Source organism: Diadema setosum, chromosome 5 (assembly GCF_964275005.1).
Source record: "Diadema setosum chromosome 5, eeDiaSeto1, whole genome shotgun sequence".
In the NCBI taxonomy this organism is placed as follows: domain Eukaryota; kingdom Metazoa; phylum Echinodermata; class Echinoidea; order Diadematoida; family Diadematidae; genus Diadema; species Diadema setosum.
In genome coordinates, this window is record NC_092689.1 from 30,525,807 (window position 1) to 30,669,985 (window position 144,179).

General features: G+C 38.8%; 2 protein-coding genes across 2 annotated transcripts in view; both read left to right on the top strand.

Moving 5' to 3' along the window:
* The first annotated feature begins 21,841 nt into the window (after nucleotides 1-21,841).
* On the top strand, nucleotides 21,842-96,356 carry LOC140228832 (maternal embryonic leucine zipper kinase-like). Its single transcript, XM_072309105.1, has 15 exons — nucleotides 21,842-21,900; nucleotides 59,683-59,789; nucleotides 60,910-60,995; nucleotides 63,653-63,769; nucleotides 69,602-69,745; nucleotides 76,502-76,570; nucleotides 85,876-85,968; nucleotides 87,414-87,581; nucleotides 88,814-88,912; nucleotides 89,535-89,621; nucleotides 90,175-90,279; nucleotides 90,840-91,429; nucleotides 92,441-92,627; nucleotides 93,479-93,585; nucleotides 94,073-96,356. The coding sequence occupies exons 1-15, from the start codon at nucleotides 21,842-21,844 to the stop codon at nucleotides 94,248-94,250; spliced, it is 2,196 nt and encodes a 731-aa protein (XP_072165206.1). The 3' UTR covers nucleotides 94,251-96,356.
* A 43,936-nt stretch (nucleotides 96,357-140,292) lies between these two features.
* LOC140229280 (uncharacterized) overlaps nucleotides 140,293-144,179 on the top strand; it is a 5,856-nt gene continuing 1,969 nt past the window's right edge. Inside the window, exons 1-2 of the mRNA XM_072309555.1 lie at nucleotides 140,293-141,048; nucleotides 144,017-144,113. Coding sequence (XP_072165656.1) covers nucleotides 140,303-141,048; nucleotides 144,017-144,113 — 843 coding nt within the window. The 5' untranslated portion in view covers nucleotides 140,293-140,302. The remainder of the gene's footprint in view (nucleotides 141,049-144,016; nucleotides 144,114-144,179) is intronic.

Genomic DNA, 144,179 nt, shown 5'->3' on the forward strand with positions numbered 1-144,179 from the left:
CACTCTAATCCACAATGACATTTTATCAACTTTCTTGAAATACCTGCCACCCAATTTTTGTACCTGTAGTTATATAATTATTTCATACATTGAAAAACGTTAAAAAGACCCTCAAAAAATAAATTCAGTTTGAACCATTTTCCCCATACCTGCAGGATGAAATGGTGAAATTTCGTAGTCATCACTGTGACAGTATGTGACTTGTTCTGCTGTAATGAGTGCATTATGTTCAAAATCGTTGAAGATGCATTGCGTAGGAGGAATCCAATCCCTTTCAAAATTAAGGCTTGTTCTTGCTTTTTCAGTTTGTTTCCCTTGAGCTTTATTTATCTTCTTATACTCATACTCATAAGGATAGACCGTAAGATTTGAGAATGCCTGACGATAGAATACCATATCAAGATTTTATATGCCATCATGACTGTCCTATATATCTCAAACATTGTAAAATGGCTTTCAATGTGTTGTTTACGTATGCTTTCTATCATATCATCATGGATATTTTTCGTATTGTTGGATGATTGTAATGTGCTTGTTGTATTTTTTTTCCCCACCAAATTCTCTCAAATGGCATATCTGTTTGTTTGACAAGACTCAAAAACCCTGCAGTGGGTAAGCACTTTATTTGCTGCATCCCCCGTGCCAGCAGTGAAATTCAATTTTAGACTCGCAATAAGCGAGAATATCAGATGATTTTCTGCCTGACGTGAGCAGTGTCATCAGCTGTTATCAAGGAGTGCTCGGCTGGCACAACATTGCATGCTGGATGGAAATTAAATGAATCTCAATAAGCATGAAGATGAAATCAAATTTCCCCTCACTGAAAAATAACTTAACCCTCTGCATGCTCTGGGTGCTGATTGGCACAAAAAATTCTGCAGTTCTGTACACACGGTCCAAAGTCCCTAGCAAGGAAGGGATTAAGATGGTGAAAATATTTTCTTCTACAATATACAGCTGCAACTTTGAAGTCACATTCAAATTCAGTACACGTACAAGTGTATGTCAGAGATACCGCATTGATGAAAAACACATGAAGTGGAAAGGAAATTCATGACAGAGCTGTGGGAGTTTGTAGTAGTTATATTTGTGTCAAGTAGAGAGATATTTACCTTCAAGTTTTAGTATTAAACACAACATTATTTTAGTTGAAATGAAGGACTCAAGTACATAGAATGTGCAATTAAGTACCTCAAACTTTTCAATTGGAAATGAAAGCATACTTGTTCTTAAGATTAGGTTGACGATTTTTTTCATACAGTAGGTATGGGCTATTGATTACTGGGCTGTGTAATAAACCAGGTAGAGACATCCGTTAAAAAAAAAAAAAAAAAAAAATGAATGATCTGTTCTCTTGACATTTAGTAAACAGAAAACAGAGTGAGACTAAATTAATTGGTGTTTTTGCACACCCATGTGGATCCAAGAAGCTGTTAAAAAAGAAAAAAATGTGATATGAAAACCCAGTACTGCATCTTTAATGTACATCTGCTTCAATGCACTCAATCTACCTGCAAAAGGGAGTCATATTATATGCCACATTGCATAAAATTTTTCCATTCTAGTCTTAGAATAACTCTTCCATAATAGAAGCTGCTATCATGGTTCACGCACATGTCAGGATCTGCAGTAAATTGCCCATGAAGCTGCTACAAATTGCCCAGGTAATTGTCCCCCTTTTTAATGTAAGCCATCCCTATGGTGCATCAACTTTATATTATCCAATTATGGATCCTCAATTTCTGGAAAAGATAAACATAGAGGGGGAAAAAAAAGAATACTTGGATTGATGATATCCTGTATTTGCAATCTGTGCATACTATGTGAATGTACCAACCAGATCATGAGAGCTTTGGCTGTACCATCTTCTCTTTGTACAGTATTAAAGAGGCAAGGTGCCACATAGTGGATGAGTCACTCCATTGACCAAGAAAATCTACATTTAACAATGCATTTTACTATATAGGAGCTTCAAGATGCCGTAGGAGGGTGCCTTCTTTTAAAAGTCCACAAGGAGGCAAAAAGGTGACATGATTTAATCAAACTTGCTGTGACACCTTCTTCAGGATAACGGCAGCTTTGTGCCTTCACAAGATCGAACGATGTGCCTCTCCATGTTATCCTAAACATGGCAACTTTATAAGTTTTAAGAAGTCACCTTGCAATGAACAAGGTGCCTAGAAATAGTACAGGCGAATTTTGGCAAGCTTCCAACTCACCCTTTTATCCTGAACAAGGTCCCTACACCTTAAGGTACTGTACATAAGTTTCAATGAGTCACATGCTTGTCCTCTTACTATCTCAGCTCTAACAATGTACCCTGGCAAGTTTCATCTTTTCATGTTTTGTTTTGTTGTTGGGTTTTTTTTTTTTTTTTTGCATTTTTGTCTGAACCGAAGCACATAAAGATCAAATTCCGATGAGTTGCATTCTTGACACAGTTTTTTGAAGCTTGCGTTGTATGTGGCATTGAAGATGGGGAAGACCAACAACATACTGTCGTCACATGTTTTTACGTCTTTTGATGAGTGTAGGAGTGGGTGCGGTCGGCAACAGGGTTGTGCCCTAAAATTTCCCCCACTCGCATTGAAGTGATGTCATCTAGACACAAAGCAAGATGTAAAAATGGGTAATGAAAACTTTTGAGTGATTCATACATAGAGCTTGACAGCCGATGTTGCCTTTACGTGTTTGTACCTGGTATCAGTTTTGAGCTCAGTGTATTAAAGATGATGCAATAGAATTGCGTGATGAGTGCGCGAAGGTAACATTCAAGCCAACAAAGGCATACAATGTAGCTTTTGAAATTGAAGATTGAAGTAATGAGAGGAGAAAGTTGAGTGACACCCAATTTTTATTTCTTATTATTTTTTTTATTTGGCTGCTGGTAGTTTCATGAGAATTTGCATTGCCATCACCTTTCAGCTGCATGATTCCTTCATTTGTCAAGATCTACATTTGTACAACATGGCACATTTCTTTGCGATAAAAATATTCAGTATCATTTTACACTTTTGGTTGTTGTATGATATTGTGTGTTGTCACCCACGTGTGACATTTTTATTTTTATGAGGCACCATCCATTTCCAGCCTAACTGCTGCTGATGGCAGGTCTCCTGCATTCAGCTATCTCTCCCATGCACTGTAGAAATTTTTACCCAATTCTTCTTGTCTTATTTACGTGTTTTGTATATTTAAGTTTATTGTACAATACTATTGCCTGTTGTTTTGTGTGTTGTTGTTTTTTTTGTGAAATATTTTGGTAAAATTTATCATTATTGCATTGTTGGGCAAGTCCAAGATATCGCGCACCTTACGTATGGGACATTCAGAGATTTCAAACCTCTGAAAAGTAATGAAGGAGCACTTGGATTTTATTGTTTATCATCAGGAGGACTGGTATCCTTGAAAAGAATATTGTGTTTAAGTTTGGTGTCATTTGACCTTGGGTTGATTATTTTATTAAGAAAAATATGCCAACTTACGTATGGGACCAGAGAAAAACTGGATTTTTCAAAATAAAGTTTGAACTGAAAATTCTCTGAAAGTACCTTACTGATCAAGTTCTGTTTGGAAGTGAAGAAAGGTACAATACTGAAGTATCTTTCAGCAAAGTTTCACTGCAAAAGAATAAAGCATATTTTCATGAAGTTGGTTTAATTAACGAAAGTACACCTTACGTATGGGACATGGCTCAACTTACGTATGGGACATTTGTCTTTAGTGCACAAATGCATTCATGGGAATGACTTTAAATTTCCCCATAGTGTCATATTTAGTTCCACAAATCATGCTACAACATGTAACAAATGAAATAGACTTCTAAGTGGGTACTTTCCCGGTTCAGGTACCCAGCAAAAGCTAAAATAAAACAAATAAAAGTAATTATCAATTTACAATTAAATGTCTTAGTTTGGATTCCGTCATGCATTAACACTGTCCTCATGATGTCTACACATGCAGATATAGTATACTGACACTCTATTTCTAGCCCATTTGTAATTACTCTAGTCAATATTTTTTCATCAAATGAAAAAAAAAAAAATGAGCAAATTCTAGCTTGTGACCTTGATATAGCATACATGTACATGTACAATAACTAATTTGTAGTCTTGATAATTTCAACTTTAGAATCAAATGTCATGTACAATGTATTTGCAGATACAGTTTGAAGTGGGTACTTTCAGTAGCTCTAGGCTTACCTTGCAAGTTGTCTAAGTTTTTATAAAGCTTTATAATTGTTTGAAATGCAGCACAAAACACAACAACAAGAGTACTTCATTTTGCTCTGTAATCATCATGTTTTGCCATGTGAATTTTAGCTGAACTGCAATATCAATCAAATTTTAATGAAAGTTTTAGATTTTAAGGAGATAGAAGAATGTATGTACCAATGCTGTTTCTGTTTTTTTTTTTCAAATTGCTTGGCTTCGTGTCTATGAAACCAAAGACGACAAAATTTGTGCTACTTTGTACATACATACATGCTTGTGTAGTGATACAGGAAAGATTATCATTTGCACATTCAAATCTAGATTTGAAACACTTAAGTAACTCACTGATCTGCAAATTACAATTTTGAATAAATTCTAATAACCTCATTTGATCATACACTACCAGATTGCAGTGTATGTTGATAATTGTGTAGATGTGGGGTACAAAGTAAGTATGAGTTGATGAAGGTGTCTCAGAGCACATCTGTCTCTTCAAACACAAAATAGAAAAGAAAATTGAATTTCCTATTTGTTTGTGTAATTTGTGTTTTTAGCACTCCAACCACAGAACCAGTATTGATATTGTGGTTTATAGCAAATGTAAACTATAGTCTTCATTTTACAGGATTTTCAGAAATCATGTTCATGACCTTGATAAGTCATGACATATTCTGATGGTGAACAGTTGAAATATTAACAATCATATCAAAATAAAAAGTACAAGTGTACTCTCATAGGGTTTTTCCTTTGCTATCAACTCAAGTAATGACAAAGTTACCTGCTCACACCTTAAGTGATTTTTCTTTTCAGTAAGACCTATAATGTTGTCATTGATGCGCGCCATAAGCACAATTGTTTTGATTTCGCTTTTGAGGCTGTACAACCTGTGGTACATGCTGAACAGTGTACTGCACCTAAAATGACACTCAGAGAATCCCATTCTTGGACAAAGTCATTTTGTAGAGAGGTAAAGTTGAAAATGATAACTGAATTAAGAAAATGTCCAATATCAAAATGTTAACGGGGAATGTTAATTCAAGACCAGCTGCACAGCCTGTAATGAAAATAAGAAATTACAAGTATAAATGAATATTCTTTATTTTCCTTTCTTAATCATAGAATGACTCAATAATGCTGTTCTTACACTCTCCCTGAGGTCATCTGAGTAGGAGAGGCAGATATATAGACATATTCTTCAGAGTAGGTGCAAAGATAACCATTAACCAAACAAATGTAAGGACATATAGCATCCATGTCAAAAGGCGGTTTTCCCATTCACTTTGCATGTAATGTCCCATACGTAAGGCATTTGTCCCATACGTAAGCAAACTTTAATTAGTTATAAGATGAAGGACTAATTAAATTTCCTCATTTAGTTTTGCTAATCTGGAGTTGAAATGAATAAATTAGAACTTCCTAAAGTATGATTGGTCAATGTTACAAATCTTCAGAAAAAACTTAAAAAAACATACTCAAATCCTTACGTATGGGACACTATGTTCTGGGAAAGTGCATAATTTGCATAATTAATGTGCTGACCTTGTCTTACCAATTGCAGATTATACTAACTCATACAGGGGTCATGTCCATAAAGGAACTAGGTCAAGGACAAATTCAACTGATTTTAGATGAATATTTATAATTTGTCCCATACGTAAGGTTTGTTTTTGATTTATGCAAATCAAGGCCATATTTCTTGCATAAATTTGCATAATTCAATATTTTCTTTGCTGGAAACATATGATTTAACTCTTTGGCTACAAGATGATATCAATAACTTTTTGATAAAATCAAGATGAATTTTGAGCATCTGAGGGGACATTATCTTGGACTTGCCCTGTTGTTGTTTGTGCATTTGTAATCTGAGTTTGAATTTGTATTTGTTTGAAATGCAGAAATAAACCAAACCAAACCAAATATTTGGCGGGTGTCAGCCATAATCAGGGCTTTTGCATTCTCTGCTTGTCTGGTAACTCTTTATGTGCCCAGGCATTTGCATGCTGTTTAAAAGCTTTTAATTTGTGTGTTGTTTTTTTTTAGTACTCATAGTTTAATAATCTACTCAAACTTGACCTAGTTGTAAAGGTTAATAGCAAGCCAACTTTGGCTTGAACTATAGTAATGTGCTGCAGTCCAACAGGAAGGCCATTGTGGCACAATTGGTGTTGATAGGGGGCATTACTCATTTCTTGATAATTTGTTTCCAGACACCTGTGCCCACTAGGAAAGATAGCACTCCAGCGTGCATGCCAAGTGGCGAACGAAGCACAGTATTAAAAACGTATTGCCCGAGAGCCACTTTTAATAACCCATTCGTTTATCAAGTGTATGTATGTGTATGTCTGTCTGTCTGTCTGTGTGTCTGTCTGTCTGTGTGCCTGTCTGTCTGTGTGTTTGTGTCTGTCTGTCTGTCTGTACGTCTGTTTGTGTGTCTGTATATGTGCATGCAGCTGACTGGTATGATTAGGCCAGCATGTATTTGGTTTTTTAAACTTTCGTCTTCCGGTAATCACCCTCCCCATGATCAAAGTTTGCCTGGACTCCAACTTGTAGCATATGATTCAAAATTATTTAACAGCAATAACAAAAACATGAATATTATACATTTATAAATATATCTGCAATGATGATGGTATGAAAACATGTTAGACTGTAATAGCCAGGCTAGTGACTGACACTGCCGCTGCCGACGGGAAAGTTCTGACGTCATCGCGTCTTTTACTGCCGGCGTCCCTGTCCCCTTCCCTGTCAGTCATAGGGCTCATTCACGTAAAATGTGACGCAAACGGCGCCCCGTCACACATCATGGTTTCCTCGATGCACCGAGCCATGATGCAGATCACAATCATTTTCTATTGTGAATCATCCGTGTCTGCTGTGATGTGTGAGGACTTAATTGATTGCGCCCATTCTTTTACGAACAGTGGATCGCAGGCCGTCATTGTTTCGGTGAGCAGTGGTCCATGAAAATGAAGGTGATGTCACCACGGCAACCCCATTCTGAATCATTCATTTCTTCACATGCTTCATGCCATCATTATCGTCATGCAAACAAACATTGATAGATTATTGTTTTACTGAAAATCAATTTGGAAAATATTTTCAAAGTTCTCCTAGAAATGATCACTTTTGTAAAACTGTAGAATTCAAGTTACAAGTTGTACATTTAAACAGTGTCTTATATTCATTGCAAAAATCTTTGAAATTATTTGCTTTAGTAAAATTTTGTACGGGCTTGCTGTCAGAGTATCAAGTGACATTTTAGGAGTCTATTTGCCTGATATTTTACCCAATAAGACACTTTAATGAATACAAATCAGTCCTTTTTGGCTGCCTTTGTTTTCTCTGCCTCCTGTTTGATTGGTCTATCTTCCATTGCCTCTTGCATATTGTCTCATTCCCCTTCTTTTCACAAATCATTTTTCTCCTTTCTCATCATTTCAGTCTTAGACTTCTGTGTTTCTGCTTCAAGTGAACGCAGGTAAATTTTCCATTACCGATTGGATGTGTTGCCTTTATGGTAGCCAGTGGAGCTGGCACAGTCAATCAACAAGTAGACTGTACTGTCGTAGTTATCAACAAGTAGACTATACTGTTGTAATATCAATTCAGAAACCTGCTCTTGTTACAGCTAGTTACATTTTTGATCATCTTAGTTTTCACTGAGATATCATTATAGTTTTGCCCCTTTTCCCTCTCCTTTGACCCATAAAGCATAAATGAGACATTCATATATCCTTGATTGTTTGGTAATATCACTTCCAGGCTGTCAGTATAACAAATATTATTGCATAGTACAGCTGTATATATCCCACTATTGCATGTATTTTGCTCATTGACAGAGGTAGACTGCAAAGATTCACATGTGATACAAAGAGTAAACAACTTTTGATATATATATAGTTTGTCTCTTGAGTCTAATCTGATGCCATAAAAGAAAGTGACTTCCCAATACAAAAAAGGTACCAAAAATTGGACTCGCTGAAATATCGAGTAACACATTTGATATTGCAAAAGTTTCTCACAGGATTGCACATTAACCCATTTTTTCTACTGGTCCGACCTGTCTGCCGCACCAGTAGGTACCTAGTTTTTCTGTTTCTTACTGGTCCATTCCTGAAAAAGTTACTAGTCCAACAGTGATTTTTACTGGTCAGGGGCCGCCGAACTGGTGCCTCACCGAGTCCTCATTGTCATGGCTCTATGCCAGCAGACATATACAACTGTATATATATCCTTTGATCAATTAATAACATGATTGTCTAATGTGCAAATGTCCGACCACCCCTCATTAGCTCAACGAGGATCATTGAAAGTAGGACAAAGTATCAGGTGTATCATGCAAATGTCCAGTCAGCTGGCCAACTTATGGTTTCAAATTCGAGATATGAACTGATCTTATTAGATGTCAGAGAATATGAGAAATGGGCTTTGAACAAACCAACCAACCAACAACCCCCCAAAATACACAAACAAACGTCATAGCACATGGACAGTGCTCATGTAACTCTCAGTGTTCTGTAAACCATACAATATGACGTTATTTATAAAGAACTTTTCATGCCCTTTTTAATGCTTGCATTTAAGCTGCTGACGATCATTAAGGTATGACGTGACGCTGTTAGATCCCATTTGGACCCCTAAGTGACGCTGAATTCCTGCCAGGATGTGAGGCCATCATTGTTGCAGTCATACCACAGTGCAGCATATGACAGATACAGCTGCAAAAGATTGTGAGGCTGAGAGATTCAAAGATATAAGCTGAGATCATGTCTCAGCACAGTTCGCATATATCAGTCATACCATTCTGTTATAGTATGTGTCATCAAATGTGTAATTGCTTAGTATCTTTTTTTTTACTGTTATTTGCCAATTCAAAAAACAAACAAACAAACAAACATGTCTTTAGTGTGTTTCTTTTAAGTGGAGTGTGTCACCGTAGTTTTTGTGCTCTTTACAGATTCAAAGTATTTCACAGTCTTTTTTTCTTCCAAATGTCATTACTCTATATCTCATTGTGTTACATATGAACAAAATAAAGAGAGAGAAGGGGGATTGGGCTCTGATATCTGTCCCCTGAAATTTAAATTCTAACTGGAAAGTACAGATGAAGTCTCTCCTGCAAATATTTCAACTCTCGACAAGTATTTTCAGAACTCTGTAAATTGTTTCCCAGTTGTGCAGACTGGTAGCTAACTTTGGTCCATGTATCAAGAAGCCACTTTTGGCTTCACACTGGATGATACACTTAACTGTAAAACCAGAGTTTTAGTTTGTATAAAATTTTCACAAATTTCCCAAGGAGCCAAGGTTCACAAATGTAAAGATTTTCCAAATCCCAGTGGTTATTCACCTCCTCCCAGTTATATGGGGAAAAGAAAATACAGCTCACTTTACTTTGTTTTTGGGTGTATCAGTCATTCCAAACCCGATTTTCATCAAATAAACTTTGAATTCCTCTTGAAATGGTATGCTCTGTACTATTTCGTAAGTGTTTCCTTGGTATCTTGCAAAAAGTTAAAAGCCCAATTCTCATCTCCACCAATACCGTACCATCCCTTTAAGTCGCCGCACTGTTATTGATATTGATGATGTCACCATCGTCATAGCCTCATATAGGTGTTATCATTCTCATGAGGTAACAAAAGTCACATTGTGACTTTACCAGACTCATCTCTGGATAACATTCTACTCTGCATTGGTCATGGCAGGAAGAGTGGTTTTCTGGACAGCTTGTGATTGATGCTCAGTTTATCTTCCCAGAATGAGACTGATTCAGATTGAGTATGTCTCCCAGCAGAGGTGCTAGTAGGGATGTCATGGCAATTGCAGATCATTCACTGCCATTCATATCGTGAGATGACAGATTTTGTTCTGTAGTGGAGGGTTTCTTTTGTTGTCCTTTCAGTTTTCAAACTTTCAATCAGCTGTTTCAAATGATTTTTATGAAGTCTTTTCATTCTCCTGTGAATGAAACTTTTCTCTGATGTTTGAAATCTGAATGGCCAAAATGCATTTTTTTTTAAATCATAATTAGCGCAATGTATATTTAAAGCATCTTTTTTTTTCTTTGTGTGTGTGTGTGTGTGTGTGTGTGTGTGTGTGTGGAGTGGGGGATGGGGAAGGATATAAACATGCACATATTTCATTCACTGTTGCAATCCAGACCCAGAAGGGCTTCAAATGCCTATAAAGTTTCCTTTTACTTGGGGAAAATATTTGGTCTGCAAAGCTGGCTGTCTAATTTGTCTGATGCATCCACTGAATAATACTGCGCAAATTGCTGGCAATCTATTTCTCAGTGGGTATCTTTAGCTGGATCTCTCTCGTTAATCCTTTTCCTTGTCTGCAATGTCAATATGCAGCCAACTTTTGATGTAATTTCACTTTTGAAGGGCACTCAAGGTTGCATTTTTCCGCCCTCTGATGAATGAGGCTACCTTGGTGCTTTCAGGATCAAGCATTCTTCACGTACTTGTCAAATCTTGATTCATGATGTCTTTTCAATACATCCAGTCCTCTTGTGGTCTTTGGTTGTCGTGAGCTCGCTCACGTCCCCACCCCAAGGGAAAATTTTGGTGAATGATTTCATGTCCTGTATGATGATGGCATGTGTCATGTTTCCGAGGCAGAAACGAAAACATTCTTCTGAAATTTCCCTTGGTTTCTTGTTTATTTTTGTTTTGTTTTTCATTTTGTCCTTGGACGGTTTGGTATCTTTTGGCAACATCGTGGTAAAAGGGATTATTTATGCAGTAAACATCTATTGTCGATCGTGAAATCAAAGTTAAAGGTCCAGTTTACCTTTGGGAGCAGTGATTTCAAAAATGTTCAAGATATCACATTTGATTCATATGTGTAGGTCTGTTGTATCATAAAACATCCTACCATATAAAATTTTTGCAATAAAGCCTAAAATATAAGGAGATATCAGTGTTTTTCTCAATAAACCGTAACTGTGTACGCTTTAGTCTGGAAACATTTTTATTATAACTATTGTTTATATTTTGTGTATTTAACAACACTTGACATCGATTACACGGATTCAAATTTTTTAAGTGGTTGTTTCTATCCCTAAATCACATTTTAGAACTATTTTAAAGCACTAATGCTGGGTTTTTGTTTCTTATGCAAAAGGTAAATTGTGCCTTTAAGATATGTTAACACTTTGTTATTCTTTGACCTCATCACTGCTCTAGACCTTTCCCTCTTGCCTTGCCTTGCCTCGCAATTGATTTTTGGCACCAGCATGTCTAAACCTCGAGACAAATATGCTAGTCAAAACACTGTTCTTTTATATTGTAGCGAACAACGGGGCCTTGGCACTTATGCAGACCGAGCCGACCGTCCGTTTGATCGAAATATACGATCACTCTATGAAGAGGATAAAACCTTAAGTTTCCCACCACTTGTACGTCACCAGTCTACACCTCGCACTTCACACCATCTGATTCAACGGCACATTCTCACTCTCATATCTAATTCACCCAACACACTGACCAGTGAATTTTCACTCTTACTCCCGACGTCGTCTCTAGAGTACGTCGTTCTCTGACGTTCGCCTTGGAAGTACGTCGTTTGTACTTTTCATTTCCAAAGTACTGTACTTCGTTCTCCGACGTCAGTTCTGGAAGTACGTCGGACGTACTTGTTTCTTCCAAAGTACTGAACTTCGTTCTCCGACGTCTGTTCTGAAAGTACGTGGGACGTACTTGTTCCTTCCAAAGTACTGAACTTCGTTCTCCGACGTCTGTTCTGGATACTCAGTTATCCCACGGTGCAGCAAAGCCCGCTCGAGAATGCTCGCAAAGGCTGCTGGACGAGTTGTCTTCTGCTCCAGAACCACCGTTTGCCATCCTAGTCCCACCAGCATTCATTCCAACCAGTACTTGTGTTATACTGAACACGAATGCATCACAACTTCAGAGGCGATGTACCGGAACACCAACTTGTTTATTTACAGGTATAGTGTGTACATGCTGTCAATTAGAACATCGTATTGAGTACAACACACATGTTTAGTCTCAATCCTCCTCCCCTTTGGTCAGAGTGTATGAGCAGAGTATAGTGCAGGAATTGTTCCATGCACTTCATCCCTCCTGTCACAGTATGAGGTTGCTAATAATACCTGTGTGAAATTATTATAGGCATGGTTATTAATTTCCCCTAAAATTTCCTTTATTCTTTCTTTATTTTTACACAGAGTTAAGCTATCCCTTTAAACTCTTCACAGTTTGATTGAAATCATTTTAATCAAACATCAACACCATATTCAGTCCCATAACTGATCATGTTTACTAATTAATCAACGTTAATTGTCTAAAATGTGTCATATGGCCAACCTGTATACACACGTATACACACACAATGCTAAATGTATGTATCAAACCTCTGTAACACAACTTTGAACTAACTGTAGGAATTATCGCTGCACTTATCATCCATACTTTTTATCACTATCTGAATCTCCACAAAAACCACTAATTGACAAATAATCATCAATACAGAAGACTGACTTAAAGGAATAATTCAAACACTCTTTTAGAATGCATAGCTTGTTACATGTATAAATCAGCACAAAGTAACCACGACTACATTGTGTTACTGAATATGTATGAACAAATTTCGCTCTAACAATAGTTTCGCACAAATTCCAAAGGAAATGAACTACACTCTTCACAAAATAAATATCATTTTGTTACAATATGTATAAGTGCACATTTGGGCCTATATAAACACAAATAAAAGTTCCTGCCTGTAAGTATTCTTTATAGAAAGAAAAAGAACGCAGAATCCTTTGTTAGCGAAGGAAACATTAATAGTGATTATCCTTGGTGTCACCTTCAGGCCCAATGACATAGGCAGATATGATCTTTACTTTACCCAAAACATGATTCCTCAATTCTCAGTTTCTCCTATTTGGATAAATTCCGAGTATGTAGGCCTATGTCTCAGTGATATGTTAGAGACAGTCAGATAGTGCTTATCACAGTACTTGTGTGCCTTTATTCTGATGGGTTCCAGAGGCATTATTACACCGTTATTATCATTCTTTTTGGTGGGGTATGCATTATAATGTCATATGTTAACTGTGAGTGAATACTCTAGCATTTGTCTTCCTTGTTCATTCATATACAAAGTGGAGCACAGGAACACTCCTGGAGCGCTTCAGCTGTGATATGCTCCTCTGAATTTGTTCATACAGAGAATCACAGTGTGTCAGAGCCATGCATGAAATGGTTGAGAGAGGCATTTATAATTATCATGGTGATGTCCGCAGTGCGGGAACTTCTATAGCATACAAACTGTATGCACAGCACACACCACGTATACTGTAAAACCAGAAAATTTTTGACATTGTATGAAACTTTCATGATGAGTGAAAGTAAAATGCACATTGATATTTTTGCCTACACAAATCAGTATGGTATACGCATAATTTTATCATGGTTGGCACTTTGCAAAAGTTTCATGCCACGAAAGAAGCCATTGGTTTCAACTGATGAAAGTTTCATGATGCCAATGTTTCTGGTTTTGATACAGTACCACATCTGGAGCGCTAAAAATGTTGGTGACCATTTGATACAGAGTTTAGAGTGCTTCTTAACCTAGCCTTGAGAGGAGCATAACTTTAGAACACTTTGGCCCAAAGTCACGAAGGTGGTACAATCCTTGTCCATGGTTTAAACCATGGACAAAGACCGTAGTTTTGTATGGGGCACCAAGTGTCACATGGCCTATTTCGTTATGAAATCAGTCATTTCGTTTGACGAAATGACTGATTACGTAATGACATAGGCCATCGACGAAATGACTGATTTCATAACGAAATAGGCCATGCGGCACTTGGCGCCCCATACAAAACTACAGTCTTTGTCCATGGTTTAAACCATGACGAAATGACTGATTTCGTAACGAAATAGGCCATGCGACACTTGGCGCCCCATACAAAACTACGGTCTTTGTCCTGTATGTGGACAAAGATTGTACCGCCTTCGTGAATTCTGTTCATACAGAGTTTAGAGGGATTCAGGAGTGCTCCTGGAGCACTCTAAATGCCCTGTAAGCTTTTATTTTCGGGTGCAGATATTTTCGTGAATGAGGAGGTCACAGACATTTTTATGAGACATTATTTTTCGCAAATTAACACCGACACTATCGTAAATGCACTAGTTATTACCCTAGCACATGACGACATTTTTGTGTGTCGTTGAATGAGCAATCCAACTGTGATTCATGAAAAATAAACCTCGCAAAAATAACAGCTTATAGGGTATATGAGGTTTGATTTTGTTTTATAGCACGTAGCAGCTAGTCTGAAAATCAAATTGCCTTGGAAGAGTTAGGGGTCCTGTTTACCTTTGGGAGCAGTGAAAAAAAAAACAAACATTCAAGATAGCACTTTTGATGCATGTGTGTAGGTCAGTTGTATCACAAAATATCCTACCATATATATATATATTTTTTTTATGCCTCCGCCACGAAGTGGTGCCGGAGGCATTATGTTTTCGGGTTGTCCGTCCGTCCGTCCGTCCGTCCGTCCGTAATGAATTTTGTGGACAAGGTAACTATCGAAACCTGTTGAGGTATCCTAATGAAACTTGGCATGTATGTGTATTAGGGGGTGAAGTTGTGCCTATCAACTTTTGGGTGCACATGCTCAAGGTCAAAGGTCAAAAGGTCAAGGTCAAATACATAAAATTTCACTTTTTCCACCATATCTATTGAATGCCTGAAGATATTTTCTTGAAACTTAGTGTATACATGTATTACCCAATTAAGATTCTCTGGTGAAAGTTTGCGTCATGAGGTCAAAGGTCAAAGGTCAAAAGGTCAGGGTCAAATACATGAAATTTCACTATTTTCGCCATATCTATTGAATGCCTGAAGATATTTTCTTGAAACTTCGTGTATACATGTATTACCCAATTAAGATTCTCTGGTGAAAGTTTGGGTCATGAGGTCAAAGGTCAAGTAAAAATATCAAAACTTCTTTTTTTTCTCCGTGCCTTGGAAAATTGTTCAAGGTATCTTCATGGAACATAGTATATACATGTACTGACTGGAAGTGATTATCTAGAGAATGTAGGGTTCATGGGGTCAAAGGTCAGGGGTCAAAGGTCAAGTGCAACACTTCAAAATTTTACTATTTCCCTCATATTTATGCAATGCCAGCAGGGTTATTATTTTTTACACTTGGTGTATGCATGTGTAACCTACCAGTACTATTCAATTCAGAAATTGCACTTTTTCTCCACACCTGTACCTTGAAAATTACTCAATGCCTAAATGTATGAATGGGTCAAAGTCAAGTTAAAGTCCTTAAATCCCTAGATACATGCTCTCCTATTCATCCAATTAAACCTAGGTCAAGGAAGGTGAACATTCAAGACATTTGTGACAAACTTGTCATTTCAATATTTTGCCAATTTTGTGAAAATGTAATCACACATTGTCCACATGTACTATCTAGACCTATTGGGAAAATCATGCATTATGGCGGAGGCATACCAGTCGCCAAAGCGACATTTCTAGTTTTTTTTTGCAATAAAGCCTTAAATATAAGGAGATGTCACTATTCTCATTAAACCACAACTGTTGAAGGTACAGTCTGGAAACATTTTTATTATAACTATTGTTCACATTTTGTATAACAATACTTAACATCAATTATACTGGTTCAAATTTTTACATTGGTTGTTTCTATCCTTATCTCACGTTTTAAAACTATTTTGAAGCAGTAATGCTGGGTTTTTGTGTCATCTGCAAATGATAAATTAGGCCTTTAAACTCATTACTACACTCGTCATATTTGCATAATTGTTCTTATAGACACAGCTGCAATAATTGTAAAGGCAATACTCAATGGAAGCGTGTTTCACTATGCCTCATGACAATACTGCGAAACTGATTGTAAGAAGAATACATTGAAAGATGGAAAGAGACACGTAGAGATAAACAGAGTGAGGTAGAAAGAGAAAGAGTGGGAGAGAGACTGTGAGCTCATCAAAGCATTAATGATTCCCCGTCGTGGGCTGACTCAAAGTTTAAGTAGGACCAGGACTCCAAGCCAGAGCGGATAATATTTTAATGGCTCGCCGCCGACCTGTTTTCGTTTCTGTTGGACAGGGCATAAACTGAGAAGCGCTGTCAAGCCCATTGCTTCGCCTGTACCATCCGGTCGGGCATTCCTCGCATGCCTACCGGTCCGCTTTAGAGGATTACGATACCGATGGGCATTTTAAAGGGTGCAGCCGAGTTATTCTATGAATTTTGGGGAAGTTCAAGATCAAATGCAGCTGGCACCAGCTCATGATCATGTCATTCCGTTCCATGGCTTTCTATGTTTGACTCTCATCACAGGATGTGATTTGTTTTTTATCACAACTCTTATATTAAAGGGCCCCATTGAGGAAAAAGTCGCTAGAGAAAATTAAAGGACCATCCACTTGGGAAAACTTTTAGATAATACAAGAAGCAGTGTGTCACATACAAGTTTGTACTCTAAAATATCCATGTGGTTGCCTGTTTTTTCCCCATGTAACATACCCTTGACCAGGCTCTGTGTTTACCGAAGCTCATATATATTATGTCAAGACTTTACTGTAAATGAATAAACTTAATTTTTCAAATGCCGGAGGCTTTGAGTTCTGTCTCCCCCATAACATTGGCTAATAACCAATATCTCCAGGCGAGCACATGCTCCCGTACATATGGGATGGGATGCACATCTTGCTAAAGGGTCCAGGAGAGTGTCATGGGCGTCTTTAAGATATACCGACGCCATCTCTGCAATTAATATCTTGGGCCCATCATCCACATGGCGCACTCACGCACACACACACACACACACACACACACACACACACACACAAACACACACACACACACACATGGTCGAGTCTTTTAAACTTCTTTAGCACCCTCTAGTAGTAGGAGGAAAGGGTACAATGTCTTGGCCAGGCTTCGATGTCGACTGTACGATGCCAGATGAACAATGAGGAAGCGAGTCGATGTGCTTTGCGCTCTGTGCATTAGAGAACCCTCAGAAACCAAAACAAACTGCTCAAACTTGGAGGAAGCTTTGCTTTTTATTGCTCATCGTCTGACACCCACTGTACAGCTAATCTACCAGAGTTGTACTTTCTAACGTGCTTTGTGTGTGACTGCTCGCTTTATACTGCCTCATGCAAAGGGAATTGGGGAGAGTGCCATCGTTTAACGCCAAAATGTTCTCAACTTGGATCTCCAATGATTATTTGTGGATTATTATCTTTGCGTGATTGCAATTTTGCCAGGAAATCCTTCATTTGTGGTATGCCTGTGTTTTATAGTGTTCTGCCATTCCATGCCCCATATTCTGATGTTAGATCAATTGTACAATTTACTATCGTAGTTTGTGGAAACTTTTCCATTGCTCAGTCCTGGTTAAAGGCATTCTGTAGATAACCCGATTTTCGGATGTCTGTTTTGTCATTGTCAAGTTGTATGGATAGTGAGAGTGTGGCTCTTTTGTTGATCTTGATTTTTGCTTTCTCAATTCATATCTGGTCATCTGCCATTGGAATTGAGGGTGGATTATCATCTTTACAGGTTGGTGCTAGCCACTGTGAATGTGTACTTTGCAAACTTGGCCTGCAAGTGGGTATATAATGGGTCCATTTGATGTTGTGGATGTGCGTACTGAGTGGTATGCTGAAAATTTCTTGTCAGTATTGTTAAGTTCTTCACCTGCAATGATTGGTTGGTGATTTCAGTCAAACTCTGGTTTATTTGCATTAAACTCTCGTCAGAACATTACATGTATTTGACTTGCATCCATCTTTTGACACCTTCTCAGAGCACTGTGGAGTGTTAATTATTTTGACAGGTATGGGAGAAATGTTTTATCGTATGACACAATTAATGTAAAGATATTTTCACCCTATTTTTGTTAGTTATCATTATATTTGACAGAGATCTACGATATTCAGCATCCCACTCCAACTTAAGTTGTCTAGATAGAGGCAAAACGACAGTAGCACTAAAAAACTATGAAGATGTCTGTCAGTTCTTAAAGGCATAATTTACCATTTGCAGATGAAACAAAAACCCAGCATTAGTGCTTCAAAATAATTCTAAAATGTGAGTTAGGATTAGAAACAACCACTGTAAAAATTTGAATCTGTATAATCGATGTTAAGTATTGTTAAATACACAAAATGTGAACAATAGTTATAATAAAAATGTTCCCAGGCTAAACCGTCTACAGTTACGGTTTATTGAGAAAAACAACAAAATCTTCTTATATTTTAGGCTTTATTGCAAAAATTTTATATAGTAGGATGTTTTGTGATACAACAGACCTTCACATAAGCATCAAATGTGATATCTTGAACATTTTTTAAATCACTGCTCCCAAAGGTAAACTGGACCTTTAATAGAGACAACAAACACCTTTTGACCATTTTATGGATACTGCCACATACTAGTACCACTTACCGATACGGTAGCATACTTTGTTCAGTTCCCACATGAATAATATATTGTAATGTTAGTGATGTTACGACCACATACGGTACATATGGAAAATTCTGGCAGCTATTAAGTTAAGATATAAACCAGAAACGAAACCAAAGGATGCCAATAGGTCATTTGCATATCATACTCTAGAGCATATGTTGGACCATGAAGGTCATGCTTAAGTCAGTGTCCAAATTCAATATCATTGCCTCGTAGTGTCAGTAACCTTTTATTTGTAGATTGCAGAATTGAAATTAGAATATAAGCCAGACCATTTCCTAGTTACTGGTATCCTCTCCCCCCCCCCCCCCAAAAAAAAAGAACATGTAGAAATCTACTGCCTGCAAGAATCCAAATCAAGGTGTAAGTTATCTCCGAGGTTATATAATTCCTCAGGCTTTTTGAATGCCTAATGCTGCTTGAAATGCACAGAAAATCTGAAGAGAGATTATAAAGCTTTCAAGTTGCAGACATTTTATAAAAGATACTTAGAATCAAGTCTAATCTCTTTAATGCGTGACTATATCCAAACTGCACATCCAATTTTCCAAAATCTTTGTTTATCTGATGATTGGCTTCCTTTAATGGTGTTTTTTTTTTCAGGGTTTGTTTGCTTGTTTGTGTTTTTTTTTTTTTTTGTGGTAGAGTTTCAGGCATAAAGTTGAATAAATCTCAAAAAACACTAAAGCATAATGTATACTATCAGGAAATACTAAGAATTAAAAAAAAACAAAAAAAAAAAACTACTTACCAAGCTTTATGTAGTGATAACTATTCATATAGTGTAATACTTGTGTGTGTATATAATATTTTTTTTTTCTAAATATCTTTATTTTTGGCAGTCCTCAGCAAAATGACATTTATAGTTTGAAAATCCTGCAGCAGTCTTTCATGGTTGTTTGTGCAGTACTGCAAAACTTATAATTGTAGAACAGTGTATTAAAATTCTTGCTGCAAGATTTCTGTTATTTCATATTCATGCACAGAAAACTTTCAGACTTTTACATGATTTAATTCTTATAGAAAGGGGAATTAAGAGATTATATTAAGCCATTGCTGGATTGATTTGCAAAGTCCATAACTCTTTAATGCTAATTTGTTCTGTTTACTTTTGAGGACATGCTCAAGTAGGCAAGAGATAATATAAAAGTGGTCTGAAAACTATTTAGTGACTTGTTCCTCAAGTAGATGCTCTAAAATGGCTAGACAGCCAAGTAGTATGTAAAATGATCTCTTGAACTCCAACTCTCTGTCTAGCTGTATTGGATGGATATGACCCACACAAATATGCATGCATTATGGGTAATTACTGTAAAATGGTTGAGGTTTCCTCTTATTTGATACCAGCATTGCTGTACACTGTTTCGTAGTAGGGTTTTCAGAAGGCAGTTTACTACTTCTAGGATATTCTGTTCTGCCTCCTCTCCTCTGCCACAATCCTTTTCCTGACATACTTCATACAGTAATGCCACATATTCCGCTGCACCATCTGGCGTTAAAAATGGGGATATTTATGGCTTGTTCTCTGCAAATAGTCGTGGACTGTGTATCACGATCGTTCTGCTTTTTAGAATCTTCTCTTGATTATTCTGCCGTCAAACAAACCCCCTCCCACTCCCCCCCCCCCCCCCATCACCTTTCTTTCCTCCATGTTTCACCGTGTCTGTGTACCCTGGCAGATAAGTGTACATTGTGGACGTTCCCTTCCTACCCTCTCAAAGTGGAATAGCTGACCGCAATGTACACTTCGCTGTCAATTTGTAATTCCAAGGATGCTCTCGATTTGAGATTAGACATTGCTGGAAAAAAATTGTGAATCTGGGACGATGTTCTTCATCCATGTTTGACTTCTTCTTCTTCTTCTTCCGGTCTCTGCCTTCCAAAGTGGACCAAGGTCTTGTCGGCGTCATAACTCCTCTGAGCCATCATACTCATCATCGAGAGTCTGTTTCTTTGTGCTGCTGGCAAGGACCTTTTGGCACATCTCGTGTTTTCGCCCATCTCAAGGGCAGGTGATGCTTGTCTTTCTTTGAGATGAGCCGGGGGATGCGCTCTGTAATCTCCTCTTTCTCTCTCTCTAGCTTCCTCCTCCAGCATCCGCGGTGGATCGCAGTCAATCGGCCTCAAAAGTCGGGATTGTTTTATCATGTCCTTCTTTCTGCTTTTCCCCTGGAGATAAACCGTGTTTGTTTAATAATGCGTGGGCTGGTCTCTGCTGTTTGTCGTAATATCGGTGTTCACGATGTGACGAAATAGGTCAGGTACAAGTGTGCCCTTTTGTTCTCACTCAGTAGCATAGGAAATCATTTTTTCTCTGGTTCTTTGATGGTTTTCAGCAAGTTTCCATATTCAATCAAGTAATTGGTAGTTTCCCTCGTGCTGGCCTTGGTCCTGTGAAGTTACATACAATGTATGATTTCTTGAACTCCCACTTCTAAGAAATTTCAATCAAAGTATGAATAACATTCCTATTATTATTCTTACTGAAAACATTATCTTAAAAAAAAAGAAAAAAGTGATAAATACTCATCAAGGATTTTTTTCCTGTTTCTTTTTTTCTATAATCTCTTGGAACAGATGAGAAGAGCTGTGAAAGCCTGGAAAAACAAAATATCAGTAGATCTCCTGTCCCACTCTCCACAGTGAGCCAGATTTAAGACAAGCGTCATTCTTGGGATAACAGAGCGCAGGGACTACAGCATTTGTGATTTGCAAAACGGCTTGCAAGTGATTATATAAAATGACAAACAAGCAACGAAACGTGACAATTTGCTCGTATTCATTCTCACGACGGAGTGCAGCATTATACTGTTATTTTATCTTTACAGGAGATATTAACACTTCTTGCACAGTGGCAAACCCAGTTTTCCTGTGTTTTTAAAACTTTTACTTCTCGGCAAAGCCTGCCTGCTCCATAAAGACAGAGGGAGTTCTGGAGAAATTGTGTGAGCAATAGGTGAAATCTTGAACTTTTACTGCCCCGCCCCCTCCGATTGTTGTGTGCGCGCAAGAGAGGAAACATTCGCTGCTGCTCAAAGTAGACCGCCGGTGAATACATTATATCTTTGGACAATCCCGATTTCTGTGGGATAGTTTGTCTCCTTCGGTGGTTTCCACTCGGCATCATGGGAAGGAAGAGTAAACTCTTTCTGAGACCATCGCTGGTCACCAGACTGCGGAACAGGTAAGGATCACATCCATTTTCCATCTCATCTGTACATTGTCCATTGTATGCCTGCCGTACACTGCTGTGGTGCATTTTGAGACAACCTGGTTGTGGCATCACATTTGCTTTTCAACACTTGGGAATCTGGGCTCCTTATCACTATGGGATGCCATCAGCTAGAAAACAAGTAGTAACGGTGAGACAGAAAATATGGTTTGACCTTTAATAAGAATAAGCAACTGTACTTGCATTTTTTTTTTTTAACTTTCTTTCTTTTCTAGAGGGTGTGTATATATAACTCTGAAAGGGGTAGTACATAGCTATTTGATTTACCTTACATGATTTCTATCAAATTATATCTTAGCCTGAAATATCTCTTCATTCCCCAAACATGAACTTGACTTGAATGAATATGAATGAACATGAATATGAATATGAACTTGACTTGAACATAACCCGGGTAGAAGTCTTCAATAACCCCAAACCCCTTGTAGCTCTTTACTATTACCCTAAACCTGACATTTCCACATCCTGGTTGCGATGTGTGATATATTGGGTGCAATGTCAGAAGTAAGAGATTCAGATGCATTTGTCACAATCAGTTTTCAAAGGAAAAAGGTAAAAAGGAATATTAAAAAAAAACAGGTGTGTTTGATAATTTGGCCATAATCTTTACAATGTGAATTCAATGGTACTTAAAGCAGAAGGTTTCTCTGCAAAATCTTCATGCTACTGCCCTATGTATGAACCTTTCTAGAACATTCTAGAAGTCATTGAATCAGGAACCATCAATCAAGAATGGTGACACTGAGTGATTAAGTATCGCCTCTTTCCGTCCCCAGACTCTTGCTTTCGTCTTGTCTGGCACGCTCTTAAAAGCTGAATGTGCCTTCTAAACATTATCGAACATTTCCGCATTATTTATTGACTCGTTTGTGTTCATGGCAGCATATCTCAATCATTTGGTTTTGAACTGTAATTAGAAATACAACTGTATGTACACTTTTTGTGTGAATTGGTATTTCAGTTTTTTGTCCTTCTTTTTCGTATTCATATGAAATATCATGAGGGGTCTTGTGGATAATGACACTTGTATTAAGCATTTGCATCAAGACGTCATACAAGTGTTTTTGTTTGTTTTTTGTTTTGTTTTTTGCTTTTTTCCCCTGTAAATTGGCATCCTTTCTACTTTTTTTCCCTTCTTTCTATAGCTTTGCACAGATTTGCCCAGTAGTTTGTAGGTTTTTTTTTTTCTCCTGCATATTTTCAGCATCATTTCATGCTCGCACTTTACAGGAACTTATTCATGAGCTTCTCATGAAATATGACAGTTTGCAAGTTCTGATGCTACCATACAATTTTCGTATGAAATTGAATCATTGTGCCTGACATAGTCTCACAATTACATTTTATATTCATACGTCATATGTTAACTACATGTGTCTTATTAGAGCGCTTATACATTGTAGTATAGTACGTTTCTTGTTAGGCAGAAAAAAAAACAAAACAAAAAGTGTGTTTACCCCATCTGTGTACTCTTTCTCTTTACACATCCCATATCCATCGGATGATAATGTACTTCTTACGTCAGCGGTGTAAGCAAGACATTGAATGAGGGTAATGCTGGTACGATAATGTAGGGTGCCTACTCTTCATAGTCTTACAGTGTTCATGCTGGTATACAGAATAATATTTCCAGCTCTACAACATTTTAACCTGTTGAAGACTACAATGTAGTCCCAAGTATAGTTGAGCAGGTGTCTATGGGAAATGTGTGTTATTGCAAAATCAGTTTGTTCTCAGTGGGTTAATGGAAACATTTGTTGGTAAAGGCCTGTTATATCTGACAAGATGAGATGGTGACATGATGACGATGAAACAAATTAATGGTGTAGCTGGCAAGGGTGTGCACACATGATATGTAGAATTGCTGCAATTCTATGTGCCTTGTGTGCATTATTCAAGGACCTTTTTGCTCTTCTATTTTTCATTTGTTAACTTCATTTGTTCATTTGTTAGCTTCATTTGTTCATTTGTTGATATTGTTTGTATCTTCCCATGGTAATGCTTGACATCTATCATATATCCATGTTGAAATAAATGTCATAGATTGCTCTGTTCTTGCTCTCACAAGGTCGAGGTTCATTTACAATGCAGATAGCATGGGATCCATCAATCATGAGTTGAATAGAAAGAGTTCAAACTGTCAAATATCCCTCATTCACCTTGTTGTGTGGAGGATAGGTGGATGGATACTACAGCACCGTGTCTGCATTGACGGTTATTCACATTGCTCGGGGAATTTGTCAACATACTTTCCGCTATTCTGACATGGACGAGTCCTCGCAGTGTACATTTATTTGCTGCTCGAAATTAAGCCATTGCTTGCGGCAATTTGGTGTAACATGTCACAGCCTGTGAAAGGAGGTACATCATTCTTCCTACATTGCCTTTTCATTCATTCATGCATTCTTTTAAGTTTAAATCACTCTATAGAATAGATCACATTCATATCTGGAATTGAAATAATGTGTAGGAGATCCTAGATATTATCTTACTATGAGCAGTCAGCTAATTCTGACAACTCACTAAATTGGATCATGTGTAATTGTGATCTACAACAACAATCTTGTTTGCTGTTACTTTACACGAAGGGGGTTACCCTTATTGTCTAAAAGTATGTGCTCTTACTTTGTGGTATATTTGTGCCATGATATGGAGAATTTCCATTTAACTCCACCAAGAGCAAGTGGGAAGAATTTCGAAGAATAATAAAGAAGCTAGTGATTCATATGTGGAAAGCCCTATATTTCTTAAACCAAGTGAAAGTTAACCCATTGAGAATGGGCTGATTTTGGTACAACACACATTTCTTATCTGATCATTTGCCCAAGCATACTCAGGACTCATCCTCAACGTGTAGGTTAGTTGTTGTTGCATATTTTTATTGTTTGTGTGTGTGTATTTAATGTTGAAATTTTACTTTGCGAAACCCTATCATAAGGCGTGGTCAGACTGGCAAAAGATCGAGAAGTTTAATCCGTTGAAGACAAGTCCCAGGTGATACTCCGGCAAGTGTCTATGAGAAATGCTAGTTGTAGTAAAATCAGCCCATTCTCAATGGATTAAGATCAAGAAATCTTCGCGATCTTTTGCCATTTGGTCGCACTGGCAGCCAAACTTCTTGATCTTTGGATTGAGAAGTTTTGGTTATTTACTAGTGTGCGTGCACAAGAAAGAATAAAGAGAGTGCCGTCTGATGGCTAGTGATTGTGATGTAACAATGGACACCTGTACAACACAAAAGCCTTGTGCTTCTGAGGCACCACCCGAAAACAGGTGGTGGAATGGTCATGTGACAAAGATCGCAAAGTTTCAGTTTCTGGCAGTCACGCTGGCAAAAGATCAGATCAAGAAGTTTAGCGGGGAGAAATATCCCTAGTTGGGGTGGGAAGTTTCATGGGAAGTTTGCAGTCACACTGGCACAACTTCAAAATCTTAAAGATCGCCATGTTAAACTTCTCAATCAGGTTGAGATGTCATGGTGCTCTAGTTTATTGTGTTCTGGGTATGGAATCATTGTTGGGGATCATTTTAAAGATAAGAATATTCAGCGACCTTTTTTTTTCTGCATTTGAATATTTCAGTGTCTGCCTGTGTTTGATAGTTAGTCAACCTACCAACAATAGGAAACTGGTGGTTTCTGTATGAGATACATGTATACCCAGATGTGCAACTTTACAGAAATATGAAGGTAAAGGGATATTCTAATACCTTTCTTTTTCCTATTAAGCATTTTTTTTGTCCCCGCCGAACGAGTTCGAGCAGGGGACTATGAAACGGGCTCCGTACGTGTTCTAACCCAATTTCGATTCCATTTGCTTTATGTGATGGAACTAGGTGAGTACTTCAAAACTTCTACACAGAATTTTGACCTTTGACATCTTTGACCTTTGACCTTGATTTTTTACCTATACTGCACATTTTGTTACAAAATGCTACTTCCGGCGGGGACATATATTACGCACCGCGTAATTTCTACTTTTCCTTGTTTCTTTTGTATTCCATCCACACTGTATATGAACAATATATATGGCGCTTTTGAAAGGTTTTGAATGTACTCGGCCTAAAAGGATTATCAAGAGAATGTAAATGTGTGTTGCACTGAACAACAGTTGGGTGTAAACAAGGTATACATGGTTGTCAACCCTTCACAACTACAGAAAATGTCTGAATTGGCAGTAAATGTTTCAGTGATTCACAAAGCACAGAGGAGTGCTGTATTCTTGACTCAAATTATACTACCCAAGGAGGTAACGTAATAATTTGTGTTCTTCTTCTTAATTTCAGACTTGTGCTACGATAAACAACACAGTTGTCTTGCAGATGGCAATATATTTCAATTGCCATCTGCAACACAAATGTGTCGTTTATCGTAGCGCAAGTCTGAAATTAAGAAGAACACAAATTATTACGTTACCTTTCTTGGGTAGTACAATTGTATTCTGCAAATACAGGGCGACCTGTGAAATTCACAAAAATGAAACCATATCTCAAAATATTCTGCATGTAATACACAGTATTAGAGGACAATGCATAAACACACACACACACACACACACACACAAGAAGAAGAAAAAAAAAATCTTGGCAAGAATGTTCATTGGAGACAAAAAAAAAAAAAGAAACCCAAACAAATCTGACCATAAAGGATGGATTAGAATTAATTCCAGACCATTGATACGTTCTTAAAATAACCCTTTGTACTATACCAGGTTGCCTGTGTAATTTCAAAAAGGACAACAATACGTACATAAATACCTCTCAGACTGTAATTCCCCTTCCTTCTATTATGCTTTGCGAAAGTTTGTTTTTTTTTCCTTCTTCTGTAGAAAATATTGATGTACTTTGACTACTCAGGGTACTTTTGTCCAAACTGTTTTGCAATGTGGGACTCTGTCTTGCACCTGGGAGCAGAAATTTTTTGATGCCAGAAATATGAGGAAGTTGCTGCACGGCTTTAGTTTGGAATGTAAACATTTGATAGTGTCTGTTCTGTGGTGATAAAATCTTATGTCAGTAAAATATGCTTTCTTGATTATTTTTTCAAATATTTCAGTATGTTCTTGAGCAACAACCAGAACTTTCAATCCAAATCCAAAACTATAGATAGTTTCCTAAATCTGATATGTTAAATAATCGCAAATGTGGATTGTCAAAAACCCTTTGAGAGCTTGCAGCAAATGAGTTTGTTCCCCCCCCCCCCCCCCGATTTCAAGTCACCAAAAGCAACAGAGCTAGCCACCGTTCAAGTTATGTCTTGCTTTATCACCATTATTACTTGAATCATTTATCAATTTAATACTTAATTAATGTCAGAGAAAATGTCTAGTCAGGGGAATTTAATCTGGAGCAACTGCTACTGGTGATGATAGCTCCTGCAGGAGCTTCTATTTTACATTCATAATTAATTCAGTTCTGTGAAAGTAATACACTGTAGTATTGTCCATGTTTAATAGGCGAAGTCATATCAAGAGAGGAAGCACAAAGCAGAATTGAAACTGGCCAGATTCTTAGAAAGATCTCCAGTCAGAGACAAACCCTCTGCTACCTACTTTGGATGTCTTCCCTGTGTGTACATTTCAGTCTGTTTAGACTTATGTCTTTTCTTTATTGTTTTGAGTGATTTGGCGGTTTGACGGCAGTCTCAGAACATGAGGGGGGACTGTCAGACAAGCACATTTCTCCCTTGCGCCATCACGAACGTTTGTGGAATGCGCAAAATGACTACCGCTGCTCGACGTGTTATGAATTCCTGTCATGCCTCCGCGCATTTTCTCTTGAAATGCGCAATCTGTTATCAACATTTACTGCCAGACGCAAGAGCCGGGCAGCCTCAACCTCGCGAGGCTTGAGCTTTCAGCTCAGGGGGGCCCCGCCGAGTAAAGGTGTTCGCGTGAGACCAAAGGGGGCATCGGTGTATCATATTCGCAGAGAGAGAGGGAGAGATAGAGATACATAGAAATGCATCTTTGTATGTGGAGGAGACAGATATTGATTTGATTTTATTAGCTGGAAGTGAAAAAATCTACCAAGCCTCCGATTCCAGGGAAGGCAGTTGAGAGGCAAACTGTGTGTCGCACTTTGCATAGAATATTTCATTTACAATTTTTCCTCATAGATATTAAATTTCATGTGTGATCATGTTGGGGGGGGGGGGGGAATGTATACAATGTTTATGTGTACACATGTAGTTGCTGTTTTTTCGCCCCTTGCTAGGAAGCTCACATTCGGACGCATGAGCTTATGCAATCTCAGCTTCATCTCTCTGGACTTTTTTTTTTTTGATAGCAGTTGGATAATTAGAGTTAAAGAACTATCAGTAGTACTATTATTCTCTATCTCTCGTGGTCAGATTAGATTATTGTCCAACTCTGTTTTCTATGTTATCTGTAATGTCAGATCTGTAACCAGTGGAACAGCTTGCCCATCACCAAATTTTGCAATAAGCACAGATTCTTCACACAGTGGTGAATGCCCCCCTTGTAGATCTTATCCAAAGGAGAGTTCAAGTCTTGATTACAGTTGATTCTGACTGATGGCAGTAAAATGAGTAAACATATAAGTAGATAATTTAACATTAAAGTTATGATGAGTAAAGCAACTGTCTATCACTTAACAAGGAGTGGTCATTGAAATTGTAGATGTCTTGAGGATTGCATGATTTTACACAAACTGGAAAATACTTCAGTCAGTTCTTTTGGAAATTTATGAAGACATTAACCTTTCCCTTCAAGAGGGAAACAAAAGATATTCATATCATCAGAAGCAAGCAGTAATAATACTTCTGATGAGAAAATAGGAGTGCTACTAACATTTGATGTGGAAATTAGTCACATTCAGTTTGCAAAACAATTGAGAGTTAGGCCAATGCAGCATTACAAGCATGTGATGAAAGAAAAAAGAAGAAAATAATTATTTTAACATACCTTAACTTAAGGAGCACATATTAAGACACTTCTGGATTAATATTTGCCAGATTCTGCTTTGGATGTTTATAAAACTTGTGATTTATATAAGCTTGTGATTTTCTGATATCTGTTTCCATGAGTATTAGTATTCCATTCGATACCTCTATTTGAAGCTTCCTCTTCAGGAAAAAAAAAAATAACATTATGAAATATGAGCCTTTCGTTGTGGCCCTCCTAAAGCTTGTTTTAATCTTTTCTTGACAAAGGCAGCAAGATTTGTTTGTTTTGGGTTTTTTCTGAGAGACTGCAGTCAATATAAATCTGATCACATGTATTTTTATTGTCTTTTTAGAGCTTAGAAAAGCTAAAGTGAACTGTGAGAAATTGGCTAACAGCAAGAGTTAGAGGGGGAAAGTCATAATTCGAAGAGTTTAAATATGCAATTTAATCGATATATCTATTTTTATCAACTTGGGATATCTGAGATTTAAGCTGCTGATAAACATACAAAAATGATTAAGACATATGTGATAATTCAAATAACATCTTCATAATAATTTCTTGTTCTGTATTAAAGAAGTATATTATCATTGAAAAAAAATCTTTTTTTTTTCTTCATTTGATGATGGCTTCACGTAGTCAAAAACTTTGAAAATGGCATTTATCTGTTTTCACATTCAAACTCATCATACATGTATATAATACATAAAGAAAAATGTGATTTGCTTGTATGGAGTGTATGCAGTTTGAGGTTTTTCACATAAATATCTGAACCAAAAGGCCCGAATTCACGAAGGTGGTACAATTGAAACCATGGTTTAAACCATGGACAAAGACCATAGTTTTTTATGGGGCACCAAGTGTCGCGTGGCCTATTTTGTTACGAAATCAGTTATTTCATTTATAAAAATGTTCATATCGTTACGAAATTTAACATTTCGTAACGAAATGGTCATTTCATTGACGAAATAACTGATAAGTGTCGCATGGCCTATTTCGTTACGAAATCAGTTATTTCGTAACGAAATAGGCAATGTGACACTTGGCGCCCCATAAAAAAATTACGGTCTTTGTCCATGGTTTAAACCATGGTTTCAATTGTACCACCTTCGTGAATTCGAGCCAAAGTGTTGAGGAGAGGGAGATTGGAGGAGTGGGAGCATCGAGTGAATGAGTCAGAAGTGAAAGAGAGAGAGAGAAGGTGTGAAAGTGCCAAGTGTAATAAACAGGAATCCAAGGATTGCACATTGTCCCAGCCCCATCTGCTGGACCGACTAAAGATTTACCTCTTGTGCCGCCCGCTGCAGTAGCTCTTCTGACGTCATTGGCCAGTCCAACCCTGTGTCTTTACCTGTCCCAAGGATCTTGTATACTAGGTATGTCTCCAGCGAGACCGGAGCCCTAATTTGCAATACATTATACTGGGCCTTGAAGTCAGATGAGCTCATCTTAGCTCACTCTGTGAAGATTTGTGGGGTGTGTTTGTGTGTTTGTTTGTGTGTGTGTGTGTGTGTGTGTGTGTGTGTGTGTGTTTATCAGAGCAAAAATTAAACTTAAAGGGGGAATTCAGGACCAGGCAAAATTTCATCTGAAAAGAAAGAGTAAAATTTTGAAAGCATGTTAACAAGTAAAAATTTGATCAAAATTGGATAAGAATCATGCAAGTTATGAAGTTGCAAGGTTTTGCTATTTTTGCAAAACAGTTTTTGGACAGTTGATGCAAGTATGCGAATGAGTGAGCTGATGGTGCATTCACCTCACAATTTTTTATTGATATTGCACAAAAAAAAAGAATATATATATATATATATATCATTTTATTGCGATGTAAGTGTGAAACGTGATATTGTTCCTGGCTGAATAACTTGTAAATACTGATCAATCAGATAAATTAGGATTTGATACAGGGGCATAATTGTGCTTGAACAACAACAACAAAAAAAAAAAAAACTGGAAAAGTGACGTCATGAACTCACTCATTTTCATATGCACTGTACATATGACTTGTCAAGAACTTTTTGAGGAAATTATGGAAACTTCACAATTTCATAACTTCCTTAATTTTTATCCAATTTTGATCAAGTTTTCACTATTGTGCTAAACTTTACTCATTGTTATCAGACTAACTTTTAATTCATTAGGAATTCATATATGAAGGAGACCTTTTTTTATTACTGTAATTAAGGTCCACTGGACAAGCTGAGCTATTAAAGGGAAAAAAAAAGAAAAACACATTTCCTGGTTCCCTCACTGCTGCATGCATTTGATGTTTGGGACAAACTTTGACGCATTTATTTGCCTCTGCCCCTTTGGGTACTGAAGGCATCCTTTATTCTGATAAGAATGTGTTTATCTAAAGATTTTAGGAGGCAGAATCACAATCCTAAATATGTTCTAGGCATTTTTGGGCAATGGGCAAACGCAACTTTCTTTTAACGTGTTTGGAAATGATAATTTGGAACGCCATTCAAAGGGCGATTTAAGACATGTTTGAGACCACGATATCGCCTTTCTGCGAGAAGATAAACGCAAGGCCATTTTGAAATGCGTATATATATCTCTTAGCTGCCAAGGTCAACTGTTTCCTGTTGCGGAGAAAAGCGCAGGCCATTCGTGTTTTCTACCCATTGGTTGTGCGTGAATGATGAAGGCATGCTTGGTGGTACGCAGTTGACCTCTACTTCCAGGGTCGAACGCCGCAAAGCAACTTCACACAACGCTTGAATCATGTTTATATATGATTGTTAGATAAACGCGGCACCCCGAGAATTGCATTTCGAACCATGTTCGTCAATGGCATTCGAAACGCATTTTTTAATGTGATTCACTCTCTTGAGTGAGATAAATGCAACCTTTAAAAAAAAGTCGTCTCTTGAAGAAAAGCATGGAAGGAATTTTCCCCTCCATGTCGCAGTATGTAGATCTAAAAAGGATGAACATCGTTTAAAGTCAAAAGAGCAAAAATTATTTTTCCCTTACATTTGGACAAAAGAAAAGGAGACAGTTGAAGATATTTATTTCATTTGCATTGATGTCATATGTGCTCAATGTCCTTCATTTTGGTGAAAGTCTGAAATCTTATAACTTCCTTAATCTTTCATTTGATTCTATTGAGGCTTTCAATCTTAACTATTTCATTGTATTTTGTAAAAGTTTACTTGAACATGGATGAAGTTTTCCAAATTAGGGTGGTACTTTGAGAGTGAAATAACATCATTAGCTAGCACAAGACATTAAATGTGTGGGTTCTGAGGCTTGCCATTTTGCTGTATTTTTCAGTGTGAGCGACACTATCTACAAGGAAATTAAAACTTAATGCCTCATAACAGAAATTTCAGTTTGCCATGGCGACCACTCCGTTTAACAAACCAGAGTTTATGAAAATTGATACGTATGTGGGCATTGTATGAAAAGGCCTAATTACTATGGTGGGCGTTTGATGAAGGTCTGGCTTTCATTCTGTATTTTCTTTTATATTTGTGTCATCAAGAAAATATAGTTGTTATTTCATCCTTACATGAAATTTTTACAAAACAAGAGTTTCATCAAGATGCTACAACACGTGTACTAAGAAATACTATACTTGTTTTTATGACAAAGTGGCCTCACAATTTAAATGCATGAATGACGTGCTCACAAATGCCCATAAATAAACCTGGTCTCATTGGTGCTTTGTTGTTAGAAAATGAATCTAATCTTGCTGTTGTGCTTGTTTATTGTTAATTGCTAGCAAAAGCTTGTTCTTGGTATATCCCTGGTATTGATCTTGCGTAACCATTGAAATTAATAAATTTCCAGTTAATTTATTCCTTTATAGTTGTTGTTTTTCTGGTGTGTCATAAAATAAGCATCAAAACTTCTAAAAAGTTGCTGAAGACCTGTCCAAGTAAGTTTTTTTTAAAAGATCAATTATACTGTCATTGGTTTGTGAGAAAATTCTTTTGATATATTGAACAACATGTAACATTTCATTTACAGTTGTAGCTGTGTAGCATGCAGCTGCATATATAATGTGGTGGCATGTTCCAAAGCTAGGGGAGCAAAAGAAGAGCAAATTTGATGCTGAGCAAAATACCTAAGTTTGGGTTGATGATGAGCTGCATTAAAATTGGGCTGCTATCTCGTGTCGAGTGTGTAAAAACCTTTCACTTTTGCATATTATATAGGTATGTGAGTCATGAAGAAAATGTTAAATGGCTAAAGAGTGAAATGAGCAAAAATTTTATCCCAAGCTGAATGAAATCAGGACCTATGCGTAAATGACTTCAAATTTGTGTGTTACCGTAAATCTCTATCTTGAGATACATGTAGGACAAAAAGCTACGTGACTTTCCGACATTCAAGACAAAAAAAAAAAAAAGCAAAGAATCTATTAAAGACATGTGTAGTATCTATTTTTTGTTGGGCGTATGCATGTATGTCAGCTCTTGAATGAGTGTCAAGTTACGTCGTATTATCTTATGACGGCGTGGAAACTTCCTTTAAGAAAGAGGAAGGATGTACATGCTAGTTTTGGGCTCTTGCAGAAATGCTGGAAGTGGCGGCAAGTTGCCAGCCCAAATCACAGCAACCATGATGGTGACGTCATAGCCTTTATTTAGACCTACAACGTCGCACATACAGCACGAAGGCAGAGAAAATGTTTGTGGCATCGGGGATGATCTATTTATAGAGCACTCGAAACTGTCATGATACCGAATGCAAGGATGCTATTAAAGAACATGCTGTACTCCCCCTTTTATATCCATGTATCAAAGCCTGACTGAATTAGTGTATGTGTCGCAACACAAAGTTTAGATTAGTATTCAAAACTATGCACTAGTGAGACATGAAAGATCGGTTTCTAAATTCTCGATGTTGATTGTGAGAACTTTGTTGTATGACCATATTGGTTTATATCCGTGAAAGAGTGCACTGGTATTGCTGCAATGAATAACCCTGCCATCAGACCAGTGGGTCCCTTCGTTGACTTTGTATACAAATGTACTTCCTACAGTAACTCAAATCACACATTTTCACCCTTACAGATGTGTAGAAGACCCCTTTACTAAACGTTCAATCGATTCACCCCACAGTCCATGGATTTGTTCACAAACAGACAGAGGGTGGTTTATCAACTCCCTTTTGGGGCAGAAACAGGTTTCCCAAACGGCTTTCATGGATTTTTTTAGAGATGATAAACGCAAAGCTGTTTTGATTATGGGGTTCGGAAAGCCTTTTTTTTTTGGAAAACTGCAAATTTGTGCTTTCCGAAACAGGTTTCAGACAGACATGTTTCTAGAAGCGAGACAAACGCAAAGCTGTTTTGAAACGACTTTCTACTGCGGTTACAAGGCACGCGCCATATATGACCCCTTCTCCTCGGGTCAGACGGTGCAATGCAGCTGGGCAGTGACAAGGCCAGTTTTCGTGTTGGCGATGAGTTGATAAACGCAACTTATTTTGGAAGGCGTTTGTGAAGGGCTTTGGAAATGACTTTTGATTGTAAGTATGGAAAGCTGTTTCAAACTGGGGAAAGATGATAAACGCAGCCAGCGTTTCACTAAATTGTTATAAAGTACTTACGATAGTTTGCAATTACCATGGTACCAACTTGTAATTCCCACGCCTGATTGGTTGTTGCCTAGTGAGCTGCAGCGAAAGTAGCAGCAGTCATTGTGAAAATGCATTATGAAACTGAAGGAGACCTAAGAGTGAGATGTAAGACGTGGTTCGGATCTCGCTTGCTTTGTTTCCTCTCAAGTGTGAGTCACGTGGCGACAACAGCAGTGGATTGCTGATGCTCATTTTCAGTAAATCATGATGAATAATATAATGAGTAGCATTGTACTGATTAATCCAACCGAAGAGCTTGAAATACTTTTGAGGGAGATGACATAAAACCAAGTTGAGGAAACTTACTTTAATGTACAACCTCCTAGATGTAGCATCACAAACCCTCAGGTTGGAACATTTTGTATGTTCCCGATAACGAAAGTCCTTGTCTGTTGTATATTATAAAATGATAGTTACTCACACACAGAGTACTGTGTATTTGTGGTGTGTGTGCATTCACATTACAAATTACTGCACAAGATGCCACTGCGGTATTCACTGTCAGTGTGAATGCACCCATTGTCTGATACACTTTACACAGTGTGCAAATGACAAATTCCTTTCTGGGATCTTGTCTCCCACAAACTGAAGTTCTGCCTTGACACGTCCTGGGCATTAGATGATAGCAGTCTTCCATGTATGTGTGTTTCTGCGTAGTACATCAATTTCAGAGAGAACTCGGTTTATTTGCATGTTTGCCTAGTACAAGGGACCCTCCTCATTCACTGCCAGACTGAAATCGTGTTCACATTTTTTGCCAAATCAAACAAAAATGAAACACGTGGATGTTCACCAAGCGTGATGTCCGAAACGCACACAAGAACTGCAGCTTTTATAGCATTCTCGCAACTTCTGGAATCGATCCTCAGATTTTAATGGGACTTTGATCTTCACCTTCGAACTAATAAATATATTTGATTTGCCCTTCGATGTTTGTCAGAGAAGGTTATGGTGGAAAGACCCTCTAACTGTAGCTGGGAAGCAACTCCGAGGCTTGACTTTCAATGCCAATAATACATGAGGGAGAAAACAGCAACAACAACATTACCTCTTAGCGAACTTCAAATGAAATCAGAGATCTCTTCGATTGAAATGACGTTCATAACAGGAGTAGTTTCCTCCATTGCTTTCAGTGTCCTCTGGCTGGTGAATGATGTCACATCTCGGAAATTAAGTGAAGGAGGTGGGGGGGGGGGGGAGGGAATGCCCGTAAAATGAGTAATTCAATTACACAGCAGTCAATAACAATTCTCGTCTGTGCCTGCACTCACACAATCCATGGATCACTAGACTTCACGCAATAAACTCTGAAGTCAGGCAAGATGTAAAGTGCTCGGCACTTTGAGAAATCTAGAGATAAAAATTTCAAAATTCCATTCCGCAGCCGCTCTACTGCGTTTATTCCTACGTGAACCGCATCACTAATGTACCTTTTGCTGACAAACAAATTTCAATGGGACATGCTCGCCTCATAGTCATTTTTTTTTTTCTATTTATATTCCTCTCTTGGTGAAGTTCAAGGAGTATGGGGGTCCTGCGAGTTAAAAATGGGAGATTTTGTTTTCAATTCTGAGATTTCTTCTATTAGAAATAAAATGAAGGCAGGTGACAGAAGAGTTTTGTAGAAAACAAGTACGTCAACAAAGTTATTGTTGAGGCCCACCAATCACTGCATTATGGCGAAATTTGAACAGGCGTCAGCATGAAATCAAAAAGAGGTTTGATGAAACGACAACAGCACTGCTGCAATAACAGCAACAACAACAGCACCAGGTCCCAATCTTCAGTCCCCCACTGAAGGCTGGACGTCATTTGTGGCTAATCTGTTCACCATTTTCGTCCGTGACGTAATTCCGTGTGACACAACAGGAAAGGCTGAATTTTAAGGACTTTGATGGAAAAAAAAAAAAAAGTAAAACTTGACAGTTCTGCAAGTGCACGAGAACTATGTTTTGGCTTCAACAATTGTGAAGGACCAAATTACAGCTCAAATATAGGAGAAGTTTTCATTCTGTCTCATTAACTACTAGCAGTGAACACTAAATTTTATCATAAAAGGATACAGTGTCAGACTCCTCAGAAATGTGGTTTTTGGTACTCGAATTGATTTTTCATAGATTCCTCATAGTCTTCAACAGATCACTTGTCCAAGTCATGCTGCTGTCAAGAGCAGTATCTGTATCTGTAGAATTTATTTTCAATTAAATCAAAACTGATATCTCAGTAGATTTAGACTGTCAAAAAAAGAGTGCATAGACAGGAGCTTTGAGTAATGACTATTAAAAGTTTGCATCTGATTACATTACTTTATTACTAAAAAGGGGATCTTTATCATTGTGGTAGAGTAAGAGTTGATCTCAGAATTTTGGTATAATTGTGTGAAGTAAAAAAGCAAACTGCTGTGAGGAGATGAAGAGTGGTCAGTGCCTATTTTGTCCATGGCATCTGCTTGGCTTGTTAACAACTGAAATGTAGATGAAGGAAGGAACATCAATCATTCCCAGTGATATTTCCTTCTCTTCATACCACTCGGAAGTTAAATTTGAATGATCATTTCCCAGTCTATCATATTGTATTTTTTCGGGAGCATATGATTTTCTGATGGATGGGGGAGGGGGTGGCTATGAATTGCAATCAGCGAATGACATCACTCATTTTTAAACCAACAAAAACCAAAAAGAAACAAACAAACCATGATTTAAAAAAATGATGATGTCAACAGTGGTATTGTGTCAGTAAGCTGTTTTGTTTGTTTATTTGTTTTGGACATATTGATTTCACTGAAGGGTGGATCATCTGTCATAACTCTGATTTTACGAGCATTGCTGAGTCTTTTAAATTTGTTTTGTGTTTATAGCAACTTATCCTGTATGGTAAAATTGAAGCTGTATTTTATAGGTTTCACTCAAGATAATAGCTCCTTATTAGATAGTATTTTGTCGATGCTGCAAGAAGTAGGGTGCAGACAATTTTTTAATCTGCTTTTAATTGTTTGTTTGTTGTTTTAAGGTGAGTTGCCAAACTCTGCATCTCGGATGTGCTGTTTGTCATACTATCAATGGAGGATTAAGATACGGTATTGTATCTGCCAAGTGTCACAATGACATTTTAATATCTCTAGTAGATTGATATTCAGAACAAGGTGCTTTAATAACTTTGAACCTTGACCTTTGGATGCAGCTACTGAAGATGACAGTCTCTAGAGTCTGATGTATGGCCATAACGATCTCACGCAAGGCTCGGATGTGATCTATTATATGGCATGGTTTGTGTCACACAAGAATTCTTTCTCCTGAACTCCCCACTCCCCCCCCCCCCCCCTTCTTTTTTTGTTTTGGGGGGGGGGGGGTCATTTCTTTTCTCTCTTTTTTTTTTTAGCTCATCAGTGTGGATGAGCCTCTAAAGTGGGTAAAATGAAGGCATTAGTGACGTAATCCGGCGGATGAATCAGAAGGTAGATGTTCGCTCCAGAGACGTATTTGTGACTTCTTCCCCCGACTTTCTAACGATCCGAATTAAATGACAGGTAATTACACGCTCTGCTGTATTAGACAGTGAGAGTTACGGGGAAGAGCAACAGAGTCATATTAGGTGACGTCAAAGTCAAAATTGTAAAGGTCTTTCGAGCCATGCACCTGCACAATTCATATTATTGCAGCTAGCTGCTCTTCTTGTGTAGTAACAACAACCAACCTATTCAAATCAAAGGTCAGAAAATGTGAAGAATAAATAGTATACCAGATTTTGCCCTTTGTGCCCAGTATACGTTTATTGCAATTTTGCCGTTTTTACTTCAGGGAATGCAAAAAGAATCCTCATTTTTACACCTGTTGATCCCCAAAGTGAAGCAACGAGACCCCCGTACTCTACTATTTGGAGCTCAATATCATCTAATGCACATATCCGCAAATTCTGTACATTCACAGGATTTTGTTTAGCTTTGAGGAAAACTTAATAAATGGAAGAAATAACAATATTCACCTTGTGTGTGAGTGTGGGTGTTATATCAGTGAAACTATAGCATCATCACTTGTATGAACAAACTCCTCCACGAAAAATATCATCTTAATTCAGTGCTTTATGTTGATACATGTCCAAAAGTACTGTATGTGCCATCTAGAAAATAGCAAGTCTGATTTTTCTCGAATCGGGACTTCCCCACAAGTGTCATGCACCTTATTCATGTACTGTGTTAACTTACCACTCTTTGCACATTGCATTCATGCTGGGATCAGAGAGAGTATTTTTGTGATGTTCTTCAATTCAAGAATAGCACCCAGCTTGTGAAATTTGCAAAAATAAAAACCCCATGAAGTATTATGGAGTATGTAGTATTACAATAGATAAATGCTGACCTGATAGTTAATTATTCTATGCAGAATATTGATGTGCAAAATTCATTTTTTTTTTCAATGAAGAAACAAGTTATTTTTAACAGCATCATAATCACAGAAGCTATTTGATGATAGAAGGTACAAACCACAAAGAAAATGAAGCAAGAGGATTGAGATGAAGCGACCAGAAATGTGTCATCTCTGGTGACATCACGAAGAGTTTGCATTGATTGCTCATCAATCACGATTCATCACTAGTCATGGGTATAAATGACTATTTTAGTCATTTTCCAGAGATTTTTACAACATCATGCACTTGAACTGTCGAATCCCTCCATAACCACATTTTTATCTGGTTTGTATCTGTTTTAATTTGCTAGCGTTTCACAACGTGCAGTAAAGAAAATTCTCTGTTGAGGTCACTAGAGCCTCCGTGTTCTTCACAAACATTTTTTTTTGTCTTGATTGCAAAAGTTTTAAAAGCCTCTCAGTTGCTAAATTTAGAAGTGATTTTTATATTGATAACACATGCTTGGAGATTACTAAAATCTTGTTTCTCTCTAATATACTTGTATGATAATGGCAAATTTTTCCTGATTGTGTGCAGATTTTGTGAATTTTTACCATTTCCATCTTATGTCTTTCTATCATAACATATGCAGTGAAATTCATGTGCCAATTTCATATTGACAAAATGATCATTCTTGTTGCAGTATGATGAGTTATATTATTTCATATTTCATATTTTGTGTCCATGTTTTATGGCAGCTTGGCTGATTTCAAACTTGGGACAACAATGAAGGAGTCTATTTGGCCAACATTTGTCATCATTTCTTATGCTGGATGTCCAAAAGTTTTGCGCTTTTTCTGTGAATCTGAGAGGTTGGAAGCATGCAAACACACATAAATGCTATGCACAGTGAATATTAATTCCAAAGATTATACTCTATCCACCTTTATGAATGATTCACAAGAAAGAAATGACAGGCATAGGTTTGCATTTTTGTATATGTGTGCGAGTTTGTATGTGTGTGTTTAGGGATGTTGGCAGTGATTTGTATACTACCCTTCAAATCTGATGTGATACTTTAGGCATTTTTGTGTCTATTTTTCATTTGGATGAATATCATTTCAACACTTTTTGATTTGGCATTGTCATGAAATCACACGACCCAGCGAGCAAAAGGAAAGCACGAAATTGAAAGCACAAAAAATGGAGCCATTAGATAATGCACAGGAATTCCCCTGTGTCGTGACCTTTGTGTGTGACCGTGTTCTAGTGCACGGTCAGACTCGGATGGGTAATTAGTTTATGTGCAGTTTACTGGGTAGTCCCCCTGGATCATATGATGGCATGGGCTGATCTGGAGGCTGATTATGATTTATACCGAAATGAAGTGCGGGATTATGGCACTTGCAGATGGCGGTTTTGATGCTCTGTGATATCTGCGTCATAGAGTGGTTTCAGACTTATAGAAGGACTCGCTACTAAACATGTTCAAAAATATGTCAAGGTCATTTAGGAAGATAAGAGTAGCACTTTGACCATGTTCCTCCCAAACACATTTCTCAAATCACGCTTGGCCAGTTATTGTTCAGAGGTCTGTTCCCAATCAAGTTTTGTTTGAATTTAGGCATGTGTGTTAAAATTGTGCTCTCTCACTATATACTTCTGTATGCCATATATTTAGTGAGTCTAATTTTTCTTGAATTTTCTCAAATTAGATTTGCGAATAGTGCCTTACATGCGGAATTCACAAAAATAGGAACCTCATGAAATGTATGCCGTATACAGTTTTTGAGAGCTTAGCTCAGCTTGGTATTTCATGAACATGCACATACTCTTGCACATTATCATATTGAGAGTTGTGCATTTGATTGATGGGGATGGATTTTTTTAATGCAAGGGTTGCATTAAAAGTATAGCAAGTGTCAGTATAAGGAGACTCAGTTCACTGTCTGAACAGTCATTAAACAATCCTATTAAAGCATGGATTATATGAAAATAAATTAGAAAGTGAAAATAAATGAGAAATTTTGTGGTCTGAACCCCCCCCCCCCCCCCCCCCCCGCCAGGCAGTTCCTTTATTTATTTATTATTTATTCAAGATTTCATGCGTGTTCACAAAATAGGAATGCATACAAATGTATGTAAGTACATCTCATATAGCCAAGACAGAATATATACAATTAGTATACATTGATAAGAAGTAGTTACAGGATAGTATACAACTCCACTAAGGGAGCTACATTATTCAAGGTAACGAACACGCAAAGGAATTGCAACATAAGCTTAAAGCTTGAAAATCGTTGCAATTCCCTTGTATGGGGTAAATAAATCTTTGAAGAGGTATTTGTCATTGATCTTGAGAGGAAATATACACAGATGAAGCTAGAATTGTTTTACCCATTTATTACTTAATGCAACTTACAATTTTGCAATTTGAGGATTTATAAACCAAAAGTAAAAAAAAAAAAAAAAAAATGTCAGACATCTGTGCTTCACAGCATCATATATATATATATACAAAGTAATTTGTGCAATTTGTTTGAATGAATACCATTGTATACCATTTGTTTTGTGTAGGTATTTTTGTTACATTTTTAAGTATCTAACAATTTGCATTCATGTAGTTGGCTGTGTTTGGTCTCCAGGAACATCAACAATAAAAAAAAAAATTGGAAAAGCATGTATGAGTATTAAAGTTTTTTATATTCTAAATACACTTTACATCATTTTGTCAACGCTGGTGTGACGTCTGTTGACTTCATTTCTTATCGATGCGATGAGACATTATGTCACTTGTTTACGCAAAGAGCGATAAGTTTGTGATGTCAGCTATGAAAACATCAACGCGTCATGAACTTTCCATTGAAGTTGGGAGAGTTTGCCCTTGGTAACGCTTACATCATTCTGTCTGGTAAATGTTGACATGGCACCTGGCTTTATATTCCCTATCAACACTATTTAGATACATGTATCTCCCCAATTCTTTTTATGTAAACATGGCATTTGTACTTTGGAGCGGTCGTGTGGTTGGGGTCAGCCCTTCTCAGAGGCATTATGGAAAGCGCTCGGTCGTCGAAAGGTGACAATACTCGTGAATCGTGCGAGTGAGGCTCTCTTTGCGAGTGGGGTTCGAAGGTATGACATCATCCTTCGCTTGATGGGCAGCTGGAAAAGTCATTATACCACTGAATGCACAATGACAACTTCAATGGACCCGTGTAGTCTGGGGAATTCAGACACAATCAATCATAGTTTTTAATTAATCGACAGTGCGTGTGATGTCAAAGTAACTGTCCTGTCCAAAGCTAGTGTGTTCAGGTTCCCATATACATCATACACTTTTACTTGTACTTGTCTGCATTTTAGGGACCACGTTAATACCAATTATTTATTTCTAATTTCCATAACACACAGCTTGAAAAAATGTTACGGCATCACACAAGTATGATGCCTTCTCTTTGTCATATCATGGAGCTACGTAGCTCCATGGTCATATGTACCATGTACAGGTAGATCAGCAGTGCTAGAATTTAGCAGTACTGCTTTATGTTGATCAGTGGTTGGTCATACCTTGGAATATTTAGTTTAAGTCATATCATTTTATTCTACATTCTAGATTATCATCTGGCAGTATAAGACTGTAGGAATCTGTGTTGGTCATCCCATGTATGTGATGCTGCTTTGATCTGCAGCAAAACTTCAAAGTTATGCATGCATTGTCTGAAGGGGATGGACATACTCAACAGTTATCATGTAGGCAAGTGACGATATTCTGTAATCCGGGGCTGCATATTGAAGACTAGATGAGGCGAGACAGATAAGGCTCCAGTGAAGTCCGCCATCCTTGCGCCTATGACATCATTATCTCCATGGCAGCGGATGATGTCACTGGCTGGAATTCAGCCAGGGTTGTGGAGAGACGGTGGAATTTTGAGTGGGGTGGAAATGGGGGAGACTCCGGGAGATGGAGAGAATGGAGACTCAAAGCAGCAGGGGAGAAGAGAGCGACAGAAAGAGACAGGGGGAGAACAGAGAGATGGGGAGGGATTTTTCCCGACAGAAATCTGCGATACCTTTAGCTTGGGTTGAAGAGAAAGGAGATGAGGGGAAAAAAAAAAATGCAGACACACATGGAAAAAAATCAGTTCTACCGAACATCCCTCTAGACTAGAGAAAGCATACGTCATCCTATTTTCGAGACGGGGAGGAAAAAAAAGGGGGGAGGTAAAAAAAAAAAAAAAATCAAATTACGGTTCTCGAACCGAGAGCGAGAAAGAAAGCGCCCTTTCTCGCTGTTCTGCACTCGGCAACCTCAATTATGCGTATGAGAATCCGCTTGCGAATATGCTTGCATCTCTATTTTTAGCTTTCATTCATTTAGGGCAGCATTAGGTTTCCGCAAGAAGAGCTTTTATTTTCGTATCAATTTTGGTTTCTATTTTTAAGCATGACTCTTTGTGCATCATTTTTCCCCCCACCAAAATGAGCTCGGTAGTTAGGAGGGCAGGGCCATGATGTATTAAGTGGCACTTACCAACATTTTTGCGACGTAAGGAGAGGTGGTTAAACATGTAGACCTGTAATTTGAACGTGCACATTTCATATAAGCCTTCATAATTTTGGATATTTCAAATGAGAGATATTTCCTATACTGATTTGTTCACATGAAAAGTATTTTGTTCCTGCATTATTTCTTTCCCATCAAGTGTTTTCTTCTTTAGAATATTCTTATTATCTGCAGAGTGCCGATTAGCTTTATATTCTCAGTAGTTGCTTCAGAAGAATAGACCATAGGTTAGATTTTAGCAATATTGACCTGCTTGCTGCTCAGGATTTAGTCTCAACCTGTTGAAGAATAGAGGGAACTGACAATCTTTTACCTGTACCACAGTGGAAAATCCATCTCTCTGCTGTATCACCAGGTCTTTGGAGTTTCTATTTGCAAAGCATGGACTTGTTGTAATGAATGTCAGATGCTTAAGTGGACATCCATATTGCCCTACAGACACTGTGAAGCAGGCATGTGATGACTTATTTCTTTTGCCTCGGGTGACTTAGCATTAATGGCCGTAAAATAAATGGTATCCACCAGATGTGTTGCGCCATGCGAAACAAGAAGTGATACCCGATGATGACGATGAAGGCAGTTGTGTGGCAATCATTATCGTAAATGTGTTTGATGATGCAAATATTTGCAAAACTACAGTTGCTGCCCTGGATCAATGGGAAGGGGTATATGAGAGAAGTCACAGAATTGCAAGAACACATCCAATACATACCAGTTGGTAACTTATATTGGAGTTACAATGGAAATAAGGTACATTGTAAATGAGGCAGCATAATGAGCTATGCATTTAAGAACTAATAAAACTAAATACTTCAGAATACTCAAGAAAAAACAAACAAAACAAAACAGATGGCATAAAGAAGTCTGCCATTCTTTATGATATACAATGATATGAACAACTTCTGCCTAATATGTCCTCTATCTCTCCCTCCCCCCCCCCCCCCCAAAAAAAAAAGAATGCCCACATGCAATCATGCAATAACGCTGGTACTTACATTGAACATCTATCTCCTCGAAGTGACAGACCTAACATATATCTGTACACTCTGAATGGACAGTATACACACAATAATCACGAAACATTGCCAACAGTCATCAGAAAGTCAGACAGGGACTCTTTCATGCTGTAAAGATACAACCCCTTCCCCCTCGCTGCCACCCCCCCCCCCCCATAAAAAAAAAAGAAAGAGACGATTAACAAGTAAATCGAGTTTAAGTCCAGGACTACGTGTAGATAGTGTACAGACCCTGAAAGAAGCCAACATGTGCTTCTGCCAGCAGAATTCGGCCTTCCAGGCATTATTGATTCTATGGCCGCCCTTGAATAAGTGACATTGTGTTATGTAATACACATTCAAATGTAACCTTCCCTCACATTGTGGGGAGTCACGTCATGAGCTGCTCCAGTGTGTGTCCTAGTGAGAGATTGAAGACTACTCAGTACCAGCTGGCATGAAGACTGGACATTGATTGATGCCACAGAAAACATACACTGGACATTGATTGATGCCACAGAAAACATACACTGGACATTGATTGATGCCGTACAGAACATATTCGCTGCAAGCAAGTACATGTATTAAGCGCTCTATAAATTAAGCCATCTACTATAGGACTCCCTCCGCTGTTCTGGGTGTGGATATCGGATACAGTAGGATACAATAATCCATGATTTCATCAGCCACAGAATACAGAAATACAAGGGGATCTCAGTCACCATTTGGATAACGTCCTGTCGCCCACAATGCCGTGTGGAGTACCCCTTCGCCTTGGTACATGGCTACGCAAAAGGTAGTGAAATCAAGATGCAGTGTTTGAGCTTAGTTACCAATATTAGTCGCTCCCGACATGGTTCATACATGCATGCAGTACATTTTATGTCCTTGCAATGCACATATTTCTGCTTGACATGTCGCAATTGTGAACTTCTTCTTCACTTTTTTTTCTTTTCTTTTGTACTCAACCATCCAGTTTTGTGTATAGGGTGTTTACATGTGTGTGTCTGTATATTTATTTTCAGCTTAATTTAAAACTGATGAGGGACACAATATATATTGAAGGGTTTTTATTTTTCATGTGCAACCATAATTATTATCTGAACAATATGCATTGCATGTAGTGTAGTGTGTCAAGTTTAACTAAAAAAATTATAAAAAGAAACTGATATCACTTATTTAATGAATTTTTCTCTTTATAGTGGTACTAAAGATATAGACAAAAGAAGAGAGAAACCCAAAATTGTTGATATAGCTCATATTTCTGTTTTAATGCAAGAGGGTAATATGTTTATCATGATCTCACCAAAAAGTGACAGTTTGACAGTAAAACTGGAAGAGACGTCATTCTGTGTTACCTGACAGGAAGTTAGATCTTGTCTTGTCTTCAATGGTTTGGGATGGGTTTGTTTGTTTTTTTAATGTTTTCATGATGATGCAACTGCTGTGACGAATTCTGGGCAGAGAAAATGTCTCCCCAAAAACATGAAATGGCCATATTTGGTAAATCAAAACACCAAATCCTCTCATATCTTGGTGCGTCCAAAAACACAATCTGTTATGGTTACAGTGACGACAGAAACACACACACACACACACACACACACATGAGTGGAATAATTTCCTGATTCACTATGTTGTTGTAGCTAACAAGATATCAACAATGATGTGAGGAGGAAGTTGTATTTACCCCCGCAAATACCAACACGACAGCTCGTCCAACAAGTGTCAATTTACCGGAATGAAAAGCAAAAACAAACCAAAAAAAAAAGGCAGTTTTAACACTTTGCTGTTGCTTGCATTTTTTGTTCCTTCATATTATAAGTGAGTTATCACCGTGAGGTTTTTTTTTTTTGTGAGCACGTTCAAATGTGTGCCCTACCTGCATGGTGATTTTTGGTGGTAAGAAGATACAGCTCACTTCTTGATCATGACGTGTGCCAACAATTATATCTGCATCAATAAATGACATGATATCAGATGACACAAGAAAAGTGTCAAGAATTGCCCTATCTTTCTTCTTCTCTCCCTCTTTTTTTTTCTCTCTCCATTTATATATGTATATATATATAATACACACACACACACACACAGAGGAAAATCTTCATGAAAATTGATTCAGTTCTCGATAAAAGCTTACAATATGTCATGCTTTTCCTTGCACAGAGAGAGAACTTTTATATTTTGATATACTTTTCATGTAAAGTTTGGGATATGAAGTTGATCATAAAAATGCTTTCAGTGCGTGAATTTTATGATTGAGGTTTTTCCAGAGACTGTTTTTGTTTTTAATTTTTATGAGCATTGAAGTTGCAAAGTATCAACCAGTGTGTAGAGAATAGAATTTTAGATTTAGACATTTATCATGCATTGGCCTTGTCTGTGCAAATAACATGCACTCTATAAACAATGTCATAACAATATGTCATCCATTTGAAAGCAGGAATGCACAAATTTCCTTTCGCGGTGGCTTCAGTTTAAAGATGTTCTCTCGAGGACTTTGTTTTGTGAATTTTTTCAACACAATTCTGTTTTCTGTGTACATACATCAACTTGTCAAAAATGGTTTGTTCGCCATTTATATAGTTACACAGGCCCCCTCTCTCAGAGCAAGTAGAATTTGAATCAAAGAATATTGTCATGAATAAAACATTTTCATCATGCCTCCTCTTCTTGTTATTTTCGTGATATGAGAAGTTGATGAGCAGAAGATAGTACATTCATGTATGAATGTGGTTTAGTATATTGATACAAGCATAACAATGTGAATATAAAGTAGATATAAACATGTCTGTGAATATATATAAAGATTAACATACAGCTTGTATCAGTATGTGAATGTGATATTTTAGGCACGGTAGATAGATGTACTTACAGAGATGAAGACAGAGAAAGGAAAGAATTATTGATAGAAAGATCAGTGTAGACATAACATATATATATTCTTTACTGGATGGCTCAGAGGAGCGAATTACCGCAGGCAGTGTATATGTCAGATTGATGGCGCCGAGCCCCTCTCTGCTGGGCAGAGTAATGTCTGTGAATCAGAGAAAATGGCCCATTGAGTTGCCAGTGTCCCTTGTTAATGTTGCTGTGTGTGCCTGGTGAAAAAAAAAACCCCAAAAAAACCCAAAAAAAAAACCCCGAGATCAAAGTATATTTTCCATCTACTGTATATTCCAGTCTACTATCACAGAAATTTCCTAAACTGAAGTATGGTTCGGTCTGTTGTTGTTGTTGTTGTTGTTATTGTTGGGTGTGGTTTTTTTTTATTTTGTTTTTTGTTTGTTTGTTTTGTTGTTTTTTGGTCTCATTATGTCACTCTGTTCTAGTTTTGGAGCTCTTTGGCATCCAGGCAATTTTGCCATGGAGACATTGTGGGGTGGTACACACTCAGGTACCTGCCAACATTTTGATTTTCACCCTTGATGTGTCCAGAGAGTTACAGCTAGTGCCAGGGCTCTGATTAAAAAATTCCAGCTTTGTTCTTGTTCTTGATTTTTTTTTTTTAAAGCAAGGAGTAGGGAACTGACATTTGCAAATAGCATCTAAGTATTTGTTGCCCCCCTCCCCACCCCTCATGGTTTATGTATGAATGCTGAATACTCACAATTTCTGTTGTCTGATTCATAATTTCTGTCATCTAGGCCAATTCGCTGTTTAAATCACGTTCTGCGACCACGCACTCAATGTGTGGTAGGCCAGTGAGACTGTTGTTTTCGTCATAGATGTACATAGTTGCATGTAGCAGGTGGGCAACCTAGCCAGTTGTGCTTGGACAGTGTGGTGCCAACAAGCGCGCCAACATCACGATTTGTTGCTGCAGTGTATTAAATGGGAAGGTCAAACAGCAATTTTTTTTTTTTTTCGATGAGCATGGGCCCCCAATCTAGTTAAACCTCTCACTGATATATCATGCCATCCAGATTGTTGTCTAGATGGATTCCAGCATGCATTACCGCTGTAGAAGCATATTTCATAACGATGGTGGCCCGAGATTACCTTACTCAGATGCTGTGTATTAAAAGATTGTTGCGTTGATAAATATACCAGATTAGTAGGAGAGCGCTCTGTGCTCTACTTGTATTCGAAAGCCCCAGCTTTTCCTTCGTTTGAGTGATTCTTGTTCTCCCATTTGGCATGGACGCAATTTGCTTCTCTACCTCGCTTCGTGCTTGGCCAAAAAAAAAACAAAAAACTACCCATTCATTCGATGGCACTGATAAGTGTCTGTGTTTGGGTGTATTTTTAGCACGCAGCAACCCGAGCGGTCACGAGAAACCAGTAATGTACCCGCAAACTTCCTCCTCCTTGAGCTGCACACAAATGTGAGTGCGACGGAAGATTCTGGTGACTGATAGTATATTCCTGAAATAGCCATCTTGTAAATCTCTCGTTCTATCGCAAAACAAAAACAGAATAAAACAAAACTAGCCACAGCTGTATTGTCTTTTGTGCATCCTCAAAGTATTGTCTTATCTAAAGACTGAGATGACAATGAAGATAATGGTGTATAATATTAATATTACTTATTAAATACTGGGTTGTATCGAATTGACAGAATAGAACTGTTTTGTATGCTTTAATGCAATAAAGTCACTAATGATTTTGCGATTAAAATGACAGTGAATAAGTAGAGAAATATGGAAAACAATCAAATAGCAGCTAAGATGCAGTTGCGCATGCATCATTCCAGCAATTATTGTTTGTTTAACCTTTGAAACTCCAACTTCATGAAAATTTTAATTATTGTCATAGCACGTTTGTGTCTCCAAGGTTCAGGCAGGGTATTTAGTTAGAGAAATACTCTGGTGTATCTGTACGTGATCAAATGTCATATTTGAGAGATTGCATTGTATTTTCAGTGGTGATTGGAATTCTCAAATCTAGTTGTTGTTTTTTTTTTTCTACATGTATGGCTAACCTTCTTCAGACTCAATGACAATTTTATGTGCCATTGAGTCCAAATAGTGTTCTTCTCCTGGCATACTTATCCATGTCACAATATTATTTTTTTATCATGCCTTAAAAGTTAAAAATTGGCAGCGTTCATAACTCTGATATAGATTGAATTTTCCAGATTTTTTCACTACTGCACCTGAAAGGATATGTGGGATTTTTATTGTTGTTGTTGGAGAGGAGGGTAAAATATGGACCCAGAGGGCATTTTGCTACCGATCAAATTTCTCTGTCATTCTTCAGCTTTTCATGCTGAGATGCTAACATTTTCAGCTGGAGTTTCTCCACTATACTGTTACACCATCATTTTGACATCACTTTTCAAATTCTTTGCACATGACTCAATTAACCTCAGAAATCATATCAGCCCCTCAGAGTGCAGTCAGTTTTTTTTTTTTTTTTTTTTTTTTTGGGGGGGGGGGGAAGAAGCATTCCTTCCCCCCCCCCCCCCAAAAAAAAAAAAAAAAAAGAAGCCCAGTGACAATCAAATGATGCTGGACAGGGAGAAAGCAAATATTTCCATCTCTCCTTTGGGATAGGTGCGATAATCTTGACCTCCAACATATATCCAGGCGGTATGCTGGCCTACGTGCAACTATCGCTGTCCCTCTCTCGCTTCAAGCGGCTTCCTCTCATTCGTTGGCCGGACGGGAACCCGTCTCTGCGTGGCGCCACCGTCTCGCTCCTCTTTACGTCATGGGAGATCGGGACTTGAGTAATGTCTCGTCTTGCGAAGGGACAAGGACGTTGCGTCGTCCTGTGTATTCTGTTTGGGTTTGTTTGTTGTTTTTTTCTTCCTAGCCTGTTTGCTTTGGCCGCACTGCTTCAAAATTTATGGTTCAATTAGAACGTTGTGGTGTAAATGTCACACCGGGGCTCATATTGCAAATTCTTTGGCTGTTGATTTATTGATTCTGGCCCTTTTGAATTAATTAAGACAAAAGCTAACAGACAAGTTGATGTGATGGCGCTGTCTTTGAACACCCCGAAATAAAATACGTACCTGGATTCCTCAGCACCAGTGAATGTATATTTTGATACTTGTACCGCGGCACAAAAAGACTCCCCCAAAAATATCCTATGCACAATTGTAAGGCTTGTGAAAAAATGCAAATCTTATTGTTTTGGGGGAATGTTTAGTGTATGTATAAAGTGAATATTGTTAGGTGAATATTGATAAAGAAATTGAAATTAGAGCAAGACATTTAAAAGTTGGATATGGGATACTGGTCTGTTGAAGTTTTAGTGTAAAGGAAAATTTGCCCCCAAGAAAAGAGCTGATGTTTTTCATTTAAGCTACTCAGTGTGTCTTTTGTTTCCAGCCATTGCTATTAAAATGCTGAAGTGGTTGAACCATGCACTACAACAAAAGCGCTAAGCAGACCAAATTGGGGAGGATTCATAAGCAAATACTTGCAATGACACGTATACATATCAATGTAATTTTTGAGCAAAATTTGGGGGAATTCTGGTTAGCCTATTAATTCAAATCACTATTATTTGTTGGTTATGTTAATTATTCTGCAAAAAGGAAAGAGGCATGAATGCTGTCCCACTTCAATATTAATCAAAACAACTCCAGCCAGAAATGATATTTGTATTTTGCATAAAAACAACTTCTGCCAGAACTGATAACTTTAAAGTGATGTAGGCCTACATGAATGAAAGAATGTTTTTTTCCTGTTCTGAAGACCAGAAAGGCCAACTACAATCCTCTTTCTGCATTAGCAAAGCATGATCTGTGTAAGTTTGCTGAGAACAGTAATCTCTGCATTGTTAAAGTTGATTCACATTTTAATCTGCTACTTGTACCGGATGGTGGTACATTTGTATCAAATTAATGCTCTTGCAGAGCATAAGAAACCAATCATTCTTCTTTTCTTTATTTCTTTAAAACATCCAGGACATTGCTTGCTTTGCATCAGCAATTAAAGGCATAATTAACCATTTGCAGAAGAAACAAAAACCCAGCATTAGTGCTTTAAAATAGTTCTAAAATGTGAGTTAGGTATAGAAACAACCAATGTAAAAATTTGAATCCGTATAATCAATGTTAAGTATTGTTAAATACATAAAATGTGAACAATAGTTGCAATAAAATGTTTCTAGACTAGACCGTCTACAGTTACGGTTTAATGAGAAAAATACTGATATCTCCTTATATTTTAGGCTTTATTGGAAAAAATTTATACGGTAGGATGTTTTGTGATACAACAGACCTACAGATATGCATCAAATGTGATATCTTGAACATTTTTTTGAATAACTGCTCCCAAAGGTAAACAGGACCTTTAAAGGTAGGGAATACCTTTTACAGACCTCCCAAAATGCAGCAGAACATTAAATATGAACCTCAGGGGACTTGTTTAGGCCACTGCTGAGAAATTTGGAAGTCAACAGTTATCTACAATTTGAATAATGCACAAAACTCAATTACTCAGTAGTTCTGTGTGTCAGCCACACTTAAGCCTTTTTGTTGCAGTCTTCTGTATTTTTTTTAATCTATAATCACAAATCTAAAAGTATAAGAGCTGATGTAATAACATATAGAGTGTGTGGCAAGAATGTATATAGAAATGTTTGTAAGTTTTGATGAACTTTATTCACGAAATACACATGATGGACACACATGCAGTGCATGGGTCTGCAAAGGTAGCCTAGTAATGTACTGGAATTTACGGTGAGCCCCGAAAAGAATTCAATTCAAAATCTAACGGTCAATAAAAATGTACTAAATGTTACCTTCCACTTTCAATACTTTATGGGAGTTTCTAAAATGATACTCTCTTCAACATACCACTGTGTTTATACAACTCTTCATTCAAGGCATGCAAATGGGATTCCCTACCTTTAACTATCAGAACAGGATGCCGGAATTAGAGGAATAATTAAAGTCCCTTTTTTTCAAGTAAAGAAACCTACAAAAAGAAAAAAAAAATAAACAGAGATTATTATTTTTGGACCCAACATAGGGATGACAATTCTTGTCAGCTGGTCAGAATACTAATAGTAGATGAGCAAGGGAATCGGGGACTGAGCAAAGAGACATCTTTTTCAATACAGAGACTGTTCCTGATGAGCATTTGTGGGTGACAGCTCCACTGTTCTGCCACAACGCTCTCTCCCGTCAGTGAACTGTAGAGACAGTGATAGTTGTGACTCCAGACCCTTTTTTTCAGCTTCCCCTTGTGACTTTTCACACAGAGAGAAAACATGACAAAACTATAAAGATACATAGCAAAACAAAAAGACAAGACAAAAATAGCAAAGCAAAGATGCTATATTCCCATGCACAGTTGTCGGACTTCAATTTTTCAAAATTCGCAGGAGGTGCAAAAGGCTTACTAATGCATATAATGCATTTGTATGGTTGTTTTTGTTGTTGTTATGCAGTTGTTTTTAACTACTGCTCTTCCAGACAGTAAGCTGGTATTTATAGTTATTCCATTATGTGTTTTACGAGTGCTTTTGTGCATTAGGTGAACCCTCACTACCAATATCTCACAAAATCTAAATAGGTACTGGTGTTTGATAAAACTTTGTACCCAGGGATTGAAAACCAAATTTGCCTGTGCACACTGTGCAAACCAAAACATAATAGGCATATATGAGTATGAATATGTTGCATGGAGATTCAACCATAATAATACAGACGTTGTCATGAAACGGTGTCATGAGAAACTTGTTTATGTGATGACTATTGTGACTTCTTTTCTCAAGATTTCTGTGGAATGAATTCATTAGTCAGGTAGGCCTGTGTATTTACTTCATTATTTTAGTTTCTTTTCTTCAACAAACACTTTCTTGTGATACTGTAAAAGTGGATATTTTCGCGCGACTAATTTTTCGCGCTAGGCCGGGTCAGAAGAGTTTCGCGTGTTTTTAATTCCGCGGAATCAAGACATCACGCACAGGAACGTATGGCAAGCAAAAATATTCGCGTGTTTTTATTTTCGCGCTAGTTTCTGGTTGCGCGAAATGCGCGAAAATTTCAACACCGCGAAAATTTCCACTTTTACAGTATACCTTTGTGTGTATACAGAACTGATTCTCTACTTGTAACAAAATCAGTGCACTGACAGAATGTCTCAAAATTTCCCTTTTTGTGTGTGTGTCCATGTGAATAGTTCTTACAGAACACCCCTATTGCCTGAAATAGAGCAGCCGGATTGCAACTGGAACATACACCCATACGCTGTTCCCTCTGGGGAGTATACTGGCTTTCATTACCGTTCTTTCAAGGCAGCTGTTCATTGATGTGGTCACAGAGGGGTGGGTGAGGTTTGCGTGGGAGACTAGCGGGCAAATCGAGCCGGGCGCACAGAGAGAGAGGGAGAGAGAGAGAGAGCGAGTGCTGCGAGGGTTCGTGCTTAAAAAGCGGTCTGCTAGGAATTCCCAGTCAGAAAGCTTGATTTACTCACTGCTGCGCAGACGACAGACAAACTGGCAGGCGGTCAGCCAGGGGTATCCCACGAGTAGTGCTCCCGCCATCTCATCACACTGTGTGTCCGAGCAGTGCTTTTCCTTGCGGGCATTTTTAGATTTTTACAATACACAAGAAGGGGGTCACTCGCTGTTCCCCTGACAGAATCTACTTAGAAGTAAGAGTTTCAGAGCTTAGTAGCTGTCAGTCTTGTGGTTTGTGGACAAATTCTTGGATTTCATAATCTATCAGCTCGCTAATCTCGAATCTCGAAGGAAGAGGATTTATGGATTTGTTCAACAGGAGACAACAGATCTGGAATTTAGGATTTGTGCTTTCTTTTTTTTTTTTCTTCTGAAATTGCATTGAGAAACTACCTACTGTAAAGAGGGACAATTTTGCACTTTACCCTCTCTACTCTCATTACATTTTTTGCTTCAAATCATCACATTTGGTGAAGGCTTCGTGGCTGCACTTGCATGACCTCGTTATTCTAGGGGATTAGTTCCTGAGTCATTGGAAGTCTGCTAGCTAGCGTGGAGCTTCCTGCCTCTGACAGTCAGAGTCGGGAAACTTATATATATTTATATCTCTGGCACAGTCATTCTTGAACAAAAGTTGCTTGCGTCAGTTCTGTGGCTGCGGCACACGTCACAAGTTGTGCAATCGACGACCCTTGGCTCTGGAGACCGAAAGCTGTAGTGTTTCCCTGCAAGCTTGTTTCCACTATCAGCACCTATTGACCCCAGCCGTGTTATACTGAGAGGTTGTATACAGAAGTGGAAGGTGGTAAAGGCAGCACTGTCACTTCGCAGATTCAAGCCAGCGGACCCTGTGCCTGGCAGCGGATGAGTAGCGTTCTTGGGATTCTCAACTGCAATATCGTAGTCAATTTTCGCACCAGGCTTCCCAGTCAAACTATAAGTCTCTTGTATTCGTATTTGCTGCAGCCGGTACTTGGGGATATCAGATTTTACATCGTCGAGGGGGAAAAAGCGACGAAACTGAATGCACTGCGCGTGACTTAGCAAATCCCGAAGAGACTTAAAAGCCGAGGAAGTTTGTTTTCAGCGGTGTCTGTACCCCCCATCAACCTGAAACCCAATCAACAGCACATGCCTAACTATGCTGTGGAAGTTGTAACCCAAGAGCTCCAATTTGATTAGCTTAACTCGCCAATTTCTTAGATTGGATCCACTACACCGCTGCAATCATGCGTGGACAGATACTGTAAGTTGGAAATCAGATTATTGTAAGATTACGATTTTTGTTATGGTGGAAACTTTGTTATCAAAATCTTTGTTGCTTTGCGATCCTGCTTCTTGGCAATTTAAAAAATATATATATATTTGTAATGCAGATGTTGTGGTAGTGATGGCAAGCACTGTGAATGTTCTTTTTACTCTTTTTGAGGTTAGCAGTTGTAATACGTCCTTGCCTGTGAAAGCTACTGGGCCGTTACTGTGTACATATTTGTGGAATGGGCTTGGGAAAAGCAGTGGAGAGTGACAGGGAGCCATTGACTTGATCACAGTCTCTGTCTCATCAGCCTCGTCACAGACCATATAGCAGTGGGCTGATTGAGCAGGCACAATGAACCAAGGAATAATGTGCTTCCAAGGGATATATTCCTATGGGGTATATTTGTCATTTCATATGACTGCTCATCACAGTGTGTGTGTTTGATAGGCCTCTGATATAGATATAATGATAGATAGATAGATAGATAGATAGATAGATAGATGGATAGAAGGATAGAAAGAAAGATATAGATAGAAAGGTGGATAGATTGATATATCTGTTGTCTTATTGTTTGTCACATTTTCAATGTTTGCTTTTAAAAACCTCAGGAATGTCAAAATCTATAATCATAGGAGATTGTACAAGATTTCAGATTACAAAAGATATAATCTCTCAATTGCTCAAATTTCCAAGCAAGGCCCCTGAACTTGTGAATGGGCAACTGCCCGCTCACACTACTTGCCCCGAGAGTAAAGTTTTGGTTACCTGGCGCAAGCAGGCAAGTGGGTTTTGATCATGGTTTGTCCTTGAAGGAGATAGGTGCGATGGTACAGCAGTACCTCCATGAGATCACATTATGGTACACACTGGGAGTGTCTTTGGGACAGGGTTAAAGGCATAATTAACCATTTGCAGATGTAACAAAAATCCTGCTTTAATGCTTCAAAATAGTTCCAAAATATGAGTTAGGGAAAGAAACAATCAATGTATGAATTTGAACTAGTATAATTAATGTTAAGTATCGTTAAATACACAAAATGTGAACAATAATTATAATAAAAACGTTTCTAGACTGAACCATATACAGGTATGGTTAAATGAGAAAAACAGTGATATTTCCTTATATTTTAGGCTTTATTGCAAAATTTTTACTCAGTAGGATGTTTTGTGATACAACTGACCTACACATTTGTATGCATCAAATGTGATATCATGAACATCTTTTAAATGACTGCTCCCAATGGTAAACAGTACCTTTAAGTTTGTGTGCACTCTGTGCACTCTATACCTCCCAGCTGAGGACTGCTTATTAGCATAGTGTTTCAATTTGCACATGCTCTCTGCCTAATTTTCACATTAATTTCATGTCATCGGAGTGATTAGATGCAGAGGCATTAACCCATTGAGGACGAGTCCCAAGTATACTCGGGCAAGTATACAAAATCAGCCTGTCCTCAACGGGTCAAACTTCAATCTCAGACCCTCGCTGAGCCTTGTGAGACTATGCAGCAAAAACACTGCAGATGAACATCTTGTACTTCTTGCAGTACCGGTAGAATGTCTTCAAGTTGTTTGTTTGTTTGGATGTTTTTTTTCCTCTGTCTCTGTCTCTGTCTCTCTCTCTCTCTCTCTCTCTCTCTCTTTGCCCTCCATTTTTCCAAGGTGGTTGATTCTGGAGGATAGTATTCATACTCATTGATACAAAACCACAGACCACAGTGGAACAAACATTCGTACATTGTTACACAGCCTGTATAAATTGCAAGGACTGACATTGGATATTTGTTTACTCTATCACATCAAGCCACATGACAATCTACCCCCTTCTCCCCTCCCCCCCCCCCAAAAAAAAGGAAAGAAAAGAAAGGAGAAAGAAGAGAAAAAAAAAACAGAATGGAGAAAAATGTTTGCTATGCTTTATAGTTATATTACACTTAAATCTATTTGGGATTAAGTTTTGGGTAATAAGCTCAAGAAAAGCAAAAAAAAAAAAAAAGCCCATTGTTTTGTGAGATTTGCTAAAGTGGCACAAATCGGATGGTAATGGCATTTTCAGTTACCCACTGTGATATGTTTAGATGTAAAATATTGATTCACACAGTATTCATACATTGCATATAATACCATAAAACAAGATATATTCGCGGCATGAAATTTTCGCGAATCGGAGCCGACGGCCTTTTTGGCAGCATAAGATTTTCCGAATTGCCACCGGCATTCAACGCATATAGTGTAAACAAAAACTTTCACATGCATTTTAATTTCATGAATCTTGGCTCTTGCGATATTTGTGAAATTCAAACGCATGTGGACATTCCTCGTTTTACAGTAGATACAACAGTTTTTGACCTAGTTATGAAATGATCTTACAAAAGTTGGAATCTTCTAGTGTAGTTCAATTATGCTGGCAGAAGGGTTGTTCCGTATTATCACAAATAGACAAGTGGAACGAAAACATATTGTGTTTCTGCGTGAAACGTTTCCATAGCCACCCTTTGCAGGCAATTAGTGTTGATGTTCTGGTTGCCATGGCACTGAAATGTGCAGGGTTCTTAAGATGATTAGCGAAGCACTCATATGTTGTTGATATTGGTAGTAATTTTAGCCACTCCCTTTTTCGTTCCGGTGACGTCTTTTGGCACAGTTTGAATGACTTCCTTCCGCCCAGATTTGGTTGAGAAGAAAAGGAAGAAATAACTCCTTTCCCAGCCCCTTTTGTTGTGGGTTTGTAGTTTGTCTTTCTGTATTTCTACATTGCTGCACGTCATTGAGTCAGAGTGGAAGGGCAAGGCAATGCTGATTTTTTTTACAACCAGCCAAACGTCATTGTGTCGTAGACTCATAATACGCTATTGTATTCCTCCACATTTTATTGCTAGGTGGGATCGGCTTGAGGGGAAACATATAAATAAAGTGTAAATACCAAAAGAGGAAGGAACACAGAAAAAAAAACCCGACAGTGAAGTTTGACTCCAAGTGGACAAGAATGATGGGCTGAAATACTTGTGGCTTTTAGAAATAAAAGAGTGTTGGTATTTCAGTCCACCCACGGTGCCAAGTTCACGTGCCTTGTGGCGCCACGGGTTGTAGGTCTTCTGGCAAGTTTTAAACTGTGGACTACCAATTCAGGGACAATACGTTAGACCACAAATTTTGCCGTCGACCTCAGGTGTTTGTTGTTGTTGTTGTGGTGGTGGTGGTGGTGCTGGTGGTGTTTTGTTTTTGTTTTTTGTTTTTTGTTTTTTTTTTGGTGGGGGAGGGAGGGCAGGGAGAATTCATCTATGTAGAATTTGGAAACTAGCTTGATTCTGTTCTGATTTGATAGTAAATGTGCAAGTTTCTGATGTGCAATGTACAGCTGTAGGTTACTCAAATGGATGAAAAAAAAGTCAAGAAAAAAAAATATTGTTTATGTCAAAAAGGACAAATTCAATCATGCATGTATTGACAAAAAGTAAAGAGACAGTGGAAATAGTACATTTATTGATAGATTCAACCCATTGCCCTCAGACACCCATGTGTTTTTGTTCTATCCAAAGTCTCTGGGAATTTGAGAATCAAGAAAAAAGGTAGCAAAGGGCATTTCAATGAGAAATGAAATAATAACTGATAACCATCTAGACCAGTAATAACTGCTCTGTTTTAGCAAAATGTAGCACACTGTAACTGTATGTACTTAAAGAATGGTCAAAGATAACGTGGAAACAGTTGTGATATTTTAGAGTCATTGATATAGCTTTTCACCATATCAAATCTTGTCAGGGAAAATCATCCACCAGCAGCCTGTGTTTGGTTCCTTTTCAGAGCTATTCTGCCCACCCCCCCCCCCCAAAAAAAAAAAACACATGTCCATTCAAAAACATATAGCTATCTCTTAACCCATATACAACTGGCTCCTATATCCCCCCCCCCCCCAACATATGAACTCCAGTTGGTTTCTTCTTGTGCTGTGAAAGTTCATTGACCTTCTTCCCTCACATCCAACCCTCATATGAAGAGCACTACACACTGCAGTATCTGCCCAATGACATCTGTTGTGTCAGGGAAGAGTTGAGCAGAAGTTTTTTTTATTTTTTTTTTATTTATTTTTTTTTCACGCACAACATTTATGTCATGTTGGTTGGCAGACCAATATTACTGACTTTCTGGTAATATATTAATTATAAATGTATAATTACATTGATGAATGAGCCATGCTGTCTGGCAAGCACATTGACATTTTCTGTTCGGGTGATGTGCACGTCTGCAGACAGATGAGGAAATATTGTTTATGTTGTCATTATGATATTATTATTATCATTATTATTATTATTATTATTATCATTATTATTATTATTATTATTATTATTATCATTATTATTATTATTATTATTATTATTATCATTATTATTATTATCATTATTATCATTACTATTATTATTATTATTATTATTGTTATTATTATTATTATTATTATTATTATTATTATTGTTGTTGTTATCATTATTATTATTGTTATTATTATTATCATTATCATCATCATCATGTATTATCATTATTACTGTTATTGATATTATCATTTTATCATTGAATCACTTGTGCTGTAGTGTTGTCCCATCTAGTCATCATGTTTCAGCTCATTAACTTTAAACACAGGCTTGCCAACTGTTGCAGATTTTTTTTTTTGTTCAATCACTTATATTTTCCATTTTCCCGATCCTGCAGATTAAAGCCGCCCGAAATCGCGCTGAACGGCGTGCGACAGTCCGTCATGGACAGCGACTATGCTGAGCTCAAGAGACGCTACCATCTCAAGGAAACCATTGGCTCAGGTAACATGACGCTCATCCACCTTGATACTTACCTTTCACCCAGTAGTACAGTGGTTTCTCAACAGTTTGATTCCCTGTCACGGTGTGTATTTGATATATACATGAACCGTGACTGGTATCCTTTGAGATTTGGAAAGAGAGAGAACACTTCTATGCATTTTCCAAATAGTGATAGTTTATGAAAGATTACTTATGGGAATTCAGCCGTTTCGAGCACTGAAATGGTAAAAGTTTCTCTAGATTGATGTACTTTGCTTTTGATTTAGAATGATAGGCATGATGTGTGAAAATGATTGAAAGGGTTTGTCCTTGCAGATATTGCTCACATTGCATATATGGCATATTTATGTGTTAAAAGGTGTATTTTAAAAGAATATGACATAATGATATCAAATGGCTCATTTTCTACCACTATAAAAGTTATAGAAGATATTGTATGTCACTGTATTTACAGGCATAAAGACATTTATGTGTATGCATCCATATTCACAACATTGCTTCTTCGCCTCCCCTTGCACAGTGATCTCTCGTTGTTTTCTGTTGACAAATTAGGGAAAAGGGGGAAAAAAAAAGATGTACTCAGCAGGCCCCCAGCACACACATGTATTGTATTACATGTCTATCTCTCTCTGGCTCTCATGAAATTCAAATGAGATGGAATCTTTCACTTGGGAACCCAGATGATACTTTCCAGAGTGATAGAGACCTGCTCGGACACAATTCCAATCTTGTCTTCCTCCGCGCTCTCCTTTAAGAGCTTTTCCCCTTGCGTAAACACCCCCAGCCTCTCAGTTCTTTTTCTCTCAGTTCTTTTTTTTTTTGTGTGTGTAAAGACATTTAGAAACAAATTATCTTTTTGTGCATACCGTTTTGTGCAGCATGAAATTTCTTGCGAACTACCACTGGCATTCAGTGCATGTAGTGTAGACAAGACCTTGTACGTGCATTTTAATTTTGTAAATCTTGGCTCCTCCTGAAATTCATGCAAATTTCACGCACATGAAAATTTCTGGTTCTGCAGTATGTGATGGAAACAAAATAGAAATTGCGGCATATCGTTATGAATCAGAAGTGCTTTTTGAATCAGAAACTGTTTCTCCATTTGCCAACCTCACTCCAGGTGGCTTTGCCAAGGTCAAGTTGGCCACCCATCTGCTCACTGGGGAGAAGGTCGCCGTGAAGATCATGGACAAACACCAACTGGGGGTAAGTTTGTGTCCACTGTACAGGCCCCAGTCACACGCAAGAATTACCTCGTCTGTAGATTGCAGTGCAAATGTTGAGTTCATTCGATGCCATTCACATGTGGCCGAAATATCCAGACTCGGCTGCAAGCAAAGCTTTTTTAAATCTCCAATCTGCGCATCTCTGAATAATGATGTGAGTGTGACCCTAGGCAGCCCGGCTCTGGGCTTAGCATGGCTAGTCGGATCATGGGATTTAAAAATAAACAAAACAAAAAATTCCCATGTGCTGTTTACACTCTCACACTTCATGATGAAATCATCGTGGGGGGTTCAAAAAAAAAGGATAACAAACAATCAAGATTGTCTGATTTTCATGTCTCAATGGCTGATCGTGATAATTGGTGACGTTTTTGTGTCCACACACAAGAATTATTGTTTCAAAAATTTCAAAAATTTGTCTTTGAAAACCATTATTTTTTAGTGTGTTTGAATAAGGCTTTTGCCATCGTCTGTGGATTCTTTAGTGGATGCATCAATTTTGTAACAGCTTAATTTACCTCAGAGTTGGCAAACAGAAGAGTGAATATATATTTCCTAATCATTTTCTAGGTCCGCAGATTCAATTTGCATGAATTTGTCCAGCAGTGTCTAGTTCTGTAGTGTGTGAGGTCGGTGATACAATGTTTTCAGTGCTAGTATCTACGTACACACTGTTCGTGAACTGCATCAAAGGGTGATCGAAGGCAGTGAAACTGATTGCTATGTCGCCATTCTAAAAAGATTTTGTTGTGAATGTTAATCCAGAATGCAGTGTGTATGTTGCCCAATCTAAGCTGCGGGGCTGTGCCTGCGGCTCCTCGGAATATTCCCAGGGGCTGATCGGCTAATAAAAACCAACAACCCCCAACAGCAAACAAGAAGAAATGGGGGGGGGGGGGGAGGAAGGGAGCGAGGAGGAGGCATAGAGTGAAACAAGGAGAAAAGACAAGAGAATGGAATACTCCCTGTGGGATGATGCGGAGGATGAACCGGAGGTCAAGAGCGCCCCAAGATGGCTCTTCGGTATCTCAAGCCAGGATTGAGGGCTCTTCTTCCCAGCATCACCCAGGCCGGCAAGCCTGACAGCATAAAAATAAAAATAGCCTCTTCTCCGTCTCCCCACTGAACACAAAACTACGGTGCTAGGTTTACTGACTGGCTTCCTCGACAACTTAAAAGTTGTGGAGATGTGAGTGGTTTGGGTCATTAAAAAGGGATGGTGGCAGAATCATGTTTGGAGGCGAGGGGTCCATTCCTCGAGTCGTGAGCTCCATACTCCCAGGCTGCGACCAGCATGTCTTTCAACCCAAATCAGAACCAATCATTAATTTTGGAAGAAAGTCCAAAGAAAAGGTGCAAATTTGTACAGTATGTTGGACACAGCTAGCACAAGATTTTTTTTCCATCCTCTATTCTTGCCATGTTACGTGCAGTGTGTCCGTGATTTCTTGGAGGATGATTCCAATAAACATTCAGTGAAGAGGGGAAAGGTAGGGGGAACTTTCCATTTTAGTGGAAACGAAAGCAACGTTGTTGAGAGCACCAGGATTCTGTTCCAGCTATCTCGTTACTCTTGTCTGTCCTTCTGCAAAAGCTGTTTTGACACTTAAGTGCTGGTAGTCTGGCTACACTTACCTTGAAAATCTACGTGTGCAAGGGGGGGGGGGGGGAGATGTCCTTGAGTTTCCGTATAACTTTCTAGCGATGTCCGACACCTCTACCACGTTCAATAATAATGCGATTCATTCTAAAAATCGATAATCTTTTCTTTGCACACGGAAGTTAACATCAAGACATGTCCCTAGTATTCATTTCTGCGCCATCTCCATTGCTAGACATATTCACATTGTTATTTCTTTCCTGGAACAAGCAGTTATAAGCTCTGCTCTTGCGGTTCCTTCATATTTCACATCTTGTTACAAAATTTAGTTTTAAATTTTTATAGCTGTCGTTTGCAGACACACTTTCTCGTTATAATCCACAGCATATTTTGTCTTATAAACGTGTATATATTTTTGTTTAATATATATATATTATCTCAATGTCAAGTGAAATTTGAAAGTAAATATACCGGTACTGGAACTGTCCGCTTAGCCTCAAATGTAAGACCAGTGAATTTTCAGCAGTTAATCCAGTGTAAAAAGAATTGATTGTCACCTTGATAAAGACTGTCGTTTAAGTCTGTAAACGTTGATTGAAATGAAGTAACTTACATTCAAAGAATAGCCAGGCCAAACTCTCACAACCCTGATGAAGCAGAGCACTAATTTCCCTTCCAGTGACATTAAAGTTTCCAGAAAAGAGTGCTTGGATATATAGAGAGAGTCAAATGGTGAAGAGGCCTAGACCTTTTCAACAGTATTTTTAGACTTCCCATCACTTGAAGTGGTGCCCAGTCGAAAATCCCCTAATCTCCATGCCCTGTGCTGTGGCTTTGGTTCCCAGTTGAACCTGGCAGATGAAGAAATAAGGGCTCTGATGTTACTCTTGTTTTTAAAAGAATCTCTTCTTCTCTTTTTACTCCCTTTCTCTCTCTCCCACACTCCCAACATCCTTCTCCCCAACCCTCTTCCTCCTCCTCCTCCTCCTCCTCCTCCTCCTCCTCCTCCTCCTTCACCTCCTTCACCTCCTCCATAGGACGATCTCCCAAGAGTGAAAACAGAAATCAAGGCGATGAAAGAGCTGGTGCACCAACACATCTGCACCCTGTACGAAGTCATCGAAACGAAAAACAAGATCTTCATGGTGATCGAGGTACGTGTGTATGTGTGTGTAATATGTACAATCTTCCTTCCTTGTTCGCCGTTTTACGTGTGTGTTATTTTGATTTCCAGCTTTTGCTTTCCTTTGCAACCTCTCTCCTTGCTGTATATTCCTTGCTATTTTTCTCTCTGAATGACTTCCCTTTTCTCTCTTTCCACGAATTCTTTCCATTATCCTCACTGTTATCAGCGCTATTTCGTGACACAATGTTTATTTTACTTCCATAAAAGTTTGGAATGATCTTTCCGTCTTTCTGCCAATTTTTGTGCATTTATGGGGTGAAAAGCTTTAAATCTGATGAGTTGCACATGCCGTCTTGATGTTGAGCAATGTCTTGAGACATTGTTTTGCATATGTATCTGTGCTTTGAAGTGAAATGATTACCTGGACCTGCCTTTCTTAATGGTAGTGTTTACCATTAGGAGCAGTGATTTTAAAAATGTTTGAGTTATCACATTTGATGCATATGTGTAGGTCAGTTGTATCACAAAACGTCCTACCATTAAAAAAAAATGCCATGAAGCCTAAAATATACATGTATAAGGAAATATCACTATTTTTCTCAATAAGCCATAACTGTAGATGGTTTATTCTAGAAACAATTTTATCATAACTACCGTTCACATTTTGTATATCTAACAATACTGAACATTGATTATACTGATTACATTTTTTTCATTGGTTGTTTCTATCCCTAACTCACATTTTCGAAGTATTTTGAAGCACTAAAGCTGCGTTTTTATTCATCTGCAAATGGTAAATGATGCTTTAAAGTCATAGTTACATTTAATTTGCCCTGCACTTCCAAGTCTCTTTTGCAGTAGTTCGAGGGTTGAGTGGGCAGGTGAGATATGACCTGTCAAGAGGGCGCAAAAATTAAACAAGGAAGTAGTGGTGATTAATGTGTTGGTGGACAATATGTGGGCCAAGGACTTTTCTTATTCGTAGAAATCTAGGAAAGTGGTCTTCTCCATTTCCTAGGGACTGCCTTGTCCGACAGCATGCTTTGACACTCACGAGTAAGATGTGAAATACGGACTTCAGACCTTGTGACAGGCAGGCCGAGGGAAACAAAATACAGACAAATAAATCTAAGGAACAAACAAAACGATTCTAAACAGAATGGAAGGATACCATAGTTTTAACCATGCCACGCCTTGAGGTCTCCGTAGAGATGCAGTAGTCAGTCAACACCGCTCACACTTCCTGCAACAACACCAGAATTGTTTTCTGCTAATTTCTAGCATCAGTATCCTCTGATATATAGGCGGAAATGACCGCTAAATTTCAGGACATCTATTTTTTATCGCAGATCTATTGGAAACCTTACAACTTTGCGTATTTGGGGCAAATTTCGTGGAAAAATCAATTTCTCCATCAATATTCATGACCCTCACGCAGGAAGACGGAAACGACCAATGAACACGGAATGAGAATAATTTGCCTGCCGAAAGAAAACGGGTTTCCATCGAAACCTGCTGATCAATATCGATGTGGGTCCATGATATCTGTTTTTGATACATGGAAATGAAAGGATGAAATGCCCCGATATTGGACAACCCCGGGTAGTGATATATTTGCTATGCCTGTGGTGAAGCAGAGCTGCCAAATCTCCCCCATTTTTGCAGGAGGCCCCCCTAAAAAATATTGATGCCTTTCCAGTATCCTTGCGAGAGAATATTACATTCAGTTTCCCCGATTTGGGATCTATTTTTGCCTGTTGAGATGCTCATAATCAACACATAAATATTTCTCTGATTTCCTCTGTGGAACCTCACTTGATTGTATATGCAACTGCTGTCGGGGGGGGGGGGGGAAATGGGGAGAGCAGCCTGGATAAAGTTAGAACTCTTGATGGGATTTCTTTGGCACCATTGTTTCAAGATCAAAATACTGGCGGATGTAAAAGCTTTACTTGCCCTAAACGTATATTCTTAACCTTTAATATTCGTGAACTTCACGAATCACTGAATCACAAATCACAACACATATATTATATGTACATACATGTACATAGGTTGATAAAATACACACATATACATTGTATATAAAAGTGTGTCCATGTTGTCTTTTCAGATATTCTCCATGAAACTGATACACTTTTATGTCAGTTTTTATAGTTAGAGTGGCAAAGGACCCGTATTGATCCTATCCTTAGTAAATAGTAGGGCATATTTGTGTATACACAACAGCAAGTGCAGTGAGAGGAAATTGTGACGTTCCCAATAAAGACTACTGTAACACTGTAACAGCATTCCTCGTACACCTCACTGCCATAATAGGAAACTACGTAGTTTGTGGCTTGGCAGCCTTGCCTGATTACATCAATTGCCAATTTCCTATTACCTCTTCCAACTCTGGCTTGTTCCTCTTACAGTATTGTTTTTGTTCTGTTTGGGAGTTTATTCCAATCTCTTTCTCTCTTGCTGTCAACACGTGGTATTGTCAGGGTGGAAATAACCTGCTTGCTGGCACACTAGACATTTTTAGGACTGATTAATAAAGTAGATCTTGTGTTTCACCTCCATATTTAGCAAAACAGTGGAGCTACCACCTACAAGAGAATGAATGACAGATTATCTGAAAAAAAAGAAAAAAAGATCAGACATTATTTGGCAAGAAATTTGACTTGTTACAACTCACCGAGGCACCTTACTTAGCACAAGAAGGAAACTTGTTTGAGATGAGAAGGTTGGTAAAGCACATTTTGCAGAGTATGAGGAACTTTGCTTCTTGTCTTTTTGTCCTAAGGAGTATAACAAGGCACCTTGTTTAAAAAAAGTATGGTACCTTGCCTTCTCATCCCATAGCAAGGTGCCTTTACAAGTTACAGCAAGTCATTCCTTCACTTGCACTTGTTGTCCTTTTTTTGATTTTTTTTAGAGTGGTTCCATTCCATGAAAATGCGGCATAATCTGCTTTTATCAAGAAACCTGAGTTGGCTTAGTGCGCAAAATGTGTGAGTGGGTAAATGCCGACTAGAATGGCGTCGTAATGTAGAGTTATGAATGAACAAAATCTATTGAGCTTCTGGGGTTTGCACTCATCTGTCGATCAAATCCAGGCATTTCCATTTGTATTGATCCCCCCTCCCCCTCAGTTTTTTTTTTTTTTTATACATTCTTTCATATTTATTTTGTTCAAGGAAGGGATGTGTATTCTGAATTCATTTATTATACATCTTTATGCCTCTGTCCCGAAGGCTGCTGAAGGCATTATCTTCTTCTTCTTTTTTTTCTTCTTTTTTCTTTTTTACGTTAGAGCTTCCATAGTGCCAGAGTAACTTGAAAATGGACAGAAAACCTCTCTGATAAATATGATGCAGATTATCTGGATTGCCCTAAATCCCCCCTCCCCCCCCCCCCCCCTTTTCTCTCTCTCTTTCTTTTTTTTTTTTTCCCATCCCTCCCTCTCTCTCCATTTTTTTTTTTTCTCTCTCACTTTTTTTCTACTCTGGTTCCTTGGTATGACTTCTTCCATTCATTTTCCAACCTCCATCTGGATATTGCTCGGCATGAACCGAGGACGGGAAATTGCATGGCGGGCTTGATGACCCACCTCTCCATTTGTTTGAGCATACTTGTGTATTTCCTGGCCCAGCAGCGTGCTACTCCTGCGTAAATGGACCGGGCCATTAGGAATTCTTGACATCGTCTGGTAGTAATGCGTTGCTCGTGCAAAATTTCAACCTGGTTTGAAAAAAAAAAGAAAAAGAAGAAAGCATGAAAGAAAAGGGCTACAGGTCGTCTCATCGTCAGAACCAAGATATTTGAGAGTTTGAGATGTGTGCATTAACTTGCACAGGAAAAGGGAGGAAATGAAGCTTGAAAGAACAAGTACTTAAATACTTCTTGCATTCCTCGGAAGAACCATGCAGTAGTTTATACACCCGCATTTCCGCATAACCTACATGACTTCTTTTTTTGGTTGATCTTTGATTTAAGCTATGTAGCTTTTGAAATAATCATAACTAGTATACCTAAGTACTCCAGCCCAAATTCTGCTTTGACAGGCTCTGTGCTTAGATCAGCAGCAAAATAATGCAGGAGTGGCTCAATATTTGGGCTGATGGTACATGTTGAGATTATGTGACCCCATCCAAAGCAAACTGTAACAGCTTAATGCATAGAAATTTGTGCATTGACATGATTGTATTCAGCAGTCTATTCTGACATTTAGCTCTGAGTGTGTTTTCACAATTTAAACATGATGGCTTCTTTGGATGCTTTTCTGGGGAGGTATTCATTTGTTTTCGTCTCGAGGCCAGTAACCTTGTGGGCAGGACTGTCTTCTTTAACTTTGCCTTATTGTTTTTAAGCTGCTGAAATTAATTCACCCAAAGGAGGCAAATTGTTTTCAACACTTCACTTTAAGTGCCCTGATCTTTGAAACTACAGCATGAGACTTCACATCAGTTGCTATCAATGCATAATACACCGCTGGATTATTGCGTGCCTGTGTGCGCCGAGCGTATCTGCACATATAGTCGCTGGGGCTTGATTACAGCAATAGTAATTGCAGATCCCTGGTGTCCGTCGCATCCCCCAATTAATGAGCTCTCTGACCTGTGTCTCAAAGTATTCCCTAGGAATCGTCCATGATTCTTTTTTGTCAGTTTTTTTCTTTTTTAAATGAGAAGAAGATGCCGTGGGGAGATACTGATAGATGAAGCCAATTACAGATGTACTTTCCACTCCAATATTGCCTCACCCCATAACACTCGCCCCATTAACTATTTATCTCCCATTTGCCATCGCCAATAATTCTCTGCTCATTTACCAGGTGCCTCCCTGGTCTTAAAGCACCCCGCCAATACGGGTCAAGTTGCGTCTTTGGTATTTACACTTCTCTCTAACTGGCTGTAAACATGCAGTGTCATATAAACATTGACAAGTGACCCCATTCTTTTATTTTTTTTTTATCTATTGTCTATGCATAATTGGTAAATGTGACACTTTGCATTTGCAGGCACCATATGCAGCAGTTTATCTCACAAATATTTTCAAAACAGTGTGATTTTTTTTTTTTTTTTTTTTTTTTTAGGGGTGTATGCAACTGTGTGTTGCATTTTACTGTATGATCTACTGCATTATGGAGATTGTAATTTCATTCTGGCAGCATGTAGACTACTATTTATGATGACTAATTTAATGCAGACTTTCTATTTTAAAGGATAAAATATGAAGCTTTATTCTGACTCTCAGATTCTACACTTTTACACAAACCTGCACAAACCACTAATACTAGTGGTTACGTATGCATTTCTTACTATACTTCATTCTTTCCTGTCAATCAGACATTAAAATGTAAAGTTAAAAAGATAAAACACTTCAAACGAAGGCAGGCAGTGCTACATAGGTTTACTGCATGTAATGATGCAGTGACCCATGTATAGTATCCTGGGGCATTTCATACTGAGGATTTCCTTCCTGACATAGGCACATTTGTTTTCTTTGAAAATTCAAAAAGAAATCACTGACTAATACACAGGGATCTCACACGAGAAGTTCAAGAATAATGCCGTGTGATCTCTATTTCTTAATGCAAATTTTGTTATGCCAGCTTGCAGGTAGGCTGTATAAATCTGTGCAAGTTGCAGGTGTTGAGAGTATGCCGTTGCTGCATTGCTGCTTACAAAAGTTACAGAGTTTTCAGTCTTTATCTGTTTAACTCTCCCAGACTCTCTTCAGGTGTCTACAACCCCCCAACGCCCCCCCCCCTTTTTTTACAGCTTGACCACAACCCCACCCCGTTTCCACCCCCACCCATACAAGAATTCATCTTTTAATGTGTCAGCCCTTGTATTTTCCTTTCATAAAACAGTACTGTCCGGGCGGAGAGCTCTTCGACTACATCGTGGCGAAGGACCGGCTGAAGGAGGATGAGGCCAGGGGCTTCTTCCGCCAGATTATCGCAGCTGTCGCTTTCATCCACCACGAAGGGTACGCGCACCGGGACCTCAAACCGGTGAGTACGTGCGCCAGGTCTGGCGAGTTTATGGCTATATCTTCACCCCTGTCATTTTCTCCTCCTCCCAAATCTCGCTAAATCAACCCCCTCCTCTTCAAATCCATATCTCCATCATCATGTCGAAACAATTGTACTCCTCTCTGCACAGGAGCAAGTTGATCCAGACATTGTCATCTTGTTTTCTTTGTCCCCGGCGAAGAGCAGGCAGAGGGTGCAGTTCAAGTTACAGTGTCTATTTTGATGATGTTGGCAATGATAGTCCCAGCAATAGTCATGAGAGTGACAGTGCTACTGAACCTTTTGAAGAAAAAAAAAGAGAGAAAGTGGAAAGAAGGAAAAAAAGAAGTCAAAATGGACTATGGCAACCCAATTAACCAAATATACTACGTCAGTATAGTTTCTGTTGCGTTAATGATAAGTTGAACTCATTCCTTTTATTACCCTGATATGACGTAGTATTACAACACTTCCAGGGAGATGCATTATCTGTCGTGTGTACGTAATTGTGTCTTTTTGATTGTGCGTGTTGCCAATTTAGTGTTTAAGGAGTGGATCATGGACATATCCATCCGTAAATGATGGATTCAAATGTATTGAGCTGTTGCGAACCACACCACAAAAGCAAAGGGATGATTTATCATCTTGTGCAAGTGGAGCAAATGACATTTGGGGACGGTTCATGCATTTTTCAGCAACCGTCTCTGAATCGATAGTATGAGAAATTGCAAGTGAGCTGGTGTGTGTGTCTGTTGTCAGTGCCAAGGGGCATATCGAGAGTGAGTGCATTTTCTGATTCCTATATATGTATGTGAAAACTGGTCGACCTCCACTTTGGGCAGAACTTTGATAACATCATGTTGCTGATCAGAACTTCTCGAGCTATGGCCTATTAACAACCCTATGAACAGGAGTGAAACAACATGCCGTGGCACAAACAGAACTTTCACTGTATGAATTTTATAGTATTTCTAATTGCAATTTCATGAGCGTGAATGCATTTTCATGTCATACTTACAATGTATATACCTGTGTCATGAAAATCAGATGTAAAAGAGAATTGCCACTATCATGTTGGAATTTAAAGATCATTAAAGCCTCATAATGAGATATGATCTATTTGCTCGCCATGTCCAATTAACCTATTAGACTACTAACCCTTATACTGTGTGTTGTTCACTGATTGGCACGTCCGCCTGAGCGCTCTCTTCAGCAGTTGGCACCAATGGTTGGTCGCTAATTGCCAATGAATAGAGATTAGCTAATCCCCTTAATCTCCCTTGTGTCACTACTTGTCTTCCTGTTGAACAGAGGCACATTGCTGTGCATGAGTGGACTGGCTAACTAACCAGGTCAAGTTCAAAGGAATTATCTGAATGCTAATGAGAGAGTATGGCTAGTTGCACCTACGTGCCTGGACACATTTTAGAGTTGACAAAAGTCTATTTTGGGAAATTTTTTTCTGGAGCAACAGCCAAGAGCTCGGGTTCCAAAACAGACAATTTATCGATGTAGCTCTGGTGCAGAAATTCATGTATAACCTTTCAGGCAGCAGCATGCCAATATTTGTTTGCAATATTACAAATTCTTATCGTTTGTTTTATCTCGCTCGCTGAGTGGAGCCCCTGACTGCAGATGATGTGACAGATAGTAGCCAGACAGTATATGTAACTATCGCTGGCAGTATTTCCATCTAAACTAGCCCACATTGTCGTACACATCTTGTTGTTTCTTTCATTTCTTTCTTTCCCTTTTTTTAGTGGGGGGGGGGGGGGGGTGTGGGCACAAAACACGATGTGTCCCAGTCTCTGTACCGATCTTCCCAGGGGACCTTTGCTCCTCCGAATTTCTAATTGCCCTTCAAGTAGGACACCCAATCATCCGATACCTGAGGTCGATTGTCGACCTTGACTGCGTGTGGCACATACATGGACTGGCTGACTAATGCCAGCTCAGTTGATGACCACCAGGAAAAAAACTGTCCATACTTTCGAAGCAGACCAGTGATGCTCGATTCCCTGTGTAGGAATACGTTGGTGTAACAAAATCCTTTGGAGGAAAGGTTACACTTAGAGAGTGAAGACAGACAAAGCCGATGTCGTCGTCATCAAAAGTGCATTGATAGCAAAGCTGTCAAAGACTGACTTTTCATTTGCAGGCTTCATGAAGAAACACTAGCCGTTGCACAAGTGCGTTGTTTTTCAAATGCCTGTATGAAGTGCATGGGAAAAAAAAGACAAACCAAACTTTGAAATGCTGTGAATCTTGTCTTTGTCACCCTTAACTTCGCATTTAGATTTACTGTATTTAGTATAGCAACCCTCTTTTTGCATGTTTTACTCTTTCAGACGGGGCAGTCACACTGGCAAAAGATTGAGAAGTTTAAGATTGTGATCTCTAAGAAGTTTTGCCAGTGTGACCGCAAACTTCCCATGAGACCTCCCACTTCAGCTAGGGATATTTCCCCCACCCCCACCAAACTTCTCAATCTTTTGTCAGTGTGACCACGCCTATAGAGTGGTTACTGTCAGAAATATTGCACCCACAGCGTCGTAGGTCACTTTCGGTTTCATAAAGAAAGGGAAAAAAAAACAACAACCCTGCACCTTGTGAATATCCATATTCGTGCAAGCTCTAAAGCATTTATATGTCAAAGAAGAGTTACAGTGAAAAGAAAGGAGAAAAAATGATGAGTGCCTGTAGAGTAGATGGCCTCATCTTAATTAGCGGTGTCCTGCATCCATGCTCCAGTAGAGAACTAGCCACGGAGCAGTAATGAATGTTTCTGTAGAAGCCGGCGCGTGACTGGCAGTCGCTGATAATGTTTCGCACATTGCAATCGTCAACGCTGGAGACCATCGGACTGTTTCTGCCTAGGGAGTCACACGATAGGTGCAGCAATATGGGCAGAGAAAGAATGAGAGATGAGACAAACAGATAGATAGATGGATAGATAGATAGAAAGACAGGGAATAGCAAGGAAAAAAATCAAACTTCTTGCCATATTACTTTATCATGATACATCAACAACCACACTAGAGGGAGTAAACATAGAGATATATATCATCGTCAGAAATATAGGTAGATACACATGTAGACAGATAGTAAAAATAGATAGATAGATAGAGAGATAGAGAGATATAGGTACTAGTAGATAGAGAAAAATGAAAATGAGCAAGAACAACAACATACACATGCATATGTTGTATAACTTCAACTCTGCTAACTCTGTGTGGCATTGCAAGAGCCATCTGTTTTTCAACTAATAATGTATTGCCAACGAAAGGGAATATCAGTTTCAAGAGAACATCCATGATTTATGGTTATACAGTGTATATCATCTACATGAGATGTGAAACTACCAGTGTCTCAGAAATTCTGAGAAAGATACACTTGTCCCACGCCCACTCAGGCCTAAGTTAAAGTGTAATCATAAACATCATGGACCACTGGAGCTGATTTGAGACAGGTGAAAATGATGAAACCCAAAGAATGCAATCTTGACCACAGGGGATGCATGCTCACTTGCATCCAGTCCTAGGGTCAGGGGGTCGGTCTTGGACAAAGATGGAGGAGGCGGGACAGGATGAATTCGGTCCGGAGTGGATTCCAAGGCCAGGGATATCCTAGGGGGGATCGATCGATCGCTGAATGGCTTTCCGAGAAAACAGCGCGCCTGTGTCACACTGGAATCATTGGGGAGAGGAGATCCCCCGCTGTTAATTGTCTCTTGATTACACATTGAAAGATTGAGGAAAAAGTAAGGAGAAGATGTTACAGATAGATGAAACCTTTCACCAGGAGACGGTTGATTGCTCCATGGGTAAAGTTTTGATTGTTCTGCGAAGCGTGGACAAGAGAAAAACAATTAAGCCCCCATTATGAAAGGTCTATCTGGAAAAGACCCCTTCGTTGATTCTTGTTTATTGATCTTACGGCGAAGGGGTAGACTCCTTGCCAAACTCTAATCCGAATTATATTGCCTTGTAAAAGGCTGAACAAAACAAACAACGGCAGAGCAATATGATGAAGCATGTTGCCTGGCGATGTATCTCTCTCCAATAGAGTCGGCTTTTGAATAGATGGTAATAAATCATCCCTCCAGTATTTGAGACCCTTGAGCCATTGTAGCCCTCCATGGGAACATATCTTGAGACCCACTCCATCAATTTCGTTCGGGCGCATTAGGCCAGGGCATTGAACTTCGCGCGGCACAAACACTTGAGGGATGCTCGCACACTGGAACGCGAACAATGGGCAGCCAACTGCAGAGAAGTATGTTCGTGACTGCTTTGGTCATACTTCAGTAAGAGACAGTGAAAATAAACAGAAAAGTAAAGCCCAAAACAGTCATTGCATTCGAGTCTCCCCAGGTTATGATAGCATTCCCTCCAGTGTCCTATTCAGAGATCATTGACTCGTCGTTCTACCCCGACGGTAAGAGAGGCAAGTATCGGTCGATGATCTTTCTGCCATTTCACTGCAATTTTCGAGGAGCAGGCCAGCAAAATCGGCAGACATCCCAGAAAGCAATAATGATAGTGGCTACTCCCCTGTTCAACATCATTGGATTCATTCCAACTTACTCATCATAATAAAATGATGATGTTTTGTATCAGTTGCACATGGGTCAAGCAGCTCAGAAAGCACTCAGGCATTTACTTGTTTTACTAATTCAGCGATTGCAGTAAAATTCATCGAAGTTTTATATTATTGAAGAGTGAGTAAAACAGTATTACATATTTGTGCCACCAACGCTGATTCGTTTGCATTTTGTGGTATCAGAAGTAAAATTCAGTTATCAAATCTTGAACTTGACTGCATGTAGAGTTGAGCAAATACAACAACAAAAAAAAACTCACTTTTTATTTCATACCTCTTTTTTTTTTATTGTCAATCAAAAAATATAACCTAAAAGAAGCACAAAACGAGTCAGACCTTATTTCTTTGCACTTGGAATAAACGTGTGATGTTGAAGCTCTTATTGTCTTGAAACTAGTCTGAAGGGAAAGTACAAGCCCTGATAGGTCAATGTTACGTGTGAAGCTGCCTCGCGCAATTTCCAAGCACCACATAAAGCACTCTGTTAAATTAACGGCAAGTTAAGTGGTGTAGAGTGATTAATTATGCAGCATGCTTCCTTCGCCAAGACTTGCAATTTCCTAATTGCACGGCATTAAAGCGATGGATAATTTTCTTAGCGCATCATAATTACAAGGCACCTATTTTGGTGCAAAGCTATCATTTAGATCACTCTCTCACACATCAAGACAGTGTGATGGCACATAGAAATTTGCATAGATGCCTTTCAGCGTGTCGTGGCGTGGAATCGTGCCCAATTGTTCATCTCCCGTGGAGACAGTGATGGTGTAATTGCTAAGGTGACTCCACTGACCTTTCCTGGTGGAACGCTTGCGCGTATGGTTTTCACTCTGGGGCAGCCCCCGGACAAGACGAATAAACCATGCCCTGGTGGACGGCGCTTTAGGAAAGTCATCCGATTTGGGTCAGTCTCGTCCAGTCGGGGGGCGGGGATGGACAGATCGCAGCTGCGACTGTTTTGGGGGCGGGCCATAGGTAGGTGTCCTATATCCCCAGCTTCTGAGGTCAGGTGCAGTCTAGGTCAGCTTGTCTGTCTTGCTAACAAAACTTGTGGATTGTTTGTTTGTTTGTTTTTTCTTTAAAATGTTACAGTAAAGAATTCATAAAAAGCATTCCAAGGTATGCGTAAGAAAGGAGTCATGTACTTTGCTGAGACAGTATGTTCTCTGAAGTTCGAAAACAGAATCCCTCTTTTGAGAAAGACAAAAAGGAACGAGAGAAAAAAAAAAGAAATAAACAGTATGACAGGGAAGGAGAGGTTGTGCTGGAGAGAATCAGATTGATAGTAAATGAGAAAGAAAGAAAAATGGAAGAAGGAATAGAGAGAAGGGGAGAGAGAAAGCCATTATTTTTCATTTATTTTCTTTTTAGCTCGGAAGAAAATTCCCTAGATAATGACACCCTAGAACATAAGATTGACACTTGGAATCACTCCCCCATGTCATGCAAATAAAACTTTAATAGGAAGAGAGAGAAAAAAAAAAAAAAAAAACATCAATGTTTCCATGCCTCTTCAGGTTCTACACTGACCTTGCCGATGTCCACCTACACAATTGTAACACCACACCACCGGCGTGACTTATTCATTGTCTCTCGGCGCCAACATCATCTCTCATCCTTCGCGAGAGATTCACACCCCTGTACCTCACATCTAGCGCCACCACTAGCTTTATGATGAAAGAGATTGCTGGGTCCGCGGAGCGGAGTTGTCATGTTACAAGTTCCCATTCGTCAGAAATCCCGCGTCAACAGGGCCCCATGTTACACCTATATTACATAGCGAAAGCAATCTCTTGAACACTTTACATTGTGTTCCTAGGGAAGAAAGAAAATATACTACATGCACCTCATGGCATAATTTGCATGAAGTTTTCTTCTTTTTTTTTTTCCACAGAGACTACCTTGTGGTTGATGTAGAGAATAAAGTGCCCACAAAATGGATATTCTATTCATTTTTTTTTTTATGTTCATATGCATGAGAATATTTCTACATCGATGTATATGGTCATATTCATCATGATTATATTGTCATTGGATGGGATGCAGCAATAATGATTGTCCACCCACTATGTACCCTAGTGTGGGTATGTACATCACTGTGCTTTGAAAGGCTTGTATTCATGCCAATTTCTTCTCTTTCTCTTTATCATGTAGGAAAATCTTCTCCTTGATGAGGACCAGAGCCTGAAACTGATCGACTTTGGTTTAGCAGCCAAGCCCAAGGTATGTCATGAATATTCACAGTTTAGTCCTTTCATCGGATCCCATGAAATCAAGAAAATTGAGTTGCAAAGATTTCATTATACATATCGTGGGTTGTTAAGAGCAAGAGAAAAAAAGAAATTAGCTTTCAAAGATGGCATGGCGTAGTTATAGCAATTGTAGTTGTGCCCAAAGGCTGTCTGTTCATTTATTTTCTTTTTCTTGTATAGCTACAAGTGGAGGTACATGTGTATGTGATGACGTGACCACTGTATTTGTGATCTGTCCTGCTTGTGCTTCAAACTGTAAAGAAAGAAAAGAGAGGGTGAAGGTCTCTTGAAATATGTATCAGAGTGTTGATATCTCGGTCGTTTGTCCTCGAAAAGGATGGCACGCAGTAATTAAGAGATACTTCACGAGTGCGGCAGAAGCAAAAGGACGGTCAGCACGCCTTACACGCTGCACGAGTCTTGACTGCCATTATAGTGATTGGAACGCCTTTAATGACAGCCCTTGATGTGTGGTCTCAGTGTATCATATAACTTTTTTTCTCTCTCTCTCTCTCATTATGACTGGAAACCTTGAATCGTGCAAGCTGTCCATGGTGTAGTTTTTTCAAGTACGCAGTCCTTGGAGGGTTAAATTGTGTGTATGATATGGACAAGGAGCAGTCGGACAGGATATGTGGTTATATTATACTGTTATGCAGATATTGAGCTCCGCTCCTGTCCTTGCGACGAGAAATCTCGGGGCAATGACGGCACAGCGGGGCTCTGGCCGCCACAACAACCACTGCCACCCGCTGTGGAAAATGAGAAGACTCCCACTTGTTCGGCTCATTAATAAATCAAGTGCTGGCAAATTGTGAATCTTTAATCTCCTGTCTCTCCAGAGTGTCAAGGGTTATACAAGAATGAGGTTTGAAATGAAAAGTGGAGAAGAGATTTAAAAAAAAAAGAATATGGTTCCTCTTTGTGACAAAATGGGGAGGAAGTGTGCCATAGTTTGCTGCATCTCTGCACAGTCAGTAAAGCTGTGAGTGGAAACAGCAGTGCGTGGAAAGTCTAAACGCATCTTGAGTTTACAGTTTCGAAGTTGAGAAATGGAAACGCTTTTAATTGACACATTTCAGTCATGGGTAGGTGTGTTTGATTACCAAAGGAAGCAGTATCTTTTTAACTGTGTGTGGGAAAGCCCATCCTTTCCTTGTACAGATACATTGACACAAGAAAAAATGTCTTTACATCTCTGTGCACACTATAAGATAAAACAGAATTCTTCTCATTGTGAGGGGGGTTCTTCAGATTGTTACTTACCCCTTCCTTGCAATTGTCAGGAGGTGGAATCGACCAGGGATTATCAAACTAGGGTAATAGTCCCTAGGAGGTGTGATGCCAGAGGTGTAATAGGGAACGTTGATGGGCGAGGGGGCGGGGGCAGCGACAGAGGGCGGGACAGGTTTAAGTCTTGCAAAGTTACATTCATGTGCGTTGAATTGCATGCTCTGGTTTGTGTATGTGTGTATGTATATGTGTTTTTGTGTGTATATTTGTATTTTTTAGTTATTTTTGGACCTATATGATAATGAAATTTGAAGGCATTCACTGGATGTGATGAACTATCAAACTGAAATCTTATCATAATGTCAGGACCAGTAGATAACACAAAACATCAATTTTTTGCTTAGTGCCATTTTTTTTTTCTTTCCTTTAAAGCACAGTCATAATGGTCTAAAGCACTTTTTAGGGGCATACTTCTACTAAAAATGTTCATAAAATTGGGGTACACAGTAGTTGTGGTATATTTCACAGTTGTTTCATGGCACATATATTTGTAACAGTTGGGGGGGGGGGGCAGGGGGAGTAATTACATGATTTGACAACGCATGCACTGGTGGACGTCATTGGGGGAGTTTTATGATTTAAAGATGATGCCCTCAAAGATTGGATGCTCACCAACCAAGTTTGATTAAAGCAGCAGATTTATGGGTGTTCTTTGGTGCCGGTGAGATGGGGTGCGGCCATGCCCCCTCCTTAGCCCCTGTTGTTATCATTATCACAATCGACGGGTCACACTGACAGAGCCGTAAGCGAAACCGCTCGGGACAAGGCGTAGCTGCTCCAGCAATATTTATGGTTTGTTGACTCTACGTGTCGGTTTCTTTCAGTGGTAATTTGCGACGGGCTTGTGGGCAATTTGGCAAGAGGCACTTGATGACAAACATTTTACATGGATATTTTTTCTTTTCATGAGTTTCTGTTTCATACCAAAAGTGGACAGGTGTTTTCCTTGTAGATTGTTCTCCATCTTATATTGTAGCCTGCTTCACTTTCTGATTAGTATCTATAAGGAGTAGAGAAAATGAAATAGTCTCTTTTTTCTTTCTCTTTTTTTTGGGGGGGGGGTGGTAAGAAGTGAGGGGGTGGAAACTTTGCTCAGTTGAATTCTTTTTTTTTTTTTCCTTCTCTCTGTTGGGTGCTTCTTCATTTCCTTTTCCTCTCAGCGACTGTGCATAGTCACAGGATGGCAACATCTTGGGTTTTCATGTTTACACTGTGCATGTTGCATTCGGGACGGGACGTGCTGAGAGTGAGGGATGGGGACTGGAATAGCAGCTTCCAGCCAGTGTCCCGTATCTCGTCGTGGGTAGGGGCCTGTATATAAGATAGTACAGTTTGCTATTTAGAGGCTCATTAATGACAGTTGCTGCTTGAAAGTGAAAAACTCCACTCTGTCTTGAAGTAGACTTTCATTTCTAGAGGAAGTTGCGTGACACAAACGCCAAATTGCTTCACTGAAACCGTACAAAAAAAGATAAGAAATTGCAGAAATCACGTCTGTACATGGTTTCATGAAACCGTATGAGACGTTACAGTGACATAACAGCTGGACTGTGGGCGGATGATGTCATCCTCTTACAACTCCTCTGATTTTGTAATAAGCCCAGCTATATCCCTTGATGTTGTTATTCAACTTCATGCTGCCTTTTCCTCAATCTCTCATGCTGCTCCCCCCTTTACCCTCGCTTCACCTGCCCCCCACCCACTTCAGTGCTCTCCTCTTTTGCTCCAGGGGGCTGCTAATTATTGCGGGGGTGTCCAATGGAACGTCGCCCCATCTCTCGCCTTGTCTTGCGCGCATCTGCGTTAAATTAGGGGTAAAAGTCCAGTCCACTGTCGTTGTCGTGCCCACGCACCGTTCCCTGCCGCGCACCTTTACACGGCCAAAAACACTCTCCAGAGTCTGATAGAGGGGAAGAAACAAAGCAAATAAAGAAGGAAAATGAGATTGGCAGTCAGCGGAACGCTCGGTCGCTGGCGCTAAATGCCATTACGCTCAAAGAGGGGTGAGTTTCAGCATGGGTGAAGTGCTTTAGGACATTACAGTCACATCTTCAACTTTTTCCCCCCAAATTTTCCCTCTTTTTTTTTTTCAAACGTTAATCTCCCCTTGTGCAATGCACATGTGAATGTTGACAATCAGAGTTTGGAGAATTAGAAGCATGAGGAGCTCAGAATTAATCAAGTTTGCCATTGCAAATGTCAGACCGCAATGTTAACCCCACCCTCCCACTCATGAACCCTCCCCCCCCCCCCCCAACTCTATGCATCAAAAGTGTCTGTAAAGTCTACGGATTCTGCACTGCGCATCCATCACAATACCACAACATTAATGAGTTTACGAGTTTCAGAGTCAGACAACGAGCCCCATGCAGTTAAATCCATTTAGAGTTTCAAATGTCAGACCACTAATCTAACCCCTCCTCCCACCCATTCTCCATTTTTGCGTGTCAACAACATCTGATGTCTTCGACCTCGTCTGTGCCATTTTACCAATACGAACAGTTTTATTTCGTGTAATCATGAAACACTTTAGTAGATCTACTGCTAGTATCCCTAATGGTTACAGGTCGTGAAGTAACATTTTCTTGATCTCTGATTTTTTTTCCCATTTTGGATCTGTTTTTCAACTTTTGAAACGAAAACAAGTAGAAATATACTTCATGATTCGACTCAAAAGATATACAATATGATTCAACTCAGAAGATATACAATAAGCTGTGATTTGCAGGATATGTAGCAAAACAGAAAAGATCAGAAAAAAACTCTCATGCAAGACTCATTTTGGTGCGCCTTTTTCACTCCATCCCAAATATAGAGGCAAATGATAAAAATGTTGGGGATTTTTGATAGTGAAATGTATGCAGTTAATCTTTGATTCTGAAGCCTCATTTTCTCACTCAGGTTCCACCCTGTGTAAACTGGTTTGAACTCAATACCCATGAAATCCCTTAGATTCTGCCCCACTGCCGAAAGCTCCGGCAGTTTCGCCAACGTCACGCAATTGGTACAGAAACCAACTGTGAATTGGAGGCGGTCAATTACCAATGGGCCCTGCGTGCAGTTTTGGGGAAACAGATTTTCCTGCAATCTTTTGTCACTGGACAAAATTCGAGAGTGTGCGTGAGGGGTACAATTCACACTGAAGTACCTTTCTGTAAGTGAAACCTGGAGTACAGTCTGCTTTCCACCACCCCGCCCCCACATGTATATACACGCATTCATGTCAATTTCTTAATGGTCAATCTACTGTCAGAAACCTGTAATATGTCCAAGGCCTGATTAATTGATTCTATACTTCTTCCTTTGTCTGTTGTACTTTTGTTGTTTTCTTTCTCTCTCCCTCTCTTTCACTAGCCGTGTGAAAGTTCTTTTACAACACAAAAACATATCACTTTCTATGAGTGACCCGCAAAAAAAAAAAAAAGTTCAAAAGGTCACCATACGTGGCTGTTAAACCCTTGTCTGCGGATCAACTACCATGACCCAGCCAGCTTGGATGCTGCTGTAGGCCAGCTTAATTTGGATGATGAGGGTATTAAGCCGAGCAGGCATCAGCCGACGAGTGGCCAGTATCGGTGCAAATTAATCGTCGTTTGCCACAATCCGGCAGACCGACCGAACAAAAAAAGACAAAAGAATTAGAATCAGCCTACTGACACCACACTCCCTGCCCAACTGTGACAATGGAGGGATTTTTTTTTTTCTTTATTTTCGAAAAGCCTCCATTTATGATAATTTGATTAGAAAGCACTTAATATGATTTCCTGGCCTCATCACAAGCGATTTCAGGCCGAGCCATTTGAGTGCCGACATGTAGGGGATTTATTTGCGCGTCGGGCCATCCGTAGAGGCAAGCCAATTCTCACTGCAGATGTTTTCCAAATTAGTTTTACACCTATGTGGTTGCACAAAATATATTCCATTTACTCCCTTCTCTCCCTCTCTCCCCTTTTCTCTCTCCCTCTCTCTCCCTCTCCTCTCTCTCTCTCTCTCTCTCTCTCACACACACTCTCTTTATCTGTCTACAATGCATATCTATCTATCTATCTATCTATCTATCTACTGTAAAAGTGGAAATTTTCACGGTGTTGAAATTTTCGCATATTTCGCACAACCAGAAACTAGCGCGAAAATAAAAACACGGGAATATTTTTGCTTGCCATATGTTCCGGTACTCACTATCTATATCTATCTATTTATCTATCTATCTATCTATCGTGTATCTATTTATTTACTTATCTATCTATCTATCTAACTTTATACTTATCTCTATATGTTTCTCTATCAATCTGTCCATCTCTCTATCTATCTGTCTATCAATCTGTCTACGTACCAATCTTGTGTTACACTGAAACTTCTACCGACACGGAGAAGAACTTTGCGGAGGGAGTGCTCCTTCAGGTCTGCATTGCCAATTTGAAATGCACAATCACTATTTCAAAACAGGGGAAATGATGGTAAAATATTCATGGGAGTAAGCATCGAACCTTGAGTTTAAACGACGACAATGATGTTGATGAAAAACCACTGTAGCCTTTTCAGTGTCAGAACTGTTCTCTTTAGAAGGCTTTACTATCATTATAACACCCGAGTCAAGAGGGGAATAGCTAATAAAACTGTCTTGCCTTGAGGATGTACATGCCATGGCAAACAAAAAAGAAAATAAAGTAGGAGGGTGTTCATGGTAAAAATGCAAAGAGGAATAATTCATTTCTTTTCTTAGTCTCTTTTTTTTTTTATTGGCCGTTTTGGAGCTGGCACTCTTCAAAAGGCGTAAACATTTCATATCTTCCCCAGATAAAAGTAGGGCAGCACACACACATTCCCTCTCTCCATCCCCCTTGCACTGTCGCCCCAGCATTAGTAACTTTGGGAATGGGGCAGGTATATATTAGTGATGGGGGGGGGGAGGCTCGAGGGGGTGCTGTAGGCCTGACAAACATGACATATTTTTCCCCCCTGGCATAGAGGCATCCCATCCCATGTGGGAAGAAGAATCTTTGGTCTGTCAGGCCTGGGCCCAGCTGTGCAACCAATCAAGCCGGTTGTTATTGTTTACATTTGTCTCCTGTTCTATCCGTGTTCATTGGAAGACTGCACAGAAGCATTCAGAGCGCAGTGTTGCTGATTCCATGGACCGTCCATGCTGATTCTCACCCTTTCTCTATCCATCTATCCCTATTTCTCACCCTCTCTCACTGATATGTTCATATTTCTCACTTTTCCTTTCAGAGTATACTGATCAAAACACATAAATTGATTTAGCCAAACTTGCGCAGAACAAGAAAGCAGGGGATGCATTAAACACGAAGAGTATCTAAGTAATGTTGGTACAGTGTATGTTTTGTAGCTGGGCTAAAATTCTGCTGGTGACGCAAGACCATTACAGAATGATATACGGCCGTAAAATGTTATTCAGCATGCCTCCTGCTGCTCATTCATTTTGAATGAGCTCAAATAGGGCTGCAATGTGATTGTCAATTGGAAATGGTTGGTGTATCGGTAGTCACTTATCTCTAATGTTCATGCTCTTGTTACTGGCAATCATCTCATTCCCAGCATCCAAAACGTGTTCATGATCGGCGTAAAATGCGGACTCGGAGGGAGGAGGTTCAAATAACAGAAGAGCATCTTTGCCTTCTCGGTTTGATAACGGAAACAGAATGTTCATGTGGATCGCATATCACTCTCCGAAACAGATAGTGCCACTTTCTGCGGTGCGCGAGGTGTTTTTTGTGTGTTTTTTTTGCCCGCCGTTTTGAAATTATCAGGAGAAATATGCGTGGGCGGTCCTGTGCATGTTTGCACAAAAGTCAGGTTTCCTTCCCACACCAGTATCGTTGGACTCGCCCTTTTTCCCCAATCCCCGTATGAATAATATGTATCAGTACGCCGCATGCCTGGGCCAGCTCTAAAGAGAACAGTCAGTACAAAGCACAAATGCAGCCAGAATGCATGCTGCAAAGTGCAGTCCAAGATGTGAAAAACAATGAAAACAAAATCAGAACAATGTCTTTTACAAAAAGTGATCGACTGTGTATGCATGTGGATATGCTGGCATTTTATTTGCATCATCCTTTTAACTCCTTCAGCCCCATAGTTAACATACTTATGTATAATGTCAATAGTGTTTTAAAGTGGTGGTTCTTAGAGGGTTGACAGAAAGCAGTCTTTGCTGCTGTGGGGTAGCCCTGCAAACAGCCTCCCCCTCCCATAACTTTGTCTTGTAGCCTGTGTTGTCACCAGTTACTATCACGAGATGATACCATTTTATGAGGGTGTACAAGAACCCGTGTATCACGAACAAATGCAGCAAAGGTCATGGATGAACATGGTGCTTCTAGCTGTAGTTGACCTCTGCATCATTGTTTTTGTTGTCTTTGTTGTCAAAGATATTAACGAGCATTCCAACATACCCAACTATCAAAGCAAGTGTTTCTTTGAGCCTTGAGTGGGCAGTACGCGTGACAAACTGAAAATGAATTGGTCGCGATGACTGTATTGGAACAGTGAAAACAACAGCAAGGTCGCAATCTGTATAATCATTTTACCACACAATCATACATTCAGTAACCATGGAACCAAAGAGGAGAGAAAGGGTGTTTGGAGGTGAGATTTGAGGCAATACATGTACATATATGTAAGAGAGGGGCAGCAATATGGAAAATGAAATGCCTCAAATGAGTACTGTAAAACACAATACTTTCGCGGCATGAAATTTTCGCGGCATGAAATTTTCGCGAGCTGTAGCCGATGGCCTTTTTTTTTGCGGCATGAAATTTTCGCGAGTTGCCTCTAACATTAAATGCATATAGTGTAGACAAGAACTTTCGCTTGCATTTTAATTTTGCGAATCTTGGCTCTCTCGAAATTCGCGGAATTAAAATGCACGCGAACATTCCTCGTTTTACAGTACATGTACAGTACATGTTTTTGGTGATAGTGCATGGTCTGCTGCTGTGTGTCTATGCTCAGTACATTAACAGCTAATGACACTTTGGTAATGAAAGTGAGAAGCATTTTCCCCACTGTGCATAGAACTGGCCTGGAATTTCTCTTTAACCCATTGAGGACAAGTCCTGAGTATATCTTTAACCCATTGAGGACAAGTCCTGAGTATACTCAGGCAAGCGTCTATGGGAAATGTGTGTTGTAGCAAAATCAAACCGTCAGCAAGCCAGTAAGGATTCTGAAATCAGAGTGAGAATCTCCCTCGACCTTTTTCTTGAACTCTCCTGCGTTGAGCTGCTGCTTACGATGTGATAACATGGATATGGTGTCAACATGAAACCAAAGACCTGCTTTGCTGCACAGAGAAACCCCATCAAATCGTGGCTCTGCCCGATGTTGTTACTTGTAGTTCGAAAGCACACAATTCGATACTTCATCTCAAGTCTCGGATTCGTGTGGGTGTGAAGTTTTGTGTGGGAAGAAGGCAAAACATAAGCACCGCGTTATTGTCTTCTTCCCTTTCATTCGGCCCACCAGCCGTAAACAGAAACTGAGCAGACTGGAGCATTTAACACTCTAAGTGCTGAGGCACTATGCCACAACTTTGCCAAGCTTATTTCAGAAGCATTTGGTGAATTGCTCTACCCTCAAATGTGACCTTCTTGTATAAACATAGATAGCCCATTCTGGCAAAGCACAGTGCTTCAGTTCTGCAGGAATGTCTTTATGACACAGTGGGGATTAGGGGGGATTAGAAGGATCAGCTTATCTCTATCAATTGAAAGTTAGTTCTCCAGTCATTGCTGCCAATTAGAACAGAAACCATTCCAAGGGACGTGCTAGCACACAGCTAAAATGCAGTAAGGGTTTAGAGAAAGAGAGGGAGTTTAAAAAAACAACAACAAAGTATGTGAGTGTAGTTTATGTTGTACGATGGGTAGTTTAGGTTGTAGTTTGACACCTTTGTGCAAAGAGAAGAGATACTTCATTTATGATGATGTTCCTCATTTATTTTGTTTTCCATATATCCAGGGTGGCATGAAGGATCACTTGGAGACCTGCTGCGGAAGTCCGGCCTACGCAGCGCCAGAGCTAGTTTCGGGCAAAGAATACCTGGGATCAGAGGTGAGACACAGGATACATTTTTGCTTTTTGCTTCTTTTTTTTTTTTCATGAGACTGCTGCGTATGAAATTCTTGGTGTTTCATCGATATGTTGCCTTTTTGCAGGCATCCTTAGGGGCACTGGCATTTTATATATATCCTGGCGTCACTTAAATGATATAACCTAGGGTTACAAGCTTATGCAAACTTGCGTCAACCTTTGTGGTTATGGTCAATGACTTGTCATGAAAGCAACGCTGCGCTGACAATAAAAATCTCTGGAGACAAAGTGTACTGTATTCAGTAGATCCGACCCCCCACCTCCTAAGCTTCACAATTATTCGCTCACATGCTTTATGAAGGTTGCTGTCAGTGTCAAAAAAGAGTCCGTGGAAAGTGCTCCCCAAGGTGTAACAAACTGCTATTCTGTGATGGCCGAAAAGACCGAAGCAGTATAATACTTGTACGTCACTGAAAACTTGAAGAAAATTGAGACAAGTGTGTGGAGAGTCATAAATGTTCAAAAGTCTGTAATTAGGCGACATGGTATTTGTCTTGGACACCAAACTAGAATTTTGTTCTTGGTCATGTGACTGATATCACCTTAGTAAAGTACTTCTCATTTTTACATGCGTGGGCAAAATCTGTATGTTTCCTCGGCAATTTCTTTGATCATGTTATTAACATGAAAACATGCAAGTTATGCTCAATCTATAGAAAGAATTGTGATGTTGTTTAGTTGTTGTTGCTGTTAATTATGTTAGTAATTTATCCATGATTGTTAGATGTCTCTGGTAGAATCTTGTTTAAGAAGGTTCCGTGTGGGTGTATGCAAGTAATCTGAAGAAATGGTGGAAATGTTATTATAAAGCAAACTAACAAATTTGAGACAAGTGCGTGGAGAGTCATAAATGTTAAAAAGCCTGTAACTTACACAACATGGTATTTGTTTTGGGCTCCAACACAGGATTTTGTTTTTGGTCATGCGACAAACGGACACTTCTCGTTTCCGCGCGTGGGCGAAATCCTTATGCTAGTTGTTCATTCTTGTGTTTTCGCTACCCTGCTCGTGAAATATTATTAATAGATATGAAGTTACATCTTCAAAGAAAGTTGATTCCTGCCCACAAACCTGCAGGAAAAGTCACTTAATGGTCGCTTCACATGCACAAAGCAATGAAGACTAGAATACAAGTTGCATTCCAAGCATTTATATGTGACCACTTGAGACAGCTATTGTGACATCATGAATAGATGAGATAGCATGTGTACAGTCAAAGTTTCATAACTTCTTTTTGTGTTAATAATTGCCTAATTTGGGCCACATTTTGCCTCTCTTCTGCCGTGATGTCTTTGATGTCATGTAAGAATAGCTCTTGACCTATCGGTTGATGACCCTTGCAAAAGTAGCTTCATTTTGTGTATGTACGTTTGTTTATTTTGTTCATTTTTTTTTTTTGGCAACAGGCTGATATATGGAGCATGGGCGTGCTGCTCTACGCCTTACTATGTGGCTTCCTGCCGTTCGACGACGACAACGTCTCACTCCTCTACCGCAAGATCCTCTCGGGGAACTATGAGGAACCCCCGTGGCTCTCATCAGAAACCAAAGACCTTCTCAGGCTTATGCTTCAGGTGGGCAAGCGTGATAGAATACATAGAGAATGCTAGCATTGCCTTGTTTGAAGATTCTTCCAAATCCATCAAGTATCGTGATGGAAAATTGGAATGCCAGCACTTTTTGTAGGAAGTTGACTTTATAGAAAAATAGAAAAAGTCAAGTCATCTTCCGCAGACAGTCTGCCTCAAACTCATCAAACTGCAGAATATTGTCATATACAGGATTATCACGGGTGAACCAGTTCGCCGTATAATTTTGACCTCCTCTTACGCGACAATACCAAAGCGGACAAAACTTTTTAAATTTGAGTGGAGCTCCTGCATGTTTGTGGGTCTGCATGCCTGGCAATTGTGCATGGTCAATTATTGATGGTCCAAATCAATTTGAAGTGAGTGGGTTGGTCATTACAGCAATTAAAGACGAGGGTTGTAGCGGGCTGGCAAATGAATGCCGGCCATCAGCACTCGCTCCGGTGGCTTTGGGAATGCAGCAATCCACCTTGGGGATGGGAAGAGGGGATATTTGGAGGGAAAGAGAGCATTTGCGATGAAGATGTGACACGATGCATGAAGGTTGTGTAGTGTGCAATTAGTTTTTTTAGTTTTTTCCAGCAACAATAAGGTCAACCTTGAGCTTTGTACATTACCTAGACACAGAATGTTATTGACCCAGTTATGCTTGCGGAGTCACGCATTGGAAGCAAACCACGCACAAGTCCGTCACACTACAATACACTGGTCGTGATCTACATGCGTGAACAACTTCCTCTCTTTTACATTTTCATGAGCCTTCTCCTGGCGCCCACCATTATAACGGGATGACCTAGAAAACAGCAGCCATGACAACCTACAATATCCCAGCCTCTTTCCATGTTGTGTGGAGGTGACAGAAATTTGGGTCAGAGTGCTGTGGTAAAATTCGCATGTAATGTGGTGAAATGCCCTCAGGATTTTAAATGGGCCAGACCTTTGTTTGTTTGGTTTTTGGTTTAGCCTTGAATTCAGTTATAAACCAAAATTGAAAGTAAACTTGAAAAAAAAAAAAAAACAGTCTATTACATTGTAAAAGCTTTACCATGTCTTGTCAAATGACTGTACACCAAAGTCATGCACTAAATGCTATTAAAACCATCAGAGAAAAGGGAAATGAACATCACTAGTAGCTTGTCTTTAGATGTGATGTGAAATTGTAATTTTATTTTTTTTCTTTTCTTTTCCTTCAACCCATGAATCCACCCGACCTGCAGGTGAACCCACAGAAGAGGATAAAGATGAAGGAACTCATCGATCATCCGTGGGTCATGAAGAGCTTCCACACTCCCGTCGACTGGGAGAGCAAGTGCGAGGTAAGAGTCTGATGAGGTGAAATTGTGGCCCTTTAAAGGGGGACTCTCTCCATCCTTTTATAGTTGTCATTATTGTTGTTGCTCTGGTTTTGCTAATTTGTTCTTAAAGGCCTTTGTCACACCAGAGTGCTGGAAACCCTATATTACTGTCAGGTTGTCTGTTCTCTCATGCTCCATTATTTCTTTGCAACCCCAATAACAGGTTACGACCCGAGCTTCTCCCATAATGCCTGGTGTGCCCACCTTTGCGTCTTGCCGAGAGATTATATTTGGGGTTTTACACGGTCATTGAATGGTCATACGCATCAGTTTTAACAGATTATCCAGTAATCTTTGAGGCCTTTGCTATGTCATCAAACTTGATGCAATGATCCATGTCATGATAACGCAATCAACGTCGCCTCTTTGGCGGTAATTCCCCAAGTCCTGTAAAAGACAAATGATAAACTTTACCATTTTGCCATATGATTTATAGTGATATGAAGAGTGGCATACAAGTTGTATAAGCGAGACTGGTACAAGTATGTGTGAATGATGATGGATTTCCCATGGCATTTGCAACTTCGTGTTGAGTTTTGTTTATTAATTTTTTTTTCCTCCATTTCTGCCTTTCTCTCCACAGAAGAACCAGCTGAATGTGGATTGTGTCACAGAAATGGCAATGCATTATGGGAAGTCAAAGAAGGAAGTGACCTCACAACTGAAACAGGTTTGTGTCATGATTGTGCTCTGTAAGTCACCTGTCACTGGACTTAAAGCAGTCCATGTAACGAATTTTGTCCCCACCCCCATCTTGAAGAAATAATCCCTTAAAGCAACTTGAACTGTAGAGCATATCACTGCAGATCTATACTTTAGTTTACATGATGAGTATTAACAACATATCAAAAGGGAAGGTAATTTCTGACACTTTTAATCATATTTCTCAGTGACCCAAGTGAAACAAAATAAAAAGGCATGGTAAATGTGTGGAAAAAGTGTCTCAACATTCATCTGGAGCAAAAGATTTCCAATATCAAAGAAGAAGAAATGTACTCAGTTGCTTTCAGCTGAATACTAGTACACTTTACCAGAGCTGATGCATTCATAGTTCAACTACAGCATACTTACAACGAAAGCGATTGTTCAAGCATACTTGATGATAGCTCATTCACATTCTCTCCTCTACTGGGGAAAGCAAAATTGTTGATCATGATTTCCATCAAGAAATTAACAAGAAGTCTCCATTTTGTTTAAATACTTGATTTCTTGCAACTTCCCAGTGGCGGTACGACCAGCTGACGGCTACATACTTCATCCTCTTGGCCAACAAGTACAGGGGGAAGACGGTTAGGCTGCCCATACATACCAAGCCTCTCTCAGAAAAGGTGAGGTGTTAAGATTTGAAGTGTCATGCTGCCCTCTTGAGTCCATGAAGGGCCGCCCTCTGCCCCTTGCTTCGTGAAGTTGAAATTCTTAAACACAACGTATGTGTGTAAAAGTCATGGATGTTACTTCGTGACAACCCATACTATCGGCCATTCCACCTGTTGCTAGGTTGTTAAGTTTGTTTTTGAATACTCCTTCCATTTCATTTGTATTTTGGATCCATTTGCATTTTGGAGATCATTTGTATTAGGTATTTTACCATACCTGCCTACCATTTCCATTTAGTAGAAACATTCCTATTTTGTAGGAAAGAAGACGCTTCATTCAACCTTGTGATCCTAGTTTGTCAACACTTGCATATAGTGATGCATGGGAGATGAGGGAAAATTCCTGCTTTTGCAGTATTTTCTTTCAGTTATTCCTATTCACTGAATTTTAGGGTTGGGCAGGTACATCGCTGTATAATATATTACAAAGAAAAAAAAAAACACTTGTAATTGAGGACAGGATGAATCAAAAGCATTTCCCATAATGCTTTCATTTGATTTTCGTTTTACAGAATGATACCGATGGTGCAATAAGGATAAACCAGCACTACCAGCCTCTTCACAATCACCATGACAACCTGGAACCACCCACCAGCTCGCCATATATGTTCAGCTCCATGGAGGACGGCCTCGAGGACGAAGAGTCGTACGTCATCTCCTCGCCGCACCGGCGGGTGTCTTCGGAGAGGCGGCACTCAGCCGACAGGCGGCGGACGCGGGGTTCCGCCAACCGGGCGCGCGACCGGCCCGTCAGCCACCACTTCGAGGGCACGTACGGCGGCGGTGGCGGCGGCTGCCTGGGTGACGAGGATGCGTACATGATGTCCACGCCGCTCGGCAGCGGGAAGGAGAACCGCCTGGACAGCGACGGCTTCGTCAAGCCTGTGGGCATCCCGCTCAAGACGCCGGTGCGGAAGCGGAGCAAGAGCGACGCCAAGGAGAAGCTGTCCCAGAAGGACCGGGCGGTGGCCAGCGCCAAGCAGCCAGTGGTGCCCACGTTATCGCTACCTCCCGTCGTAACTCCCTCGCGGTCCATGGACGGCGAACTCAATCGATTGTCAGTGGACAATGCTGGCGGCAGTGGTGCCTTTGATATCAAAAAGTGAGCAGATATTAGTTGACACTGCCCCACATCAAACAGCATCTTCACTGAAATTTGCAAAGAAAGAATTCATTTTTACATGAGTAGTGTTATGTACGTAATTAATGTGGTTTACAGAACCAAGTCAAGTGACAAAAGTACTCTTTGAAAGGCTAAGTTAGGAGAGGTTGATTTACTTTTAATGAGCCTAATTTTCAAAACTGCAAGTACGGTACTCTGAGCATGGCACCGCTCAAGGGATGTAGTCACAACATAATTATTTCACAGCTTCTCATGCCGTGTATCAGAAGTAATGCAGGATGTCATGTACAAGCTTGAAAATTCATTTTGGGGGGAGAGGGGAGGTGGGCATGGGGGTTATAAATTCTCAATCATAATTGCTTATTAGATGCTTGTGAATACTGTGGATTCTGTTGTCAGTCACTCTTTACAGTCAGTGGACAGTTCAGAGCTGCAGTATTTTTTTCTGATACTCTACTTCCAGTGGCAAGATCATGGTTTCAAATACCTGTAAATACCAGTCAATACCACCTGTCAATACATCCCACAGAGTAAATGTAATTTGCAACAGTGAAATGGATATAAATTCTTTCCCCTTGACAAGGGTTCTTTGTCAGTCCCATCAAAGCAATTCTCGAGTGCAATTTGACTGCTCACCCAATTTGTCTTTCAAGTCACGTGAAATATCAAACTTGTGGAATATAATGTAGTATATACATTACTGCATAAGCCATATATACAGCGAGTCTAATTTTTGGCAAATTGCAACTTCCCAACAATTTCGCGAGTGGTTAACTTCGCAATCGTGGAGTACAGTACTGAATGGAGAAAATGCATGCTTGCATGTCACATTCACGTTGGGATCAGAGTCCATATTCTCATGTCTCTTTAAATTTGTGACTAGGAACTGACTTGCGAAATTTCGCGAAAGTAAAAACCTCATGAAAAATTTGTATGCAGTAGTTTGGCATCATGAGAGAAAATAATTTTCTGTGTCTGTTTCCGTGACAGAGCCGTGTCCATGGAGGACTCTCTGGATCGAATCATGATCGACGACGGGGAGATGAAGAAGACGGGCCTCAGCAGCTCGGCCAAGAAGATCTTCGGCAGCTTCGAGAAGGGCATCGACAAGATGATGGACCTCCTGTCGCCGAGGAAACGCTCCATCGCCGGCATCGATGAACCGAGGAAAGTGAAGGTAAGTGCTCTTTTGTGATTTCCAACTACCTTTCTAGTTTGTAACGTGCACCCTTTTTTTACTTTTTTTTTCTGTATCGTTGGTGCACAGAAGATGCAAATCTTAGCACACAAAATCCTGAGTTGCTCAATAAGAATCTCCTTTCTATTACTTCGTCAGAAGGAAAGATAATCCAACCATCCATTATGTTCATCTAATTCCTTAATTATGATTAAGCAGTGTGGGTAGAGTATCGATTCCCTTAACACAATCACTTGAACACGGACAGCTGGATGGGGTATCTCACATCTCTAAAGTCAGAACACAACAAAAACCAGCAACTTTCCTGTTATCCACTACTGGGATTGGCCTGATGTTGTAGGTGTGTAGAGCATTTCCAGTGCCAGTAAAATTGACCCCTCACCCTGCAATTTTACCCTCACAATTGAAAGAGTTCCTTTCTACAAGGAGCTAGATCCATTTTTCATCACATTGTTCTTTTTTTTTAAACAAAAATGTATTCATTTTCAGTTGTCCCATACAGTAAGCTCTTCATAGTATTGAATTTCTTGTGAGAAAACTGCAAAATCAGGCAATGAAAACTTAGTTGTGTTCAAAAAGATATTAAATCCAACTGCAGTAATAGAACCCTATGTGCATGCATGACTGCACTTTGAACCCAGAGTAAGGCCAGGTTAGCTAGCTTTCCTGGCTGTGTAGCTGTACAGATGACCCATTTATTGTGCTTGATGATAAGCAGTGAAATGTTTCATTTGGAAAGGAACTCTTCAGTTGCTGACCCATGAGGACATTTGAAGGAAAAAAAATCTCTCAAACTGTACCTCTCTCTCTCTCTGTCTGTCACTTTCCAGGCGCTGTACAACGTAGCGACGACATCAACACTCCCGGCTGACGTCGTGCTGGAGCGGTTAAAAGAGGGAGTCATGTACAGCAACATAGATTCCTACAAGCAGAAAGGGTGAGTTTTTTTGCCAAGAGAACCGAGCTAATCCCACAGAAGGCAGTCCTTGTGCCGATATGAGGGTTTGGTTTTCATGGACCCCCGAATGAGTAAGGCAAAATACGAAAAATTCAAACAAATATACCGGCCAGATGGCACATGCAAACAACAGTAGCAAAACAAAACAAAACAAAACAAAAAAAGGACAAAAAGAAAGTCCAAACTCTTTGTTTTAAGCAAGTATTCATTTCATTGTTAGTGTTATTATCATTATTATTGTTGTTGTTGCTATTATTATCATTATTTTTATTGTTATTGATATTGATAGTGTTAACACTAGTATGACTATCAATATAAGTGATATGTAGATAATAGCATTAGTACAGTGTATAAGTATTGAGTATTATTATCATTATCATTATCATTATCAGTATCATTATCATTCATATTATTATCAAAGACATCGACCATTGATTCTTGTATATATTCTTGTTGTCCTGCACAGCTACACACTGCGATGCAAGAAGCAAGACTCCAAGGGAAAGACCATACTCTCCTTTGACATGGAGGTGTGTCGATTGCCCCAGATGGACATGGTCGGCATCCGACGGAAGCGGCTCAAGGGCGACACATGGGAGTACAAGCGCATGTGCCAAACTATACTGGACCACTCCAGACTGTAGCACCCTCCCCACATGAAGATGACAAAATAGTCGTCCTTCCAGACGCGTGATCACCGTGATATTCTTTCCTTCTTTTCAGTCACAGATCACGTCGCCGAACTTTTTAACAACGAGCAACAACAGTCGTAATAATTCAAGAGCCTCGTATTGGAGCAAGCAACTTTTTAGCAAGAGTTCTACGTCGGAAACATGCGTAGATGGACATTTCTTGTCGTATGTGAGGAGAGGATGCAAACGGCTTCTGCACTTGTGTTTGGCTTCCATGGGACCTTTTGTATTGCCGAGGATTGGGGCTGTTTACCAGTATGATGAGTGGTCATTGTGAAATTATCTCAACTGTTGTCAGATTCTGCAATAATGGAACAATTGCATTCATGCATATCAGTGAGAGAGAGAGAGTGTGTGTGTGTGGAGGGAGAGAGAGAAATAATCGCCTAGCTGTTAATGTAAGAACATTTTGGGTTGGAGACCTTTTATATTTATTATCATATCTAACCTCGAAGTGAATTGTATATGATGCATACATGTTATTTGATGATTACCAGTATTCAGTAATAAGTTTACTCTGAGAGGCATCATCCCGCTCTATCACTCCACAAGTGTGAAACCGTTGAAGAAATGAGTCCTGTTTTCCACGTTTAGCTGCACTCATGGGCTTTCTTCATCACATACTGGCTAGATCTATTTGAATGCTATACCCCCGATGAACTCCTTCTTGTTAAGCCTGATAGATGCAGCGAAAGATCCTCAAGAATTTCAACAAATCCCAAACTTCAAGTACACCCTTGTTCCTCCCCATTGTTAAAAAAAAAAACCCGCACACACAGAGAGAATACAGAATTTCATGACAAAGTAGTTGTGAAAGGCTCACCTCATATGCATGTTTAGCTGTGCCTAGATAGCATTTCCCATTTTGTAGAGGTCTACAACACCCCTAGAGTAGGACAAGTGAGCAGCTGTGGGGTATGAATACCAAGACTTAAAGCCACGACTAAACTTTGAAGTTTTGCATTCCACTTTTTGTCCCAATCAAGACTTCTCCCGCGTAAACCTTGGGTTAATGGTGGTTTTTTTTTTAGCATATTCATACTTCAAAATTTAATTCTGCTTGTGGTGAGATATAAAAGCATTGAAAGAAATGCTGTATGAAATGATATCTAGATGTGTTTTACCTCTGTAACAATTGTTTGCTGTATTCACATGCTGGATTGATCAAAATGTGAGCGAGGAATCTGATAGGCTTCTGCAACTAATCTGTGGACGTAACCAGCCCGACTGGGTATATTGCACAACGCGCCAAATTTTGCGGTGCCAAAAAGTGCCATGTGATGCGGTATCTCATAAGTCTATCATCGATCAGATCATGCCAGTCAGTTATCAGTGCAAAATTATGTATCCGCCTTCGGAATTATTTCCAACTCAAAACAAAGCCAGCAATCTCCAACCGTGTACATTGATATCAAGGACAGAAATGGACTGAGTGTTCATATTACACTACTGCACTCTGTGGGGTACACTGCCTGAAGTACTAACTGATACAAAGATGAGAAAAGAGGGGAGGGTGTTCTTTTTAAACTTGCTTTGTCACATGTTTGTCATAGCAAGATATATACTTATTAAAAGCAGTGTGAATATAACAACAACAGTGTATTTACATTAAAATTAGCATAAGCATTATCACGAGTCCGGAGATACTGTCCAGTATGAATGTGAATCTGAAGGCAGAGTCATAAGCTGGCTTACTTTTTCAATGCTGTACTTCCCACGTGGCCCAGTTTATACTGTGCAAGCAAGATGGAAATCTACACTGGTTTACATGACCTTGTTTACATCCACATGAAAGACCATCTCATCTTAAACATTGGTCTAGGGCACTTTCACACGAACTGAGACACTTCTTGAACGTTTGGCACGGTAAGTTTAGAATCCCACAACAGATATTGTATTAAAGAAAAACAAGGAAGTAATATACTGCAGGACAAAACGATGCATTTCAATTACTAGCGGACACATGAGTTGTATCAGATATCTCATTACCGTTAATGAGAGTGGTTTTCACAGACTTGTGCCAGACAACTTCAATAGTGAAAAAAAAAAAAAAAAAAATCTGACCGTTAATTCCACTTTCACTTTCTGCAATGTATTATTTGCACAGAGCCATTCAATGTATCAATTAAATATTGACTAATCTTTTTGTGTGTGCAAGTTTTTTTTTTTTCCTTTTTTTGAAGGGAAACATGGACAAAGACTTTAAATACATAGTTGTCTGACTAGTCTTTATCATTGTATTACAGGATGAACTGGTGCCACTATCCAAATAACAATCAGGTTTCAATGTCCGTGAGATGCCCCAAGATTGATGACTGATTGCGTTGCCTTTCATTTCCTTTGATGTCTTTCTGAGCAAGGCAGCGAACACACAGATAGTTTGAATGGAAAGCGGATATTTAGGTACAATTATGGAAATGTCTTCAGAATAGAGATGGTATACTGAAACCTAGGCTCTTACACTATTGATTTCTCTGGTTGTAATGGTATAAAAAATTTTAAGTAATTCTGTATGTGATATGCATAACGATGCATGTAGCAATACCAGGACAGTGTTGCAAAATGTGGTTGAGGCAGTGTAGTGTGACCCAGTGTTGCGACAAGATTGAATTTAAAGCTACCGTGTATAATGTATCATTCGTGGTTTCAAGTCCCTAAGTATCTCTACAGTGGAAATTATTTTGAGCCATGTTTACACACCAGGTACATAATGTGAGCCCCATATGCCATGATTTGTTCAAAGCATCAACAGACTCGCAGGCATCCGTGGAATTGTATCAATCATTTTACACTCACTGAGTATGAGCTGATTTTGCCACAGCCCGCATTTCCCATAGATACAGTTGTACGTGCCCAAGTATACTCGGGGACTAGTCTTCATAGGGTTAAAGACAGTCTCTATGGCAGGATGTGATGTCACAGGGAAGAGGTGTCCATTTTAGCTGTCAGTTGTTTAACCTCCTAAATGCATACATATGTGTGTATGCTTCCTCATGGCTTTTGAAAGAAAAACAAACAAAGCTGACAGTTTGGAGGAACAACTGTACATGTAACTGCTTTGCATTGAATGTATGTGTGTGTGTACGTAGGGAATACTGCCCTCTGGTGTTGTAATTCCAACATCTTGAGGGATCACTTTAAAGGTCCATGTGGTGCAATGACAAAAGTGCATTTTTGTTTTGTATTGAGTTTTGTTTTAAGAAAGTTCTCAGATTAATTCTTTCTGTGTGATTGCTCAGACATATGAGTCGAGAAGTCCCAGTAAACATGATGTTAATATTTTGTATTTGTTTTTATACACGCACAGTGATTACGTTTTTGCAGCATTTTTCAAGAATGATTTGTTAGCGTCTGTATTCAAGCTCCTGCAATATTTCTAGATACGTTTTTTTCAGTCTCAGTCTCCTATCTTGGTAATATCTCAACGGTCAAGACAGAAATTTCACTAATATGTCCATATGCCTTTATGATCATACATAGATAGTCAATCTGTACGTGCGAGGAATACTGCATATACTGACGGCCTCAGCTGTAACATGGCACATCGTGTTGGTGTTTTTCACAAATATTTATGCAACTGAACTCTTTTTGAGCGGCATAATTCCATCAGTGGAACACTATGCTGCTAGTGGAGAGCCAGACAACGACACTTAAAGTAAGACTTTATGTGACAAGTATTGTGAGAGGATATTGTGCTTTGCGTGGTATCCTTTTCCAGTGTGAGGGAGAAAGTTCGAAGTCTAATAAACTGGTGATAAATTATTCCGAGCCACCCAATACCATTGCTATTCCATTGCTATCTCTTATAACTGTCCAGCATTGCTGTATCGCAGAAGTATATAATATGAACTGGCGTTCACATTTAAAGCATATTTTAAACCCAGTAATCAAGACAGTGCTGTAGATTATTCTTATATCTTCTCTTTTTTTTTCTGTCTCCTACTCTGGGATTACACGAATGCAAATTTGCCCAAATTGTGTGGATGTTTACAACTAAACTTCTCTGTTGCATCATTATTGAAAAATATTCAGATGTGATTCAAATGATAAGAATGAATAGTGAACATGCTTCATCTGCATGTAATGGTACTTTTAAGAAATCCTCACATATGTGTGTGTCGTATGGGAATCTGTAACCTGTGACGTGGTCATATTTTAGCAGGAACTGAGGATAAATTAACTTATTAAATTTTCATATTCTCATATTCAATTTTTGTAAATGTACTCATTTTTAAGGTGTTTCCTTAATCTTAAGCAAATTTTACATGTACCAAATTATGAATGAGGGAATTACATCACTGTAAACATATTTTATACAATCTTTTAATTATGATTGTCAAAATTCATTCCAGAATATACATGTCACTTTAATATGACCTTCTGCTTTACTGTCTGCTAAGGAGCAATGCAGACATAATGCCAGCGTTACTATGTAACCTTTCGCATGTGAGATTTCAGTTTGAGGGCAAATGATGTCTTCATAATGCAATATAATATCTTGCATAATGCTATATAAATTATTGCTTTTGTATCATTCTACCGCATCTATGAGAAAGCTCAGATAATGAATGCGTGGTAACCATGGGGAAAAAAAAAATTGCTCTAAACCTTAGACTAATAGGGCCTCTAGCCGAATTCCAAAATCTTTGGTGAAGATGTGGATATTATTTGCACAGCCAAAAATGTTGTCTAATATAAACATGTACCAAAGTAAGTATACCCACTACAAAAAGTGTAAGCTGCAATCTTGTAGTACATTTTACATGAAACTATGTTCTTATGCCCAGTTTCTATAAAGACAGTATCGATATGCATGTAACTGATGTGCACAAACTTACAAAACGCCCTAACTACAGAGCAGGCCGTACTCGTACCCTGTATGGTATTACAAACAAACATATTGTAGTCAATGAATTTTAATGTTGCATCGGAGGTCACTGGTGCATATTGGCCTGGATCACATCATGTTTGGATCGGACTAGATTGTTGCCAATTCAGAGGAAAAATATGATGTCTGTTGTTGCGGGAGGAGCCTCTCCCATGCGAGCAATGAGTTTTAATCTGTAAATACATTACTTTCACATTAATTCATATGACGTAATTTCCACTGGAATTCACAAAGTGCTCTTCATGCTATTCTGGTGTGTACACTGTACACCAATAAGGTGCATGTCAGGAACTCTTCTGTTTTTTTCCCTCGAATTAAAGATTATCGAAGAAAGAAAAAGAAACAGACACTATTTTGTCAATTCAGTGATTTTGTTGTCTCTTTGTTCCTGTCTCAATTACCATTTCAGATACTGTAAAAGTGGGAATTTTAGCGCAAGTGATTATCCGTGCTCGACTGGGTAGCATGAATTTCACATTATTCCGCGTAATCAAAACCTTAAGCAGCGTTACATATGACAAGCAAAAATATTCGCAAGCTTTTATTTCTGCGCTAGTTTTTGATCACATGAAATGGGTGAAAATTTCCACTTTTACAACATTTGGTGATTGAAATATGTCTGCATCTCCGTGTAGGTTTTTTTTTTTTTTTTGTATCTTGCTCTGCATTGTGTGCTGTAGAATGGTTGTCTTGGTTTCTGCTGCCTCTTCCTCCTCCTGTGTGTTTTGTGTGTGCCGCTGGATGTGTGTGTATGTGGGGGGGGGGATGTGCATACTTTTATATGTTTCGGAATTCTTCAAAACTTTTGAGTTTCACATGACCGGTCAACAGCCAATCGACATTGTGAGCGTCCACTGAGAATCAATTTCATTTTATTAAAGTGATCCTGAAAAGGTTCATAGATGCACACGCATGAAGAGAGAGTGACAGCTAGTGTGCACCAAGACATTGTGGTTGTGGTTGGGGGCTGGTGGTATCTGTAGTTGTAAGTGGTGGGGTCATGATACTGACGGATGTGAACCCGTATTCTAGGTTCTCATTTCTAATACATACTGTTATACTGAGTGCCTTGGTTGGTGTGAAAAACTAGCCACAGCAGCAGCCATTCTCTTGTGGTATATGAATATTAATCATATGTATCTGTGTGCATGTGTGTATGTGTGTATGTTTTCATATGCATGCCTTTAAATTTGTGTGTTTATCTGGGGCCTGTTTCATAAAACTTGTCATCAGTGACAAGTTGTCATAGATGTGACAAGCTGCTGAAATCCTTGCATCTGATTGGCTGAGAGCAAATTTGTCATAGAAATGTGGCAGTTGTCACTGATGACAAGTTTTATGAAATGGGCCCCTGATCTGCATGCATCGGTATGTTAGTTTTTCTTCTTCATTGTTGAAAAGGAGCTGTGAAAACAATTAGGACATTACTTTTGTCAATGGAATCGACAACAAACTGTTGATTCCAGCACACATACACTAAAACAGTAACACACACACACACACACAAACTACGCAAGATGTACAATTTTACCACCATTTATGATAACATAATTATGATCCAGTGGAACAATTGAAGGAAAACTGCACAAAGTTGAAGTGAGGACAAGCTTAAAATGATAGTGCCCTATTAAATCGTGGAGTTCAAATCAGTAGCTGCAATATATGTTATCATCATCCAATTTCTCTGTTTAATTTTAAAAGGGCCACTGTCTAAACATGTCAATAATTCCTTCATGCACAGACTTACCCTCAGATCAAGCTTACTGTCCTCTATAGCTGTTTACCATGGAAGTGGAAAGTCTTTTACCACCTCCCTCATCCTAATAGATCTCACATGTCACACCTGTAAATGAAAATAATAATAGACTTGTCCTAGCGCCATCACTATTTGGTACCAAAGATACTAAAATGAATCGGGGGGGGGGGGGGTGAGAAAAAAATTGAAATAAGCCATACAAGCCTGTTACAAAAAAAAAAATGAGGTGTGGTTGGTGAGGGTGAATCCTTCTGCAAAATAAACCTCATTATGTGGAGGTTGGACACACTTTCTTTAGATTTCGGATAACTGCATGTGTTTCGGTGTAGATTCACAAAACACAGGAAATAAAACCATAATCTTTCTTTAGGGACCTCTGAGCAGATTTTCAGCAGATGAAGCCCTTTTGCAAATTTCAGGACTGGAGTTAAAGATATAAGTTGGTCTAATTAGATGTGAAATTCAAAAGACACTGACTCTTTGGTGTACTTTAAGTGGTATTTTGAATCTTTGTTTTATAATGCTTAACACTTGTGTCTACTGAGATTTATTTATTGGGGTTAGACCTTTTTTTATATAATATAATGTATGAATTAGCACAGCACTTATTTGTGAAGGGCTCCCTCTTTCTACCAACTATGGTTAAAATACAGCAGTCTTTCAGAAAGACAAGTGACAGCAGTTATGAGCGCCCAAAATTAATTGAACGTGGGAACAGTGCAACCTAGTGGAGAGCACTCTAAACTCGTAAACCAGAGTTTCTTAGTTCGATACGTGCATGGTACTTCTGTTGGAGGACAAAGGCTTTCCTCTTGACACACTTGTGCAAATATTTGAAGAGTTCATAACGCAAAACGAGCTAACTCCATATTTGCGAGTAAACTGAAAAAAAAAAATCATGGAATATTTTCTAATCATATTAGACCTTCAGAAATATTCCTTGTCATGTTGCAAGTGACGTATCACTGGAAAAGTTTCATTTCGCTATATCTGATGATGAACGTACTGAGAACTTTAAAATGTTTAAAGATGGCGCGTAGCCTATTACATTTGGCGGTGAAACTCTTTATTTTGCTGAACACTTGACTTTGATTGATGAGAGAGAGAGAAAAAAAGAGAGGAAGGGGGTATTAAGAACAGTAAAAGAAAGAGAAGTTGGTTACAACGTAAAGCAAATCCTCCCATTATAACACGAAATCCGAGTCACTGTCATCCCATAGATTAGTGTGAGGTGACACAGGACGTGCGGTTGATCATCCAGTTTTATAGACTCGACCGGAAATCGATGGAGCGGTGATAAACCTATTTTTGCAAACCATTCCAATGTCCACACATATTCATGTGAAGATGTCAATCAACATAAAAATGACCTTGTTCTACTGTGAAGTTGAATTGACTTCCGACAGCGCGGAGAGTATAAAAATGTTCGTCCATTCTAAGTTTCATTTATCTTGATCGCTGGAGGCGTGTGAAAATCATTTTCCGGTCGTAAACACCGAACTGTAAACGTTCAAAATGATAGTGTCTTAGTCTTGTCACTCTGAAATTGTCTTTGTTGTGTTCCGCCATTTTGACTTCTTGCTCAAAAGGCATAAATCCTACCTCTATGAAAAAAAAAATCCCTTAGCTAAAGCGCACAAATACGTCATTTCTAAAGGATAAAGGTGCCGTTAATTTTACGTCAATCAAAATATAGAAACAGGACAGAAATTTGTCTTATTTCAGTTCGTTCTTACCAAATATTAATCATGGAGTTATACTTTCTTGTTTTACAAGGTTTTTACTTTTTGGCAAACGTTTTGAATTCGACTGTTCACCCTATTTTTATTTCTTTTTTGTCAACTTCCCCTGTTGAATTATTTCAATCTTGATTGCATGGTAGATTCAACTTGTTTTGCCAGGAATGAAACGTTTGGCCAGTGCATTTGAACGTTGTCTTCAGAGATTTTGATTCCATGATTAATATTCTTCATAGCCATGCGCAAAACAAATTATCGTGCCCATATCATACCATTCTAAAATCTTGAATTAAACAGTACAATGATTCCTCTGTTTATGTGTTTCATTTCTTTTATTTCAAATAATTTCGTTTCTGATGTCACTCAATGACGGAAGTTTCAGGATGTACTTGTGTCCATATAGGAAAAGCAACATCAAAGCAAAACGTCCGGTACAGTGCGCGTTTCCCGCAAACTAAATTTGGTTCTGTACTGAAACATATTCTAGACACAGAGGGAGCCATCTCATCTCATTTAGGCAAAATAACGCGGATTCTTTTCCAAGTTTGGTTGTTACTACTATCTGTCCTGTATAAAGAAACTTAGTAACTGTGTAAAGAAACAATAAATTATGTCAATGCACGCGCGCAAATTGAATAAAGCACGTGATCGTATTATCAACTCATATGCTTTTGTAATGCTGATTTGTACACAAAAATATAAGTGTGTGATTCCAAGAACTTACCATTATTGATCGATATTGGTACAACTGCAACCCCTTCCCACTTGGAATCCATCATTTCAACTCTGCAGTCATTTTTTGATGCAATATTTGATTCCTTTTGATGTCATTTCATACAGCATACAGCGAATATTTTGTCGTTACGTCGTTGTTCTCTCTGTCCCTCTCCCTCCCTCTCTGTCTGTCTGTCTCTCTGTCTCGATCTCTCTCTCCATCTATACAGATATATCAATCTATCTATCTATCTATCTGTCTGTCTATCTATCTATCTATCTGTCTATCTATCTATCTATCTGTCTATCTATCTATCTATCTATCAGTCTATCTATCTATCTATCTATCTATCTGTCTATCTATCTATCTATCAGTCTATCTATCTATCTATCTATCTATCTATCAGTCTATCTATCTATCTATCTATCTATCTATCTATCTATCAGTCTATCTATCTATCTATCTATCTATCTATCTATCTATCAGTCTATCTATCTATCTATCTATCTATCTATCTATCTATCTATTCTCTCTCTCTCTCTCTCTCTCTCTCTGGATTATCTGAGTAACCTTCGTTATGGCTATTGGTTTTTATGTTTGTGGTCTTTTTCCGTCTTCATTTGAATAAAACTGTTCACTTTGTTTACGGTTTACGTCCTTCCTCATCCTGATCTTTGTCATGCACTTAGATGTTTTGCTATTGTTGCCCTGTTCCTGTTGATTATCCTCTACTTAGCAGAAAGGGACATCTATCTTCGGATATCCTTTCACGTAGTAGTGTTACTGTGGCTGGTGAATATTTTGTTATGATCAACACCCCTTTTCAGTATCTATACCCGCATATAAATAGCGTTTGTAGTCCTTTTTTTCTGCGAACATATTTCTCATTCAGGAGATGATTGATTATAGCGCGTATTTAACCTTCTGTGTCATTGCTGTATAGTTGCTCGCGTGCGCGTCTGAATCAACGTTTCCAGAACAATCTGAACGTGTCGCAAACCACAGGGCCGCGTAGTAAATCTATTAAACAATGTGCATCGGTTATTGTAGTTATTCCCAGGTTCATCGGCATCGATGAAATCGTGACAAGCGCGTCGTCACGTTTCTAGCAAAGTTTTTTTTTCTTTTTTTTTTTTTAATAAGCTGTGGGGGGGGGGTGGTGGTAAAGCAAAAACGTGGGAAAATCCACCAAAACACATAGGGAATTTCTCTCCTGTTCATTTTTTTTCTCACTCTCATAAAATTAATGCTTATAGTGGTTAGTCCTCTTAAATCATTCTCCAACGCTCAACTTGTTCAATAGATTTATTTACAGTTTATACATTATATAAACCCAGCACTTTTAACTTGCAGTACTTCAACCTCGAAAATGCTTGATGTGATACGTTACCATGTCCTCTGCACATCATCAGTACTGGAGTTTACAATAGAGAGTTAATGGAATTGTACTTAGACCAACTATATAACGGCCATTGTCATTTCGAAGGGTATAAAATGGCAATGTGTTATAAAGATAGTACTTATGATCACACGCGGGGGGGGGGGAGAGGGAGGGAGCGCGCCCCCCCCCCCCCCGGAATTTCAGGGTTAAGTATGTTCTTTATCATGTACTATACACATTGATATACAAAACGGAAATATGCGAAAAAATATCTGAATTGGCACAGAAATACATTCATGTTGGGGCTTAGGAGGCATAGGGGCACATTCAATAGTCCCCTTTCAGAAAATGTCCTGCGTATACAGTATTGTTTTTGGATTATTTTGGCTTAGGTTATGATTTCTATTGCATTTCAATGCCGTCATTCATAAAATGAATATGGGAGATGCAGAAATAAAAGGTCCTACGAAGTTTTGATGATCACAGAACCAAACCATGAAATGGACAATTAAATGGACAGATTGTGAGACAGACATGAATATTTCTAAATAGACAGATAGATAGATAGATACATTGTAGATAGATAGATAGATAGATAGATAGATAGATAGATAGATAGATAGATAGATAGATATTGGATAGATTGATAACTGGATAAGTTACTTGATAAAGAGGTAAACTTCAAGAAAAGATTAATCGTTTGATAAGCCAACCAAAAGATGAATTCATAGAAAACTGTTTTAAAGATTTCATTCGTGACCAGAGCTTCTACATTGTCGTCTCAATGCTGCCCTTCAAGATTATTATTTGTCATAGATTTAATCTAAGTGTGAGATCACAAGTTGTAACGAAACACTTTTGAGTAACGGCATGTATCAGAGACAAAAAAGAAAAATGAGCAGTATTAATTTTACACTGCATGCAGATCTGTGCTCCGTGTTAATTTTGCTTGAAAAAGATTACCACATCAGTCTTATTTTTTTCAGATAAACTGAACCCGCCGGCACTTTTATACTACATCTCAAGCTAGAGCTGGTTCATCGACCACAGGAACATAAGAAATACACGTGAGTACCTGCACCGATTCAGGTGGTGAAAGCCACAATGATGATCAAAGAGAAAGAGCGAAACAACGAAATAATGTTTGTGCATAATTATACCTATTGTGAGGCATACCTTGTGAAAGTCTGTGTGGCATAACAAGAAGTAGGCTTTGTAAGTGCATCTGTTTCAAGGATGTTTCTGTATACCCTCACAAAATGTGGGTCTTTAAGCCAGAGCTGGTGCTGTTGAATAGGTTTATGATCCCGAACCTCCAAACAGAGATGATCGTGTCGGAAGACTTTGTATGTTTTGCAAAATGGATTGTATAGACATTAATGTCATGGTTTGTTGGTATTGGAGTATAATCACTGTGCTTGTTTAGGAGTACAAAGGAATCATGGGATTAATGTACACAGGGGGGGGGGGGGGGAGTTAAAACATCATCACCACCAGAGCACCAGAAATCAGTTCGCTTTATGCCTCGTCTCGCGTGTCATTCCGCCATGATCCCACAATGCATCATAATACTATTACGGTGTCCTTGCAGCTCTACAATAGCCTCCTAATTGAAATGGTCCCCCGTCATCGTTTCAACAAAAGAAAATGATTAGCAAGACAGAATGGGAAATATCAACATCATAACTTAAGCTGGCTCGGAGACCTCGATGTTATTACCCGCCGTGTAATGTGCAACGGCGCAAAATAATGGCCAAGATGCGCCGCAAGGAGCAACAGAATACTGAGTAATGCTGAGGTGTCAATACTATACGGCTTCTACCTGAGTTCTCACCACGTTTACGTGAGCCAGGTTCGGAACATAGAATACTTCCGACTAGTTTGATTCCTGCAATTTGTTTGATATTGCCCGCTTTGTTAGCGTTGTTTCAAAGTCACTAAAAACACATCTCAGTAATGCGTACATCTTATCGATCCCATCGTATTTAGGCCTTGAATATTTCCATGCCAGGACTTGGCAAATGCAAGGGTATGCCGGCATTTTATTTCACTATTTCGGTCATTTCATTATCTCGCTTTTCAAATGAACGAGAATAATTGTTTTCGAGAATAGACAATAAAACGGTGACTTTCTGGGTTGACACGATAGACAGGCTGAGCACCTGACTGCACGAGGTAGCACACCATAAAACAAGAGAATGTTGGATATATAGCTCAAATTTGTGTCTGAGAATGTGTTATTATGTCAAACACAGCATACAGCTAAATTTCTATACAATGCATGAAGGCATGCATGTGAAAAAATTCTGAGTGACTAAAAATGGATTCCAACGAAGTCAGTATTTCTTATGTATTATACAATATGATTTAGTCAAATGAAGTGATACAAATAGCGAGTTCCACATCCAGACCTGCAATTGAAATTCAACTGTTTCTTTAAAATAAGATAAAAGAAATTCCATTGATATAATCACAATTAGAATGAAGTGATAAAATACCGCAGGTATATTGTTCCTACACCAACGAGCTAATTTTCCAATTGTTACTTTTTCATGTGCAGAAAAGTTTAATAGCAAGTTTAAAGTTACGCTTCTTTTATATGGTTAACACTATTAAGGACCCTGCTCTCCCAGTCATTGTTTTTATGTATACATACCAGAAAATAAATTTTCCTATTACACTTGCTCCTTTCGACAACAAACATAAAGTACTATGACTAAACGGATTGTTTACTTGTAGGTATAGAAAGGAACGATAACTCCCCTTAAACGCAGTACGGTATGTAGAAAAACCCTCTCGGGCAATCGGGTGGTGTTAGTTATTCCGAAGGTTCGTTGTTCTGAAACACGCGAATTCCGTATTAACTAGACGTTCGTAAAATTTCAAATAAATGTAATCAGAACACTTGCGGCGTTATTCAGATTTTTCTTTAATCCGAAAATGAAATAAGATTTGTTTATTCCGAAAAAAAAAACTCCACCGAACCTAATCTATTTTCTAATAAACGAACCTTCGGACATGTCGGAATAAAGAAACTTATTTCATTTTCGGATTAACGAACCTTCGAAAAAAAAAAAAACAAACAAACAAAAAACGTAGAGTAACCGTACCCTCAAGGTCCAAGTAGCATGCATTATGGTTTTCATTCGACTTGAGTTGATGTATCATAATTATGACAAAACTTAAGATCTAACAGAGGCCCGTGACGTGAATGCTGGTTGTGATTTTATTCGAAATTTGAAGATGAATTTCTTAAAAATGATCTATAACGCAGTAATACATATATACGATTTACAATTTGCGGCGCATGCTGGGTTTTCGAAAAACATCTCCTTCTTGTTGAAAAAAAAAAAATAGCCCAAGGAAAGAAGTGATTTCTTCACTTAAAGAATGAAAAACAGCTGACGCGTTTACTGACCTCTAGTCATGCTAGTAACAAAAGCTAGCCTCCCACTACATACCGATATATAGATAGCATGATTTACGCATCTTCATACTCAGTTGATTAGTTTTAGCGGTTGCCATGACAACCTTGGTGATAAAGAAGCCGCACAAATATTTGTAGGTTCTTCTGCCTTATATATTTCTGATGACAAGCTGTGTGACAGATTGAACATGACTCCGTTTATACCAATTGCGAGAACTCTTATACGTAGTCGCTTTTGTGATACAGTAGTTGTTTAATCTTTTATGGATTACAATAATTTTACACCGGATGTTCCTTCGTTGGTTATCTCATGGACCTAAGGTCCATGGTTATCTCCACCGCCCCCCCCCCCCTCTCTCTCTCTCTCCCTCTCTCTCTCTCTCTCTCTCTCTTTCACACTCTCTATCTATCTATCTATCCATCTATCTATCTATCTATCTATCTATCTATCTATCTATCTATCTATCTATCTATCTATCTATATATCTATCTACTAGTATCCATCTATCTATATCTATCTATCTATCTACTCCATATCTACTAAGCATCTATCTATCTATCTATCTACTTATTTATCTATCTATCTGTCTATCTATCTATCTATCTATCTATCTATCTATCTATCTATCTATCTATCTATCCTCCTCACATACTGCAACACAATAGTCTAAATACTGTCAATAGAATTGTGGGACTTCAACATTTCTCCCAGAAAGCATTTTACCAGCGAGTACTGGGTAACGGTTATTCATCAGACTCAATATTTACGAATAAACATTCATATTATCAAAAGTTAGGTTTTTGTTGTTTGGTGTTGTTGTTGTAATTGATGGGCACACAAACCTTTTAAGTTATGAACTCTATTGTGTGTCACCCTGATGTGAAACGGAAAACATAATTTTGTAATAGAAAGAGAGTGAACTGGTATTAAAAGATGTCTAAAACAATGTAATTGTTACTCAAACTTTGAACCATCATGCCTTTTTATTGGGAATATATATATATTTGTCGTAATGAAAGACGAGCTATTTTGTTCTCATATATACGGTATTTGGTAGAATGACCACAGACTACAAACAGTTGATAAATGCGTTATGTTTTAACCAAGGCAACAAAGTCAGAATGCTTCTACCTGAACATCTTTGTTGTTTAAACATTGCATAACATTGTTAGTATTGATGTGCATTTTCTTTAATCTACAGGATTTTTGTATGATTCTGTGACTACCCCCATTTAATTGTAACATAGCCAAACGCACGCATATACGCACACGCACACACTTTGACATACAAACTCTTTCTCTTTCTCTATCGCACACACACACACACACACACACACACACACACACACACACACACACACAGACATGAGCAACAGCATACATGAGCTTCCAACGAAAATGTTACTTTGTTGGTAAACAAGCTGTAAGCAGTTCTGACACATCAAGATCCATCAAACTCTTGTATATATTTTAATCTGAGTAATTTCACAGTGGTTGCTTTGCTGCATGGGTCCAAAACTTGCCAATTTTCTCAGTTTGTAGGCAATATTTGTCATTATTGTTTGTCTACAAGGTCATAATATTTTTCATAATATTGATATCTTGTATTCACAGTTTCTATTCGAGGCTGGCGTAGTGTTATTGCTCATCATAACGATATTATGATTTTTTTTCGGACGTTTATTATAGATTATTTGGCAACGAAAGGCGACAGAAAAATGTATTATACCCTGTGGGAACCAAACCATGTTCCCAGGGCATGTTTGATGTTGTCTTGTTTCCTTCACTACCGCATTAATTTGTTTTCTTGTGGCTCTTGTAACTTTTTTTTTTTTTCAAAATGGGTTGTCGGTCATGGTTCATGGTTCGTGTATTCTATTCAGGCGTGCGTCAGAGTAAATACAGCAACAACAATACAAAGGGAAAGAACAGAGAAGGGGGTGTTATTTCGGGGATCGAAAAGTTGTTCGTCCCCTGTCAAACATTGTTCAAAAAAACCTATTGATGAATAGATAAAAGAATAGCTTACACCATAATAATAATATATTCCAAAGTTGCACTGTTCCCCGACAACGAGACGCACGCGCAGTCGTGTTACAAAGCGTTGATGTAGGTCTTTGGTGGAACAAATTTTCTTTAGTAATTAAGTGTGGTCTAGATTATACCCTTATATATATATATATATATATATATATATATATATATATATATATATATATATATATATACATATGTGTGTGTGTGTGTGTGTGTGTGTGTGTGTGTCTTTGATTAGAATATTTAAACCTTGTGTGTAGATTGTACAGTTCAGAAAACAGTCTTTAGAAGCGGTTTCAATTACTGAAACATCTCCTTTTCACAGGAACACAGTCTCACATCGGGTCAAACACAAAAGATATATACTGCTGGCCATTGAGATGCAGTCACAAGTCAATGAAACTCTTCGCCTTGAAAAAAAAAAAAGCAGAATAAACACACATGAAAGCCAAGAAAGAATACCTACATCGAGAAATTAGATGAGCATTTATTAACTCTAAATATATCTCAACAATGGATTGCCTAAATCACCTTTTGATCGTTTGAAGTCAACCACCAAGCAACTATATGAACTGATCGATCTTCCTACGTCCCTTTCTGTGAAGATATTATTTTCAAATTTTGAAAGTGTATCGCGTGGAAGTATAAACACAATATTTGTAGAACACATCAGAGAAGTATGAAAAAAAAATCTGGCAATCGATTCAAAAGGCATGAATTCTTAAAGTTTCAGTGCCATCATCAGTGGATAAGAAGACTACTACAGTTCATGACGTCATGTATGTACAACAATTATGATTATAATGGAAATATATCATTTAATTAAATCATATAATCTCTACTGTCCTTATGTAATCTTCTTCCGCTAGAAAAGTTATTCATTTCAATCACAAAGTTATACTCACTTGGAAGTAAGTTTCATTAAACTTGTAACTCAACTTGTGTTACATCTCCAGACTGTTCACTAAAATCCAACATTCTGTTTATTGTTATACGTGCCTTTTTTCACGTTTTCTTCTTCAAATAATAATGCTTCCAGTTAAAGGGAAGATAAACCCCAAGAGCAATGTGGATTGAGTGAAAGCAGCAACATTAGTAGAACACATCAGTGAAAGTTTGAAGAAAATCGGACAATCGATGCAAAAGTTATGAATTTTTAAAGTTTTGGTGTTGGAACCGCTGGACGAGGAGACTACTAGAGGTTATGACGTATGAGTGGACAACAATACCAAGAAAATATAAAGAAAATTCTACAAAAATCGATTTTTCATGAAAATTACAAATTCCATCAACTTGACATTGACATAATATGTTAGGGGTAGCAATTATTCCTCCTGCTTTCTGAAAGAGGTTGGTCCATTGCTCTTTCATAATTCTAGAAAAGTGAATTTTTGTTGAATTTTCTTTATATTTTCTTTGTATTGTTGTCCACTCATACGTCATATCCTCTAGTAGTCTCCTCATCCAGCGGTTTCAACACCAAAACTTTAAAAATTCATAACTTTTGCATCGATTGTCCGATTTTCCTCAAACTTTCACTGATGTGTTCTACTAATGTTGCTGCTTTCACTCAATCCACATTGCTTTTTGGGTTTACCTTCCCTTTAAAGAGATTGTAAATTCTGTTGCACTGTCCCTTCAGCTCTCTTTCTTTCCTAATCTCAATTCATTATCAATATCAATGTTAATGTTCAATCCTTCGTCTGTACCTTCTAAGTTTATCGGTTCATCTGTGTGATATACTTTATCATGCACACACTTGCACCCATGCATAAACACGACGTGCGAACACGCACCCACCCACAAATGTCTTTTACTATCCTTTCTCTCCGATTTCATAATCTGTCGGCGTCTGGACTTTCAATTTCCTTTCCTCGAGTTTACACTTCTGTATTGTTTTCAAGGCGCGTTATCATTAAATGTTTCTACAATCAACCCTTCTGTGGGGACGAGGTAAATCATTTCACTTTACGTCAGTGCACTGAAGTCGGGGACACTTGCGCCGCGCCATAAAATATTGTGCACCAGCCCAATAAAGAGTTAATGTAATTTTTAACGAAGACGAGTTGAAAGAAGAAGTCCGTCCTGCACTTCTTCGTAGTCTCGGCGTTCAGACACTGGCGACGGTTTTTTCGAGTTCTCGCTTTTATACTTACCCCCATTCATGGCACCGCACGAAGATAGCAAACTTCCTAGTTCTTAAATTAGAATGTTTTTCATATGTGGGATGATTCAGACTGTAATGTTTCGTTTGCGTAAATATTAAACATATAATTTCCATTGTTTTTTATATATATATATATGCAATGTACTTTTAACGCGTGTGCAATGGTTTATTAGATAACAGTATACTGTCTGAAATGTGTTTGAATTACAGCGTATGTGTCTCCAGACAGACATAAATCATAATTTCAGTCCTGTCCAAATGTCAGCGGACCATGCAGCAATGATAAAAGGAAAGATAAAGGGTTTAAAAACTTGTGGCAGCTCATTTCCTCGTAAAATAATAACAACAATGATATTGCCTAATATGACGACGTATTGTGCGTGTCGTTATTGTCGCTGATAGAAATAAAGTTTATAATTCAGTTCTCGTAATAATTAAAGAAGAAATTACGGAAGTGTCATTGGTAATACGACCATATTTCGTAATGCAGTTGGTTTATAAAACCTTAAGGAAGACCCCTGTGAAATGAAAGGAACTTTATAGTGGCATGTCTTTCTCGGCGGTTTTCTCAAAATCATTTTTATTGGAACTCAATTCAATTTAGTTTAATTCAATTTGAGTTATTCAATACCAAAAACCAAGCATAGTAATTGCAACAACAACAAAAAAATCATTATTACATTAAACTCAAGCGAATTAACAATTAAGACTCTTTTTAACACTATTCCCCATATCCAGACTTTAACAGTATAGACTATGAGCCATTATGATGACGATGATTGGGGGGGGGGGGGGGGGCAAAGATACTTTGTTTTGCATTTAGATGTGGTCAGTTAAAGGGAAGATATCGTTTTTATTATTTAGATGGCCGACTTCAGGTTTTTTTTTTTTTTTTTTTTTTTTTTTTTTTTTTTTTTTTAGATAATGAGAAACCTCCTTTGAAATATGAAAGAGCATACAATTCTAAAAGGACCTTAAAGTTTATTTAATGAAAATTGTTTTTTAAATGGCTGAGATATCTAAAACACAACAATCCACATAGAAAGAGCGGCCCACCTTTTATTAGGATCGCTTTGTTTCACTTTGTTTCGGTTATCTCTGCCATTTCAAAGCCGATTTTCATCAATTAATCTTTTAATTCTTCTTAGAATTGTACGCTCTTTAATATTTCATAAATGTTTTTTTTTTTTATTATCTCGCTTAAAGTTAAAAGCTGAATCCCGAACTCAACCAAAACTATATACCATCCCTTTAAAACATGTAATACCACATGTCTTTCTCATTGGTCTGAAACGGGACCAGTTATATTTTTAATCATACTTGATGGAGCTGAATGATACAGAAAAGTATGTTGTAATGCTGTTATACCAGGAACATTTGAACAAAGCATCGATCATCATACTGTTACCGTGCTTTCTTGAACCTGTAAGCCTACATCCACGTGTTCTGTTATTTCCACAATATGATTTAAACGTTTATTGGATTCACTTATAAACTTGGCCGTTTCCAAGTTTAGACTCTATACAACAGTCATACAAGCACGACAACTATATAGATTGGTTCATCTAAAACTTTTATCTGTGGCTGAGTGTGTGTGTGTGTGTGTGTGTGTGTGTGTGTGTGTGTGTGTGTGTGTGTGTGTGTGTGTGTGTGTGTGTGTGTGTGCATTATCTTAATTTCATTATTTGACCTTAAATGTCTACTTAATTTTGCTTGTCAGAACGACACGTGAGATCAAAGTGTGGAAATGGAGGATGCCTTTATTGGCACCTATTGAGAAACTATAAGCTGCAAAAACTCAATATGCTATTCGTAAGATATTAAAAAAAAAAAACTTCAAATGAAAGTATTATCAACAATAGCAACATCAATAGAACCGTTGAGAGCACTCCTAGTTAAGGTGGAAATTATGCGGGGTCTCTTATGGTCACGGTTAAATATCGATAACAACAGCAATGATAACGATTTCTGTAGTATATCGCATGTAAGACCAATTTCGCTTTCTCACAAGACTACACCCTACCTCATTCAGCGCTTTTCAACAACGTACAATCCTCATGTATGACAAGGTCAATGCCATGCACTTTCGCAATTCTCTGAAATAACGACTTTAAAGTACGTTCCGCCCAAGGGTGAAGGTTTCCGCATGATGACGTGCAGGCGTGAAATCAGCGAAGCTCCACGATCAAGACTACGCGTTCGTTCCGCCGACCGCCAGCTCGTTAATCGATTGAACTGGTGAGGTCATTGCCGGGTATGTTTTTTTGTTGTTGTTTTTTCATCCTTTTTTCCCTCTTCTTTGGTGATGGTGTGCCGATTTAAATGCCTTTAAGGCTTTGCAAACCTATGAATGCCTGAGCGAGAATTAGGCATGTACGGGCAATGAGCTTACCTCTGCGAGAAGCACGTTTGTTTGCAGGCAGACTAATGGGTATACGTTCGGTTTTGCATGTTGGAGTTGTGCGAATGATGACTTGACGCGTAAAATTTCACAGTTGATGAGAGCGGTGATCCCGTGGTCTGTCTGCTCCCCCTCCCCCACGCCCCCCCCCCCCCCTTTCTCTCTCTCGGAGTGTCTGTCTATATGTTTTTATAACTCTCTCTTCACGCTCTTTACTTTATAGTTGTATACAACTCTCAGCAAGTACTCATTATCACTTAATTTGAAACGTGCTCGTCAGTCTATTCCGGGGCGTGCACCTAAATGCGATCAAAATAAAAATGCAGTCAAATGCTTCTATTTGCTTGTCTGTATTCCACCGAGTCTTCTTAAACATTTATCTCCTCCTCGCATTTATTTTAATCGAAATAATGTTTCCTCTACTTTTTTCTGCAATTTTTCTCTCACCTTTTTATTTGCAGACTTCTCCTTTCCTTAAACTGTTTTTTTTTTTTTTATTATTAAAGCTCTGCCATATCTTATTCTTGCTCATTTTCTTCTTTGGACTCTTCCTCTTCGGCATCTTCACCCCCCCCCCCCTCCTCCTCCCTCTCCTCCTCCTCCTCCTCGTCTTCTTCTTCCTCCTCGTCCAGGGTATCCCATTTCATTTTCTCACTCACGTTTCCAACTCATTATCGAAGTTCTGTAAGGATTGTGCTAACGCGGAAGTGACTGGCATGCCATCCACCTGTTCCTATCCCTTACAGCTGCATGTGCTATCTTTAACATTGTCTCCTTAACGCTTTTGTATTTGTTTGTTAAGTTGTGTGCGTGTGTGTGTGTGTGTGTGTGTGTGTGTTTGTGTGCGTGCGTGTGTGTGCGTGTGTGAAGTACAAGTTTGCTCGAGGAGTATAGCCATGAGGGCAGATTTCATAAATGTTTATGGCTTCATAACGCTGACGAGTTATAGTGACGCAAATCTGGAGATCACACCCCCACCTGCCCTTCCATAGACTCCGCCCCTTTGTATACTCCTGACCAATCACGACGAAGGAGGTGAATAAAGCTGTATTCGGGTCGGGTCTGAATTGACCTTCACTTTATCCGAAAATAAACGTATGATGTGTCTGCTATAGAAAATAGCACGAGTAACAAAACCAACTGTTGCCATAATAATCGTTATCTTTCCCACCCTTTTCGTGTTAATGCCCCTCAATGAAAGGAGAATGGTGTTGGTGGGGTGGGGGTCTGTAGCCCTCTGCTTGTGGCTTTTTTTTTCTTCTTCTTCTTTTGGATGCAATTTTGACTTTAAAATGTGATAGGGAACTCATCAAACAGCACAGAGGGTTATCCAGGCGACCTTATAATAAGTCGCGTGGCGCCCAGACCAAACACTCGTCGGAAAAGATTCAGAGGTAACAAGTCAAGTCGACCTTATATCACTCGTTCGTCACAGGTCGGCACACGCCAATAAATTGTTCCTCACATTGCGGCACCCGTAAGTTGAAATTTCTTCACTCCAAAAGTCAATGCATTTTCTATGTTGATTAAATTGTTAAACATGTTTTGAATTGACAATCATTTCCTTAAATTCTTCTGTTGTTATCGGGTTTTCTTTTATTTCAAATTAATATTTTTCTGGTCTACATCATGATATTCTTTGTCTTAATGAGCAGTAAGTTCGATATTGGAAACATGAATTTTATGTCTATTTTTGTTGATATCAATATTAGATATTTGTACAAAATTGATAGTTGAGTTGCAGCTCATTGAAAATAATTATAATTGTAAAATGGTACCCTTTTCTTAAAATTTATAATGTATACATGTTCATTCATAAATATCTATTGCGTTTCTTGAACAATGTTCTGGTTATTCAGAATCCTAGCATATTATGACTCTTTAGTACTGTCATGCGATAGAATATGTTATAGAATTAGTATGTTGGAGAATATCTGTGTTTTGTCTGCAGCCAAATCCGCGTGCTTAAGGTGTTTAAAAAGAGAAGCCATTTCTAGCCAGCAGTTATAGTAATTCTTATTCATGGATTTTTATTATTTTGTGTGTGTGTGTGTGTGTGTGTGTGTGTGTGTGTGTTGTGTGTGTGTGTGTGTGTGTATGTGTGTGTGTGTGTCAATCGTGCGAGTAGAATTTTCAGAAATTTCCGATTTCTCGGATCATTTAAATTTACCCAACTATATCCTTTCGTTTGAGCGAAGCGTCCTCTTTATTGCTAGTCGGGGTCAGATCACAATAGAACCGAAAGAATGACGACAATGTTTTTACCCGCAGAAGATGGCGCTGTCCATGGTTTACTCGCAGAGCCCTTCTGCGGGATCTGCTTATCCGCGGTGACATTTCTCCCCCCTCCCCTCTCTCTATCTCCCTCTCTCCCTCTCTCTCTCTCTCTCTCTCTCTCTCTCTCTCTCTCTCTTTCTCTCTAGTTTATATCCGATATATAAGCTTGCATAATCAATGAAATGGGTGACATTAATTTTTTTTTTTTGGAGTTTTGCAAACACTCGCCTCGCAAGGGTTTATGGGAAAAGTCGTCTGGATATACAACTCAAACATTTGATGAGGAAAAGCAGGAGTATTGTAAAATGTCAATAAAAACATATTTGTTTCAACCCGTCTTTCCAAGAAATAGTAGGGACAGCGAAGTTTAAAATGTTTTCTTCTCGATTGTCCCATGACTTCTTCATCTCTTAGATTTAAAGCTTGTATCAATTTCCCTCTTTGTTTTATGTCTGAACAGGTGAAGTTCATCAGCAGAGCACTGTTGTTCAGACTGCCATTACAAGCCTGCGAACGGAAGAAGAGACACGGCAGTTGTGGAGAAAGAAGAGCAACAAATCAGACGCTGAGATGGATATGAACACAGCTCACAAGACTTTGGACAGTCTTATGTTGTTTGACAGCCCACAATGCAACCGGACATCATGGTATCCCTCGCCTCACGATGAGGCAGAAGGGCCGTCGAATGAACTTGAGATAGTAAGAACTGGACAGTGCCCTCACTCGCCGGTTCTGTCGACAGGAATGACTCCAAGGGCAAATATTCTTTCATCGGGCGTCTTTGACTCCTGCAATGTTAATGATCGCTTCCGGTTTTCGTCTTTCGATTCCACCTTTGCTTCGGGGTCGGAACTGTGCCTTGCTGAGAACACATCTGAATCAGAATCCGATGGCCTACCGAGTGACGACGAAAAGACGACTTCATTTACGGAAAGTCACGATCCTGCGGGTGACCCTTCTTTTGTCACGAAACATTCAACCGCTGACCTTTCCGAGAAACGCCGACTTCTGACGAACGCGCGCGAACGTCAGCGCATGCGCAGTCTCAATGACGCAATGGACAGATTGCGAGGCGTCGTTCCCCATTATCCTTCGAAGCGCAGACTGAGCAAGATGGAGACACTGCTACTCGCACAAAACTACATCAAGGCGCTTTCCCGCGTTCTGGAGGAGGGGAGGCTGCGTGGAAGTGAAAACAAGGGGGCACGATTCATTGCACAAAATATTGCGCAAAGTATTGTCAGAAATGGCGAACAATGAACAAAGATAATTATTTATTCATAACAGGTATGGTAGCGACACATTTTGACGGTTACGCTTCTTGGATTTGACAGTTAGCACCACCATGCAGCGCAACGCAAAGAGAACCTATACACATCTACAGCTCAAGATTTTGACACTTCTTTGTAGCTAGCAGTAATCTTGGTCAACAATCACGATTTAATTCATCCGCGGCAGCTTTCTTGAATGAAAATAAACTACATTCCTAAATATGTATTGCTTTACAAGCATGTTCTCCTTACAACACTCAGAAGCGGTATCTCATGTAAATTAAGATCTTTTGTCGTTGTGAGACATTCGAAAATTAGCACACCTACAGCTATATAAACGCCGGCATACGCAAGACATTTTCTGTGAGCATTTTTCTTTGTTTGTTTGTTTGTTTACAGTAATTTTATCGTTGTTTTATGTCTTTATATCATTTCTAAAAAATGTATAACTTGCATCTAAACGCATTAAAAGGCACACTTGAAATCGCGGGGGGGGGGGCAACTGCCCCTGTTGCCCCTTCGCTTTACTTTTTTTTTTCAAATAATTTTTCATTCACGTCCAATCAAATAATACAAGAAACGTCAGTTCACTTTGGTATTACTGGACAACATAAGAGAATGATTCTTTTAAAAATAACTGAAATATTTACATTTTTATGATTCAATATAACAAATAGAAATGACAATAGCGGAACAATTACTGAAGAAGAAGAAAATGGAAGCATTATTATATAATGGAAAATTTGAAGTATTATGCCTATACAACCCAATTCTCTCATACACACACACACATGAGGCCTCCATCCATTTCAAGCTTAATCGCTTATGATGGTGGTCTCCTGCATTCAATTATCTCTGTTGTTTAATGAAAAATACTGTATATTTTATTTCATGTTTCTGTGTATCTACATTGCTCAATGCAATCACCTATGTGAATCTATTTATGTACTGTTATCGATTTATTTCACTGCACTTGTTATTCTTTGTCTTTGTACTTTTTGAAGTTTGCATTCAAATTGCATCTGATTGAATGCAGAAATAAAAGCAAACAAACAAACAAACAAACAAACAAACAAACACACACACACACACACACACACAGAGGAAAGATCATATGAATGCACCATTGACCACAATAATTTAGTTACTATGAGCCCTATATAGATATAGTGTATAAGCATGCATGGTTTGTGATTACTATTGCATTGTCAGTATTGTAGTATGTAGCTTATGTCATATTTATGTATACTTGACCTCTTACCGAAATATAAATATTATATATATACGTACAAAATATACAGAGAACATAAAGAAATCAAAGGAATATTTTCATTCCTGTCACTCTGACTTTCGAAAATGCGGTATTTCAATGCCGTAATGCAAAATTGGTTATACGATATTCGTGAACAATAGCTTTATGACACTGCAGTGGTAGAAGCTGAATCATTGGAAACATCATACGATTTTGCTTTTTTCCCCTAAAATACACGAACAAAAGTGCTTGTGACAGACATAGGCCTAACAGAGTAAGCAGAAATAAACCCAAGCTCTTGATCAGAGAAAGGGTTTATAATAGGAATAACATATACGAAAGGACTCACATTGCACTCTACAAACATGTAGCTGTATACTCGTCCTTATATCTCGCTAAGCATACATTATATATATATATATATATATATATATATATATATATATATCATTAAAAACAAAACTTAAACCAAGTTCATGCTGTATTCATCAACAGTTTCAGTTTCACACCAACACGTGGACAAATTACTCAATATGTAATTGTATATATATATATATATATATATATATATATATATATTCATTTATTTATGTTTGTACTAATATATGGTATGGCACACTGATCATGAGGCCCTATTATGTAATATCATATAATTAGATTATTGAATATTGCAGAGCTAATATACTTGAACATGCATAATCTTTTACACAATAGACATATGAAATTATTGGTGTGTGTGTGTGTATGTGTGTGTGTGTGAGGGTGTGTGTGTGTGTGTGTATCTGTGTGTTTCGTCACTTGTGACCGTCGTTTTTGTGTCGGGTTTAACTGATATCCTTTTTTTTTTTTAAATCTAGGCCTACATCTATTCCACACAGCGACACACATTATGAAAACGAATTTCATGAGCATTGCAGTCAAAATGGTGACACTGCATTAAATGTGTACGTGACTCAGTTATATTAGTATTCTCCCATTATCCAACAGTAGGCCTATTGAAAAAATAAAAGTCAATCATAGATTTGACAACGCAAGTATTACACGGCCTACTAATGAAAAACAACAACAATCAGCAGATCGTGCAATGGTCGATGACCAAGTCCAAAGACGGAAAAAATAAAGAAGGTTGATGATTCATCCCTTCACAAAAGACTGGGTAATGTTTTTTGGCAATAGCTTACATTTGGCGTCGCCAGTCCCCGTTCATAATATCTCACGACAGAAGTCTGTTCATGACGTCATCAATATCGACCTTCAGCCGCCAACGGGTCTGTAGTACGCAAACAGATCACTGGACAAAAAGAAACAAAAGAAAGAAAAGAACTCTCTTGAATGATCATGCATGCGCTGCTGGTGGTTGCAGTGTGTGATGCAAGAGAGGGCTCCCTTCACGTACAATGCATATATCCACTGGTACACATGCTCATAGGAAACTGAACACAGTGCATGTCCCCTACGCACTACACTACGAACGTACAGTATACGTGGAACAACGCATCCATCCATATAAGCTAAACGTATACGGTTCGACTTTCATACTGCGCTGTACTGGCTTGCTGCATTACTTACAAAAGTGGTACAAACATCGGCCTTTTACCGTTTACACTGTGGGGAAAGCCACGTTCATATTGTAAGTTTCATGTATTGTTCTCCATTATGCAAACGATGTGTATTTCAACTGAAGTGTAGTAAAGTACAGTTTGTAGATCTAACCACACTAACTGTTAGGTCATTTATTTAGGTGGTTCACTTGCTTGCACTCCACGACTGGACTGCCACTGGTTATCCACTTCATTTCTGTAGTAAACGCGTTATCCAATAGCAAGTAGAATCTAACAGTAGGGTAGTACAGTAAATTTATCACTCTCATATCAGTACGTGATGTGTCTCATGGCAGATGAGATTCAACAAAACAAAATGCTTCGTTATGCACATTTCACATAAAAAGAACCTAATTAAGGCAACTTATCGTATTGGAGAAACTATCTTGGAGGTAACTATACACAGCCCAGTCGCTGTACATGGTACGTCGCGACAGGGCTGTACGCGCGCGACCACCAATCACTAGGAGAGGCGACGTAATCGTATCACGATAGCTTTGACTTTTGATACTTACGATCATTTTTGTCACCTCAAACTCATCGAGTATACTCTTCAATATTTACTCTACATCTGATGCTATATATATTCAAATGTACGTAATGAAACTTACCGAAATTGATCATCATATCCAGCATGTCCACACCGTACACAATCTTTCACGCCAGGCCAAGCTCAGATATCGGGTGGTCACGTGATGTGAATGCCCTTTCAAGCAGCGTACGCACGGTTACTAGTATAAGGTATACAGCTATAAACTGTACTGGGTTATTGTGTCGCAGACGCCAAGGTTTGTTCGACACTTTCAACGCACACGCGCTCGCTCTGGAGCACATCCGGTCACGCATGCGCATAAGACAAGGCGCCATTTTGAATCCTGCAACGACGAAGCCCGGCGGTCAGGAATTGCGCCAGAAAGTGTCATTTATTTGTTCCACGGACTTATCGCAAGTGGTCTCCATGGACCCAGTGTGGCGAACTATTCTTCTGTAGCATTTAACGTGAGTAAAGTATTCTGTTTAAAGGAGAAAAGTATACATGTTCCTAAGTTTTGTAGTTGTGTTGAGGTTCCTCACTTCGAGGCTGCATGCCGTGCGTGTCAGACGCTGTTTTCGCATAGCGTAACAGTGTCTGGTCGGGCTATCTTGGAGGCTGTTACAGATCACACTTACTTAGGGATCCAATTAAACAATAAATTGAACTGGGCAAATCACATTCGAGGTGTATCTTCAAAAGGAAACCAAATCCTTGGCCTCCTGCGAAGAAATCTCTTCAGTTGCTCGTCAAAAGTCAAATCCATTGCCTACAAAACCCTCGTACGACCCAGACTAGAGTACTGCGCATCAGTTTGGGACCCATACCAGAAAGAATATATAACTCAGCTGGAAGCCATTCAACGACGATCTGCCAGATTTGTCCTCAACATCCACCAAAAAACCTCCAGTGTCACTGACATGCTTAGACGCCTTGAGTGGAAACCACTTGAACATCGTAGGGCTGCCCTTAGACTGACATTACTCTATAAATCGGTCTACAATTTTAATGCTCTGGATACGTCCCATCTGCAATCAAGTCCACTGGAAAACAGCAGGACGACAAGGCAACAACAGTCTATTTTCTTCAGAAAGTTCAAAACATCTAAAGATTGTTATAAGTATTCTTTATTCCCGAGAACCTGTGCTGAATGGAATCTCCTTCCACCGGATATCAGAGAAGCTCCCAGTCTAAACTCATTCAAACGGAAGTTACACTTATTTGACTTAGGGAAAATTATCCAAAAAGCACATTACAAAATATAAACACTCCGATCGTTCCACGGACTTATCACGAGGGCTCTCAATGGACTTACGAACCTTCTGTAATACAAGCATGCACTTAAGGTGAGTAACGTTTGGTAACGTGTACATTGTTTATAAAGAACGTATAAATTTTCATAAGTTTTGTAGTTGTGTTGTGGTTCCCCACTTTGAAGGTGCCCGCTCGCTGGTCAGACGCTGTATTCGCGTAGCGTATTAACAGCGTCTGGTCGGGCTACCGATCTACGTACGTTAGCCCGACCAGACGCTGTTAATACGCTATGCGAATACAGCGTCTGACCAGCGAGCGGGCACCTTCAAAGTGGGGAACCACACAACACAACTACAAAACTTATGAAAATTTATACGTTCTTTATAAACAGTGTACACGTTACCAAACGTTACTCAACTTGAGTACTAGCCTGACCAGACCGCTGTGCACAGCACAGCAGTCTGACATGTACTAGTGTTTAAACGTACGTAAACGACCGTCGCTTTTGACGGCAAGACCACAAAAATGTCTTTTATTTTGTTTGATTTTAACAGTAATACCACCCACCTATATCGTATGTTGCTGATGGTTGAGTTGAATTTGGTGTTTTGTTGGTATCCAAACCTTATTGTTGAATTTTTCGGAGTAGCAGTAGATTGTGCGATGATTCACAAAATAAACGAACAGCCACGAACGCTCAACCCGAGGTACCGTGTTAGCATTTTACGTACGCCCGTGCGTTTCATGTGCTACGTAAAGCTTGTCGTCTTCTACCATGTATTTCCGCGCGTGCTGCTCTCATGATTTGACGTCACTCCGACTACCTCCGACTACCTACGTTGTAGCACAGGAGAGTGATTGCCATTCAATAACACGCAGAAGATGAGGAGTGAAGCAATACGGACGCTCACAGACCTGATTTTAAGGACGGATTTCGGTAGGTTTTTGACGTAATTAAAAAAAGAAATATGCATACCGATTATTGGATGATTATCATAGATTACGGGGATTCCTTATATTCTAGTTTTCCATGATTAAAAAAGATATTCATGAAGGAGTCGCACAACCACCACTGAAAAATGACAACGTCTGCGAAGGAGTAGACGTGCAGCCGCTGTCGCTTCACGACAGCGGCTGCATGTAGTTACTTGAGTACATGCTTGTATTACAGAAGGTTCGCAAGTCCATTGAGAGCCCTCGTGATAAGTCCGTGGAACCAAAAAATGACACTTTCTGGCGGATTCCCTGACACCGTCGGGGTTCATTGTTGCAGAATTCAAAATGGCGCCTTGATCTCTGCGGAGATATCTTGCGTGCGTACGATGTGCTGCTTGTGAGTGTTGATGTAGCAGCACGGTCGACAGCGCGACCTTTTGAAAGGGCATTCAGATCATGTTACCTATATGGAATGGCCTGGCGTGAAAGATGATGTACCGTTCGCTACATTGACAAGTGCATAACTTGGTACCGGAGATACGTACCTCCTGCTAGACTCGAGATAGTATTAGGCCAAGTAAAAAAAGAAAGTAGTTTCTCATCCGGGTTTTTTGAGATCAGTGATGAGGGAGGTCCTTACTATTTACTATTTTAGTATTTTTTTTAAAAGCAAAATATATTTTCTTGTCCGGGTTTTTTGACGCAAGTGATGAGGGAGGTCCTTACTATTTACTATTTTTTTAAAACGAAGTAGTTTCTCGTCCGGGTTGTTTGAAAGCAGTAATGAGGGAGGTCCTTACTATTTACTGTTTTTGATCGAGCAGCCATGTCAGGCTCCATTTTGGCACTTAGGTGAAGCATGCTCAACATATGAATACAGTGAAATCTCGTTAAGAGGTCTGGTATAAAACAAAACCTTGTATGAACATGACAAGTTAATTTTACTGGTCTAAGCTCATGTGTTTTGACCCTGATATAACAAGAAACGCGATATAACAAGGTAGGTTTCATGTTCCGATGGACTTCATTATAACAAGGCTCCACTGTACATATATGCCTGCTGTGCTATTTGTATTGTTTTTACAATTCCTTCAAATTGGCAGGTACCTTCCAACGCATTTCAAACATTTTTATACCACTGGTGTACACACATTTACTTGCTTTCTTATCTTTTCTATGCAGATTTCATATCAAGGTACAAGACAGACGTTTAATCCCTGTTTTACTTTCAGGTTTTGCTACTGCTTGCCTTAAAATTACCGATTCATAATCGCGACAACTCATCACGTACGATCTGTCTCAGGGGCGAGTTGTCCCAGATCAGTACAACTTCTGCACGCTGCATGCTGCACATGGTTACACACACGCGTACACACCGAGCGCGCGAACCACTCTCTAGAATGACTTCAATGGCAAAGCATTTAACATTTTACATACAACAAACATCATCGCTACGTTTAATCACATGGCATTTTCGATTTGGTCGACTTGAAAAAAGGCTAACTTTCATGCATGATACTTACCGTACCACGGGGAGCTGAGGCGCCAAGACGTACTGGTAAAAGTACGTATATCATGTAGACCTAAATAATTTTCAGTGTAAACCGTTGCAGTCGGGTACGGAGGATTTTCTGAGTTCGCAGCGGGACAACCGCCGGATAAAAATAGTAAATATAAAAAAAATTGATGCGGCAATCAAAAAGGGGTGCGGGCGAGGACGAGAAATAAGGGTTTTTGATATTTTCAAAGCCAATTTTAAAAAATAGTAAATAGCAAAAAAAAGCATGCGGCGGCCAAAATAGATGCGCGCGAGGACGATCAACTACTATCTTTTTTTACTTGGCCTTAGTAGCAACGTGTTCCACCTGGTTTACCATTGCATTACATGTACATCTGTAGATTTATAACATCTACCTGGTTGTGGGCATTAAAAGTTTAAGGCAAACAATTGTAAAGCAAGCCGCCCATAATTCGACTGTAATGCCATCCAAAATTTGACTGCCCGCTACATGTAAAACCTATGCCTTTTGTGTGTGGTCGAATTTTGGCATGGGAGGTCAGACCGCGGACAGTTTGTTTTATACAGAACTTATGTTTTCTATGCTCCTACCCGTACTTATTGTTGCTAATACCATATATTTAAACTAAGTAACATGATTAAATTTAGGTGGCCTGAAGATTAGGGTTAGAGTTTTCTCAGTTTAGAATTAGGGTTAGGGTTAGAGTTTAGGGTAACATTAATCTCGGTGTCCTAGGGTAATGCAGACTTCAGAGTAAGCTCATAAAAATACAAATTGTACAATAAATGTACAATGTACGTGTAGGTATAGAGGATCTGTGGGGGGTACATACATGTACATGTATTCCGTGGTAGATATCTTCCAAGAGCAGACAGAAAAATCTGTCAGTCCAGAGGAGCCTTTTCTCAATTTTTTTTTTTTTACTAACTTTAAAAGGGCGTTGTACCAGTTTTTTATTTCTTTATATGTTGTTCTTTTAATTCTAAAAGACCCAGCGGTGCAAACAGAATCAAAATTTCATAACGATTAAGCCCGTAATGTCATGTTAAAAATTGAACTTTTTGGGTGAGAATTATGCTAATGAGCTGGCGAGTCCCGGATGTCGTGACGTCACAGGTGCCAACTATATCACTGATTACAAGCTCTCGCATACGCGTGCGTTAAATCGTACCGAGTAGCAGACGACGCTTAGGCCCAATTTAGCTAGCAGGCGGCTCTTGTGTACTGTCCTATTCATGCAGCTGTCTCAAATTTCGCTGAGCCAAATCGCACCAAAATTACAGGATATACTTCTAAGCATATTTCAAAATACTGTCTTATATTTGAACGAAATCGGTAATCGAGAAGTATCAATATTGACGCCGACTTTCAAGTCGTCACTCAAAAAAACTCACTCTTCGCGAGAGATCATGGTAAACGCGACATGCACAATCTAAAACTGAAGTTAGCCAACTAGTACTTTGCGAATGGGGAGTTTACGCGGGAACTAAACTAAAAAATGTCATGATTTTGGCGATTTGTGTGATTTACGAACCATATTTTTCATTCGACTTAGCTGAAATAATTTATAAATTGATTTTTTGCTCCCGATTACTTGAAAGATTTGTCTCATCATATTACATGGCTAACTTCAGTCTGTGCGTGCACAGGCAGGTAGGGCCTATGCCATGCCGCGATCACTCTTGTTTAGTCGTACAGAGCAGATTATTTTTAGTGACGACAGGAAAGTCGACAACTTCACTTACGCTTCCCGACTTGCGATTTGGTTCCAATTAGCGTGAGCAAGTGGACATGAGTCATAAAGTATTTCCTGTGATTTTGGTGCAATTTGGTTCAGTGAATTTTGAGATATCTACATGGATATGGAAGTACGCTAGCGCTATACAGTTAAACTCGCCTAAGTCGACGTCGCATATGTCGAATAATCGCTTAAGTCGAAGATTTTAAAAAGTCCCGATTTTCCCCCATTGACTTACGTGTATTAATTCACTCACAAGTCGAATTTTTTAAGTCGAATACTCGCCTAAGTCGATGAAATTTCAAGAACACTTTCACGGAAAAACCATTGAATTCACTGCGCCTAAGTCGAATAAGATTTTATTGTGTAATAAATCACTGTCAAAATCACGAGACGCCAGTTTTTGTTTACATACAGTACTGTATATACCAAAAGAAACTTTGCGTTAATAAACATTAACGTTTCATTAACGCAAGCGGTTTCACTTGAATCGTTAGTAACGCAGACTAACGATCGGGAAAAGTAACGTTTGTAGTAACGATGAGTAACGATCCCAAGCGCAAATTAACGATGTTTCGTTGACATTAACGATAGGTAACGCAAAAACTCACGCGAGATTTTGGTTTCCGTTACCCAGACCTGGTGAAAGGACGACGTAGCCCCTGCCGAGTGTAGCGATCTATGCCTTATACTTAGCGGAGTCTTTTCGCGAATGGCTTAATATGCGACCGGGGTCACCAAAAACGCACGCCGGGCCACCAAAAAAAGCCGGATGTTTGCCTTCAGTTTTGGATATGAACAGCGGTAACAATCGGCTCCATAAGATGCTAGAATAAATGTCAGATGTTTGCTCTTAATTTTGAAAATGAATAACGGTAATATTCGACTCTGTATAATACTAAAACAAATGTCGGATGTTTGCTTATACTTTTGGAAATTAATAATGGTAAAATTCAGTTCCGTACGGTGCTGAAATTAATGTCAGATATTTGATTTTGCGTTCGGAAATGAATAAGGATAAAATACGGCTCCGGAAGATGCTGAAATAAATGCCGGATGTTGACTTTTACGTTCGAAAGTAAATAACAATAACATTCATCTCCGGAAGATGCTAAAGTAATGTCGAATTATCCCTTTGACGTTCGGAAATGAATAACAATAATAATCAACTTCGTACGACGATGAGATAAATGTCTGATGTTTGCTTTTACTTTCGAAAGTAAATAGCAATAACATTCGGCTCCAGAAGATGCTAAAATAAATGTCAGATGATTGTTTTTACGTTCGGAAGTGAATACATGTAGCAGTAATATTCTTCTCCATACGATGGTATATAACTGTCGGATGTTTGCTTTTAAATTTCGAAATGAATAACAGTAACATTTATCTGCGTTTGATGGTAAAGTTAATGTTTGATATTTGCTTTGACGTTCGGAAATGAATAACAATAGTATTCAACTCCGTCCGATGATAAAATAAATGTCTGATGTTTGCTTTTATGTTCGAAAGTAAATAGCAATAACATTCGGCTCCAGAAGATGCTAAAATAAATGTTGAATGTTTGCTTTGACGTTCTGAAATGAATAACAATAACATTCAACTCCGTTCGATGATGTAATAAATGCCGAATGTTCGCTTTTTTTACGTTCGAAAGTAAATAGCATGTAACATTCGGCTCAGGAAGATGCCAAAATAAATGTCAGATGATTGCTCTTACGTTCGGAAGTGAATAGCAGTAACATTCTGCTTCATAATTAAGATGCTAAAATAAATATCAGACATTTGCTATTTAACATTTCGAAATGAATAACAATAACATTCAGCTGCGTTTGATGGTAAAGTAAATGTCGGATATCTGCCTTGACGTTCGAATATGAAAAACAGTATAACATTCGGCTCCTTACGATGCTGAAATAATTGTTAGATGATTCATTTCACTTTCGGAAGTGGACAGCAGTAACATTCGGCTCCTTACGATCATAAAATAATTGTCGGGTGTTTTCTTTTGAATTTGGAGATCGAGTAATATTCTGCTCCGTACGATGCTAAAGTAACAGATTGTTTCTTTTACATTTTGAAATGATTAACGGTATCAATCGGCTCAGATGATGAAATAAAAAGCGGATGTTTGCTTTCACGTTCGGAAATGAATAAGGATGATATTCAGCTCCGTAAAATCCTAGAATGAATGTCGGTTGCTTGTTTTTACATTTGAAAATGATTAGCGGTAACATTCGGCTCCGGAAGGTGTTAAAATACTTGTAAATGGTGGATGATTGCTTTTACAATCAGAAATAAATAACGGTCACTTTCGGCTCTTTACGATGCTAAAACAAAATTAATGTCGGATGTTTACAAAAGTCTGCAAATGCTCCCGCTTTCTCCTTTCAAACGTAAATTTTGACCACGTAAATAGGCATCAACTTTTATAATAATCAATAAGGCTATTTGCTAAATCTTAGAACTCAGAATAACTGTATAAGATGATTAAATTTTCTATTTATTTATTTACGACGTGGGTACCGTCCTGTATCACTTCAATAATACTTAATATTTATTTTTCTATGTTTTGTAGGACCGGTTTAGTTTTGCTTGTTTGTTTTTGTTTTGTTTTTTTTCGGGCCACCAAAAAATAAAAATCAATCATTTTGGTGGCCCAATCGGGCCACCAAAATAAAAGTTAGTGTGGAGCCCTGGCCTGCATCAATGTGGATAAAGTGTCTTGCTGAAGGGCAAATATCGGGCACACCGCTCCAGCTCTCGGCTCCAGAGTAGACAACATACATGTACATTATACATGTGTACGCGTGGTGTAACTGTAAGTCGATTTTTTTCGACTTACGCACAAGTCGAAACTCGCCTAAGTCGATGTGTTTTGCTCAGTCCCGAGAAGATCGACTTATGCGAGTTTAACTGTACCTACACCAGCGCTTGGGTCGCGAAGCGGCGGCACTGTTAGTATCTTCATGGTCAGGCCACTCTTCCGAGGTATGGGTCCTACTAAAACTAAACTAGATCTAGATCTAGTCCTTGGTGTTAATACGACCACCATGAGATTTATCTCGACTACAAAAACATTGAAAATCCATAAAGCAGATACCTTACCTGCAAAATTCAGCACAGAAATAACAGGGCCTGCAGCACAAGGGCCTAGATCTAATGGCAACGCTAGACCTTGGAGTCAGGACTTTCGTCTAGACTTTCTTCAAGTTCTGGCAGCAGGGGTATGTATACTATAACGTTTACGCTGTGCCTATTAGCACTGTGCACGTACAGCTGTCGACGGGGCGGCGAGTGAGTGTAGGGGCCTACTCATCAAGACTTGAACTGCCACGTAACATTAGAATCTGCTCGGTCCTTGACTGCTCACTAGTCCTAGTCCTAGTTCTGGTCTAGAGTCTATGTGTACTGGGTGCCGTTTTCTTCTAACTAGGCGTAAACTGTGATTGCCGTTGACTATCACTCAGTCCTCATCTTCGTTAGATAAGTTTGAACTGTCGAACCATTATCGCTCATCATCAATGCATTATAGTTAGTGCGACGTTACTTACACACAGTTTTCTATGGGCAGCACGATCGGACAATGATGCCAATTTCATTTGGCATATCTGGAATATTCCCCACAAATTTTATCTAAATAAAAAGCTTTTGAAGAGATTCCTTTTAAAAATTAATTAATAGTGTTTAACATGTTTATTTCAGCTCCATAATGCAATTTTATTTAATAACAGTTTTTGCAGTACTTCATGTGAGATTTCATCAGTAAATTGACATGTGTTGTTCGTTTTGTTAAAGTCGGAAGGTGGCACCTTTGACATATGCCAAATTGTGTGGATCGTTCCTTGGCTTGCTCTTTTCATTTTTTTTTCAAAAAATCATTACAGGCTTATCCTGGGTTTTAGAATCCTCTCTTTCCAGTTGTAGGCATCAAAAAATGTAGATTAGAATTATCAGACAATTAGAAATTGTCAGTACAGTTTTCTTTTAACGTCACAGCTGTCTTCCATATTCATAGATAGACAAAATTCAGTCCTAAAATTGTAATATGTAGCTGTAGGGGGTATACCACTGTCCCAATACAAATGGAGAAAAGAGGTACCTCTCCTTTTCAATTGCATCTGAAAGTTAAAAATATTGCTGTATAATGTGGTTTTCATTCATGTCAAACTTGTTTTAAGGTAAAAAAAGCTGTACAAAATTGGGGTTATGGTAATGTTTGGTTCGCGCGTGACCACTGGCAGAGCACCTTCACAAGAGACAGTAGGACAGCCTTCGGTCTGTATAAGGAGGGGATTCCGTGAAGCCATATGCAGTCTCCACTGAACAATTACACTTTTGTATCCCTGATGGCAAGGTACATATCGATCAACCATCAAGAGGTGCTTGGACTGGAGAGAGTCTACATCAGGGAATAATTTTCCTGGTATCGCATAGCAATTTGCTATGCACTTTGGTATGACTGCTATACAAAATGTAATTTGCATAGCAGTTTCATTACATAGACTTGTAAACCATTTTGTTGAAAATGTATGTCCATCGACAAAAACTGCTATTCAATTTTGAGAAGGAAAATTATTCCCTGTACATGTAAATTAACATATTTTAGTTTGCTCTGCTTGTCTCTGGCATTTGAACCTACAATGTAATTTTAATGTTGTACTAGTTTTAACCAGACTCTAAACTAAAGACCTAAAGTCGGACCCAGTGTGGAGCGCGCATGGGGGTTCATGGCCCCATTGATGGCCCGCCAAAGTCATTTGCTGCCCACCGGGTTACATGTAAGCCCCCTACATTAAAACTCCACAAGGCCTAGAGTTTTTAAAGTGATAGTAGGTCTAATCTAGCACTAGTCAGCGAATGTGCATCATCGGTTAAATCCAGGCATTCTTTGGCTGTGTGTGTACACTTGTTGCATGATACATTATGTATGATGCGATAGTTTTGTCAAACATCAGTGATAATGCTGTACATGAACATGATTTGTTACAGGAATTCTCAAATATTTTCTGAGGAATCAAAAGTATATTTGATGAAAATTGGTTTTTCAAATGGCTGAGACACAGATGTATGAAAAAAACAAAAACAAAGTAAAACATTGTGGTCCTAATAAAAGGTGGTTCCAACCTGTAATTAGGACCTCTTTGTATTTGGATAACTCGGCCATTTCAAAACCAATTTTTGTCAAATGAACTTTGAATTCTTCTTAGAATTGTATGCTATTTCATGAGAGGTTTGTAATTATCTCTAAAAAAAGTTGGAAACTTGAAGCCCCATCTCAAACCCAAACTTAAGGGTAGGAAATCCCATTTGCATGCCTCAAATGAAGAGTTGTATAAATACCAGGCCTCGAATTTCGCCAGTTTTAGGGACAGGCAATTTTTTGGTTTTAGGGGCACTCTCTCTCAAAATTTTGAAGGGCAGCAAGGAAAAGTTGCAGTAAGCATGGTAATTTTGAGAGAGGCATTGCGGCAAGTAGATAGGGCATTGCGGCAAATTGCCTTTTGCCTCCTGGATAATTCGAGGCCTGAAATACAGTGGTATGTTGAAGAGAGTATCATTTTAGAAACTCCCATAAAGTATTGAAAGTGGAAGGTAACATTTAGTACATTTTTATTGACCGTTAGATTTTGAATTGAATTTTTTTCGGGGCTCACCGTAAATCCCAGTACATTACTAGGCTACCTTTGCAGACCCATGCACTGCATGTGTGTCCATCATGTATATTTTGTGAAGAAAGTTCATCAGAACTTACAAACATTTCTATATACATTCTTGCCACACACTCTATATGTTATTACATCAGCTCTTATACTTTTAGATTTGTGTTTATAGATAAAAAATACAGAAGACTGCAACAAAAAGGCTTAAGTGTGGCTGACACACAGAACTACTGAGTAGTTGAGTTTTGTGCATTTTTCAAATTGTAGATAACAGTTGACTTCCAAATTTCTCAGCAGTGGCCTAAACAAGTCCCCTGAGGTTCATATTTAATGTTTTGCTGCATTTTGGGAGGTCTGTAAAAGGTATCCCCTACCTTTAAGTGTAAACCATCCCTTTAAAACATTTTAAAGCAAATATTGAATTTGCTTTGTGTTCAGGTCGACCTTTCCTAGCATGTCAGACTTGAAGTCATTACAAAAAACTTTGAATGTTTAGTACATTGGGCAAATTGCATTAATACTCTGTAATTTGTGAAGATGTAATGCATCATAGCATCAATGAACTAAATGATAGTGGTACAATAAAACCTGTTGGTGTGTTCAAATATTGTATTAAAGTGATGTTCAACAAAGAGCAAAGCATTATCAAGAAAATAGAGAGAGGAAAGAGTTCCCATTGTAAAAGTTCCTGCCTACCCCTCTTATAGAGCAAAAAAAAAAAGCAAATCCAAAGTCCCATTATTGCAACCATAATTAATATGGACAGGGGAGCATTTTATAGGAATTGTGGCAAAGTTGCTTCATGCATTTTTGATTGGCCCATCACCACCTTGCATTAAATACTGAACTGACAAGTGATGTCATACATTGTGGAATGCTGTCCCTATGTACTTTCCTGAGTCTCTGGATATGATATTTTGCAAGCTGAATGCATCTCAGTCTACTAGGTCAACTTAAAATTTTGCAGGTATTAAAGCAAACCAAGACATACAGTACAAACTTGTGGTATGCATTCTGCACAGTTTACATACAAATGTAGATGTACAATACAAGTGTACCATTGTACATGTACATCACGATTGTACAAGTACAGTGTACAATGTATATTTGTATGATGCATGACTGCACTGTAATCTGTATTACTACTATCGTGTGGTATAATGAACTCAGTGTACAAATTGTACATGCAACCTGTACACTGTTTGTATGTACTTCTGTGGTGACTGTGTCTAGAAGGATGTGTCACAAATTATGATCGTGAATGCATGAAGCAACATTCAATATTGTAGTCTAAATGCCATTAAATCATCATGGCCGAAATATATGCAGTATCTACAGTGTACTGGTAGTACAGCATAATTCACTTTAATGGCAATACTAAACTGAGTGCAAGGTCATTGTTGTAGGAAAGTCAGGCATCAATTTCAATGTGGCTCTTGTCAAATCAAGACAGGAACCAGATGGGTGACTGTAGACTATACGTGTAGGAGATTAAGAAAGCAATATTGAAATGCCTCCACATAGTTTTAGTCATGCAGTGGAGACGATGCACTGATATTTAATATTTATTTTTTTCTGTATGCTCATCAGGTTTGATGAGTATGCAAATTTGAATGAAGAGCAATATGTACAGGATGGGGACAAGTAGCAATTTTAGCACACTATACTGCTGTACATACTGTATACTTGTAGTGAGCATGTTTTATTCAAACATGCAATGTCATTCATGTGTCGGGAGTTATTTGTAAGGTGTACCACATGCTTTCTGGCTCATGAGTGGGCAGCGATTGCTCTACCTCCGAAAAGTGATGAGGAAATTCCCAGGATTCCGATGGGTTTTCCCCACGTGACATGCTGTACATTTAGGGGTTATAAACAATGCACGTCGTCCACATAGATCACTGAACCAAATATTCATAGGTACAGTACATGTACACTGTACATTTACAGTATGTACATGTAGGCCTATATGGTTTGTGTTTGTTGCACGCCAACTGCACTGTGATGAAATACATACCTGTAGTCCAAACATTGTAAGTCCTACATGTATATTTATTTAGACATGGTTGAATCAACACTGGACACTGACAAAGCTGAGCTTGTGTGGGCTTTATGTAAACATTGTGTTATATTGAATCATCACAATCTGTTCATCCCTTTTGATATGATGTACATTTATAAACTGCTTTCGCTTTCATTTGCAGACAATTGTATTCTGATCTCTGCCAGTAGAAACTGGTTTTTAGGGCTATCACTTGCACACTTCCCAATTTTCACACTTCCCTTTTACGAAAACTACATACAGTACATGTACTTTATTAATGTTATAAATCAAAGCTGTAATGAAGGATGGTATTTTTTTTTTTTATTTATTTATTTCCATCATCACAAAGAGAGAAAAGAAAAAGTTGACATAATCCAAAGTGATACAATTTTTTTTTCATTTCTCTTACACTCGTCCGATAAAGGATTTTTTCAATACAATATAAAGTATATTATACACGAATGGTGTCGTAAAAAAGAAACAATGCACTTTGTCATGGCAACAAAAATAGTAAATAATCACAATGATGGAAAACAGTGTTCCACTAAAAAAGCCACGCTTGTAAAACGTGGAACACTGGAACAAAACAACAACAGCACCAATTTGTTATACCAAATAGACATATTCATTTAAATTCTTCTATATACTATTGTACATTTTACTAATTGATATAATGATGTTGATACTATGAACAATACTTACTAGGATTTTAGGATGCAATCGTATAAACTATATAACATATCACATTTGTGGCACAGACACTATGGGGCCAGGTGTGCCAGGAAAATTGAATGGAAAAAGATATGCAATCGGCCACAAAAAAAAAACATAACGACGACAACAACAATAACACAATACACAGAAATAACAAAATTTGAGGAAATGCACTCAGACAGATACTGGACAACGAAGAACGAGGAAAAAGTAGCAGGGAAGAATAGAGAAGGAAAAGGAGAGGGATGGAAAAGGTCTGTGGACACACTACAAAATCTCAAGGAGAAGTGAAACATGACGGGTTTTTCCATTGAACAGAATTAACTGGTATATTTAGAAAACAAATATTTTTTGAGTTTATACTTAAATGTAATTAACTTCACAGATTCTTTTAGATCATTATCTAAGCTATTCCAAAATCTGGGTCCGGTATAAACAAATGTATTTTGAGTGTGTACAGTTCTAACTAAGGGAAGATGAAATTCTTTAGATTGTCTAGTGGGATAATTATGTACGTGGCTGTTACGGTGAAATAAAGAATAAAATATTTTGGGTAGATGATTGCAGTTGTAATTAAACATAAATTGACCAAGTTGTAACAAATACAACTCATTTATTTTCAGAATTTTGTGCTCAAGGAAAAGCTTGTCAGTATGTGCTCGGATATGAAGGTTAAAAACGATTCTGAGCGCCATCTTTTGCAGAAGAAATAGTTTATCTAACAATGTCGAATATGTATTCCCCCAAGCAAGAATTCCGTAATTCAAGTACGGCAATACCAAACTTGAATAAAGCGTAATCAAAGCCGAAGAAGGAAGATAATATTTCAATCTATTCATTATGCCTATGTTACGTGCAATTACTTTACAAATATTGTTTATGTGACACTTCCATGATAACTTATTATCAACACAAACACCTAAGAATTTAATAGACGAAACCTCTTCTAGAGGAGTAGTGTCAAATATAACGTTACCTGGTAATCTATCTAAAGAATTACTGAAAAACATATACTTTGTCTTCTCAATATTCAGTGACAATTTATTTGCATATATCCATTGTGAGACATTCTTCAATTCATCATTCACTGTACTAATCAAAGTATTAGGGTCAGGGTGGGAATAAAAAAGATTGGAATCATCCGCGAATAATATGAAAGAGAGTTTATCTGAAGATCTATAAAAATCATTAATGTAAACTATAAATAACAGTGGGCCTAACAAACTTCCTTGCGGAACACCACATTCTATTTTCTTCATAGAAGAATCAAAACTGTTGACATGTACATATTGAAATCTGTCAGATAAATAACTCGTAAACCATTGCAAGGCTTTTCCGCGAATACCGTAATGGGATAACTTAGAAAGAAGTATACCGTGATTAATCGTATCAAAAGCCTTTGAAAAGTCCAGGAAGATGCCTATTTTATGCAAAAATGTATCAAGTGCATGTGTAATCTTTTCCACAAAGGTAAGTAAAGCGTGGGTGGTGTTGTGATTTTCTCTGAATCCAAATTGAAAATTCGTAAATATATTACTCATATTGAAAAATTTTACAGTTCGGATATATACTATTCTTTCCAAAATTTTAGAAATTGAGGTTAATAACGATATTGGTCTGTAATTATTGACATCATTTTTCTCCCCTTTCTTATATATAGGTATAACTTTGGCAGTCTTCATTTGACTTGGTACAAGCCCAGTACTAAGTGATAAATTAATAATATATACTAAAGGATCTATTATTTGAAGAATTACATTTTTCAACAAATAATTATCGATTCCATCACAACCTGGGCTTTTCCCTTCTTTCAAATTATGAATAATATCAATAACTTCTTCATTATACGTAGGGTCCAAAAATATAGTTTTAGGATTAGGTATATCTAAAAAATCATAAAACACTTTATTAGATGAAGGGATACTTTGTGATAAATTTTTCCCAATCGATGCAAAAAAATCATTAAAAATTTCGGCCATACCAGCAGGTACATTGCTTGAGGTATTACCCCATCGTACTTCTGAAATACTAGATACATCATTAGATGTATTCATAACCTCTTTTATTGTTTTCCAAGTATTCTTAATATCATTTTTATATTTCTTTATCTGGTTGACATAAAATTTTCTCTTTTGTAAACGCAATAAATTAGTAAGCGTGTTTTTATAAGTCACATATTTCTGTCTGTTTTTATCCGTAGGGTTACTCCTGTATTTATAAAACAAATTATTTTTTCTATTAATCGATCTTAAAAGTGATTGGGTTATCCACGGGAGTCTTGGAGTTCTTTTATAAGAACTTTTCCTTGTGCAAAACGGAATATGTTCATCAATTTTAGAAGTGATAGTTTTCATAAAATAATCATAACACAAATCAAGATCGGTATTGTTGTATACATAAAACCAATCAATATCTTTTAAACTATTTTGCAAATTAATAAGATTATTGGCCGTAATCTTACGACGTCTCTGATAATTATTTTGCCTAGTAGATAACTTAATTGGCACTTGTGTGAAGATTGGATAATGATCAGAGATGTCAGATAAAACAATACCAGACTCGGGAATTGGGAGAGTATTACAAAAAATATTATCAATCAAAGTGGCAGATCAGTCAGTAACACGGGTCGGCTTAGAAATTAACGGTAATAAAGAAACAGACATTAAGGTTTCTACAAATTCTTGCGAAATATGTTGGGAGTTACATTTCATGTTCTCTGGACATCCATTATTAATGTGTCCCTGTATAAAAACTTGCCCATTTGTAGTGAGTGTTACATGTATTTGTATTCATGAACTTGTGACAAGTTCATGACATGAGTTCACATTAAAGAAAACAAACAAAATAAACTCTTTCTTTCAGCCCTTATCTTTTTTCGTCTGAACTGCTGTTTGTAGTACAAATGTAATTACGTGATCATGCCCTCGGGTTTTCTAAGAAGAGTTACATTTCCTTTAATCTTTTTGCTCATTTAATTTCTCTAACTGTTGTAGGATATAAAATTTTATTCATTTTTCACAAATTTGTGGCTCAATTTTAGTTTCTGAATGTCGAAAGAGGCAGCTGTTTGTCCATGAGACCATAACTGTTACTGGTATGATTCTTTTATGATCAAGTTTATGACATCAAATATTGAATCGCGTTAGATATATCAGCTCCATGAAGTGCTCGTCTTTGTACATTACTCTGCAGATTGCTGAGCAAATTCATTGGCCCACTGCAGAAGCTAGAGAGGACTTGAAAGCTGTTTGCGGGGTGTGTAAAGTTGGAAGTGGCTTGAGCAAGAGTGGAGCATTTCGAAGATCCATCTAATTCATCACCATGAGGCACCAGGCCATCATCAGCATCCTGCTGATTTTGCAAACAGGTGCGTATACAGTGTAATGAGATGAGGCATCAGTTACAGTTACAATGTACATGTATACATTTTGTACAGTACACAGTCGTATCCCTGCTCCTGATTTGTGTGTTGTGAAAATAATATCTGTCATATTCCCATTGTATGTGCAACTCACGTTGATCATGGGCACACATGTTTAGCAGGAACTGCAGATTTAGTTTGACACATTAATGAATAACCTGTAGTACTCGGAATCACAGACTGTATTGGTGTTTTAAAAAAAGAAAAGAAAAGAAGCCATGCTTATTTCAAAGCAGACAGATGTCCATATACAGTATGTGTACATTTACAATAAAGAAAGGGGGGGGGGGGGATTGAATTTTTGTTGTTATTGTTCATTTGAGAAATACCGGATGTAGGCAAGTAAATTTACATGTCTACAAACAATGGAGATCAAACTGGGCGTGAAACCATAGTAATATGGTTTCTAAGTACACGTACAGCTGTACATGCAATCATTTGATTGTTTGCATTCTGGGAACAGTGATGCTCAATAGACCATTCCTAGTACTAGGAGATGGCCTCTAGTAATAGTGCGCAATTAGTGTGAGTCAGTATTTGATACACGTACAGTAGTGGTGTGAATATGCTGTGCTGCAGATGCTTGATTATGTGCAGTTAGTCCATCGTCATGGTGTTTTTCATTCACTGTGATATGAAAATGCTCTAGATTGAATGAATAATGTACGTGGGGATGTTGATGAATTGTAGAACATACTCCTAGTCAATGCATTGTGACATCCTGTTTTGGAATATACATGTACATGTAGTGTGAATTATGTAGCACATGGAATGGCTAGAGAAAATTCCATACAAATGGTAGCATTCCTTCAGTAAGTTATTCTCCTTTTGTATAGATACACTGTATGCCAAAACAGAAAACAACATGTAAACCCTACAATCACCTGTAAAGAAAGTTTGTGGTTGATTTTTTATTATCTTTAAGCATACTTGGTATACATGTCTAACTCATGTCTAACAAGAGTTTAACAAAGATGATTACTGTTTCAAATACTTTGAGAAAATAAATCTTTTGTTTTCATCAGATGATGATTATTATTATTATCATTTTTTATATATTCACTTTGGCTGGTGGTTAGCATGAATACAGTATAATTTTCCTGTAGTCTTCATTTGAAGTAAGTAATACTGTGCATGTGTTTGCCCATAAGGCGCCTAGGAAATCATATGGCTACAACATCGCAAATTACAATAAGAATGTGAAGCCAGTGTGTCAATTGTGTCTGTTGAATATTCTGGGCTTCAACTCTGCCTCCTTTCCAAACAGGATATATGTTTGCCATCGCAGCACAGAACACATCTTCCACCTCCCCACCGGAGGCTACTACACCACTCGGAACGCTGGTGACAGAGATCACGTCTATTGCAACAGAAGAAACTGTGACCTACCTGCCGTGTAATGATACTGTAGAGAACTGCACATCTCTGGATCCCATGACGCCAAACACTACCGGAGGAATGCCTGCATCAACAGTAAATGTGACAGATGTACCTACTCCAAGTGCCAATGTCACCGATGCGAATACCACCGCTACGACCATGGCAACAACCATGGTGGCGACCTCCGAAACTGGCCCAAACTCTACCACAAATATTTCCGTAGAGCAGACGACCATGCAGCCAAATATGACCAGCAGTCCCATGGCCTCGCAAAGTCCAGGCGCGGGCAACGAGTCGACGCAGGCACCGCCAGCGACAGAGCCTGCAACACAAGCCGGCACCGACGAGATAGGCACCGACGGCACCGACAATGGCGTGCTGACAACCCGTGCTCCAACCAATCAGCCCCCCGTGACGAAGAAGGCAACCACCCAACCGCCGTTGACCCCCAGCCCCTCCACCGCGGGTAACACACCTGCTTCCAAGACCACTTCCAGCAAAGCAGTGGGCACAACGAAGGACAACGGGCCAGATGTGAACCCGACACATCACGGCAACTCCAAGGGCGTTGTCATTGGTCTCGTTGTCACCGCACTTGTCGTAATCCTGGTTATCGGCGTCTTTGTCTACATAAAGCAGTGAGTGCAGAAATTACAATTTTTGAGAATAAACAACAGTCCTATTGGGCCATTTTTAGTGGAAGTATGGAATAGACCACTGCATGTATGAGAAGCCACCTGGGCAAGAAATTTCCATGCTATGGCAGCTTTTGAATGTCAGTAAATCAGTGTATGATTTTTTTTTTTTTCATGAGGAATTGCAGAGTAGAGCTCTGCATTAGTCATTTTTTACTTGGTCAATTGATTTGACTGATTAATAGGTGTGATTCAGACACAAAACTCAATTTTATCAATGCAGCCAAAAGCAGTGGATGTCCTATTTCTCAGATGCCCTAAACTGAACAAAAATACTCTTTCAGATAGTTTAAATGGAGGTTATGTGCAAATTGTCTTTTGATGAAATACATGTGTACACTAGCATGTACAACAGTTGTACACTGTACCATGGATATAACAAATAGCATGTTTTGTGTAGAAAGGCTATTTGGAGGTCCCTATACATTTAATCTCCTAGTCGTTCAAATTGGGATGTGGATGAGTTGTTACGATACCTTGTATTCAAATGGTTCCACAGCTTTGTCAAACTTTCTTTCTGTTGATTTCCTTAGTCTTATTTTTCATTGCGCTACTTTTTCATTCCAACCTTTTTAGCTCACCTGAGCCAAAGGCTCAAGTGAGCTATTGCGATCGCCCTTCGTCCGGCGTCCGTCGTGCGTCGTGCGTCGTGCGTAAACTTTTTTCATTTTCATCTTCTTCTTGAAAACCCCAGGACCGATTTTCATCAAACTTGGCAGGTAGCATCCCTAGGGGGTTAGGAACTCAATTTGTTAAAATGGGCACCATGCCCCACCCAGGGGGCCCCCTGGGGGGCAAACCCCCCAAAATTAAGGAATCTTTAAAAATGTTCTTCTCTAGAACCAGAAGTGATGGAGCTAAGTTAATACTATGAGTTAGTACATTGATGACTGTAGTTTCAAGTTTGTTCATGGCAGAATCAGGGGTGCCCCCCTTGGGACCCAGGGGAGGGGGGTGAGGAGGGGTCCTAATGGGGCCTAAATTGTACATTTTTATCTTCTTTAGAACCCCATGACCCATTTTCACCAAACTTGGCAGGTAGCATCCCTAAGGGGTTAGGATCTCCATTTGTTAAAATGGGCATCATGCCCCACCCAGGGGGCCCCCAGGGGGGCCCAAACCCTCAAAATGAAGGAATCTTTAAAAATCTTCTCTAGAATCAGAAGTTATAGAGCTAAGATAATACTATGAGTGAGTACATTAATGACTGTAGTTTTGAGTTTGTTCATAGGAGATCCAGGGGTGCCCCTCTTGGGGGCAGGGGTGGGGGGGAGGGGGGTGGTTGGGAAGGTCCAAATTTGGGCCTGAATTGTACATTTTCATCTTCTTCCTGAAAACCTCATGATGGATTTTCGTCAAACTTGGCAGGTAGCATCCCTAGGGGTCAGGATCTAAATTTATCAAAATGGGCACCATGCCCCACCCAGAGGGCCCCAGGGGGGCCCCAATCCCCAATAATTAAGGAATCTTAAAAAATTTGGGCCCTTATTGTACATTTTCATCTTCTACTTGAGAATGCCTGGTCAAATTTTGGTAGAGCTGTGAATAATTTAGATTAGTGACTGCGTGAAAGGTGAACTTGCGATACTCAGGTGAGCGCTAGACCCGCGGGTCTCTTGTTTACTGCAGCATGTAAATTCCCCTGTGAATTTCCCCATATCATGTGTTCTGCCCCCATGTTTGCTCTGCTTCTCTCTCTTCGCCAGAAAATTTAGGGGACCTATTTAAGAGAAGGGTTCTTGAACACTCGGTCTGGTCCAAGAATATGACTGAACAGTGATTAAAATGTAAATGACCTTGCCTTCGTTGCTGTTGAGCATTTCCCCAGTTGCATGTTTGGGCCGGGGAAAAACACCCCACCACGTGGCATTTTAACCTAGGGAAGGCTTGAAATGTCAGCACCCATACTCCCCTACTTGTGCTTTTCAGCCTGTGTACAACTTCTACCCGCATTTCAACTCTCTGGAACAGTGGTAGGTACTGCAAGCTCTCCTTGTTTGTGACGTCGAACGAAAGATGCCCCCGATCGACATGCATTCTCTGAAATGACGGGCATCCACACCTCCCTCATCTCCTTGTAGAGGGTTTCAGCCTGCCCATGACGCCCTTTCACTTTGTCAGTCTCTTGACATACATGTAGTATACAAATATACTTTGCCTTGAGAGTTTCTTGTTAAAACTATGGGCAGAGGTGACTCCAAAAGAACTATTCACTGAGGGGCGCAGCCCCAAAGTGAATAGTTCTTTTTGAGGCACTGAGGCCTATAGTGTTAACAAGAAACTCAAAATTAGGCAAAGTATGTTTGTTTTATATTTTGGATCAAAAATTTAAACAAAAGAAGGGGAAATTGGGGGAAATGCAAAGCGAGAAGTCGTATGATGGATGTGATGTTGTGAAGGGATAGTACATTGATCCTACGTTAAGAAGCATGTCGCTGCGCACGATGTCGGACCTGCTTTGTGATGTTTGTCAAAAATGTTACATTTACAAGCGCGGGGCGCGGTGTTAAGGTGCGAAGCAGTGCGCAATGTCAGAATTGTTTTTATGATGTCACAATTGTTTTGTTAGAAATTGATACATTTCACAGAGTGACGGTACTAGCAGTGTGCAATGTCAAAATTGCGTTGTGGCGTCACAATTGTTTTGCTAGAAATTGTTACATTTCACAGAGTGACGATGCAAAGCTGCACACAATTTCAGAATTGCTTTGTGACATCATTTTGCAAATAGCATACTATTTGCAAAATGTCATCTTAGAAGTGACGTCATTTTGCAAATAGTACTTTATGGAGTGTCAACTTTCTGAAATAGCTGAAAATACCTATAATCATGTGAAGCTCTTTCAACCAATCACCAGAGGATGAATTTTTGATCCAGAATATAATTGTTGTTATTCTGTTTCATGGCCAGGAGGAGATTGCGCAACAGCTACGGCCGATTGAACGAGGAGGCGGAGGACAGTGGCTGGTCGGCCTTCTCCAAGAACCCCATCTATAGGGGAGACAGGGTAAGAGCCCTCACTCATGCACCCCTCGCTGCCCTATCACTTCCATAACATTGTCCAGTCCTGTGC

Excerpts from the sequence above, each read along its gene's own strand:
- LOC140228832 (XM_072309105.1), top strand. The coding sequence starts at position 21,842 with ATGGGAAGGAAGAGTAAACTCTTTCTGAGACCATCGCTGGTCACCAGA. Across the intron at positions 60,996-63,652 it reads TGGACAAACACCAACTGGGG|GACGATCTCCCAAGAGTGAA; the intron begins GTAAGTTTGTGT and ends CCTCCTCCATAG. Across the intron at positions 87,582-88,813 it reads TTCTCAGGCTTATGCTTCAG|GTGAACCCACAGAAGAGGAT; the intron begins GTGGGCAAGCGT and ends CCCGACCTGCAG.